Source organism: Chionomys nivalis, chromosome 25 (genome assembly GCF_950005125.1).
Source record: "Chionomys nivalis chromosome 25, mChiNiv1.1, whole genome shotgun sequence".
NCBI classification, from domain to species: Eukaryota; Metazoa; Chordata; class Mammalia; order Rodentia; family Cricetidae; genus Chionomys; species Chionomys nivalis.
In genome coordinates, this window is record NC_080110.1 from 35,386,120 (window position 1) to 35,494,404 (window position 108,285).

General features: G+C 47.2%; 2 protein-coding genes and 1 pseudogene across 2 annotated transcripts; 1 reads left to right on the forward strand and 2 right to left on the reverse strand.

The window, feature by feature from the left end:
• Nucleotides 1-11,311: 11,311 nt before the first annotated feature.
• On the reverse strand, nucleotides 11,312-12,188 carry LOC130866215 (NADH dehydrogenase [ubiquinone] 1 alpha subcomplex subunit 13-like; annotated as a pseudogene).
• A 5-nt stretch (nucleotides 12,189-12,193) lies between these two features.
• Gns (glucosamine (N-acetyl)-6-sulfatase) lies at nucleotides 12,194-49,537 on the reverse strand. The gene is made up of 14 exons (XM_057757877.1): nucleotides 49,288-49,537; nucleotides 43,097-43,156; nucleotides 39,702-39,908; nucleotides 38,089-38,154; nucleotides 37,627-37,725; nucleotides 35,840-36,007; nucleotides 33,696-33,778; nucleotides 32,103-32,221; nucleotides 29,644-29,747; nucleotides 22,264-22,365; nucleotides 19,264-19,371; nucleotides 18,400-18,510; nucleotides 17,103-17,263; nucleotides 12,194-14,432 (listed from the first exon to the last, which is right to left on the reverse strand). Exons 1-14 carry the CDS (start codon nucleotides 49,447-49,449, stop codon nucleotides 14,354-14,356), a joined length of 1,629 nt encoding a protein of 542 aa, XP_057613860.1. The 5' UTR covers nucleotides 49,450-49,537; the 3' UTR covers nucleotides 12,194-14,353.
• On the forward strand, nucleotides 49,448-73,923 carry LOC130866216 (TBC1 domain family member 30-like). Its single transcript, XM_057757435.1, has 4 exons — nucleotides 49,448-49,518; nucleotides 69,599-70,035; nucleotides 73,457-73,621; nucleotides 73,868-73,923. The coding sequence occupies exons 1-4, from the start codon at nucleotides 49,448-49,450 to the stop codon at nucleotides 73,921-73,923; spliced, it is 729 nt and encodes a 242-aa protein (XP_057613418.1).
• Nucleotides 73,924-108,285: the final 34,362 nt, after the last annotated feature.

Consider the following 108,285-nt stretch of genomic DNA (forward strand, 5'->3'; position numbering starts at 1 on the left):
GCCAGGCTAAAAGATATATATCCCCACCCTTCACCCCCGCAGGTCCTCATCTCACAAGGCCTCTAGGGGGCAGCATAGCAGAGCGAACACTTTGAGCAGCCTGGGAGACAGAACAAGGGGAGGCAGTCCACACCATATCCAAGAAAACCACTCCATCCCATTTGTAAAAACAGTGTAGAAACCCGACACTAAACACCCCCTGCTGCTGAAGTGACCTGTTTCAGGGAAGCAATGGCAGGACGAGAGAGGCAGGGGTGGGTAGGGGTTTCCAAGGACTGCCTGGTTCTGTTGGTGACTTTTTATGTTCGCATGGCTTTCTACAGTCTTCCATGTATATGAGAGAGAGAGAGAGAGAGAGAGAGAGAGAGAGAGAGAGAGAGAGAGAGAGAGAGAGAGAGAGAAGGCAAATTCAAGGAAATGCCATGTGGCTCCGCCGGAACAGACACTGGGAACGGAAAGACTGATCCTCATTCCTCTCAGGACAAGCCTGGTCTGCTTTTGCCAAATCTTCAAATTTCCCCTCTTCTTTAGCAGTCTTGACTTTCCACGCTGCGAACACTTAGGAACTGAGGTGACCGAAGCCTGAGAGCAGCTCCTTGTGCTCCTCCCACAAGTCTGCACAAAGCATGCGTTTGGTGCCTAGCGTGGGGGTTGGGGTGCACGCTGATCTGGCACTTGGGAGGCAGAGTCAGGTGGATTGACTGAGTTCCAAGGCAAGCCTGGGGCTACACAGTGAGACCCTGTGTATGACATTTTCCTCTTTCCTCGATAAGACCGTCACCCAGTACCCATATGCATGCATGCATGTGTGTGTGCACACACATATCCAGTACACACATATTTGTATAACATTTACATTTCTATGATTCTTGACTCCTCCCTCCCTAAGACAAATCATAGAAATGAGAATTTCTCTTCCCTAAGGCAGGTCATGGAAGCAAATATTCCTCTCTTTATCTTGGAGCTGGGGAGATGGCTCAGAAGTGTTTACTGCTCTTTCAGAAGAACTGAGTTCAGTTCCCAGCACCCACCCATGTCAGGGTGCTTACAACCACCTATATATAACTCCAGCTTCGGGTTGCTCTCAAGCCTCTGGCCTCTGTGAGCACCTATGCTCAAGTGCCTCCCCCCCCCCGACACATAATTAAAAATAAAAACCATTTAGAAAAAATGGAGGTGATTTTGGGTTGCGTTCCAGTCCCCGCTCTATGTCAGAGGTCAGAGTAGTACTCCTAATAAGAGGAAAAGAAAGTTATTTGAAGTGTAGCATCAGACTCCATTTCAAAGGGTTCTTGTCTCTTTGCTTTAGAAAAGTAGGCTGTTCAAAGCACTGGGGCCATCTCCCCAGCATTGCTGGGTTTCCCCATTTGATCTATCCCATCTCAACATGGCTGCCCATGCTTCCCTGCATGCATGTTATGTGGCTGGCGAAGGCTCCATCTTCCTCTGGAGAGCTGCCTGGAGGATGCTGTGAATTTCTTCGTCTGTATCTTTTGTAATAAACCAGAACACACAGATGGGTGTTTCCCTGGCTCCTGTGTGCTGGTCTAGTAAATGAAATAAGCCTGAGGGAGGGCCAAGGGGACCCAGATGTAGAGCCTGGGACCTCAGTGTCCAGTGTGCAATGAGCTTTGGGGGCTGAGCCCTTGAGCTGTGCATGGATTACAAGAGGTCACCGTGCTGGTTTTCACTGTAGGGTTTCTTATTTGCTGTGGGGAGTTCTCGCTCACACCATGGACCAGTGTGAGCATGGGATTTGTAAGAGGAACAGAATTCAGTTCCACAAATACCGCATCTGGGTGCTGTCAGATGATCCGAAGTTGCTGTTTCCTTTTCCTGAAAGGGAAGTCTCTGTTACCCCGTGTCAACAAGGTGCTAACCATGTGCCAGCCTTATTTGTAAAGCCCACAGTGGATAATGGAAACATCGCAACTCTCGGGCCAGGAAACGCTTCACCAGGCAGAGGCAAGCTACCGTGAGCGTGATTGGCAGGCCTCTGAACGACTAGCCTTCTCAGCCACCTTCTTGTCCAGTTCCAAGAAGTGCAGTAAACTGCATTTTCGAAGAACAGACACATCTCTGATGGGTACATGGTGAGAGCAGGCTTGTGTCGGAGCAGACGGACTTTCACCCACTTACTTATTTATTGGTGGTTGTTCTCATTTATGGGCTCATTTAGGGCAGAGGTTCTCAACCTGTGGGTCACGACCTCCTTGGAGGGGATTGATTATCAGATACCCTGCATATCAGATATTTGTAATTCATAACCGTAACAACATTACAGTTATGAAGTACAATGAAAATAATTTTGTGGTTGGGAGTCCCCACAACTCGAGGAACTGTATTAAGTGGTCACAGTGTTAGGAAGGTTGAGAACCACTAATTTAAGGGATAATGCTAAATTACAGCAAGGACCTATCCTGGGTTTTTCCTTAGGGTCTACTGCCATGGAGGAGTGGTCAGATCAGGGAGCCAATCCCAGTATTGCTCTTGCTGATGGTCTGACAATTTCTTGAGCTACCAGGGAAAAAAAAGGGGGTTCAGGAGCAAGTCATGCAAACCATGCAAACTTGCAGGGGGTGACCCACACTGCCACCCTCAAGTGTCATCCTTTGCGATGGAGCTAAGTATTTAAGAGTTTGCCATGTGCCACTACTGATGTGAGCCGCTACTTGCTTAATTCGGTGTTCTAGAGAGAATCTTGGCTTAAGGGTTAACGGGTTGGGAGGCAGGCCAGGTGAAGGCCAGAAGAGGCAGAACAGGGAGTAGCCAGCTATGGAACTACTTCCAGGTTGAGCTCAGCAGTCTTGTCAGCAGGGGTGGTTTAGGCTTTGGTTTGTTTTCTGGTCTGGTAGCGTCTCTCTGTCAAATAACTCCTGGCTGGTTGGTTCTAGAGCAGCAGAGTCAAAGAGCAGCTTGTGATTTCAAATGAAGACTCCAAATCGGGCGCTGCTTTTGTTATTGTTGGTTTTCAAGACAGGGTTTCTCTATGTAATCCTGGCTGTCCTGGAACTCACTCTGAAGACCAGGCTGGCCTTGAACTCACAGACTTCTGCCTGCCTCTTCCTCCCGAGTGCTGAGATCAAAGGCATGCGCCACCACCCAACTGATGCCCATCTTCTTATCACTGATGCAGGAGGGTTATTTGTCTATGTGTTACTTTCATTGGTTAATAAACTGCCTTGGCTTTTGATAGGACAGAAAATTAAGTAGGCGGAGTAAACATAACAATGCTGGGAGAAAGAAAACAGTGAGGCAGCCACCATGGAGCCAGCCGCCAGGTAAGACATGCTGAATCTTTCCCGGTAAGCCACCACCTTGTGGTGCTACACAGATTATTAGAAATGGGTTAGTCAAGATGTGAGAGTTAGCCAGTAAGAGGCTAGAGATAATGGGCCAGGCATTGTTTAAAAGAATACAGTTTCCATGTTATTATTTCCGGGGCTAAGCTAGCGGTGCAGGAGCCAGACGGGATGAAAAGCAGACCTGCCTGAAGCTCCTTACTACATATCTCTTCCTTTTTTCACATCTTTCAACTCTATTAGTACCTTCTGCCCTTAGCTTGAAAAGAAACTCCAAGATTCCCAATCTTGTTTTAACTGAACAATTTTTCTTTCAGACAGGGTCTCACTTTGTAGTCAGACTGGCTTAGAATTTACTGTACAACCAAGCTTATCTCCAACTTGTGGCAATTCTCCTGTCTCTGTTTTCCAATTTTGAGATTATAGGGAGAGCCATACCATCCCTGCCATCAACAGGAGTTAGGAAGTTAGCTGTTGGGGACTGGGTGGATTATATGGCAGGAGGAACCCCCCCACACACACCCCTTCACGGGAAGGAGCCATGTAAGCAGCCAGGTGTTGTGGATGTGAGTCCAGGTGCTTTAAAGAGTGACAACTGAGGAGACTAGAGAAGCCATTTAGAGCAGAAGTCTTGAGGGGGAGGGAACCAGCTGGATTCACAATTGGAGGGTGTCTTTTCTATTAGCAGGTGAACTGACTTCTGAGGTTTTAATGGTGTTTATTAGAGTTCGTTTATTAGAGTAGTTTTGCTCTCTATTATTCTAGACAAGAATTACAGTTCACTTTTGAAGGCGAACAGTTAAGTCTGTAGCAACAATTGCTCCAAGTCAAACTCAGTTGGTTCATTGTTATTGTTTTTCTCTGAAATGGAAGAGTTCTGGGGCTCCTCAGGTGACTCATTGTTACTATTTTTCTCTGAAATGGAAGAGTTCTGAGGCTCCTCAGGTGATTCATTGTTACTGTTTTTCTCTGAAATGGAAGAGTTCTGGGGCTCCTCAGTTGACTGTTTGCCTCCCATGACCAGAACCTGGGGCCCATCCCCAACTCTGCGTAAGCCTTGTATGGTGGTCTGTGCCTGTAACCCCAGCACTAGAGAGGTGGAGGCAGGGTGATCCGAAGTTCAAGGCCATTCTCACCTGCACAGTGAATTCAGGACCAGCCTGGGTTACCTGAGGCCCTGCAAGGATGGAAAGATGGGAAGGGCGGGGTTGTCGGCTTCGGTCACAGGGCTGCTGTGAGGACGAGATAAGGTCTCGGCGTCTCGGTGTACCATAGGGTGGTATTTTCTCAGTCCTCATTTGACACCAAAGCTCGTCTAGGAGCTTCCTAGATGTCAGTTTCCAAGAGGAACCCTTTTCAAAGTAGAAAAGCTTTTGTTTAGGCTTCAAAATATCACATTTACATGTTAACAGCATTTTGCAGCCCACAGGCTGGCCTCGAACTCAGAGAGCTGCCTGCCTTTAACCTTGACCTTCAACATGCATGTGTGTGCATGCGTGTGCACACCTCCATAAAAAGAATCAACAGAGTTGGAGAGATGGCTCAGAGGTTAAGAATACTGCCTGCTCTTCCGGAGGTCTTGAGTTCAATTCCCAGCAACCACATGGTGGCGCACAACCATCTATAATGAGATCTGTCGCCCTCTTCTGGCCTGCAGGTAGAACACTGAATATATATATATATATATATATATATATATATATATATATATATATATTCTTTAAAAAAAAAGGCCCAACATAAGGCAGTGCTTGTGGGGAGTACAGTGAAGGCTGGAGATTTATATTTCATTGCCATTTGCCCCCTTCCTTTCTCTCCCAGCATTCCCTTTGGAAGCTGACTCCTCTTCTTCTGTTTCTGCCGTCTTCAGTTTTGACTTAGTTTTGGATCTTGGCCTTCTGGGGGTTGGGCCAGACATGGCTGTGGAGGCACAGCAAAGTGTGTGAGCTTGAGGGACTTTGAGCTGGGGAGTGGCCACTGCCAAGTGTCTTGTTTGTATTTTTAAAATGTATGCTTGCAGAAGGAAATTGATTTCTACATAGACCACTCGCAATGGTGGGCGACTGATGGAAGCCGACTTACAGCCGGCCCTGTGTTCCCCGCAGAGGCAGTTACAGAGTGCGTTCTTTCCTGTAACATAGAATCAGAGGCTCAGGAGCAGCGGCCCCACAGGGCTGTCATATCATTGCAAGGCGAGGATGATGCCAAGAGATCCAGACCCCAAGCCTTAACTGGAGGCCAATGTTTCCACGCCAGTAAACACCTACCCCCTCTTTTAGCGGGGCATGGAGGCTTACACCTGTCATCCTTGCGCTCCTAAAGCCGAGGCAGGAGTGTGGCCTCAAGGATAAACCACCATGACGAAAACCAGTTCCCTCAGTTGGTGATTTTCTTGGTCTCCTTTGCATCGCTTCTAGCTGGGAACACCAAATGTGGTGGGAAAGACTTCCTAGACAGGTGTGGCCACGTGGATACCTTGGAGACAGAAGGGTCCTCCCTCCCCGGGCACACCAGTTGCAGCTTGGGTCAGTCCTGCTGCAGCCTTTGCCCCTGGCTGAGCTCTGGGTGGGGCTTCTCGGGCATCGCAGGGAGGACAAAGGGGGCCTCCATCGTGGGCCTGAAGCGTCTCTGTCCTCACTCTGTGGCACCGCGGGCTTCTTTCTCTGGGAGAGTGCAGAAGAAGGTGGATGGCTGCTTTCCGCGCGGGAGATGCTGCCGATGGGGGAGGTGGGCAGCAAGGTCACAGCGCAGCTTTAAGCAGAATAGCATCAATGGTGCTCAGAGGCAGCCCGGGTGGGGGCCGGTGGGGGAGTGCTAACAGGTGCTTGGCAGTCTAAGCTGGACGGTCCCTTGTGCCGCTTTGGGGAGCTCCAGAAACACTGGAGAGAGGTCTGACTGATGAGCTGCCAACCAGGGAGCCCCTTCAAATATTTTCCAACATATGCTGAGCGCTTAGCAAGCATTCCGCAAAGACACATCTGCTCCTTTTAGGAGCAAAGGTGGGGACTCGTGTTTATTTATATTCTTGTGCATGTAATGTACATAATCTTGGTGGAGGCGGTGCTGGGTGTTAAACCCGGGGTTTGGTGCACAGTGGGCAATGCCACCGCCCAGCAACATTGTCAGTCCTCGGTTTCCTGAGACAAGAGCTCACTATGTATATCCCGGGCTGCTGTGGTCTGCTTTGGCTGTTCAGCTTTGAACGTGTAATCCTCCTGCCTCCTGGGAGGTAAGAACTGAGGAGGAATGACCCAAAGATGGTTAAGTCATACTGCCAGGATTACAGGCGTGGGGTCCTGGCACCTGGACAATGTAGTTCTGTCCCCTTTGGAAATGAGTTGAATCTCTGCCAATGGCCGACTTTGCTCTGTCCCAGATACCTGTCATTAAATAAGCTTTGGAAAAAGGAGGGATGACCCGCCCAGCAGGTCCTAAATTACTCCAGGGTCTTGAAGAGGCACTATCTGAAAGACATGGGAGGAGAGAGAAATGGACGCTAAGCAGTATTCTTTGTCAAGGCATCCCGTTTATTGAAGTCTTAAATACTACTCAGAAAGGAGCTAGGGCAAGGGGGAACGGAGGATAGGGGGAAGGGAAGGAGGGGCTCGGTAGCTAGGCAACTAAGTGGGGCAATTTGGTAGCTAAGCAGGGCAGTTGCAAGGTCAGTGGCTAGAACACCTACTGTTAGTGATAAGCAGGAAGCCATGAAGACACTCTGTGGTGCTTTCCAGAGCTTGAGTCTCCACGGTCAGCACGTAATGTTTTGGCTAACTTTAAGTTTTCTTGTCTCAAGATTTTTCCTTCAAGGCCCTGTGAGATGTGAGAAAGGAGAAGCCTGAAATGGCTCCTGACAGAGGGACAAGCCCCGCAGAACGCAGAAAGAGTGGATTCAACAGAGAAACGGATTTGGCAGGGGCTGCAGTTCAGTGGTAGAGCAGGCTTAGGATGTTCTAGGGTTCAAGCCTAGCAACCCCGTCTGTCTTCGTTTGGGTCTCTATTGCTGTGGTGAACCTCCAGGACTGAAAGCAGCTTGGGGAGGGAAGAGTTTATTTCATCTTACAGCTTGTAGCCCATCATCAACCCAGGAAGTCAGGGCAACAACTCAAGACAGGAACCTGGAGGCAGGAGCTAATGCAGAGGCCATGGAGGGGTGCTGCTCACTGGCTTTCTCCTTCTGGCTTGCTCAGCCTGCTTTCCTTAAGCCTTCAGCATCTCCCACCTAGGGCTGACACTGCTGGCTTTTTTCTACACCCAGGGCTATCTGTACAGGGTTGGTACCGCCCAGGGTAAACGGGCTCTCATACACCCATTAACAGTCAAGAATGTAGCATGGGCTTACCCACAGTTTAGTCTGGTGGGGCAATTTTCTCAGTTGGGGTTCCCTCTTTCCAAATGACTCTAGCTTGTGTTGGGTCAAAAGCTATTCAGCACGGCACCAACCCCTACTCCCATCATCATCATCATCATTTGTGCCCGGCCATGCTTAAGCACGCATGTGCATCCTGATTATGGTGGTTCTCAGTTGTTCCTATCCTAGGTAGTCCTAGATGCTTGTGTTATTATCACACCCAAAGTTCCGCAGTCTTCCTTTATGCTGTCTGTCCTCTTCGCCTTCTCCCATGCACTCCTCCAAGCAGTACTATCTTCGGGTATCTGCCATCGTTCATTCTCATTACACGGCCGCAGTATCTCAAGCTGTTGCCGTATCCTGTAGTTTACTTCCTTCTGTGGATGGAGATGAATGTGTTGGAGGTGGCATGTCTCAGGAGGGTTCTAGGTGTCACGCGAAGAGACACGCTGCATAGCGGTGACCTTAAGAAACATCTCCCCAGCCAGGCGGGGATGGCGCACGCCTTTAATCCCAGCACTTGGGAGGCAGAGGCAGGTGGATCTCTGTGAGTTCGAGACCAGCCTGGTCTACAAGAGATAGTTCCAGGACAGGAACCAAAGCTACAGAGAAACGCTGTCTCGAAAAACCAAAAAAAAAAAAAAAAAAATTTATTCCTGTTTTGAGAAAGCGACTGACCATGCTGGAATTAAAGGTATGCATTACCACACCAGGCCCATGAGGGTTTTTGTTTGTTTGTTTTGGTTTGATTTTGGTTTTTTGAGACAGGGTTTCTTTGTATAATTCTGGCTGTCCTGGAACTCATTCTGTAGACCAGGATGGCCTCGAACTCACACGATCTTGCCTCTGCCTCCTGAGGGCTGGGATCAAAGGCATGTACCACCACCACCCAGCAGAGTTTTAGTGGTTAACAAAATTATAGGCACCTTTTATCTCTCTATGCTTTGGGAACCTATCATCACCAGGTATTAGAGGTGCAGGCTAAGAGAATGGACATGGGGATGGAGTATAGAGGGAGGGAGCGAGAGGGAGGGGGGACATGAGCAGCTTGGGTCTCACAGTGGGGCCATGACATGTTTTGTTAAATAGTCTCACATAGCCCAGGTTGACCTCAGTCTTGATCCATAGCTAAAACTGGCCTTGAATTTCTGACCCTCCTGCCTCCTGCATGCTGGGATTCTAGGTATGCCCTGCCAAGCTCAGCTCTGAAGTACTTCCCTTTAACACAAAGCTATAATGTAGAACTCTCTTAGGCTATGATACCATATGGTGCTCTTATTTCCTATCCTTCCCATTTGTGTGGCTATGTGAGTGTTTGCTCTCTCTCTCTCTCGTGTGTGTGTGTGTGTGTGTGTACACACGGAGGCTTAAAGCTGACAACCAGCCACTCCTCACTGTTGGGTAGGACCGCCAATGGAGCAGGGTTCACTGGTGACTGTTAGTCTAGCTAGCCAGCGCGCCCCAGGGATTTCTTGCCACTAGAGTCAGAGCTGGGCTCCCCACACCCACGTGGCTATTAGGGATCCATTAGGGACCCATTCCTGTTCTCACACGTGTGCTTTATCCAAGGGGCCATCTTTCCAGGCCTTTGGTGGTCAGGTCTTGCTATGTGGCCCGCACTGGCCTTCACCGAGTCATCCTGAGTTAGGATTGGAGCTGTGTGCTGCCACACCCGGCCCCGCCTCTCCACCTGGTCTAATTACAGTGATTCCCAATGCCACCAGGAGAGTTCATTACAGGGTTTTAAAGTTGGGTCATACGGATTCTGTGGTTCATGGATCTGACTTCATTGCATCCATATGCCCAGCCCTTGAGAGCCGCTGCTGGAGGGAAGGAAGGGGCTTCAAGGGACAGGGGCCATGTCAATGGGACAAGGTGAGATGTGAGGTCTTCTCCAGGAGGGCCTGTGCTGACTGCTGTTGGCATGCCAGTGAGACGGAGCTAAGTCTCATGTTTCCTCCTAAAGGGATCTGCAAACTTTCTTTTTTTCTGGGTAGTTTGTGATCACCCTGCACTGTTATTTTCTATTTAGGATTATATTCTGACCAAAACACCTCCACTGCTACCTTTCCCTCATCATCTCTTTAAGGCTTTGGTATCTTCTGTGTCAGAAGGCCAGTGCTTCAGCTAATTATATGACTCAGTAGGCAAAGAGACTCCCAGTTCAGCCTGAGGACTCTAGTTCAACCCCAAGAGCCACATGGTGGGCAGAAGAACTGTCAACCGTCCTCTGATGTGCACACACACGAACTGTCAGAAGCTGTTCTCTGATGTGTACACACACACACAAACACACACATGAAGAACTGTCAGAAGCTGTCCTGATGTGCACACACACAATAGAGATTAGAATATATAAAAGCACAGTGCCCATCTTCATTACTTACCTATACACACCCTTCACCTTAAACACAGGGTTGATTAAAAAGCAGCTCTCCTGACTACATCACAGCATTTGTGGATGGCTGCTGGCTTCTAGACTCTGTGGTCAGGCAGGGAATGCATCCAACCCAGTGACCACCTGCTATTACCCAGCCGAAAGCTGTTAGGTGAGAGCCAACTACGGCATCCCAGTTGCAAGCCCCCGAACACTGTCTATGCGGGCCGTTCCTCAGGACTGTTGGCAAAGGAACAACTTCGATGGGTGAGGTAATGTCTTCTCTGGGGCCAAGAGCAGGCTTGCTGTGAAATGGCAGGGGCTCAGCTTAGTGCCCCTCACCTGCAGCAAAACCCACGTGTGTCCCTCAGTGTGGGACTTTGCTGCCACTCACACAAGTGAGGCAGACAGCCTGTGATTCATAGGGGTGATCTTGACAGTATTGCTCAAATTAATTTTAAGGATTTTTAAGTGTGTATGTGTGGGTTTGTGCATGTCTGTAGTACCTATGGGGGCCAGAGGAGGGCGCTGGATCTCTGGAGGCTGGAGTTAGAGGTAGTTGTGAGCCACACAATGTAGGTGCTGGGAACCAAACCTGGGTCCTCTGCAAGAGCACTATAGGCTCTTGACCTCTGATTCATTTCTCCAGTCCCAAATTATTTTTTTTCAGACAGTAACCTGTCAATCTAATTCTCAACATCTAACATCTCCTTGATCTGTGAAGTAACCCACTCTCCCTGGCTGGTAGCTTGTGGCCAGTTTGTTTTTCTTAGTTGGAGCAGAGCCACACACTGGAGCTGAAGGTGCCTCACCACAGCCAGTTTACTTAGTGATGGGGATGGAACCCAGGGCTTTGTGCAGATGAGGCAAACTCAACCCACTGAGCTGTAGCCCCAACTGTCTTTATGGGACGTAGCTGTGATGAGACCACATAACCTGTAAGCTAGAATGTGAGGTATTTGTCCCTTTAAGAAAGTTTGCTGACTCCTCAAGATGTCATTTTTCTCTCAGGGAAATGGCTCAAAACCCTGACTACTACAAGGCATCTTCGTGGGTGGGTTCATCCATTGACTTAAAACACTAGAAATGATTCATCAGGAATCAGGATGTTCTCTTAATAAATATATGTATTTGTGTGCACTCAGGAGATCGTGGGGGCAGAGAGGCACTTGAGCCCCTGGGCTTGTTGTAACCATCCGTTGGATGCCACATGGGTGCTGGAAACTGAACCTGGCCCTCTGCAAGATCAAATGTTCTTGTTTTTTTTAAGACTTATGCTTTTTTTTTTTTTTTTTTTTTACTTGACTATTCTTTATTGTGGGCGTCGGCTCGGACCCTACGTGTACCAGGTGAAGCCGTAGTTGGCTTTGTCCAACTCCTCCTTGGGGCGCAACCCATACAACTCGCCGGGGAGGGGCGGCACCCAGCGTGGTGTGGAACATAGACTCACCTACCTTCCAGTCAGGCACGTCTTTCATGATGATGGCCTCCTCCTCCAGGTTCTCCCGAAGAAGCTGCAGGGTCCTCCGGTCCATTTCTGCCTGGAAGAGCGGCATGAGAGCAATCCGGGCCTCCAAGTCCTCAATCTGCAGGCGCCTGCGCTCCAGGTTCCACCTCATCATTCTCCAATAGCCGAAGAGCAAGGCCCCGATGCCCACCGCGAACATGCTGTAGCCCGACAGTCCCCGGCGAGGGAGGTTCCGCTTGTAGTCGACGGGACCGTAGCCCCCTGGTGGGGGCATGTCCTGCTTCACCTTCGACGCCGCCACACTTGCAAGACCCCCCAAGACTTATGCTTTTATTATTATTACTATGAATACAGTGTTCTGCCTGCAGGCCAGAAGAGGCCTCCAGATCTCATTACAGATGGTTGTGAGCCACCCTGTGGTTGCTGGGAATTGAACTCAGGACCTCTGGAAGAACAGGCAGTGTTCTTACCCACTGTGCCATCTTCCCAGGGCCCGGATGCTCAGCAGGGACTGGTATGTGACAGCTTTTCAGGTGGAGAGCACAGCTGAGGAACAGTGATTAGCATCCGGGTGGGACAATGCTGACCTGATCTGTCGGGCCTGAGTTTGGTGCCCAGCACCACAAATCGCCGTGAAGCAGCCACCTTCCACCTTGTGAGGACGCCTTCTTGTGGACGGAACAAACAAGACATGCCGCTCGAACAGAAACAAGTTTTAATTCATTGAAAAGTGCAGCAGTGAACAGGGTCCTTTGAAGGGCACTTTCTAAGTGACAAGATGACACAGAGCCAGGGCAGAGTGACTTCCAGAACACGTGATGCTAAGGAGAGAATTTCCAAGTCCATCGAGCAGAAAGAGCTGGTGAACTAAAGCCTGCAGTGTGCGCCTACCCAGTGGAGCTCAGCTGAGGGCCCTTGGCTTCCTCCTGAGGATTCTGGCCTGTTTTCTTTTGTTTAAAAAAAAGAAAAAAAAAACCACTGTCTGTAGACAGTTGCAAGTTTAAGATTATTTCTCACAGATGAAGGTGTAACCTCCACAGCTACCCTACTATTTTGTACAAAACCCCAGCGCTGACATTCAGAAGGTGTTTGCGACAGTGCCACTTGTTAAACCCAAGGACACTCTAAGCGTGCCCTTTACTTTGTCTCTGAGGGACAGCTTTAAGACTAAGTCTTTTAAGGCAAAATCCCTGCGTTCCACATTGTTTTTATGGTTGTCTATTTTGAAGACACTGGTGGACACCTCCAAGGGAGACATCAGATTACAAGGCCCTTAGGTGGGAAGCTGTGCACGCTGTGGTCTGTTGGGATAAACTGAGGTCCACTCCAGTGTCAGCAGGACCGGCACCATGCCCCACCCCTGAACATGTCACCTAAAGTAAGGGCAGCGAGGTAGAGACACTCATAGTGGCTCACGCCACTCTGGCTTCACCTGCTTCCAGGCGCTGCCACGAAACTGAAGGCGATGGCGCCGCAGCCCAAGGCCTGGTGAGAGCAGCTGGGTTTGTACTGAGGACAACTACGGTCACCCTCACTCATGCAGAAGACGGCGTGCGAGTGAAGGAAGCCAGTTCCCATCCTCTCCCTCTAAGGCGGCCACAGCAGAGCGTCCATCCACTGTCTGTCTCGTACCACTGCAGTTGCTGGGGTCACATGAGGTAAAGGCATGAACTCCATGGCTACTGCCCCAACATGGCCTCTGGGGTCCCAAAAGTGGCTTCTAGCTGTGTGTTCCAAGTGTTTAAAGCTGGGCAGAGGCCGTGTAAAGCTAAAATCACTTACTGCCTACGCAGAGCAGCTTAAAACCACACGTCTCCCTTCTCCTCTGCTGCCCTAGCACTCGGCCCCACCGCGGAAATGTCAGAGTGGAATTGGTCTTTGAGCTAAGAACAGGAGGATGCAGTTCTGGGCAGCATGGAACCTTGGACAGGGAACAAGGACTGAACCTAGTTGGTCAAGACTCTGGAGACTCAAGAGCTTACATGGGGGGGGGGGCACAAAGCAGCTGGTCCTTCACACCAGCCCTGAGTCACCCACTATGTTAAATGAGAAAGGCAGCTAACTGCAGCCGGTCATGATGACATCTTGCGGCACTGACACTTGACAACCCCTGGACAGGCACTTCTCTGTGCAGCCCTTCAACCTGCTCGGCCAAGCCTGCTCTGCGCTGGCCTCTGGCACTCATGAAGCGTGCTAGCCCTTCCCTTGGTGTGCCTTCTCTTCAGGGTTTCTGAGCACGCAGCATGGTTGGAGCCACTGAGGAGCTGATGGCTCCGAGAGCTAGGGGGGTTCACCTTTAACCCTACACAGCCTCCGGCTGCACCAGCATAGCCCAGGGTTCCAGCAAAACAGAGCAGAGCTTGGGTGACAAGCTGCACATTTACGATGACGATGTTGTAAACACCTCTCCACTTCTCCACAGACAGTTCTTTGCAGGGCTGTGTGTGTTTGATGGTGAGGCTCAGTCTGAAATGCTATACAGGGCTGTAGATTTGGGGCTAGCCACATACCAAAAGGCCTTTTCTTTCTGCCCTAAAGTATTGCCATTTATCTGAACAGTTTGACAAATTCAGACTTGACCACGTGGGAGGTCATCACACACTGTGCCCACCCAAGATGAAGGGACATGGAGAGGACAAAGACCTCAGGAGTGATGGTTGTCATCTGAAGGAAGAGACAGAGTCAGCCACTTCAACACGGGGTTGGAGTCACAGTACTAGAAGTCAGCTGACCAGTGGGAGGGATTTTTCAAATAGGACTTGAACGGCCAGGCCAGAGCTCTTCTAGGCATGGCTCCTACTGCAACCACTTCATGAGAAAGGGGTGTGTGAGGATCCAACGCAGAGCTGGCACGGTCCCTACAGAGGGTGCTTCGAGAACCTTCTCGTTCTGACGCTGCCGTGATTGCTGAACATGAGACGCAGGTCAAACCTGTATCTGAGGGAAGGAGAAGGACATCACGTGAACTCTAGCTAGCCATGGGGACTTCGTGGCACACTCTCCCGCAGAGTGGGCAAGAGGGGCTGACACACTAGAAGGAGCTGGTCGGAGGAGGCTGTAATCTAGAGGTGGTTTCTGAAGGTGAGAATATTTCCGCACAAACTCTGAGTTGAGAGAACAAGGTTAATGGTAAAAAGCAGGAGGTTCTTTAAAAAAAAAATTGCTATACAGCCCTGGCTGGCCTGGAAATCCTACTTAGACCTGTCTGTTCTCAGACTCAGAGAGCTGCTGCCTCAGCCTCAAGTGCTGGGACTAAAGGCGGGTGGTTAAGGGAGGAACGGCGAATTCTAATGTAGAAAGGATCCAGATGGCTGCGCTGACCCTTAGAGTTCCACTGCAGGTTCATGGTCTCCTCCTCTTCAGACCACCGGCACTTAAGAGCACACAGCACATGCACCTCAGATGCAGGCCTGAGTCGGCCTCATAAAGCTAACAACTCCAAATGTCTCTGGTCACCAAACACAGGCATTCATGGAAAATGTATGGACACTCAAAGCTCAGGCTCAACGGGAACAGTTAGGACTCTGGATATAAAGAGCACAGACTGGCCAGGGATGGGCTTTCCATGCCGAGCAGAAACATACTGTGTGGAATTCACGCTGGATCCTGCTTGTGGCCAGTTTCTGCAGCAACGTGTCAGAAGTAGCCAGATGATAGGCACAGGCTGTGGAACATTTGGCCACAGACAGTGTGTGATGGACGTGTGTGGCTGGGTTCCACAGCTGTGCCACAGGATCTAGCCCGATGACCCTACTGCAGAGGACTCTAAAACCAAATGTTTGGTAGGAAAGAATAACCTGGGATGATAAGTTAAAAACACACTCGGTTGGTGTTTACATAGCTCAGGTCAATAGGAGCGCACAAAGCCAGCGTCTTCCTTATTATATAAATATGCATCCGGAGTGAATTATAAAGACTGCTTTGGGTTAAACAGTGCTGGGGAAACAGGGTCACGCTGCATCCATTCTTCAGAGGGACCCCTGGGGCAAATCGTGCGTCTGGTTAACTTCCTGATGTGAAATGTGCGTGTGGGGCTGAGGGCTCTCTAGAAAGCAGACAATGACCCAGAAGAAACAAGACAGCACCACAGCCACCCTGCTCTGGCTGGCCAGATGCTGCGGCAGGTCTGTGTTCCAGCAGCAGAGTCACTGGGGCTGGTGGCCATGCATCATAACCCCAGAGAGTCCTTCTCTCTCCTTTTAAGGGTTCAATTCCCAGAGCCAGTCAAAGAACATATGGTTCAAAGTATTAAGTTCATTTGGATGGCTATGTCATTGTGACTTTTGAGAATGACCCTTTTCCAAGAGGGTGGAGGCTGGACACTGAAAATGGCTGAGCAGCCTTAATATACCCATTTGTTTACGCTAGATAAGATGACATTGTCTCTTTATACAGTGGCCTAGCTATTTAAATTTTCTCTCTCTCTCTCTCTCTCTCTCTCTCTCTCTCTCTCCCTCCCTCCCTCCCTCCCTCCCTCCCTCCCTCCTCTCCTCTTCCCCTCCCTCTCCCCCCCCCCTTTAGCAAGGCATGGTGGTGCACCTTTAACCCCAGAAGCACCCAGCGTGGCTAAGACAGTTAGAGAGACCTGTCTCAAAACAAAACAAAAAGCTAAGCCGGGGCTTGAACTGAGGGTGCTGTGAGGGTGGAGGTGAGCGCTCTGAGTCCAGTCGGGGCAGTCTGGGGTCTGTTTCTGTTTCTGTCTGTGCGTGCTGGGTAACGGCCCACAATCCACTTTCTCTACGCATGTTCATCTCTGACTTGGAGAGCAGATGAAGGCAATGAGAAGAAGGAAGAGTCAGTCACACCTCACCGCACGTCACTGCTTATGAGAGCTGAAACAATCCTTTCCCAGAGACATGCTCATTTAATCATTCTAACCCTAAAGCATAAAATCACAGCATGCTTCTTACTAATGCAGCGTGAATGCATGGGCAGCAGCAGACAGTGTTCCTCCAGACACAGTACTGTGGAAGGTTCCAGAGTGTGAGGCACACACAACTTTACAGGTAAGGACTGCCATTCACATTCAACATGCCGCAGTGGGTTTCCATTTAGAACGCACCTCAGTTCATATCTGTTTTCAGCCGTGTTTCATACACTGAATTTCTTTTTTCTTTTTTTTTTTTTTTGGTTTTTCGAGACAGGGTTTCTCTGTGGCTTTGGAGCCTGTCCTGGAACTAGCTCTGTAGACCAGGCTGGCCTCGAACTCACAGAGATCCACCTGCCTCTGCCTCCTGAGTGCTGGGATTAAAGGCGTGCGCCACCATCGCCCGGCATACACTGGATTTCTAAGGAATGAAGCGGTTTGCTCTTGGAGTGCTAGGATCAGGGTAGCACCAGGCCAGAGCTGACCAGCGCGACCAAGCAGAGCTCTGGGGACAGGAGAGCAGGGCTGAGCTTGTGGACTCAGCAGCCACTGGTAGCAGAGAGCCAAGTCCCAAGCAGTTTATGTTCCCAGCATAACAAGCTGATACAGCAAGAACACAGCATTCCCTCAAAAAGCAGAAAAATAAACACAGCTCAAAGTATGTGTGGTGGGGGAGCCAACAGCCTCCCTTTGTCTTCCAGAAGAGCAGGACCTCTAGGGACAGCACCGGGGACACTTACCCCGGATCAAAAACCCCTGGAGTGCGACAGGTTGGCCCCGAACAGGACTGGAGCATCATCAAGCGATAGTTCATCTTTCCCAAAAGCTCGGGGTCTATAGTTTTAGCAATGTTGGTGATTTGGTCTGGGTCTGCAGTTATATTATAGACTTCTACGAACACCTAGGGGCAGAAGGGAAGGAGCAAAGGAAAAAAAGCAAAGGTTATATTGAGAATATTTCTAAGGCAATTATTTCTAAATGGACAGGGAAGATATAGAAAAACAAGGCCCATCCATCAGGTGGGCTAAGGCTTCAAGATCCACACATTCGCATACTGTTGGGGTTCACCTGCACTGGACACACAGCTCATGCTGAACTGCGGTCACCTGTCCACCACACACTCTAGAGGTGAACACTCGATGGCCTGGCCTCAGTACCAAGACAGTATTGCAGGTACTCGGTGAGGGGAGTGCAGAAAGCCATGTGTGTCTCAGAACCTGGGGGCTCAAGCGAGGATGGAGTTGAGAACTGCGCTGACTTCTGGCCCCTGAATCATTTCCTATTTTAAAAAGTAGTTGGGGCTATTTCTTGCCAGCGGGGAAGGCTAAGCTGTATTATGTCTACGGCAGCATCATCTCTAACGTACACTGTCTAGCATCAAGGCCTCCCTCTCATCCGCATATGGTTCTCCAGGACATGCGAGGTGAACGCTGCCCTCAGTCTACCACGCAATGGTACCCAACAGATAAACACAGGGAAGGCCAGCTCAGCTCAAGCGAAGACTGTGCTGCTGAGCTGCCAGGAAGGGGCAGTCCCCTTCTGAAGAAGGCAGTGAGCATTTACTTCCTGCGGTAAGAGGGGGCCAGACTGGGTAGGCAAGCACCTGCTGAGCTCAGTGTGACTGCAAGGCCCGGTGCCCTCCAGACCCTTCAGGGATCCACAGTTATCAGTGGGGCCAAGTCCCGTCTTTTCCCAAGGAGGGCCTGTGTCCTCCACTCTAATAACAGATAGCATTGGCTTGTGCTGTGTGAGCCAAGGGGGCTTCTGGGTATGTCAGATGCTGGCCAGCCTGTTGGGAATGTCCCGGTTCCTCTCTGTAGACGCTCAAGTGCTCACTTTTAGCCCACAGACCAGGCGTGTGTCATTCTGAGAAAGTCAGCTGTGCACTTAAAGAGTGGGGGTGGTGAGGAGAGAAGGCTCCATTGAGAAGAGTCAGAGAATGAAGCCTGTCTATATGGGACTGTCTTGAGACTGCAGAGAAGAAACTCACCTTCCCTGGGTAGTGCTGGGAATGCCACCAGGCCCAAGTCCCCTTACCTCCTGGTCGTCAAACTCGCAATACTGCAGGTTCCACAGTGATGACAGCGTCCTCACGCACGCATAGGTGTTGTTGTAGGCGTCTTCACACACACAGTCCGGGAAACATTGCTGGGGGAAGTTTACAAGTTAAATGAGGATCGCTCTGACAGTAACAGAATCTGATGGCGGCCCAGGCACAGCTGTAGTTAAATGAGGATCGCTCTGACACTAACAGAATCTCAAGGCGGCCCAGGCACAGCTGTAGTTAAATGAGGATCGCTCTGACAGTAACAGAATCTCAAGGCGGCCCAGCCGGCTGAAGCTAGTCACGAGGGAGGGGAACCACATATCAAAGGAATCTCTCTGAAGGACGATCGGGAACGATCATCCTGGGGTGAGAAGAAAAATGCAGAGTGCCCCGAGATCTCAGTGCTACAAAGGACCAAACCCCATGTTCTCCACAGGCTCTGCCAGTCCACAGTGGGCTGTGCTGTGATTTTTACACACACATTTTAGAAGAACCCCCCAGGGTCCTTGCTGGCCTGAACTAGAAATCCACTTGTCTCTGCCTTCCCAGACCTAGGATGATAGGACTGTGTGCCAGCGCTGGGCTGGGTCCTTTACTCAGAACACTGAGTGACAGGAGACCCACGGCTCAGTTCCCCAAAGCCAGTCAATGTGGCGGTTACATCTGTGTGACCTGCGGGGCTGCCGCCAGTGTAAGGCATGTGATGACACTCGGGGCAAACCCATCTCTCCATCAGTCCTGACAGTCTGCCCTGGGGAGTGGGTAAGGTGAGGGGGCGGGGCCTGATGCCAGGACCAGCCAAACGGCATCAGTTGGTGGCGAGAAAGCCGCAATTGAAGACAAGCTCTACTCACAGACACTCCGGGACTCAAGGCAGGGCAGGTCGGGTCAGTGATGTTACGGCCTTCTCCTTGGTATTCCACCAGGACATCTGACCTCCAGGTTAAGTTGCTGGCTCCTTTCTAGGAAAAAGAGCGGAGGTGGTTTCTGCGATGCATGGCTCTCACTGTGCTGCCTGCGGGGCCTTTGGACAGGAGTGAAGAGCGTGGACACCGATGGAAGCCACCACTGTCATTTCTGGGATTTACAGTCTATAAAGGGACTTAGAATGTTTTATAGTCCTCTACAGGGGAGTATGTGAGGCAGGCTGAATGGAAGCCGGTAGCTAACAAGAGCTGACGGTGGTCCAGGCTGCTCCAAATCAGGGTCCGTGTGAACAGTGCCTAGCGTAGAGGAGGCAGGCCTGGGCAGGCAGTGTGGGGTGCAGATCCTGAGTACCACCTACATGTCACGTGCATTCCGTGTTGCATATTAGCCATGTGGAGAGAGGCTGCAGCATTTGAAACACACACATTTGAGGCAGACATATGAATACTGGAGAAGGCAGGCTCTAGAACAGGAGAACGTGTGAGATCAAAAGCAGATGACTTCAGGAATTCAGGATAGCAGAGAACATGGATTTAGGGGGGTCATGAACCCCAGCTTCTAAGAGGAGGAAGCAGGAACAGGTTGGGGTGGACAGCCAGGGGCTAAATGCCAGGAGGCCCCAAGCAGCAGGCAAGCTGGGCCCAGGGGACAAGCCTGCAGCACCAGTTACTGGGGAGGCTGAGGCACGAGAAATGACGAGCCCAGTTTGATCACTGGTCAACATACTGAGACCCGACTCTGCACAGTGAGAGGCAGGAGATGGTTAGGAAGGGCAGAGTAAGGCCGCACTGAGTCTGATTGGACCTGCCTTCGGTCTCTTCCTGTTCATCTCTAGATCCTGTCCTTGGTTGGGTGGTTCTCACATCAGCAACAATAAATGCAAGCCTTTTAAATCAGGGGAGAGCAGTTCAGGTTTTAGCAAGTTCACGGTCATCCCTGGTGTCAATTGAGAACCATGGCTCTAAAGACCACTGAAGCTGGAAGCCCTAGGGGGGATGAATGCTAGCCTGTGCTGAAGCTGGGAGCCCTAGGGGGATGAATGCTAGCCTGTACTGAAGCTGGAAGACCTAGAGGAGTGGGTGCTAGCCTGTACTGAAGCTGGAAGCCCTAGAGGGGGTGGGTGCTAGCCTGTGCTAAAGCCGGAAGCCCTAGGGGAAGGTGGGTGCTAGCCTGTGCTGAAGCTGGAAGACCTAGAGGGGGTGGGTGCTAGCCTGTGCTGAAGCCGGAAGCCACATAGAGGGGTGGGTGCTAGCCTGTGCATGACCTTGAATGCCAGCAGGAAAGGGAGAGTTGGTGATGAGGATTACTTAACTTGTGGCTACACTCAAACCTGAGCAAAACTGTGCAGGTCCAGGTTTCAAATGAGTCACTGGAGACTGCAGAAGTGCCCCTTCTTCCTTGTTCATGCTGCCAGAGCTGGGGAGAGCTTATCTGTCACGCATGGGTAGACCTGAGTCCCACACTTATGTGTCAAGTGTCCAGAGGACCAGGTTATGGCCCATGCCAATTAAATCAGCAGCTCTCATGGAGGGGGGCCCAACACTAGGATCTCATTTCCCTAGGTGACTCTCATGGGGACCAGGGTGAGACTCAGTGTCCAAATAATATCCCATGAGACATCTCCCTCATGGGCACCTGAGGCAGCTAGTATTCAGTTGGGAGTCATGCCCTACGCTCCTCAGACCAGGAATAAAGAGAAAAGACGCCTACTTGTGCCCCCTTTGTGCAGACCTGCAGAAAAGAGCAGAAGAAACTCCCCAGACATCCCTGTCAGTTTGCAAAAATCTGTAAGAAGCATTAAGAGGTAGAAGACAACATCTGGGAAAGAAGTTAAACGACAGAGCTAGAGTCCCACAGATACTAAAGGAGGAGAGACAGACAGCCAGGTCATGATGTAGTTAGGTAATGGAGGATCAGGTAGCTGAGAACAATATGGATCCATCTTGCAAACAACGCTGAATTCTCAAAAAGCCCAGACAGATCCACTGCAGAATCGTGTGTGCGGGCATGTGTGTGACGCTCAAAGCAAGGCCAAAACTAGTACGCTCAAGGTGACATACATAACTAGCGTGGGGACAATGAAGAGCATCAACATGCATAGATTTCCCCTGATTCTTTTATTTCTCCTTCCTTCTCCTGCTCCCCCCCCCCCCCCCCGCCTCGGCTGGAGAACGAGCCCAAGGCCTTATATGCTACGCAAGTGCTCCACCATGAGCCGCATCCGCAATCCTGCCAATCTGCCTTTCCACCCACACTCGGGGCAGTAAACTAGCTGGACAGTTATTTCCCCGTACCTCGTAAATAGTGTGCAAGTGCCCTCCATTCCTCAGACTTCTGAGACACTGGGGATTAATATTTAGTCTTTGCCACTCTGAGGTGACACAGACCTTCTTACTTCAGCCTCTGTTTGATGACAGTGAGGTGACCACAGTGACCTGGGCCACCTCCGTTCCATAGGTGGCTGGTTACTCAGAGCTCTCTGGTTTATCTATTGGGATGTCAACCTCTCTTTCTAAGCCTTCACATGCCATCAACATCCTCCTGTACGGAAGCTGGATGACCCGTCGGTCACCCTGGTGTGTTCATGGAGGGGATGGGAGAGAATACAGAGAGCGGAGATGACAAGTGGTCCGTCCCGTCAGTCAGCCGGGTTTGTTTTGAGACAGGTTTCTCTGTGTAGCCCTGGATGTCTTGGAACTCATTCTGTAGACCAGGCTGGCCTCAAACTTATAGTGATCCATCTGCCCCTGCTTCCCAAGTGTTGGGATTGAAGGTGTGCGCCACCACCACCCAATGTTATCTTTCCTTTAGGAAGTGCCTTCCCACCACATGGCGAGAGACAAATCCTGTCCTTTGACTACCAGGTTAGGAATTTTACTTTGTCTACCTGGCTTCCTCAGAGCTCGGGCTCTGTTGACTGTACTCACCAGAATGGGTACTAAGGAAACTCCGTCCATCTGCGTCTTATTCAGGTTATAGCCAGCAAGGTCTAGGATCGTGGGGCCCAAGTCAATATTTGAGACCAGCATCTGATGAGCAAAGAAAACAGGATGGGACACAGCTGGTCTCATCTTCCCTTTCCCTCTAATAAACCCGAGCTGCCCACCAGAAACCCACGGCGCCATCGCTTTCCCATAACCCAGTTTCAGACACTCAACTGCAACTTAAACACGAGCTTATCAGGTGCACACGCGAATGCACGTGGGAGGCTGTGCACTCATCTTACCACATGGTTACTAGAGACCATCTGAAAAACTCCTGCAGTCTCCTCACCACGACTCATGGGAGCACTGTTGACTACTGCGGCAACCTGACATTCACATTCGTTCACTAGACTTGACCTTGCATGCATTCCTAGCATTTTTTAAAGATTTATGTATTTTTATTTTATGTGCGTGTTTTTGCCTGTATAGAAGTAAATGCACCACAAGCATGCAGTGCCCAGTCAGAAGAGGGCCAGGCGTTGTTCTTCTAAGACAGTTTTTTACTGGCCTGGGGTTTACAGCAAGCCTTAGAGAGCTTTGGGTCCCCACCTCCCGCCTCCTCTGTGCTGAGGTCACAGGCTTTTCTATGTGGATTCTGAGGAACAAACTCAGGTCCTCGTATCTATGTGCGGCTTAGCCTACCGAGTGAGCTCCAGGTCAGAGAGACCTTGTCTCAAAAAAAGCCCTTGAGAAGCCAGGCCCAGTGGTGCACATCTTTAATCGCAGCACATGTGAGGCTAAGACAGGCGGATCTCTGGGAGACGGAGACCAGGTTGGTCTACAGAGTGGGTTCCAGGACAGCCAGGAAGACACAGTGAGACCATGTCGTAAAGAAACAAGGCGAACAGCTCCCTGGACCTCGCTTGGGGCTGTCCTCTGGTCACGCACACGATCTCGAGTGCGCGCACACCCGCAAGAGTGAAGTCTTTGAGACTAGGAAAGAGACTGAATTTTAGGCAGTCAAATATGGAGATTAGAAAAATCAATTAACTGTCATTTTTAATTTAAAACCAAACCAGAAGGGCCTGTATGAAAAGCAGGGCTCAGATTTCCTGGTAGCTGGGAGAGCCAGTGATGCACAAGCTGGTGCTGAATACATTAGCGCACCCCGCAGATGTCGTGGGTTACCACGCCACGGAGACACCTCAGGGAGCAGCAATCCATATGTCACCGAGAAAGCTCACCAGAGCTGTCCCCAGAGATTCCTGCCAGACCCCTGGGTGAACCGAGCAGCTGGGCTCACAGTTGATAAGTCTGCCTATAGCAATGGAAGAGATCACCATAGGAGGGAGCATAAGCCCCTGAGCCATCCCATAGGCCACAGGGCAGCCAACACAGGGTGTAAGAGAAACTGTAAATACCAAGCAATAAAAATCCAAAGGAAAATGGTAACTGCTAGTCTCACACACACAAAAAAACCTCACTTCTAATTCTAGAGCAACACTTCCTAATGGACTTTTGCTCAGTGGAGACACTTCCTAATGGACTTTTGCTCAGTGGCAAGGCCTGTCAGTTCCAGTACAAATCACTACGATTTGGCTTAAGTACCACAAACATACATGTGTTCCCAGGATACTTTCTTCCCATATACACACAATCACTGTGTCCTCTCTAAATAGGACATGACATGATTTTTGCCTATGAAGTAGATGGTTTCAAAATGTACATGTACTGTATGAGATCCAGAGATCTTTCATGGATACAGATTATGAGCAGAAAACTAAGAACTGAATCTATCATTGGTCTCACAAGTGTATAGTTAGCTCTGAAAGAAATACAATCCTGCAAAATTACTGAAAACAAGGGGATGTGCTTTCAGAACACAGTCAGGTTTCCAGACACTTAGCTCTGATAGTAAAACAACCATGTAGGGCTACCTAAGGCAAGTCACACAGCACCCCAGAAAGCACCAAGGGTTCATTTGGCAAAAGAGCTTGGAGTCTATGAGAGTCTAGCGCCACCAAAGCTAAGTGGCAGCATTGGATCTGCCTTTAGCTTCTCTAGGTAGGAAGAAGCCCAGGGTGTCAGCCAGTAGAGATGAAGGTAGCTGGAGAGATGGCTCAACGGCTAAGAGCACTTGCTGCTCTCCCAGCGAGCTTGAGTTCAGCTCCCAGCACCCACGCTGGACGGCTCACAGCTGCCTCTAGCTCTAGTTCTAGGACACTGGTTCTCAACTGTCCTCATGCTGGGATCATTGAGTACCATCCTCATGTTGTGGGGACCCCAACCATAAAACTATTTTGTTGCTACTTCATAATTGTAATTTTGTTGGTGTTATGAATTACAATATAAATATCTGATACGCAGGATATCTGCTATGCAACCCCCAAAGGGGTCACAGGTTGAGAATTGCTGTTCCAACACTGTCCTGGCCTTTGTGGGTACTGCACGCATGCACACGTGCACACACACACACACACACACACACACACACACACAGAGAGAGAGAGAGAAAACCTAACACCCTCCCTATCTGAGGACCGGGAAGAGCAGGACTTTCTTTGTCAGGGTCTTAGAGCTAACAGGTAGCCTCCTGACTTCTAATCAGATCTACCTCCCTTGGGCCAGAGCAGTTTTGAAATAGTTCCTTTTCTAAAGCTTCTATGAGGAACTGCTACTGCAGAATCTAGACCTAGACCGACGTCTTGCCAGAGGAGAAAACCAGTCAACTCTGGCTCTGACAGACACACTCCATTCCCGCTTCTGAGTAGTGACAGGTAGCTCAGGCCATAGATCAAACAGAGCCACTGACTGTTTGGTGATTGCCAACACACAGTAATGCCTGACGTTCTTTTTTAATTGAAGATTTTTAAAATCTCATGTGTATGAGTGCCATGCAGACATGCCTGCACATATATGTGTGTACCATGTGTGTGCCTGGTGCCAAGGACCCCAGAAGATGGTGCCATCAGATCCCCGGCACTGAGTTACAGAGCGTAAGCCTTCATGTGGGTTCTGGGGGCAGAATTGTGCTGTCTGCCAGAGCAGCCCCTGCTCTGAATTGCTGAGCTCCTCTCTAGGTCCCCCATCCCGCTCCTCGGCAGTTCACACTTCAACTGCACACCTGTCAGCCCAGCGAGTGTGACAAAACCCCATGGTGACAACAGACACAGCTCTTCTCAGTCCTGACTCTACTTACTACAAATCCATCTTACCAGTGTGGGTGAGCCCAGTGCATGTGAGCGTGAGTTATTACCAGTGTGGGTGAGCCCACTGTATGTGAGCGTGAGTTATTACCAGTGTGGGTGAGCCCAGTGCATGTTAGCGTGAGTTATTACCAGTGTGGGTGAGCCCAGCGCATGTGAGCGTGAGTTATTACCAGTGTGGGTGAGCCCAGCGTATGTGAGCGTGAGTTATTACCAGTGTGGGTGGACCCCACTGTATGTGAGTGTGAGGAATTACCAGTGTGGGTGAGCCCAGTGCATGTGGAATGTGAGGTGTTACCAGTGTGGGTGAGCCCAGTGTAGGTGAGCGTGAGGTGTTACCAGTGTGGGTGAGCCCAGTGCATGTGGAATGTGAGGTGTTACCAGTGTGGGTGAGCCCAGTGCATGTGGAATGTGAGGTGTTACCAGTGTGGGTGAGCCCAGTGTAGGTGAGTGTGAGGTGTTACCAGTGTGGGTGAGCCCAGTGTATGTGAGCGTGAGGTGTTACCAGTGTGGGTGAGCCCAGTGCATGTGAGCGTGAGGTGTTACCAGTGTGGGTGAGCCCAGTGTAGGTGAGCGTGAGGTATTACCAGTGTGGGTGAGCCCAGTGCATGTGAGTGTGAGGTGTTACCAGTGTGGGTGAGCCCAGTGCATGTGGAATGTGAGGTATTATATACTCAGTAGGGGACCACAGAGGAACAAGCAGTAAACTCAACAGGATGTGAAGCCAGCTGAGAGTGGATGAAAGTATAGAGAGGTATGGATGCCAGGCAGGTTAAAGTGATAAGACCCTTCCTAAGGGAACCGCACTCCAGAGCCTTTAAAGACAAGTGGGCTGGGGAGCTGAGGTGGGCATTTCAGTCAGAAGCAGCAGCCAGTTGTGCCAAAGCCGAGGAGAGGTACGGTTTCCTTGGGAGGAAAGTGGTCCGTACAAATGCTGCCACCTCCCTTGCCTGCTCTAACATCTTTGCTTTCCCACTGTTCTGCTCAGAGTGCTGGATCCACGGACCATGTGATTCCACTCTCCTCAACATCTAGGTCTCTGCTTCAATGCCCGGAGGCCTCTTCTGCTGCAGCTAAAGTTTCCTGTCTTCTCAGATGCAAGGGTTTAAGAATTTATCTTCCCTGGCTGCTTCTTGCTATGCCCAGGACTTCAGGCGGGCAACGCCATCATAAAAATGTACCGAGTAAATACCATTGCCAGTGCATGGACTCTGAGTCACACTGTGAATTGCAAGGCAGGGCTCTGCTATTTATTAACTTACATGAGCTCAGACAATTCCCTTGACTCCTTAGTTCCTTCCTTGGTGGGATGGGGTAAGAGGGCATGATCTCATGGGCTATTCACACAGCACTCAGAACTTCACATGTTGATATGATATAGCTCTGATGATGAACCAGACACCATTTAAATGCTTACAAGAGGCGCGGTTTTGGATTTGAGTATCTGCCTGGCAGAGTCAGCTGATGAAAAGAAATGGTTTGTCCTCCCGCAGCTGACGGGCACACCTCACTCTGCTCCCATTCAGTTTCTTTCCCACTGAATACAAGAAGTGTACATCCAGCCGGGCGGTGGTGGTGCACGCCTTTAATCCCAGCACTCGGGAGGCAGAGGCAGGCGGATCTCTGTGAGTTCGAGGCCAGCCTGGTCTACAAGAGCTAGTTCCAGGACAGGCACTAAAGCTACAGAGAAACCCTGTCTCGAAAAAAAAAAAAAAAAAAAAGAAGTGCACATCCTGCTGAGACAGAACCTCTACTCAGGTCAAATGCCATCCTTAAGATCTGCTGACCTGCCCAGCTTGCCTCCTTTGAGAGGAGTGGCCTGACCAGAAAGTGCCAACACTTGTAGTGGAACAGAAGTCTTGATGAGAGCAAATGTAACACAGATGACGGTTGTGAAGGCCAGTCTGCATTTCTGGGAGCAGTTTAACAGTGCTGCACCATGGTGTGGTGACAGGAAGTAGGTGAAAGGTAGGAAGAAAGCGAGGTGAGCATCAGCACCCACCACTACCACCACAGCATACAGCCCAGAAGTCTGGGTCCTCTGGAAACCCATCTTACAATTTTAGCTTTATGTGTTTGTTCATTTTCTCTGGTCCCAGAGCTTAGGTGACAACGTGAAACCAAGAAGAGAGAAGACATAGCTGGAGAACCTACTGTCATCTCCTGACCACTAGGAGACGTGCTCAGGATCAAGGTGGCCACCCCCTCTAGGAACAGAGTCCCAGTGAGATGGGCTGGCAAAGAACACCGGCCAATGGAACCACAGAATATGCTGCACACTACAGGCCAGAAGGGGGCAGAGCAAACAAGCTTAGCAAGGAAAAGACAGCGCCTGAGAGTATGCGCTCCTGCGTGCAGACTCATGAAATTGGGAAGGAAGATTCTGGAAGTTCAGGAAGTGACACGATTCACAAGCCTCTCCCCTTAAGGTTTATATTAACAGGCAGCAACAATCGGTAGAATGGAGCAGACTCCTTGGTGGAGCTTCCAGCCGGAGAGGGCCCCAGCGAAGTGTCTGTTATCACTCAACGCCCATTCTGGGATAGGCTTTCCAGTGATTAAGCCCCTGCGCCATCTCTAAGGAGCCCCAGCAAATCACTGACTCATGAGCTTCGCCAGGAGGAGCCACGGCTTTGGTTTCCCATTAGTGCCCTATCTGGGGCAGATGAGCATTTGTTCACAGCTCCTCACTACACTCAGTGAGGTCAGCCCAGCAGCAGATGCCCAGGGAGTCCCACGCACAAAGCTTGGGGTGTTCCGCTGTACCACGAGGGCCCACACCAGGTCTCAGTCCACACTGAAAGGGCAATGAATAGCGGGTGCTGGGTGTCTGTTCTATACTGCAGGCCAATCACAATCCTTCCTTCATGACCTCAGAGGGTGGACTGTGCTGGCGGTCAGCACTTAGTGCTTGCCAAGAAAGCGTGAGGGCCAGAGTTCACACCTTCAGTCAAGGTGGGTGTGCAGCCTGACCTCTACTCCAGCTTTGGAAGGTGGAGACGGAGCAGAGCATGCTGGGTAGCAAAACTAGCTTTATCAATGGGGTCTGCATTTGACTGACAGCCTGCCTCAATGAATATGGTGGGAGAGCAATCAAGAATATGGTGGAGGACTGATCAAGGATGATTACTGATATTAACCTTGGACCTCTACATGTATGCATATACATGTGCATGCACACACAATATGCATGTACTGCCCATGTGTATATACACACAGAGAAAAACACACACTCACACATGCTGTGGGACAATGGTCTTCTATTGTTTTAATAAAATACTGATTGGCCAGTAGCCAGGCAGGAAGTATAGGCGGGACAACCAGACAGGAAGTAGAGGTGTGTCAATGAGAACAGGAGAATTCTGGGAAGGAGGAAGCCCATTCCTCTGCAGTCCTGACCAGAACACAGAGGAAACAAGATGCGACTGCCCCGCTGAATAAGGTACTGAGCCACATGGCTAACACAGATAAGAATAATGGGCTAATGTAAGTTATAACTGTTAATAAGAAGCCTGAGCTAATGGGCCAATCAGTTTATAACTAATGTAGACCTCCGTGTGATTTCTTTGGGACTTAACAATTGTGGGAACTGGGCAGGACAGAAACCCGGACAACGGGGGGGCGACAAGAACAGGAGAATTCTGGTAAGAGGAAAAAAGTCAGACTGTAGTCGTCACCCAGATGCAGAGGAAGCAAGATGGGAATGCCTCACTGATAAAGGTACCAAGCCATGTGGCTAATACAGACTAGAATTATGGGCTAATATAAATTATAAGAGTTAATAATCAGCCTAAGCTAATAGGCCAACCAGTTTATATAATGTAGACCTCTGTGTGTTTCTTTGGGACTGAATGGCTGTGGGACCATGCAGGACAGAAACCTCTGTCAACACACACATGAAAACTGGGAAGAAATAAACCACACAATTTCCGATGGTGATTCTCATGAGAACCTCTAGGGCCGGAAGTAAATCCTGAAATGAGCCAAAGCTGTGCACCCTGACATGACATACACACATGGCAATGGGAACACACTCATGGGGCAGTGGGCAGCTGGGGGAGAGAAAAGCCCCTCTTTCCAAGGTTCCCAAGAGCAGAAGAACATTCCCAGGAGTGAATGCCGACTTCTCAAGGCGAGTGTGACCTCCACACAGGGTTAGCTGTAGCCAGGCACCTACCTTGCTTGTCTGGTTTGGTTTGATTCCAGGCCCTCGAACCAGCAGTGGAACTTTGATATCAAACTCATACAGCTGTCTTTTGTCTATTGGCAAAGAGAACTGCCCTGAAACAGAACGCACAAGGTCAATGCAGAGCCAGGACGCTGGCAGCACACACACCTTCTGAGCCACCAAGAAACTGAAAAGATGCCGTTTTAAGATCTATGTGTTGCATGAGCATTTGTGTGTGATTATGTGTGTATACACAAGTATGCCACATGTGTGCCTGCCCTTGAAGGCTAGAAGGAGATGCTGGATCTCCAGGAGCTGGAGTCACAGGTCACCTGACATGGGCACTGGGGACTGAGCTCAGGTCCTCCAGAAGCTGCCTCTCCAGCCCCTTAATTCTAGTTTTATAATACAAAGCTTAACTTGCCTGGGGTCCTTTTCAGCACAAGACAGGAAAAATAATTGAGTTTACCATCTCCAGATAAGTAACTAAAAATGACCTGTTCTAAACAGGGCAAACTGAGCAAAACAGTGTCTGGGAAGGAACGAGAGGCAAACATGGAAACATGTATGCACATGTGAGCTGATCCAGGTGAATGGTGCCACTCAAAAACTGCCACATAAAGAGAGAAACACGCCCCATCACTCAGTACACCACAGTCAAGGCCACTAAGGCAGAAAGGATTCCTCAGAAGAGGAATTCCGACAAGATACATGGGGACAGAACAAGGAGATTAACATGTGGCAGTTTGGTTTGAGAAATGGTTTCAGCAACAACCTCCAAGGGAATCTCACTGACAGGTCCAGAGGAAGGGACCAGGTTACACCCCCTGGCCCATCAATCCACACTGGTGTCCCCAGAGAGGCTCAGCCAGACACCTCACAAACTGGTGTAAGATTTTAAGACAATCCTGAAGCCATTTCTGACAATTCTGAATCCTCTCAGCCTCTGTGCCATAGTGCTTCCCCTCCTCCCCTGGGAACCAAGGACCTAACAGCTACACATGCACGTACTCAGTTCCTGAACAATTACCCATATACGTATGTTTTGGTTCAGTCCCCTGGGAAATAGGGTCAAAATAACCTCTTACCTCACCTGATCTGACAACAGCTCTCCAGCCAATTATTGGTAATAGCCCTTTCAAATAAGCCAATCATAATAGTCAAAGAACAACCCCCCTTGCTTCTGTGGCCCCTTTAAAAGTAGACTGTACCAGCTCTTCGGGGTCCCTCGGCTTCCCGAATGCTGGGGGACCCTGTCATGACAGAATTAATAAAATCCTCATGCTTTTGCATCGGCTGTGGAGTATGAAGTGGTCTCTGGGGGCGACTCCTCCTCGGTGTTTGGACGCTAGAGTCCAACATTGGAGGCAGGAAGTACAGCACGGACAGCATCTCTGGGGCAGCCTCCTGACCTAACACTACCCTGTGTCAGGTCTCCAGATCACAGCACCAATCTACAGGAAACTCTGAGTGGAAATCAACAAGCAAGCCTCACCAGACAGTAACTAGCCAAATCCAGGATAACAAGTGTTCTACACAACAGAGGGGGCACTTTTCTCAGGAAGTCAGTAGCCACTGAGACTCGGAGGAACTCAAAATTCAAGGTCGTAAGTAGAGTTATCTGCTTGATAACTTAGATGGTCGTGGAACCATTTGTGGATTCCCGGGTGCCTGAGAGGTGCTTCAAAACCTTTAGAAAATAGCCGGGTACCAAGGTACACGGTAATTAATCCCCACACTTGAGGGCACAATGGGGCAATCATGAGGTCAGGGCTGGGGTGTAGGTCAGTGGTGCAAGGGCTGCAGTCTGACTGTACTGCACTGCAACACCTGCCCCCCTCACCCCTACACACAGAGAAAACCACGGGGAGGAGGTCAGAACGCGCACGGCCATCTGTAGCTGAAAATATGAGCGGGAAGACAGGAAGGTGTTTCTCATTAGTGCTCTACTCAAAGAGGCAGGATGGATGCTGACCAGGCCTCAAGCTCCTAGTCAAGCGATCCTCCTGCCTTAGCCTTTTCAGTTAGAAATACAACAGCCGGGCAGCCACACCAGCTCCTACTCTGCCCGTTAAAGAAGAGCCACGATAATGTATTGAATGCTGTATGAATATGCACAAACGAAAGCACACCTCACACCAGCTCAGAGGAAACGTAAAGACATAGAAAACAGAAAACGCTTGTCTTTAGCTAGAGGAGGGACAAGTCAAGGGCATGGAGTCCACCCAAACTGCCGCTTTCAAAAACCAGGAATGTCCCCAAACTGTAAGACTTAGTGCTAACGTTGCCCACGGGCAGCTTTCTGTCTCCCGTCTACAACACACTCCCTAAGCTCACTTATCCTACAGATGAGCTCATCTTCTCTGTGCCTCGGCCTGGCAAGTCTGCTGTGAAGCGCTGGACTCCGGCCACACGGGTGACAGTGGGGATGTGTTCTCACGGACGACAGTGCTGACCCTGCTGCTCACCTGTGTGGTAGCCATTGTCTGAGGTATAGAAGATGTACGTGTTGTCCAGCTCGCCGGTGGCGTCCAATCTCTTCACCAGCTTCTCCACGAGATCGTCAACTGAGAGCAGAGTTTGCCACCTGGGAACCAACACAGGGTAGAATCAGGACTTCAGGGGCAATGGCTGCACAAAAACACCCATCCCACTAAAGCAAACACCAAGAGCTCAATCTGTCCCCCAGATTCTGTCATTGCAAAAGACATATTAGAAAATTCTAGAACATTGCCAGGCGGTGGTGGCACACGCCTTTAATCCCAGAACTTGGGAGGCAGAGGCAGGTGGACCTCTGTGAGTTCGAGTCCAGCCTGGTCTACAAGAGCTAGCTAGCTCCAGGACAGGCTCCAAAGCTACACAGAAGCCCTGTCTCGAAAAACCAAAAAAAAAAAGAAAAGAAAGAAAGAAAATTCCAGAATACAATAATTACTTCACTTCAAATCTGTTTCCATAGAAATACATCAGGCTTTTAATAATAAGCTAACTTTATCTTTTACTGTTTGGGAACAGAGTTAATCAGAAATCACTACAGGTTGTTTCAAATAAGTCTGTGCTGCACTACTGTTTACTAGTCCAAACACTAGGCATTGGCCTATAGGCAAGAGGCCAAAGCTTGTTTACTGCCTGTTTTTATAAAGTTTTATTGACACATAGCAATATTTTCATATTGCCTAAGGCTGCCTTTATGCTGGGACACACAACCTGCAAGCTTACATTTGCTACGATTATTATCTGATCCCATAAAAAATGTTTACTGATCTCCGGTCCAAAGTCAATCCACTCTAAGAGAAAAGTAGTGAATTTTCACAAAAATTGACCTAGCACATCTTTAAACTCCCAAACATCAAAGATAAATACTCTGCTCAATATTTGGTCTGATTTCTATGTAGCTTTCCCTTTAAGCTTGGGGAGAAATTGTAGTGTGGAGTGGCAGGCCGCTTCCCTGCTGCCCCAGCTCCGGTCACCTGGCTGCCCGCACAGCTTTATACCCGAAATAATTACACGGAAACTGTATTCTTTTAAACACTGCCTGGTCCATTAGTTCCAGCCTCTTATTGGCTAGCTCTTACATATTGATATAACCCATTTCTAATATTTTGTGTAGCACCACGAGCTGGCTTACCAGGAAAGATCTTAACCTGCGTCTGTCTGGAGTGGGAGAATCATGGCGACTGCCTGACTCGGCTTCTTTCTCCCAGCATTCTGTCTGTCTACTCTGCCCATCTAAGGGTTGGCCTATCAAATGGGCCAAGGCAGTTTCTTTATTAACCAATGAAAGTAACTCCTCCATCAAGAAATGTTCAAGCAAATAGTTCAAGTTTGTCATTTCCTTACCAAGTCTTAAAAGTAGGCATTTTAATCAGTGTTGGGGTCCAAAGAACACCATGCACTTGAAGGCAGACGAACGCCTGCTGGCGGAGTGGCAGTGCCCCGAGTGCTTCTCCCACTGGCCTGCCTCTGTTTGCTCAGGAATAACACAGTGGCCACCCCAGCCTCAAACCATGCACACTGAGAATGGTCTTAATCATAAAAGAAAACCTCACCACCGCAGCGCTTACCTCCTTCTGAACGCGTCATCTAGGAACTGTATCGAAGAGTTCGTCATGGGAGTCTTGGCTTGCCGAATTAGCCAGTGCTTGTTCTAAAGTTCAGAAGAAACCAATGTTAACATCAGGTCGTCACTGTCACATTCCAGGGAAGACAAAGGACCATCTACACTCTAGCAAACTATCTAGAACAGTGCTTCTAAATCCATCAGATATTGTGCATATCAGATATTACATTATGATCCGTAACAGCAGCGAGAATTACAGTTATGAAGTGGCAACAAAAATTATGTTGCGGCTGGAGGTCACCGCACCATAGGAACTGTATTAGGGCTGCAGCATTAGGAAGGTTGAGAATCACATGACAGACTGCCTCTCAGCTCTGCAGATGGACAGATGGACTACTCCAGTACTCTACCAGCCTCCCACTGGTAAACACCCCGTGCTCTTTCGTTGGCAGCAGTGATTAGACACTCTGGTGAGTGCCATAGAGAAGCTACCAGCTAAAGTGAGATTCAGCTGGTAACTCTAATCCCGTCAGCTACGGGCAAGTACTACCTTACCTCTCTCTAAGTTCTGCCTGTACAGCCCTGCGTTCCACAGTCTGTCAGCTCAAGAGACTGACATCCCCGGAAAAACCCTGGGTTTAAAACCTCAAGTTTTGCACATATGACACACTACCAGAGCATGCAAGTGTGGTCCCCAGCAGTCTACACAGGGCAGCTTGCAACTGCCGGTAACTCCAGTTCTTAGTGGATCTGAGCCCTCTTCTAGCCTCCTTGGGTACTGTACCCACAACATAAACCCACAGCCAAGACACACATTTAAAAATACAAACAAAATCTTAAAAAGTAACAAAAACCTCTTCAATTTTGGAGGGATCTTTTTTTTTTTTTTCCTTTCTTTTTAAAACAGAGATAGAGATGGAGATAGGATTTCTCTGTGTAGCTTTGGTGCCTGTCCTGGAACTAGCTCTTGTAGCCCAGGCTGGCCTTGAGCTCACAGAGATCTGCCTGCCTCTATCAAAGGCGAGCACCACCACTGCCAGGCAAGAGGGACTTTTTTATGTACACAGTAGCCACATTTTAAGTAACAAAAACATCCCCGTACGCCATCAATTATCGTGTATTCACAAGGCTCTAAGTGACGACTTTTCAAACTACACTCCTGAAACTGTTCCTTGGTTAATAGGTTTTAGAAATTCAATCTTAAGTTCTCTTGTCGGAGGTTCCCATGAGATCATGTGACTTACGTAACTCAAAGTTTTCAATCTTACTGCTGCTCCCCGGCAACTTCTAGGAACTCTTTTTGGAGCACAAAAATGAGACTAGTCCACTAGTTAAGTCAGCTTCTACTGTAAGAGCATACGCCTGTGGTGTGGCGAGAGTATGCCAGATACTTCTCTCCACTGTAACCATCACAGTAATCAAAGGCTCGAGGCCGCCCCCTTCAGGAGAACAGGAGCATAAACTCCTGCTCATTTCACAGACAGAAACTGATGCTCCTGGCTCGGATGTCAAGACTCATTCTGTACATTAGAAGCACTGTGACTTCTCGGGAAGAATCAGGCAATGGGGATCTGCTTACACCCTCTGTCAAAGGATGCATAACTCACTAACTAAAGGATACTTCAAGGAGACAGGCGTGGTGGCACACACCTTTAATCCCAGCAATCAGGAAGCAGAAGTATGAGGGTCACTGTGAGTCTGAGACCTTCCTGGTCTACACAGGCTTAAGATACAGGAGCCGTTAGCAGATGAGGCAACTGCTTGGCTGTGGTTTGATCAAGCAGCCTGTCATCCCTACACACGCCGCACTGTGCCACCTCCCTTCTTCTCATGCTTTGGGCCAGTGAAAAGCCCTAAAGGTGCTACAAGGGCAGATGTTCTAGAGACACAGCTACCAGGACAGAGGAGGCAGGAGACATGCCTAGCATCAGGAGTGGTGGTGTCTTTACCATCCCTGGGAATCTCTTCGAGCTGCTCACTGATGTGTGGCAGGAACTTTCTGTCTGTATCCCTGAAAACACTGCACTAGGAACAAGTGCAACGGTCGCTCTGGGAGCTCTGGGGGGAGGGGACTTCTTCCAAGGCTCATGGCTCCCTGCCTGCTAGATACGGAGAGTGAGGCTTACTTAACGGATTAGAGGAACCTACCGTCCCATGGATGTTGAAGTTCTTGTTTCTTGGTGCAAAGACATTCTGGAAAGCCTTCTGGTACTGAGGTGCAGCTGTCCAAGGAGAGTGGGGCGCTGGGGTGGAGATCATCATGAAGAATGGCTCAGAGTTGGACTTGTAGTCGAGGAAGTCCAGGGAGAGATTGGCCTGACACACACAGAGAGTTGTCATCTCCTGCCCCCGCCTAGCAACTGCATACCCAATAGGGAATTTTCTCTTGGTAGACAGTGTGGCTACGAATCTCTCATGTATTTCACGTCACAGTCATGTGTGTAGTATGAGGGCGGCAGGACCGGCTAGCTTACACCTGAAATAATTACACAGAAACTGTATTCATTTAAACACTGCCTGGCCCATTAGCTCTAGCCTCTTACTGGCTAACTCTCACATCTTGATTAACCCATTTCTACTAATGTGTATCGCCACTTGACTGTGGCTTACCGGCATGAGTCTAACTACCGTCCATCTTGGGTAGGAGAAGCATGGCATCTGCCACACTTCCCTTCTTCCCAGCATTCTGTTCTGTCTACTCCACCCATCTAAGGGCTGCCCTATCAAAAGGCCAAGGCAGCTTCTTTATTCAAACAATGAAATAAACACAAATACAGCAACACACTGCTGGAATAATAATTTGGTTTGGACAATGCTTACAACCTTGACATGTCTACCAAGGAAAGCAACTGAGACCTTAACTGTAGAAGACCTAGAGGTTGTTATGGTCCCCAAACAGTAAGACATAGTAAACTGTCTATTTTAGCATTAACTTAAAATAATGATGGATATATGGCCTCAAAGAAAGTTAGGGGGGCCAGTGAGATGGCTCAGCAGGTAAAGTGCTTGCTGCCAAGCCTGATGAGCTGTGTTTCCTCCCAGACATCCCAATATGGCAGAAGGGCAGAACTGATCCCAACATGGGGGAAAGACAGAAATGAGCCCAACATGGGGGAAGGGCAGAACTGATCCCAACATGGTGGAAGGAAGGGCAGAACTGATCCCATTATGGCAGAGGGGCAGAACTGACCCCACATTCTTTTTTTTTTTTTGGTTTTTCGAGACAAGGTTTCTCTGTGGTTTTGGAGCCTGTCCTGGAACTAGCTCTTGTAGACCAGGCTGGTCTCGAACTCACAGAGATCCGCCTGCCTCTGCCTCCCGAGTGCTGGGATTAAAGGCGTGCGCCACCACCGCCCGGCCTGACCCCACATTCTTTAATCATTTCATTCTGGCCCGTTCATGCCCTCGTTTCTCTCAACACAAAGGGCATCTGTCTTAATTCTTTTACACCACAAGCTCTACAGCTTCCTGTGGTTTCTTCAAGACTCACTTCTGTTTGGTCAAAGCACTCGCGATGGCTCCTCCCTTGTCTGTATTGGTTACTCTAACCTCCCTCAGGCTTCGGCTGGAAAGTTACCTAAGTCGCCCTTGACCCTTGTCTAACCTACCAGCCCCTGTGCGCACACGACCACACACCCACAGCAGGTTAATTGCTGGTCGTGAAGAGGCTACCCTCCGAGGAACTGGGCTTTGCTCACTCATCAGGGAATGGCTGCACCACGTGCTAGACTGAGAGTGAACACTCTAGGACAGGAGGGTTCCACCTCCGCGAGCCCTGAAGGACATCTGAGGAGAGTCCCTCTGAGGCAGCCACTAGAGCTGCAGGGGTCATGAGGACACTATATCAAGAAAAGCGCCCTCTGGGGGTTCTGATCAGCTGCAAGTACTTTTTGGCAGGTAGACCCGTCTAGATGGCAGCCGGCCCCAGAGCTCACCAGAACGTCCGTCAGGTAGTCCGTGCTGTAGTTCTCGCCGTGCTTCCTCGCCTTCCCGTTGATGGAGAGCGTGTAGTTGTAGTACTTAGAGTTCTTCTCCTGTAGAAAGGAGGAAGAAAATCCAAAATCTGAGTCCAGAGTGTGAGCTCCTGCTGGGCTCGATGAAGTAAGAGGGACAACTGCTCAAGCCCCCGAATTGGGTTCGGGGGACATCACCATAGACCAGAAGATTTTCATAAGTCTGTGTGGTTTTAGAAGCCAGACATGGGTCAGGAAGACCAGCCCACAAATGATAGGAAAAACACTTGGAACGGAGTGACTCACCAGTCAACAGACTGTCATTAAGGAGACAAATAGTTTTCCATAAAGTGAGACTTATGTTGGCAATGGGGCTAAGTCAGAGCACACATATTTTGCATCTGGGGCTGTGAGTAGTCGCCACTGACCTTAACAGTCACTTACCAAGGCATACCAGTAACTCCAGCCCAGAGGGACGTGCTCCAGGCCACCTGCATCCGGGGCTCCATACTGAAAAGACAGCCAAGCAGGATGTTAGAACGCCCTAGATATGACCAGATGAGAAAGAACAGTCAACCGAGCACACCTTTCGGCCAGGGCCTAAAACACAGCAGGCGTACAACTGCCCCCAAAACACAAACTAGTTAAAGAATAAAGAACTCCCTAACTCAAGCCATTTCTTCAGTGGAGTCAGTAACTCTGGTCACTGCTAAATCCTGCATGCCCCTGTTCTGAATGGCCAGTGTGCCATTTAATCATTTAAATGTACAGAGCCAGTCACGTGACACAAGCTTCAGACTTCAATGCAGAGGCTGTATCTGAACACACTTCTGAGAAAGCAGGCTGCGTCTACGCTATGACGACACCGCAATAGCTCTAGGACATGACGTGTGGCCTATGAAGCCCAACACTCGCCGTCTGGCTGCTACAGGGGACTCTCATGGGGTGAGAGCTGAGCTACGACCCAACAGTTTAAACGACCCGTGGCTGGCAACAGCCAAGAGAACCAGACCGTGGACCATTACTTCAGCTGTCCTGATGAAATCTAAGTTTGAAGGCCAATTTACCTGGTAAAATGGTTGTGACTACAGTACTTTCCCTAACTAAATACAGTTAGTGCTGCCACTTAAGACAGTATAGAATCTCTGGAAACGTCATTACATACACATCAGATGACCTCTAGTGTGCAAAGCAGCCTAAGTTCCCTTCTGGCCATCAAAGGTCTCTGACCCCACGACACAGCGTCTTTCTACTTTCCATGATTCTCTCAAATTGACTCACAGGTCACAGAGCTATGCCCTCAATGACAGGGAGGAAGGAGCGGAGAAAATCCAGAGCAGATATAGACCTCTGGCTACTGCAGGAAAAGGGTGTGTGAGAAAATGTACACTGTCTCTTCACCCCGCTCCCCGTTTCAGCCATCACTAGAGAACCCAAACACCCCCAACACAGCACAGATGCTAAGAAAACTGAGACCCAGGGCGTGGACTTGTGACTATGGACCTCGAGGTGACAGGCCACAGTGAGGCACCGCCCGCCCAGCCCCACGAGGCCAGCCATGTTCCCACAGCCGCACTGCCATGGGGCTGTTCCTTGGTCAGTTTCCCCACAGTCTGGTCGTTCGGTGTGTTCTCACCCTGAAGGTAAGAAAGGAGCTGCACACTGAATTGTGCTAATTAAGAAATGATCCCATGAGACCTGAGCAGAGGCTGGGAGCAAAAGCCCCCCACTTGATGTTGGAAAAGAGGAAATGGAAAGGAAGATGCTGTGACAGCCACGTGACCAGAATCCCTGGAGAAAACAGGGAAGCGGAGACAGATGGAAGAGCACTCAGGACAATTTGTAAATAAATGCTGTGGGGGCTGGGTAGAAGGAAAGCAACTGCAGAACCCAAGCACACGTGTTTGTCTGCTGAATGCGCAGGTCAGCAAAAAGCTGCAAATAACTCTTTAATAGCATGACTCGAATTGACACCAATGAGAAAAAATTATTCTCAGGAAATATATTAATTCACATTTAAATGCCATCATAGGAAAGGAAAAGATCATTCAACACACCTCATTCAAATACTTCCCAGCAAAAAAGGTCTGATAACCGCACATTGATCTGAGGATGGCGGGGAACGTGCTTGGCTCCTGGATCTTCTGCCAGGACTTGCTGCTGCAGTTCCCCTCCAGAGTGTTGTTCACGACGTGATGGTTGTGCGGGTACTTCCCAGTCAGGATGCTGGCTCTGCTGGGGCAGCAAAGAGCGCTCGGCACATACTACAGGGATGGAAGAAAGGGTGAGGTTAGACCACAAAAAAGACTCAGCGAGAGGGAAGAGGAAAGCACTTAATGCTTGCATTTTAATTTCAGGGTCTCCTGGAGCAGAGCTCTTTCTATACACACGGTGCACACCAGAGCTGCTCAAAAGTCATTCATCAGAAACAACAGAGTAGATTTAAAAAAAAAAAAGTGACCAAGTTGCTACTTGAGAAGAGGGGATCATGAGAGAGGTGGAAGAGATTGGGTCAAAGTGGGGGCAGTAAAAAGGACACATACAACATGAAAGCAGAAGGAAGCTGGGTGGGGGGGCAACAAGAGGGAAGTGAAGATGGGGAAGGGAACGAGCGTGCGCGCACACACACTGTTATTAGATCCATTACTTTTTGTTTCCTAGCACAAAAGCTGATCATCTGGAATTCATGCTAGCATTACTGTTTCAAGTACTTGCTGCCTTCAGGTGCTGGGACAGAAAGATCAGGGCCCAGCACATCCCAAGTGTATGCTCCCCACCAAGCTGAGCCTCCAGCTCTGACAGGCCTTTGAAAATGCTCAGGAGGGTGATGGTCTCCACATGAACACTCACTTCTTCCTTTTTTTTAAAAATCAGATGTATTTGTCCTCTGTAACTTTTTCTTTCAAATTTTTGCCTTGAAAAGATTTTATTTACATGTATGTGTGAGTGTGTGCGCTCATGAGTGTTTGTCATTCGTGTGTGGGTGCAGAGGGTGTCAGGTCCTTCATAGTGGGGCCATGGTTACATGGTTACAACCATTGCTACATGGTCGATGGACCCACATTCCAGTCCTCAGGATGGTGCAGCAGGCAGCTGCCACTGCGGGACCTCCTCTCCTGCCCTGTCTCCTGTCACTCTGACCCAGAGGGGGGCTTCAGCAGGGGGATTGTCCAGATCAGCGTCCTGATTGTGAATCCACACAGGAGGATCCAACCCACTGTGGGTGACACCATTCCCCAGGCAGGTGGTACTGGGCTGTATAAGAAAGCTAGAAAAGCCAGTCATGGTGGCGCACACCTTTAAGCCCAGCACTCAGGAGGCAGAGGTGGGTGGATCTCTGAGTTTAGGACCAGCCTGGTCTATACTGAAATCCTGAAAAACCAAACAAAAGGAACAAATGAAAGCTAACAGGCCAGCAGGCCAGCAGGCAGTCTCCCTTATGGTTCCTGTTTCAAGATCCTACTTGAATTCCCTGACTTGCCTCAGCTATGAACGGATCAGACCTTCTGCCCCCACGCTGCTTTCAGTTGCTGTATTCTACTGCAGTAGCAGAAAAGAAACTGCAACATTTCCCTTTCTGCCCTGTGACCTCTTATGGCCAGTATGGCATTATTACTGAATTTTCATATTTCATTTCAGCACTGGCTCAGGCATTCCTTCCTTTAAAGACATCGCCTTTATGGGGTTGATCTCTGGTACTGACACAAACCAACCCTACCTTGGGGCCGGATGTGTAAACCAGTGGTTGGGCATGAGTACAGCAGCCCCGGTAGCAATCAAACACCAAACGACACACCATCGTGACGGTTCTTACCCAATCCTCATTCTAATCATTCTAGATAACATTTCAAATCACTTAACTGGATCTAAGAAAAGTTTTGACTTTAATTAGAACTATATTTTATAATAGTGTCTTCACATAGAAAACAATGTGCCTAGCAACATTACCAAACATTCCCCAAAGACAGGGTCTCACTATGTAGCTCTGGCTGTCTTGGGATTATGTAGACCAGGTTGGCCACAAACACACAAAAATGTGCCTAACTCTGCTTCCTGCGTGCTGGGATTAAAGGTTTGTGCCACTGTGTCTGGGTTGTTTGTATAAATCTTAACCATTTATGGCTACCACTTGCTATTTCTGGAGTGAATTTTCTGCTGCTATTATTAGGAATGGAACTTTTTTTGCTCCATTTTTTTCCCCCTGAAAAAGTCTCACTATGTAACCTGGGCTGGAACTCAAACTCACAGAGATCTGTCAATCTCGCCTCCTGAGCGCTGGGATTAAAGTCACTGCGCCACCACCCTGGGTTATATTTTTAAGCTTTTACATAGGATGAGTTTTCCCGCTGTAAAAAAAAAAAAAAATCCAAAAGAATGGAAATAATTTTGTCATTTTCCCATAGTTTTGTGTACTTCTGAAGATAGTAAGGATATCCAGAACCCTAAATGACCAGTACCAAAGTCTTATCCCTAATTATGCTAAGTCCTTCATCTTAAACGTGAGATATGCTATTTGTAGGAATACTCATTTCTAGTAAGGTTGCCCTCACACAGCTACTGCGATGAAAGTCTCCCCTTCTCCCCTTCAATTACTCATGTGGACAACACACCCCAAATCATGTAGAACTTACTGTGGCCCTACACTGGCATGTGTGTCACATGTGCCAATCCATGTAACCATGGTAACCCTGAGGCGGATGTACAGACTTCATTTAAAATTGGGAAACAAAAAAACCAAAACGTAGGCGAATAAATAAATAAGTAACTATTCAAACTGGGCAATGTGGCTCAGAGTCTATGCTTAAACCCAAGCACGACACTGTGCCGCTGCTCGGTGGATTTCTTGGTAGGAAGCTACCACACCACCACTTAGGAGTTTTCTGTAAGGTTCTTGAATATGAATGGTTAGAGTTTGGGTCTCCGATTCCATACATGTTGTATGTGTGTTTTCAAGTCAGCTAGCAGAGCTCATAGAACTTTTACTCCGTAACAATTTACATAGCATAAATGTTCTTGGCTTGTACAACCTAGTTTCAACCCTCAAACAGCAAGGACCTCAATAAAATACCCTAGTTATGTGACAGGCTAGAATACCAGCAATTAGTTGGGTACATTGGTGCATGCCTTTAATCCCAGCATTTGAGAGGCAGAGGTGGGCGGATCTCTGTGAGTTCAAGACTAGCCTGGTCTACAGAGTGAGTTCCAGGGCAGCCAGAGTTACATAGTCAGACCCTATCTCAAAATCAAGAACAACCCATTCCCCAAAACAAAAACCTGCAATTAATTTATCCTTTCAATGAAAAGAATTAATAAAACCCCTCAGGCTAGACATTTTGCTGAAAAACACAAACAAAAATCCTTCCACATAAATCACACTAGAATCCCAACGTGAGCGTTTCTTCCCAGAATGTGATAGTAAAGCTAACAACACGACTTTGACTTCTAAACTTACAGCGCTAGAGAAAGTCATCCCCTTCTCTCCAATGAGGGCCTTGGTTTTCTTCAGCGGTGTCTACAAGGGAAACAATTCCTTGTTAAACAATGCTTGATAAAATAAAACATACAAACAGCACTTGTTTTTGGTTACATCTTAGATGTATTTCATGTGTATGGATGTTTTGCCTGCCTGTGTATGTCTGGGCACCATGCACACTCATGCAGTGCCTGCAGAGGCCAGAGGGGACACTGGATCCCCTGGAAATGGATGTACAGGCAGTTGTTAGTGGCTGTGTGGGTGCTGGGAACCAAATCCTGGTCTCCTGCAAGAGCAACAAGAGCTCTTAACTTTTCAGCCATCTCTCCAGCCCCTTTTGCTTTATCTTAGTCATTTATTTGGTCAGCTCTGACACAAAGCAAAAGAGCAATGGTTTTGTAGATGAAGCAGAACCAAACAGGTTTGGTTACAATCAGATGAACCCTGTGCAAGCAGGAAGCGAAGTTCACAGCTCATAGTGCTGCTCCATGCACGCTGACTGCAGGTAATAAAATCACAGTGCCCTCTTATTATTGCTGATAACCCCAAGGCATGAAATGATCTGAAAGGAAACCTACACATCACTCAGACAACACGTAGATGTTGAAATGTCTGGAAACCACACAAGATCTCAAGGCTCGCAGACTGCTTCCAAGCTTCCACAGGTAATGACGGACTTCTGACTAGCCCCCTCAGTAGCACACACCCCCAGTCAATCCTGAACACCATTCCTTCAGGGCTAGGGATTGAACCCAGGGCCTGGTGCACCCAGACAAGCACTCTCCCACTGAGCTACAAATCCAGTCCTATTACTCTGATTATATTCTTGCTTTTCATCTTTTGTTCAAAATCTACAATTTTTAACTAAGTACAGGGAAAAGTTAACTTCATCCCAGAGGACAGGAGTTTGAAGGCAGTTATTTAACTATGAAGAAAGGTAACACTGATCCTGTTCACTTTCTAGACAGCAAAAACTGCCACAGACAAGGAGGATCTAGAGGAGGTCCATGCGATTCTGAATTCTCTGAACCCCAAGAACAGACTAAATGCAACCTTCCGTCCACCTGGCACAGTATTTCCTTGAAGATGGAGCTTCCAAACACACACCCAGGCTAACAAAAGACTGCTTTCAACAACATGTCACTTTCCCCAAGCTGCCTGCAGTCTCCAAAGGACAATTTCAACTCATTCAAGTCAAGCTTTGATGATGCCATGAGGAGATCTCAACCTGTGGGTCGAGACCCCTTTGGGGGGTCACATAGCATATATCCTGTATAGCAGATATTTACGATTCCTAACAGTAGCAAATTAGTTATGAATTAGCAACAAAAATAAAATAATTTTATGGCTGGAGGTCATCGCAACATGAGGAACTTAGTGAAGGGTCACAGGGGTTGAGAACCGCTGACCTAGAGGAAGACCTGGGACCGAGAGGGAATTCTGTAATCAAACTGTCTGTACACATGCAAAACTACTAGACACTATTTGTTTTCCAGGAAGATATAAGGTGTGATGCTAACACATTTGTTAAATGCCACACACTGACTGAGGCAAAGGCATGTAACAAGGTCCTGACCTCACCGTACTGTTCTAGGACCCGGACAACTGAAGGTGACCAAAAACCTTGGGTAGTAGCAGGTGCTACAAAGGGAACACAGCAGGTCCAAGTGGCACAGCTGGCGGGCAGGAGGCAGGGGCTACTTAAGAAGAGCAACTGGGAGGGCCCTTAAAGGAGGCAACCTTGCTGAGGTCCCTACAGCGGGCAGGCAGGGCTAAGGTCATTCATGGCCTGAAGAGGAGGAGCTTACAGGCTGAGGCAGGCAAATATCCCAACGGAGAAAACGGGAAGGAGCCAATGTGGAAGAAACACAGGTGACAGACAGCACAGGGCTTCATAGGTTCCAACCTAACTCAAACGTTTACGTTAATAATCTTCGCATGGCTGAATAGGTCCCGAGCAAGAATCGCGTGGTACTGAATGTATATGTCCGTGCTAATCCGAAGTGACAGTGGCTGATCAGGCGGAAGCCATGTGACGGTATTAAGAAACAGTCACACTCACTCACTCTCACGAGCAGAGGTGCAACGTTACTTATCATCCTAAGCAAACACCCTTTCAGAAACACGGAAGGCACCACTGACTTCTCCTGATCCTGCACAGCGCTCTGAACGTCCTCAGATGACTCTATAATCCGATGGCTGACTTTCCTTTGACAATGGAAGCCATCTTGCTTTAGGTAACGCAGGTCATATTTAGCCTTTCCTTACACTTCCGCATGGCTCCTGACCAAGCACCCCTTTTACTAGAGTGAAGGATTTAAGAAACAGCCTGTGCTTTTGCAGATACCATACCCTGGGAAAATTCATAAAAGCATAGACCCTCAAATAAAATGCGGAACAAATGCTATGAAATATTAAATGTGAAAGATGGATAAAGAAGGGGCCAGAGAGATGGCTCAGCAGAAAAGTGCATTGGTTGCGCTTCCAAAGGACCCAGATCTGATTCCCAGCACCCACATGGCAGCTCACAACCATCTCTGAGTCCTGTCTCAGCACATCTGATGCCTTTCCAGGCCTCCGCAGGTACCAGGATACACACACACGGCCGTACACACATACACACAGATGAGCAAAGCACCCATTCACATTTAAAAAAAAAAAAAAACACGGTGCATGCCTGTAATCCCAAGTCTTGGGAGGTAGAAGCAGGAGGATCAGGAATACAGGTACACCCTCAGCCTCACAGCTAACGAGTCCTCCTGGACTATGCTGGACAGAGTGGTCAGCTTGACACAAACTAGTCATCTGAGAGGAGAGAACTTGAGCTAAGAAAATGCCTCCATAAGATCGGGGAAATGTACACAGAACATTTTCCTAATTAGTGATCAATGGGGGAGGGCCCAGCCATTGTGGGTGGTGCCAGCCCTGGGCTGGTGGTCCTGGGTTCTAGAAGAAAGCAGGCTGAGCAAGCCATGGGCAGCGAGCCAGTAAGCAGCGCCCCTCCAGGGTCTCTGCGCCAGCCTTCTCCTCCCTGTTTGAGTTCCTAGCTTGGCTTCCCTTTAGGGACTGTGTCTCTGGGTGTATAAGTCAAACAAACCCTGTACTCCCCAACCTGTTTATCATCACAGTGTTTCATCACAGCAATAGTGTCCTTACGTAGGACATGGATTGTCTTGAAAAAAAATAAAAGAAAAAAATTTACAATAAATGAAAACCTTATGATATCAAACTGTGGCCTGAGTCAGCGTGGGTGTGCTGGTGTGAGCCGGAGGTGCGTGTGTTGGGGGGGTCCCAACTGCTTACTTTGCCAACTATTACAAAAACTGAAACACAATTCCTCTCTATGATAAAGACACTTTACATGAAGTTTTACACGTAAATTAAGGAATAAGGGTGACCTCCCCACTGACAACATTCCAGAATGCCACTGAAGACTCAGACACAGTGCAAAGTGCCTCCGTGGGTGTGAGTACCAGATGGCACGTGCTGAGGCAGGGCCACCCCAGTGTTCTAGCAAATAAGACTGCTGTCCCTCTAAGCTTCTGTGATGTTAGAAACACAAATATAAAGCCGGGCGGTGGTGGCGCACGCCTTTAATCCCAGCACTCGGGAGGCAGAGGCAGGCGGATCTCTGTGAGTTCGAGACCAGCCTGGTCTACAAGAGCTAGTTCCAGGACAGGCTCCAAAACCACAGAGAAACCCTGTCTCGAAAAACCAAAAAAAGAAAGAAAGAAAGGAAGAAAGAAAAGAAAGAAAGAAAGAAAGACAAATATAAGAGACCTCACACCTTGCCTGGTACCAAGGAGGTTCTCGAACACCATTCCTGCCTCGGCTTGCCACCTTGTTCACCTAGCTGACACCCAGTGTCACAACTCTGAAAGGGGCTGCGAAAAAATTCAGAATTCTCACGAGTGCCTAGGGGCTACAGCTTTGAAACAAACAAACAAAAACACCATCGCAGGACTCAGGGAACTGAACTCGGGTTGTTGACGGCCCAAGAGCTAGAAGGCTGCAAGTTCATCTTGTCCCCTCTATCTGTTATGGTTTCTCAGGCCAGTCTATGTCTTTAATCCCAGCACTCAAGAAGCAGAGGCAGGCTGATTCTGTGAGTTCGAGGCTACCCAGGTCTATAGAGTGAGTTTTAGGATAGGCTCCAAAGTTACAGAGAAACCCTGTCTCACAAATCAAAACAAAACAAAAAGAAGGGGCTGGAGAGATGGCTCAGAGGTTAAGAGCATTGCCTGCTCTTCCAGAGGTCCTGAGTTCAATTCCCAGCAACCACATAGTGGCTCACAACCATCTGTAATGAGATCTGGTGCCCTCTCCTGGCCTGCAGGCATACACACAGACAGAATATTGTATACATAATAAATAAATAAATAAATATTAAAACAAAACAAAACAAACAAAAAACAAACAAACAAAAAGAAGCTAGGGCCAGCAAGATGACTTATGGAGTACAAAGAGATGTGCTGCCAAGCCTGAGAACTTGAGTTCGATTCCCAAGACCCACACGGAGAATGAGCTAGGTGACTCCTCCAACTTGTCCTCTAACCTCCACGTTCAGGCCACAGTGGCATGTGCACATCCCCCACCCCTAAACACAGAATCTGCGGGGAGAAAGAAGCAAACGAAAAAGAAAGTTAGAGAGGGCAAATAATACCTCGATCACCTCGACTACACACGGCCAACGGCTGAGCTAAGAGAAGCTCATTGAACTGAGAGCGCCTTATAGCTATGCAGAGAATTTGGTTTTCAACAGTAGGTTTTTTTAAGTTTTGAAATCCCAGCACTGAAGCAGAAACCAGATCTCTGCGAATTCAAGTTCAAGGCTAGCCAGAGCCACTTAGTGAGAGCCTGTCTCAAAAAAAATCAAAAACAAAAACAAAAACCGAAAAACAAGCAAGCAAAGAAAAAGGAATTAAGAGAAGAAAACTCTGGGAGCAGGAGGCTGTGAAACAGCTGGAGTGATAGATAGCAAAATCTAACATCTAAGAGTGAAATTAAATCAAGACTTTCAGTTCAGGAAATGGGGGTTAGCTCAAACTGAGAGCACTGGCTCATCATGCATGAGGCTTTGGGCTCCATCCCCAAAACTGAGAAGAGATTCAGCATCCTCGTGGCTCAGTGGAAACTACAAAGCAACGAGACAGCGGGATCTACGTGGAAGAAGAGAGAGGCTGTGGGACTGAGTGGCCACGCTGACGCCTTCACAGCACATAGCAGAGAAGGTCCACGGAATACAAGGCACACATTACTCCACGGTCTCCAAAGCTATGGCTCTGCTTACCATTATCACATGTGCCACACGGAAAGCCAAAATGTTGGCAGCCACTCTCTAAACTGATTTCACAACTCACAGGCCGGCTGGGACCAGCAACTTGAAGGGCACTGAGCCTAGGGTTATTGCCACAGAGGAAAGGGCAGGACCCTCCCGCCATCAGCTGAGAGCTAAAGGGGAACTGAAGAGAGAAGGGAAAAGACTTTTTTCTTTTTCTTTAAATGAGAGCACTGCTGACCCAGGACGGAAGAACAGTGGAGGTTCCCTCTTAATCCACCTCCTACTTTAGAGCCTTGGGCAAGACCCTGGAATGGGGGGGGGGAGGCAGGTTTTGGTGTGGATGTTCCCTAAGGTCAAATTCCAGAACCTCGAAAGAGCAGAAGTGACTCCGGGAAGGAAATGAAGTCGCATGACAACACCCATTAGCTGCTATAAAGTGGAGCCCTGACAGCAATGCCTCAGTCAGGTGTTCAATTGGGCCAATTTTTTTTTCTTGATGCTTCTTAAGCAAAACACACTCTCAACAGCTCCACGGCCCGCCAACCTCTCTGGTTCCTATCATCTCTTAGAGTCATCACAGAAGCACAAATGCGACGGCCCAGGTCCCTCGTGAAGGGGGCTGACGAGGCCTCGGATCTCCCTGATCCATCTCTGGCCTCCACAGGTTTGTCCAGAGCGGTGACTGGACAGTGCAGCAGGAAGGTCCGGACTAGAGGCAGCGTGTGCATGGAGCGTGCGTGCGGGTGAGCGCAGGAGAGGAATCCGAGTCCTTCGGTCCGTCCGAGCTCACGGAGGGTCCGGAGCGGCTGCGCACACCCACCCACCCACGGCCAAGGCACCCAGCAAAGGGGGTACGGGGGAGTGGGGGAAGGGCGTGGAGAGGCGTTACCATGCCGCCGAGCTCCGCGTCTTGGTCGTCGGTGAGCAGCAGCAGCACGTTGGGCCTGCGAGCCGCCCCGACGAGCCCCAGGCAGGAGCCCAGCAGCGACAGCAGCAGCAGCACCGCGGGCGAGCGGCCCGGCCGGGGCCAGGCTGCGGACACGAGCCGCATGGCCGCCGCGCTCCGCGGGGACCGAGAGCGACAGACAGACACCGAGAGCTCACAGGCCGGCCGGGTCAGGTTTGCTCTCCCTAGGCGAGATCACGTGAGCCGGGGGCAGGGGGTGGGGCGCGTCGTCACGTGACCGGCGGTCGGGGGCGGGGTCTGGGGAGCCGCGGCGAGCCCGGCGTTGGGCGGCTGGACAGAGCTAGGACCGCCCGGGCCCCGCCTGTTTCTGCTGCTGGGGGGCGGGACGGCAGGGAACTGGGGACGAAACCAGGGGGCAGGCGGCTCGTCCGCCCTCCAGAGGGAAGGAGCGCGTCTGCTGTGTACACAGATCAGCTGGTGGCCAAAGTCCGGACTAATTCCTGGGGTTAATGACTTCTCTGCCTGCGTCCTTTGACTTCTCACCTTTCGAGATGAAAGTTCTCATTCGGCTCAACTGCTGTTATTCTACTTAGCTGGCGTGTAGTTTCAAACAATTTAGGAATATCTTAACAACTTTACACTAAATAGTTCTCGGTGGATGTTTTAAAAGTTAATTACATTCTAATACGCGTTTATTTTGGTGTATTTTGTGCGCTCATGTGCATTCTGCGGCATTTGTGTGAAGGTCAGTTATTGCCTTTTAGTGAGTCCAGGGGACCGAACTCGGGTTCTTAGGCTTGGCTGCGGGTGGCTTTGTATGCTGAGTCATCCTAGCTAGGCCTCTTTGATGAGTTTCTGCAAGCCTTCCTGGAAGCTTTTAGACTGTGCTCTATCAATCCCAACAGGTCTTTTGCTTTGTTGAATAAGGTCTCAGATATATATTTCCGATTGGCTAGTAAGTTAAATTGCTATTAGAGCTTCCTGTGAGATTAGTACACGGTATACCAAAGGAGTATAATCTTTTATGCAGAGCAGACTGTACACTGTCATTTGCCATTCAGTTAGGTATTGGACGTAATACCTTTATGTGTTTTTAAAAAAGATGTATGTGTGGGCTGGAGAGATGGCTCAGAGGTTAAGAGCATTGCCTGCTCTCCCAGAGGTCCTGAGTTCAATTCCCAGCAACCACATGGTGGCTCACAACCATCTGTAATGGGGTATGGTGCCCTCTTCTGGCCTGCAGGCATACACACAGACAGAATATTGTATACATAATAAATAAATAAATAAATAAATAAATATTTAAAAAAAAAAGATGTATGTGTATTAGTGTTTGCCTGCATGTATTCTACTATGCTTGCCCAGTTCTTGGGGAAATCAAAACAGGGCATCTGATTCCTGGGACTGGAGGTTGCGAGACACCATGTGGGTCCCTGGGAACTGAACCGGATCCTCTGCAAGAGTGACCTGTGCTCTTGGCCCCTGAAAAGTCTCCCCAGGCAGCTAGACTTAATACTTTTAAACGTGTTCTTATTTCGATTAATTCTTCCTTAATTGTCTACTATTTATTTATTTATTTATTTATTATGTATACAATATTCTGTCTGTGTGTATGCCTGCAGGCCAGAAGAGGGCACCAGACCCCATTACAGATGGTGGTGAGCCATCATGTGGTTGTTGGGAATTGAACTCAGGACCTCTGGAAGAGGAGGCAATGCTCTTAACCTCTGAGCCATCTCTCCAGACCCCCTTTTGATTTTTTTTAAATAAGACTTTAGGAAAAAGTGGATAAAGTCCAACTTTTAAATGACGAATTCCCATGAAGATTTCCTTATAGGATAAACACTATTTCCCCTAAAATCTCTGGAATGTAAACCTTCTTCACTTACACTCCCTCCCACCACCCCTGAGAGACAGGGTCTTGTTCTGTACCCCTAAACCGGTCCTTTAGTTGTTTCAGCTTCACCGAGTGCTGGGACTTCGGGGTGAACCGTCACGCCCATCCTTCACTTGAACTTTTAATGACCTCGTAGCCACACCCCTAACCAGGGAGGACTGACCGAGCCAAAGTAACCCTCCTGCTGTGAACAATTAGGCGCTGAGGGAGAGAAGTGCGTTCACACAGAGACAGCCAGTGCAGGCCTGTAAGCAAGGAGACCCCAACAGCAGGAAAGAAGTGACTGGGGACCTCTGGCAGGTGTTAGTGAGGGGCTGGGTAGAAGAATACGGATGCTCCAGCAGAGCCTTCAAGAGGCTTTTCTCAAGAAGAGCGCAAGGGGGCACTAACAGAGATGTCATCTCCTGTCAGAAGGTCACACATTTGAGGCTAACCTGGGCTGGGGGGCAGGGGGAGAGCCTTCAGAAAAATTTCCAGCTAACCACCTGCTTCACTGTAAAAGGCTTAATGTTAGCTTTCTAGGCTGGTACCATGAATATTCACTCTCCACCTGCCTTTCAGCATTGTGGTCTCAGAGGCAGCCAGACCAGAAGGAAGGGAAAGAAAGAAATGTCCAAGCATATCCTCAGATGGGGGTGGGGATATAGTTCTCCGGGGAGAGGGCTTACCTGCTAGCACGCAAGAAGCTCTACCCGTGCCAGTTCTAAGGACTGTGTAAACTGGGCCTGGTATCTCACTCATGCAATTCAACTATAATCCCAGCACATAGGAGGCAGATGAAGGAGGATGTGAAATTTAAGGTCACTTTCAGCTACTCTGATAGTTTGCAGCCAGCCTGGCAAATTAATTAACTGATTAAGGATCCATAAGTAGATGCATCACAGTAAAAAAAACATTGGAAGACAAAGGGGGAAAAGCAGCAAGAGAAACACGCTTACCGATTACAAGGGGCTCCAAGCTAGCAGATGACTCCCGGGTGAGTCCCCTTGGCCTCTGTCTGCCATGCCTCCTCCCCGGTTTTAACAATATGACTTTGAGCACGCAGATTTGACTGTAACTCCCATCAGAGTTTTCAGCAGTTACAGGGTCAACCATGACAAAAAGCATTCTCTGGGGCCAGTGCTGCTCAGACGCGATCACCGGAAATCACAGAGATCACTGAGATCACCGGAGATCTCAGTGAGGTTCAGCTGGGTTATCCATATATACTTTCAGTCATGCAGATTCAAAAACATAAAGTATTTCTTCAACAGTTTGCTTAGAAGCCAGATGTCAGACTGGAGAGACGATGGGTAAGTAGCTAAGGACGCTTACTGCTCCTGCAGAGGACCTGCTAGGACCTTGGGTTCCTAGCATCCAAGCTGGGTTCACAAACTGCCCGTAACGCCAGCTCCAGGGCTGTAGGCCTCATCTCTTCAGGTACCCACATACACATGTATGTACTCACACAGAGCTATATAGACACATACATACACATAATAAGAGGAAGCCATTTTAAAAGGTTAATAACAGAAATTAATGAAGTAAGGAGTAGGAAGAAATCAGGGAAAATAAAAGGATCAACAGTTATTTCTTTGGGAAGATTTAGCAAGACAGACAAGCTGTGGCATGACAGACAGACAAGCTGTGACCCCAGCATTCCTCTACTTGAGGAGGCCGTCTGGACCCAGCAAAAAGGACCGTGGAGATGATTATAGTCATTCATGACCTCAGGCAACAGTTAGGTGATTGTAGCATAAATTTTTAGAATATTTTAGAATATTAGAGGACACCAGATCTTATTATAGATGGTTGTGAGCCACCTTCTGCCTGGCGGTTTGGTATTGTGGTATTCAGGTTCACCACTGGGTGAAGCGATTGGTGAGTTTCCCTACCCATAGTGCCTTGCAGCACCGTGAAAGCTGGCTAATAGGGCGGACGTTTTCGGGTCGGTTCCGCTTTGATCTCTCTGTGTACAATGTGTGCCTTCAGCAACAGGATCTTACCATTTAGTTATGACGGGCAAACAAAAGTAATGTCAATAACCCATGTTGCTTTGGGGTTTCTGGGGCCTCCCTGACCAATAATTCACAGAAAGAACCTAAAACCTGGCACTGCGATTTTAACTTAAGAACTGTGTCTTCTGAGAGAAGGATTGTCCACCCATGCGGGGTACCTTTGTTCAAAGCATATGTTTTGTAATTAAGTTATAAAGTACTGGGTCTCCATAAGGTTTTTTTTAATTAATTTATTTTTGTTTTATTTTCTGTGCACTGGTGTTTTGCCTGCATGTATGTCTGTGTGAGGGTGTCAAATCTTCCTGGAATTGGAGTTACAGACAGGTGTGAGCTGCCATGTGGGTGCTGGGAATTGAACCCAGGTCCCCTGGAAGAACAGCCCGTGCTCTTAACCACGGTGCTGTCTCTCCAGCCCCCTCCATGAAGGTTTTTCACACTTCCTTGGTCTTGTTTAATCTACCCGAGGCCCTCTCCTGTTGCCCTGCTTAAATTTTCATACGGAATGTTAGCAAGTACATCACTGACCTATATGATTCATCCGAGGCTTCCTGAGAAGATTCATTTTCATCCACTATTTGGCAAGTTTGACTTATAAATTTTTTTCCTTAATGGATCATGTCATTTTAATTTGGGCATATATATATATATATATATATATATATATATATATATATATACTATACATAAAACTGTGTATATATTACAGTCTTATTGAGATATATAGATATACAGAAGTAGATAAATAGGTAAAAGTAGATATGCAGAGAACCCTGGGGTATTTAGTGTACATGACTTGACGTGTTTGGACAAATGCACCTATTTGCAATACTAAAACCATTATCAAGATATTAAACTTCATCCTCTGATAATTCCACCTCTTTTGCGTGGGTTGAGAGCATTTAGCAGGGCATCTTTGTCATTTTATCAAACTGTCAGGGTTCCATGTCTGTTGCTCACTGTGGGTGTGGTGTGCAGGCCTCCGGGCCCGTCCAGTGTCCGTTGTTCACGGTGGATATGGTGTGCAGGCCTTAGGTCCTGTCCAGTGTCCGTTGTTCACTGTGGGCCCGGTGTGCAGGCCTTAGGTCCTGTCCAGTGTCCGTTGTTCACTGTGGGCACAGTGTGCAGGCCTCCGGGCCTGTCCAGTGTCCGTTGTTCACCGTGGGCCCGGTGTGCAGGCCTCCAGGCCCATCCATCTTGCACCACCGTAGCTCACATTCACCTAACACTGACTCTTGCTTCTCCCTCCTATCTGCCCTTGGCAACCACCTTCCTATTGGCTGCTTCTTGAAGTCTGACTATTTTTATTTTTTAATTTAAAAATTTACTTGATGATAATGATCTCACACAAAAAAAAGATGTCACATGGCTCAGTCCCTGACTCTGTACAGCTTTGTGACCTTCTGTACCACTAGAATGGCCATTTTGGAGTCAGGGAGCTACACTTAGGGTTTGCACCCTCAATATCAATTGCCTTTATGAATATTTATGCATGGTGACCGAGCTGAAATTAGAAAAGCAATTAGCTTCATATGCTCTTTGACAAGTCATGGTTTTTGCCTGCATCCCATCCTTCCGTCATCACTTCCTGGGTCTCCTTCGGAAGTGCGTACCCACCCTTACAGATGTTTATATATACCACGTACACAGGTCCGACCACTTTAGATAGTACTTCCGTGCGTGGGGTCATGCTGTTTGTATTCTGTGACTGGACAGACTTCACTGCAATAATATCCTCAGGGTTCATGCATGCTCTGGAAAAGGAAGACTTTCTTTCTGCGTAAAGAGGAAACAGTAGCCTACTCTAGGTATACACCCCATTTCTTTATCTTGCCTGATGTTCTTAGATGAGACACTCCATGTGCCATGGAGCTTTAAAGTAGGTGATGTCAGAGTGGAAAACCAATGGGACCTCAATGGATGTAGGATCAGTGGGCTTGGGGATATCTAACTCCAAGGGACATTACAGTTTGTCTGCTGCTGAACACCACCCCTTCTTTAGCGGTCTGCAGCCTTCCTGGTGACGGTGTACTTAGTGACCCTTATCATCTACTTGTAATTACAGTTGTTTGGAGCAAATTGTCTTTTTTTTTTATTAAATTATATTACACTTTTTGTTGTTTGTTTTGGAGATAATGTCTCCGCAGCCCTGGCTGTCCTGGAACTTGTTATGTAGACTAGGCTGGCCTTGAATTCACAGCAACACTCTAGCACTGAGCTACATCTCCAGTCCTGATAATAAGTTTAAGCCACTGAATATTAAATATCTGATCAGTTTGTGCTGGGCCTTTAAGTTGTTTCAAGCTTCCTGTCATTAAAAATTACGCTTTCAAGCCAGACATAGTGGTACACAGCTTTAATCCCAGCACTCCAGCAAGAGAGGTAGGTGGATCTCTGTGCCTACTTTCTTCAAGTCTAAACTTAAATAATCTGCCACCCCCACCCACTTCTGTCCCCTAGGTTTTCAATAGATGGAGCCATTAGTAGACCCATCAGGTTCCTATTGTGCCCCAAATTATTACTAAAAGAGCTTCTTAGGCAGTGTTTCCCATGCCTGGAGTGACAAACTTGTCAAGTTTCCCTAGAGTGCTCATTCTCCACAGTCCCGTGGAGGTCTTAACGTGGCGACCAAGTTGTGGTCAGCTGACTTCAGACTCTAGGAGTTAATCACTCTTGGAATTTCACAGAGTTCGCAGTGCCTTTTCAAGAAAATCACAAAGTGAGTCTCTGAAGACACCGGACATGGCTAGTAATTGGATGATATCAGGGTCCAGAGGACACTCCGAAGGGGTTCCAGGTTCTTCTTTTTTCAAAACAGCGAATTGATGAGACACAACTTTGGAAGAGCCCAGGACAGGAAAATATCTATATCTTCTATATTTATATCTAATCTGTATCTATATATTTAACTAGGAAAAGATAAACTTCCGGGGCTGGAGAGATGGCTCAGAGGTTAAGAACATTGCCTGCTCTTCCAAAGGTCCTGAGTTCAATTCCCAGCAACCACATGGTGGCTCACAACCATCTGTAATGGGGTCTGGTGCCCTCTTCTGGCCTTCAGGCATACACACAGACAGAATATTGTATACATAATAAATAAATAAATATATAAAAAAAAAACTCTTGGTCCTTTAAAAAAAAAAAAAAAAAAAAAAAAAGATAAACTTCCAAGAGAGTAAGCAGGGCAGAAGAGAGGTCACATGATCATTCTGCCCAAAAGGATCAGGGCTTCTGTGTCTCGCAGCATGGGCTTTTTGTCTCATTCGTATAGTATGAGTTTATTTTATTCGGTGTGTATATGTACCTGTGTGTGCAGTGCACACATGTGGAGAATATGTATGCCATTCATGTAAGTCCAGAGATCAACCTATGATGCCTGTATTCGTCATGGTACCCTTTGTCTTTATTCTTGAGATGGTGGTCTCTCCCTGGCCTTGAACTTGGGGATTAGATCAAACTGACCACAGATGCTCCTGTCTCCACCTCTCCATTCTTGAGATTATCATCACAGAAGCTGCTCCACCATTGATTATCCTAATGGGGTCCTGGATGTAACTAACTCTGTTCCTCATATTTGCCTGGCGAATACTTTGCCAACTGAACCATTTCCCCAACCTTCTCATTTTTTCTATACATGGTAAAACTGCTGCAAGCAGAAGATAGAACTGAGGCATTTTCTCTCTCTCTAGTCCTGGGGAAAAATATAAATAAACTGTTTCTTTTTATCAGTTTTGCAATGTTTCTGTCCTGTCTCTTTAAAAGATAAGCCCTGCCCACTCCCCCTCCCCCACCTAGGCAGGTGGATCTTCCTTCTACTTCCAGTCTGAGTCCCTTTCTTTCCGCTTCTGCCTCACTCCCTTCTTCCCACTTCTCCCCTCCCCCTTCTCTCTCTCTCTCTCTCTCTCTCTCTCTCTCTCTCTCTCTCTGTCTTTCTCTGCTCTTCCCCCTTCTCCCCTTCCCTCTTTCCCTCCATTATCCAGCCTTTGCATGGCATGCCTATCCATGTCTCTGCCTCTCACCTGCCACGTGGTTCCCTGCTTGGGATCTGCTGCCCCTCGTGGTCCATGGGTTGGTTACTCAGGGGCTCCCTGCCTGGGACTGGCTGCCTTTGTGGTCTCGTGCACGCTTCCCACTGCCTCTCGGGAACAGCGCTGTTTTTACTTAACCATAACAAGTTTCAATCTCCTGGGTTGTTTGTTTGTTTGTTTGTTTTTTGGTTGGTTTGTTTGTTTTCAGTAGAGCAATGAACAATGGACCTGAGATCACATTTATAATCATGGACAGTGACTTCCAATGACAAATATGCCTGTTATATTCTGACTGTGCACATTGCTGGAACTCTGCTCAGCAAAGTTCCATGTTCCTCCTCCTTCCACAGTGCAGGGTGGAGGAGAAGGTCCTCCCTGAGGTGCTCTGTCTTCACGGTGGAGGCCCAGAACAACAGAACAATCCCGACCTGCGATACATGAGTGACTTACACTCGTGACACACCTTGGCATCTGCTTTCCAGGTTCGCTCAGACAACCTCTTATCATACCATGAAAGCAACACCAGAAGCTGTGCATGGTGGAGCACAACTTTAATTTCAGCACTCTGGAGGCAGAGACAGGCAGACCTCTGTGAGTTCAGGGCCAGCTGAGTCCACACAGAGAGTTCCAGGACAGCCAGGACTGCATAGAGAAATCCTATGCCAAAACAAACAAACAAACAAACAAATAAATTAATAACAGCAGGCACAAGATCTTGCAATAGGTGTTAGTTCTGAAAAACTTTAACTTCAAATTTTATTTTATTAAAGAAAAAATTGTAAAAAGACAACTATAAGATTTATAATAAACAGAAAAGTTAAATATAAACTATTATATAAGATAATTATTGTATAATTTTCAGTATCAACACTTAATACGAAATGCTTATTTCCACAGTGGGAATAGAGGGACTATTAATTTTAAGGAGTAAAAAATTATTTCAGCTGAATATATAAAAAAAGTTAAGAATAGCTTTAAATCAAAGGGAATTTTTAAATAATCAGTTCAGTCCAGCCCTTACAAGGCTGAGGTTTATATTTAAGGAGACCTGAGATAAAAGATGAACATTTAATGTATTTATTTCAGTCAATTCCCATGAAGGAGGCAGAGCTCCTTAATTCCAGAAAAGAAAGTGACTTTAAATGAATGATTATGACATCTTTCTCTAGCACTTCCGCACAACAGAGTCCCAAGGCTGTAGCCCCGTACACCATAGATCACAAAAAACTGCGAGCAGCCTCAGCGGTCAAGGGTGCCGCTAGAGTAAGCGTGTGCAGGATTCCCACTCCATCTTCTTCCTAAAGAGAGGCACGTGCTGCTGAGGGAAGGTGATGGGTTGGCCTCTGGGAATATAATCTGCATACTTACAGGGAAACATTCCACTATCACCCCCATTCTGCTGCTGAGGAATCGCCTCTGCTGTCAAGCGGTAGTGTGTCCCTTTGCTCAGGTGTCTGCTGTCTGCTGTGGTACAGCCTTCTGATTCCCAAGTCAAAGTGCAGATCGCTCAGACTCTCGGCGGGTGTTCTTGGAGTGTCCTCTTGAAGGCTGAAAGATCACTTAGTCCACTCGGAGGCATTGCAGCTACACTGGACATGTTGGTCCAAGGTCGGATACCACAAGGTGAAGAGCTCAGACTTCCTCTCTATCAGAGGAGGTCACCTTTAGTTTTGGGGTCAGTCAGAATGTGAAGTCAGATAGAGGTGACATTATCAAAGAGTACTTTTCACTTGATGAATGAATCAATCTAATGTAGTCTTTAAGGTGGCACTTCACCATTACCACTGTGGGAAACCCTGAAGAGTTCAGGCTTTTTCCTGTGGAGGGCTGCTGGAGGGGGTGGAATGGGGGTGGGTTAAGCACAATTAAATGAAGCATAATTAATAAAAACTCAGAGAGAGAAATTGGGGTTCAACCCGAAGTTCCAAAAAGCAAAAGAGCCAACCACTGGTTCTTACCTCAACCTCAGTCTGAAATGGCGATCGTGCCTCTAGGAATCTCAGAATGAGACTGTGTGTTGAGAGCTGTTTCCTCCCATTTTATAATCCTCTCTAGGGCTGGGATTAAAGGCATCCACCACCGTGATTAAAGGCATGCGCTGCCCAGTTACTATGGCAACTAGTGTGGTTACTGAGATTAACGGTGTGTGTTACCAAACCTGGTCTCTAAGGCTGACCAGAGGGACTGTTTACTCTCAGATCTTCAGGCGGTCTTTATTTACTAAAATACAATTGAAATGCCACTACATTTCCCCTAAAAAAAGAAGGCTATAAATAATATAAGAAAACTATATACAATAAGTACAATGACTATATACAATATAAATAGGCAATAAGTACATCAGCAATGTCCAGTCCATTAGCATTTGGCAAATTCTGAGAAAATATTTTATATCTACCCTATCTTAGTGAGTCCAAAGTCTTGTACCTAATTTACTTTCTATCATAACTTGCTTTCTGCGTCTGGTAAACTCTAACTGTAGCTATATAATCTTCAACTCCCTCAGAAACCCAAGAAGTAAATAATATTAACGGAGTAAGCAGGAAGTACAAGCAAGTGACTTCCAAAACATGTGAGTAATGACAGAAACAGCTGGCTGCCTGGACAGTCACCCAAAGTTCCTCTGCAATGTTGGGACGTCCATCTTCAGCCTACAGGCCTAGCACATCCAACAGACTTTTCTGTGAAGCAGGAGATTTATGTCCTGCTTGTCTAATTAGGACAGCATGTCAGCAGTCAAGGTAGGGGCATTTTCTTGCCCAGTGGCTTAGTTTTGCCACAAAGAAACTAAACTCCATGTGTAATTTCTTCAATACCCATTATCTTCTCTAAAGTAGATTGGTGCTGTCAGGAGCAGACATGTCTCATTGTCATAAAAAAGAAAAACTTAGGTTGTTGAAACATCTTAAATGCCATATTCTGTAGCTCTTTGAAGTGTTTGAAGATGACCTGTCTATCTAAATTATATCTTTGCTTGATCTTGAAAACCTACCTAATGTGGCACAACTCAAAAGCCTTGAAAATTGTACTCTACCGACTAGCCAATCCAGCTTGGACCCAGGCCTTGGCAGCGCAGTCAAGATGGCAAGCCCAGCCTGATGCTTTCCTTGAGAGTTGCCCTAGCGAGGTTGGTTCTTTTTCTGGTGTGATGTCATCGGACAGATCAAGATTCAACGTTTGTCCGTTAGATGTGGGCGGACGCTACGCCCACCACTGGCCATGTTCAGGATCTTGAAGCATTCCCTATAAAGCGGCACCTTCTCACAATCTCACAGGTTCCAATAGCCAAGCAATCTCACAGCCAAATTGGAACTCAGAGGTCTTCGAGGAAGTGCACGTTAAAATTAAAAGAAGGCCGTTTTAGATTCTTCATGTTGGTAAAAATGTAAAGTCCAGTTTGCACTGCAGGAGAATGATTGTCTTCATGCACTGCTGTGGAATCTGAAGGGGCAGATCCACGCTGCGGAGCAATCCAGGACATGAAAAGAAGGGAAATCCCTGCAATCCACAACATGGCTTCCCTTAAGGGGAAGAAACATGGCTGCAATGAGGCTTATCTACCCGGACAGTTGCTAAGTCACCCTCCCATCAGAACGTCTTACACATGTCCAGAAGGAGGCAAAATAAAAAGCATCCACAGCAACATGTGTGCAATAGCAAAACTGGGAGACTTTAATGTCACCAGGAGGACAGAGAACAAGACCAGCCTCCTGGCCTCCAGGCACACCGCAATGAGACCAAATCTCCCTCACGAGTCTGAGAGTAGGTAAAGAACACCGTATGTGGCAGAAAAAATGAACTTACCTTGACCCTTAGCCTCCAGGAGGCAGAGGCAGGCTGATCTTTGTGAGTCCGAGGCCAGGTTGGTTTTCATAGCAAGTTCCTGTCTCAGAAACAAATCAAATGAAAATCAACTAAACAAATGTATACATTTTAAAGTATTTTTTTTTTTTTTTTTTTTTTTTTTTTTAGTTTTTTTCGAGATAGGGTTTCTCTGTGGTTTTGGAGCCTGTCCTGGAACTAGCTCTGTAGACCAGGCTGGTCTCGAACTCACAGAGATCCGCCTGCCTCTGCCTCCCGAGTGCTGGGATTAAAGGCGTGTGCCACCACCGCCCGGCGAAATTGTTTTTATTTTTTATTTTTTTATTTTTATTTTTTTTTGGTTTTTCGAGACAGGGTTTCTCTGTGGTTTTGGAGCCTGTCCTGGAACTAGCTCTTCTAGACCAGGCTGGTCTCGAACTCACAGAGATCCGCCTGCCTCTGCCTCCCAAGTGCTGGGATTAAAGGCGTGCGCCACCACCGCCCGGCTTTTTAAAGTATTTTTATTCCACAACAATTTCATACATACTCATAGAATGTATCCTGATCAACATCTCTTTTCTCTCCCCCAACTCACCACTTCTTTCACGTCCCCTCCTCAATAAGCACAACTAGTGCCCCCTGCTGGTCACTACTGTTGTTGGTCGATTTTACTCTTCACGGGGTCTGCCACTCAGCTCCCAAATAACTCACACGGAAAGTTATCTTTCTTATAAATGCTGGGCCTTAGCTTGGCTTGTTTCTAGCCAACTTTTCTTTTTTTTTTTTTTGGTTTTTCGAGACAGGGTTTCTCTGTGGTTTTGGAGCCTGTCCTGGAACTCGCTCTTATAGACCAGGTTGGTCTCGAACTCCAACTTTTCTTAAATTATCCTGTCTACTTCTTGCCACTGGGCTTTTTCCTTTTCTTATTTCTGTATATCTTACGTTCATTCTTATTCTGTGGCTGGTGGTGTGGCTGGGTGACTGGCCCTTTAGCGTCCTCCTTGTCTTGTTCTATTGCTCCTTCATTGTTCTCTCTTTCTTCCTCCCTCCTTGCCCCCAGATTTCTCCTATTTATCCTCTCTACCTGCCAGCCCTGCCTGTCCTTTCTCCTGCCCTGATATTGGCCATTCAGCTCTTTTTTAGACCATCGGGTGTTTAAGGCAGGCAAAGTAACACAGCTTCACAGAGTTAAACAAATGCAACATAAAAGAATTCAACCCATCTTTGCATCATTAAACAAATGTTCCACAGCATAAATGAATGTAACACATCTTAACATAATATTCTACAACAAACTACCGATACTGTGGGCCCATGGATGCCATGGCGATGTCTGGAAGACAGCATCTCACAGCACTCCTCCCCAGCCTCTGGCTTTTGCATTCTTTCCTTCCCCTCTTCTGTGCTGTTTCCTGAGCCTTGGCAGTGTGTGTATGTGTGTGTGTGTACGTCTGTGTGTAGAGTGTGTGTGAGTGTATGCATGTCTGTATGTGTATGTGTGTGTGTGTATGTCTGTGTAGAGTGTGTGTGAGTGTATGTATGTCTGTATATGTGTGTATGTGTGTGCATGTCTGTGTAGAGTGTGTGCGAGTGTATGTATGTCTGTATGTTGTGTGTTTGTATGTGTATGTATGTGTGTCTGTGGGTAGAGTGTGTGTGAGTGTATGTATGTCAGTATGTGTGTTTGTATGTGTATGCATGTGTGTGTATGTCTCTGTATAGAATGTGTATGTGTGAATGTATGTCTGTATGTGTGTGTGTATGTCTCTGTGTATAGAGTGTGTGTATTTGTGTGTATGTGTGTGTATTTGTGTGTGTGTGGTGTGATATAGATGCCCCATTTAGGACCGAGGACTTGTGGTTTTGTCCATTTTGACCATTCATGAGTCTCTACGTTGTGCTGCCTGGTGCAGAGAGAAGCTTCTCTGGCCCAGATGGAGAGTGGTCCAGATTTACACAGTGACATTCTGGCATGGCTGCCTTGAGTTGAAAGATGGTGTTCTCAGATCTCGCTGGCTTCAGAAGTCTCCGTGAGCTGCTTTGTGGGAGGCGTGGGTGGGATCTGTTAGCCTGTCACCTCAGGGTCCTTGGGGTTTGGAGTGTGAAGAGGGGAGGTTATAAGTCCTTTCCTGGCAGGTCTCTGGACTCCACCATGGCCTCCTCTGTCTTGGAGTGTGACACTCTGGCTGAAGCCCCAGTTCTGCAAAGAAGAGGCCTGTCTTGTGTTTCTTGAAATCCGTGCCGGTTTGATGGTTTTCAGAAGCACTAAGACACCCTTGTCGCCATCCATCCCATCTTTGGGGATTGAGAAATAAGAATCTTCCTCACGCTCAGTAACTGAACTGAAAACGCAGACTGTATGGTGCTCTGAGCACATGATTAAGCTGTTAAACAGCAAAATTAGAGGGCAAAACTGAGTCCCCACGAGGACAAACTGGTGAGCGATGCTGTTTTGTGTTTCTCTTCTGACTTGGCCGAGGAGGAATCCCCGAAGGACAATAAGATGCTCACTGCTTGGTATTAGAAAACACCAATTCCAAATAGAATCATAACTTTCATCATTACCAACGCAGTCCTCATACGTGTATCCGCGTTTGCTAAAACAGTTTACCAAAACGCTGAGAGCTTTGCTTAGGTAACTGTAACTGATGGCTGTGGTCATTAGTTTTTCTAACGCTGTGATAAAGCACTGCTCTAAAGAAGTCTGGAGCAGGGGCTGGAGAGATGGCTCAGAGGTTAAGAGCATTGCCTGCTCTTCCAAAGGTCCTGAGTTCAATTCCCAGCAACCACATGGTGGCTCACAACCATCTGTAATGAGGTCTGGTGCCCTCTTCTGGCCTGCAGGCACACACACAGACAGAATATTGTATACATAATAAATATTTAAAAAAAAAAAAGTCTGGAGCAGAAAGCGCTTATCTCATCTTACACAGGTTAATGTATCAGTGAAGAAATCCAGGGCCAGAGCTGGAAGCAGGAGCCCAGAGGCAGGAATTCTGCTTCCTACTTTGACCCCTCTGGCTTGCTCGGCTACTTTTTTCTTTTACACAGCCCAGGCCCACCTGCCTAGGGATGGCTACACCCACAGTGAACTGGGCCCTTTGTTCCTTAGTTAGCAATCAAGAAGATGCTCTACAGACAAGCCCACAGGCCAGTCGGGTGGAGGCAATTCCTTAATTGGACTTTCCTCTTCCCAGGTGACTTGAACTTGTGTCAAGCTGACAAAAAGCCAATCAGCAGGATGAATATCCAAAGGCCATTAGCGTGGTGATATTTTGTGTTTTAATAAATAAAGCTTGCCTGAAGGTCAGAGGGCAGAGCTAAGCCACTAGAGGCCAGACAGTGGTGGCTCACACCTTTAATCTCAGGACTTGGGGTACAGACAGATCTCTGTTAGTTCAAGGCCATCCTGGGCTACACAAAACTGATCGAGTCTAAAAGAGAAAGGGAACACACACAAAGGTGATCCCAGCACTTGGAATAATATCTTTAATCCCATCACTAGGGAGGGGGAGACAGGAGTTGACATAGCTGGGTGGAGAACGGAATATAAGGCAGGAGGAGACAGGAGCTCAATGCTGTCTGAGGAGGCTGTCTGAGGATGCAGTCTGAGGAGGCAGTCTGAGGATGCAGTCTGAGGAGGCAGTCTGAGGATGCAGTCTGAGGAGGCTGTCTGAGAATGCAGTCTGAGGAGGCAGTCTGAGGATGCAGTCTGAGGATGCAGTCTGAGGAGACAGTCTGAGGATGCAGTCTGAGGATGCAGTCTGAGGATGCAGTCTGAGGATGCAGTCTGAGGAGGCAGTCTGAGGAGGCTGTCTGAGGAGGCAGTCTGAGGATGCAGTCTGAGGAGACAGTCTGAGGAGGCAGTCTGAGGAGGCAGTCTGAGGAGGCAGTCTGAGGACGCAGTCTGAGGAGGCAGTCTGAGGATGCAGTCTGAGGATGCAGTCTGAGGAGACAGTCTGAGGAGGCAGTCTGAGGAGGCAGTCTGAGGACGCAGTCTGAGGAGGCAGTCTGAGGACGCAGTCTGAGGATGCAGTCTGAGGATGCTGTCTGAGGAGGCAGTCTGAGGAGACAGTCTGAGGATGCAGTCTGAGGATGCTGTCTGAGGATGCAGTCTGAGGATGCAGTCTGAGGACGCAGTCTGAGGATGCAGTCTGAGGATGCTGTCTGAGGATGCAGTCTGAGGAGACAGTCTGAGGATGCAGTCTGAGGATGCTGACTGAGGATGCAGTCTGAGGATGCTGTCTGAGGAGAGAGTCTGAGGATGCTGTCTGAGGATGCTGACTGAGGATGCAGTCTGAGGAGACAGTCTGAGGATGCTGTCTGAGGATGCTGACTGAGGATGCAGTCTGAGGATGCAGTCTGAGGATGCAGTCTGAGGAGACAGTCTGAGGATGCAGTCTGAGGATGCAGTCTGAGGATGCTGTCTGAGGAGAGTCTGAGGATAGGATTGCTCTTAGGTCTGAGCATTGGTAGAGGTTAAGAACTCTTTCATGGCTGGTTGTTCTGTTTTTCTGATCCCTCAGCTTTAACTGATAGCTGACTCCGAGATTTTATTGTAAATACCAATTAGAATTCATGCTACACATTAGTTAAGACCTTGTTAGAGTTTGGAGACAATTTAAATGGTCACTATGTATAGCTTGTATACAAGATTTTTTTTTTACATAAATTGCATTCTAGCAAATTAAACCAGGAAATAAATACTTCAATAATTACAGTTCAGTATTGGATCTTGGATCCCAGTTGTCTCTGCCTTGGCTCAATTATTTTAATATTAAAACTAAATTTCTAAATGTAAAAAGTGACAATTACTAGCAGCATGATTAACTTTAGTAAATTTATTTTTAGCCATTTGTCTTGAGGGCAGTCAGTTTGATAATCAGGTTTTGTTAGGTCGGTGACGTTATTTTGTGTGTGCAGCGTATGCATGTGTGCGCTGTGGAAGATAGGTTGGTGTAAGATATTTTCCCCCTTTGCTCTCAACCTTATTTTTTGAGACAGGGTCTCTCACTGAATCTGGATGCTACTGATTGGCTAAGTGTAGCTGACTAGTGAGTCCTGGGATCCTCCAGCCTCTGTCTGCTAAATCTGTGATGACAGGAACTGCTACCATCATTTTTCTGTGGGTCCTACTGTGTGTACAGCAAGCCTTTGATCTATGAAGCCATTTGCCCAGGTCACCGTGTCTCTGACACCCAGCTCAGTAGCTTTAGAGCTTTGGGACCATTTTCAGGCCTCCCAGTCACCTGGCAGCCATAATGGAGGTTAAAGGAGACACTTCTGTCTTAGTTACCTTGCTGTTGCAGTGACGAGAAACCATGACTAGGCAACTTATTGGCTCACGGTTTCAGAGGGTGAGTCTATGGCCGTCATGGTGGGGAGCTGGAGGAGTAGCTGAGCGCTTACATGTTGAGACCACATGTGCAGAGAGCTAACTGGGAATGGCGTGGGTTTTGAAACATCAAGCTCCGCCCACAGTGACATATATCCTCCAACAAGGTCACACCTCCTAGTCATTTCTAACTGTTCCCCCATCTAGGGATTAAACATTCGGGTATAAACCGGGAGGTGGTGGTGCACGCCTTTAATTCCAGCACTTGGGAGGCAGAGGCAGGCGGATCTCTGTGAGTTCGAGACCAGCCTGGTCTACAAGAGCTAGTTCCAGGACAGGCTCCAAAACCACAGAGAAACCCTATCTCAAAACAAAACAAAACAAAACAACATTCAGGTATATGAGCCTATGGGGGCCATTCTCATCCACACCACCGCATCTGGCAACATTAGTTTCAGGCTTCTATTGAATAGAACTCACTTTCCTTAGGAAAGTAGAAACTGATTGCTATTTCCCCCATTATTATTTTTATCCAGTTAATTAATTCAGAAGGTATTAATTAGTTATACTCTATCAGGGCCTGGTGTAGGTGATGGGCATATTTTGATGAACAATACTGACAAAAATTCCAGTCCTTAGAAGTTTAGTTTTAGTCACAGGAAATGGATAATGAAATCAATGGCGAGATTATCTGGTGAGTAGGAAGATGGGAAGAAACACGGAAGAAAAAAAAGCACAAGAAACAGAACCAAAGGGAAGCTCAGCAGGAAAAAGCACTTCTGCCCAGCTTGCCATCCCAGCTCAACGCCCAGCACCTGTGTAGTAGGAGACAGTTGACTCCTCCTGTGCACAGTGGCACGTGCACCCACCCTTTCAAAACGAATGAAGTTGTTGAAAAAGAAGAAATAACGGGTGTTGCTGGAGGGGGTGAGTTCACACGGGAGGTCAGGGAAAACCCACTCAAACAGATGCTGTCTTGGGAAGACATTGTGACTCCTTGGGGGAAGATCATCCTAATACATACACACATCTTGAGTCAGCTTTCCTTCATTTCCAGTTTGCCAATCTTCCCTTCTCCAGTAACTTGCTAACAATGGGAAATGATTTTGGAGTTTTATTACTTTAGAAATGTCAGTGTTAACAAGCGGCTCTTTCCTTGTTCTCTTTCTCTACCTTCCTCAGCTCCCTTTGAATGTCTCTACCTCAGTTCCTGGAGGACAGGCTCTAAAAGAGAATACTGTTGAGAAGTCTTCCTAGCGGAGGCCCAGGGAAACCCAGGAGAGGTCGACTGAGGCTAGAGAAACAATTGTGGTATTTGCCCCTTGGGAAAGTCTTGTGTGCCACAAAGTTTGGTTTATGATGAAGGACTCTTGGATTCATTCACTCACGCCACAGGCAATAGGGAGAAAACTCTCTTTAAAAGCTTCAATGAGGTAGCAATTTATTCATCTCTTTCTTTTTATTTTATGAAAAGGTCGACATTTATGTGTGTGTGTAGTCATAAAGAATAGATTATCTCAGAAACTTGTTCTAGTGTCTGTTTTCATCATATTTGTGTGTGTGTGTGTGTGCACATGTGTACCATGGTGCACATGTGGGGGTCAGAGGGCAACATTTTAGGAGGTGGTTTTTACTTGTACCCTGTGGGCGCCAGGGATCAAACACAGGTCGTTGACTAATGCTCCGTTACTTGCTGAGCCATCTTGCCATACTTTTTATTTTTATTTATTTAAAAAATTAAAAAAAAATTAAAGACAGAATCTTATGTAGCTCAGGCTGGCCTTGAACCCAAGACACTGCCCCCCTTGGGTCTCCCATGTGCCGAGATTACAAGCTTTTGCCACCCCGATCCCATTTCAATTTAATCACTAAGGGGTAGCAGAAGAAAATCAGTTATAAAATCACACAATGTTTTCAGTATGAGGTTTTAAAACTACTTTATGTGAGCGTGCCCGAGTGTGTGTCCTGCGCAGCACATGCAGAACCAATGGAGGTCTGAAGAGGGCAGCAGATCCCCTGGAAGTGGAGTTTGAAGGCTTTGTGGGAGATCCGCCTTGTGGGTGCTGGGAACTGAACCCCTGTCCTCTGAAAGAGCAGCCAGGGCTCTTATCCACTGACCCATCTCTCAGCCCCTCCAGTACAAGTTTAAATTCTGTATGCTTTAGGGTGTAAAACGTTATTAAGCTTGTGCTTTTATAACCCATGTTTGCTCCAGTTTCTAATTTTTGGTGGTAGCGGTCAAGGACAGCAGGTTTGTATTCACAGGGTCAGGCTGCGCCCCAAAGGGTAAAAAGTGTGAACAAACAGGAAGCCTGCCGCTGTTCGCGAGAAGCCCGGCAGAAGCTGGCGGACGATTACAGAGTCAGACTGAGTATTTATGCCTAATAAGAGGCAGACACTAATACAAGTTCAAGGTAACTTTGTGGCAAGTCATCCAGTCTCCTTGCTCCAGGCCCCTCACCGAAAAGCGAGGACACCACAGGGTTAAAGTGACGACCAGTCTGACTAAATTCACAAAGGTATCTACGGTGATGGTATCAAAACTCTTGTGAAGTCTAGTGTGCAGATAAATCTCTGGGACTGGCGAGAAGGCTCACCAGGCAAAAGCACTTGACAAACAAGCCTGGCAACCCGTGTATGATCCCCAGAACCTGCTTAAAGTCGGAAGGAAAGAAACGACTACATAAAGTTGGCGTCTGACTCCACATGCACGTCATGAAATGAGCGTGCACCCACTCCACAATAATTCTTTTTCTTTTTCTCAAAAGGTCAGAAAAGAGCACCAGATCTCATCATAGATGGTTGTGAGCCACCTTGTGGTTGCTGGGAATTGAACTCAGAACCTCTGGAAGAACAGTCAGTGCTCTTTATCTCTGAGCCATCTCTCAGCCCCCCCCCCTTTTTTTTTTAAGAAAAAGATAAATCTCTCATAAATTTGATTTTACCATCAAAACCTGCACTGGCGAGTTTTATTAGCTCGGTCAACACAGGAAGGTTTATTAAACCCTCATTCTGTGTCTTGGAATTCAGTTGATCTTAATCCAGGTCTTGTAATGGACGGAAAAAATTCCCAACGTCATTAAAACTCTAGTATATCATGCCAGATGGTCAGACTTTTAGAAAGGTTTCCGTGCAGCCTGCAGGACGCTCGGGTCAGGTGGGAAGGCGGGAGGACCTGGGCGCAGCGCCCTAGGATTAGAAGCCGGAACTCCGGCTCCGCCCATCGGTTGGCGTTTAGACCCTGCCGGGCACTCTGCAGCCAGCGTGGCCGCGCCCTCCCGGAACTGGCGGCCGGCGCGGCGGTGAGAGCGATGGAGGTCCTTCCCGCGGGCGGGATGCAGGAGTCGCTGCTGCAAGCCGAGGCGACGGCGGGGCACTCGGCAGCCGAGGGCGACGAGGAGCCGCAGCCCTACGGCCGCACGAGCCGCACGGCGTCCCTAGTGAGCGGGCTGCTCATCGAGCTCTACAGCTGCACCGAGGAGGATGAGGTGGCAGCCGGCGGGGACCGTGCGTCCCGGGGTCACCCCCCGCGCAGCGACAGCCTGGATAGTTCCACCGAGACCTCGGGTTCCGACGTATTCCTGGGAGGTCGCGGCGTGGGCGACTCCCGAGTGCTGCAGGAGCTGCGGGAGCGGCCGAGCCTGCGGCTCCAGATGCAGTACCTGCGGCAGAAAGGTGAGCGGCGGCGCGGGGGTTCCTGCCCATCTGTGCCACTTGCCCACTTGCGCCATCTGCTCTCCTTTCTTCCTAAGTTACCTGTCTACTTTGCGCTGTTTGCGCCCCCAGCCAACCTGCCCTCCTGCGCCACCTGTCCACTTGCGCCATTTGCGCCCCTGCCCACCTGCGCCATTTGCGCCCCTGCCCACCTGCGCCAGTTACCCACCTGGACGCTGGCGCCCTGTCGCACACCCTGGGGACTTAGAGTCACACTTTCACTGCGTCTATTTCCTTCCACTCTGCAGGTGTGGCTCAGATGTCCCTCAGGTGCCCAAGGCTAGATTCTAACTTCACCTGAACAGCTGTTAGGATTAGTTTGGAGTTTCTTCCTTGTGTACAAGAAGTTTTCTAGAGGGCGCTGGGAGGAGAGAGATAGACTTCCAGGACTTTCCACCCCGCCCCTTCCCTAGCCACCCACTTGGATAGGGTTTAACTAGGGAGGCAGAATAATTCGATAATGCAGTTTCGCTGCAGGTTTAATCTGGGTCTCTGGGAAGGATTGAGTGGAGAGTCTGAGCGTTTGGGCTTCACGGTGCATTTAACTGCTGCAACCTTCCACCGGCCTGGAGAGCTGAGAAATGACCTTGGTTTCCTCGGAGCAGAGGCTAATTTGATATTTCTTTTGTTATCGAACTCTGAGACTGATGTTCTGGTTAGGTGATTATTATTTATCCTCAATAATGATAGCGTGTGTTCCAGGCGTCAGTACTAGCTACAGTTGGCTTTGTGCATATTTACAAAACGCAAGGTGTGGGAACAGAGGGCAAGCCACCCTCTTGCAAGTATCGTCTTTGTGCTAACTGACCCTGGGAGGGATAAAGCAAATTATACATACAGTGCTCATGCACCGACAATGTCCAGTCTAGCTGGTTCCAGAAAACAAAACAAAACAACAAACTAGAAGAACGATAAATCTGTCTGCTTTCTCCTACCTCTGTTAACAGTTTTCAGCTTCCTTTTCTGGCTTCCTGGTCAAGTTTCCCCCTGCAGCAGACTATGGTACTTTGACTGGAGTCGGGTCATTTTATGTTATATGATTATCCAGCTGTGCTAAGAAGTGCGTCTGTGCCCAAACTCTTGCTACGGGGCAATAGTTCAGACTCCAACAGAATCAGTTCTGAAAAGTTTGATTTGATTTCCTTGTTCGAGAGAGCTGTTCACATTTCACTACCAGGAAACTTTGGTGACTGCTCATTTCCTTTTGCTAGAGGGAAGCTGGCAAGCCAAAGTTTGCAGGAGAGGTGGGCAGTTTGCCAGTGGGCGTCGGCACTCTACTAATCACTCACGGGACCTGGAGGAGTCCCTTTCTCCGCAGTTTTCATCCCATTGCTCACCCAGTTGCCCGCGTACCCTTTCTTTCCGTGCGGTTGACTGCGTTGGTTGAAGGCGCCACAGAGTGACATATTGTCTCTGTTGATAAACATCCCTAGAGCACCGGCTAGACAGCCGAGCGATCCCCGCAGTTGTTCGCTAAGATGATGCTCGTTGGGTCTGATTGTTTTCAGCCTCAGAACCCAGCCGTTCCGGAGCAAGTCTAGGTGCTGTGCTCACTGAGTTTCACACAATGCAGATAACTTGCGTGGTAATTTTCTTCTCTCACTGTTGCCCGGTTCACTGATGCGTCAACATAGCACCTTCCCAGCTAGCGTGTGTGGGTCTGTGGTTTAGGGGGCCATAACAAGATGGCTTCTGAAGGAAACGGGGCTGTGTGTGGTGAAGGTCTGAACTTTGGAGTCAGATTCCCTAGTTGATATGCTGCTACTGTTTCTAGCTAGCTGTAAGGCTTTGGGCCTACGTTAATGTGTGTTAAGTGCTCAGGGAAGGTTAGAGATAATTTTCATTATAAAGCCATTTATCATATAAGGATAAAATTCCTTAGAGAGGAAATTGGTCAGTTTTCCAGCTGACCAGTTTCCTTTGTTTCTTAGTGAGAAACTGAGTTGACACGGAGACGATTCTGCCTGTATTATGTTTATTTAACTGTAGATATTACTGTAGGAGACATTTCCCTACAGTATTGGAACATGTTCCCATAAGTAGTACATATACAGAGAAATGAAGAGTCGTAGATACCTTAAGAAACACCAAAAATTAGATAGGGTTTTCATATCATCTCATTTTGTTGTGAGCATTAGTTTTAAGAATGCAGAATTGGGGGCTGGAGAAATGGCTCAGTGGTTAAGAGCATTGCCTGCTCTTCCAAAGGTCATGAGTTCAATTCCCGGCAACCACATGGTGGCTCACAACCATCTGTAATGAGGTCTGCTGCCCTCTTCTGGTCTGAAAACACATACAGACAGAATATTGTATACATAATAAATAAATAAATAAATAACTATCTTTAAAAAAAAGAATGCAGAATTGTTATTAATAATAATAATTATTAAGGTTCTTAGTTATTTTAATTTTTTAAGAGTTATTTTATATGTTTGGGTGCTTTGCCTACGTGTCTGTCACCATCTGTGCTCAGTGCCTGCCAAGGTCAGGAGGAGGTGTCAGACCGCCTGGACCTGCACCTGCACGCAGTTGTTAGCCCCCATGTATGCTAGGATTTGAACCTGGTCCTTTGGAAGAGTCAGTCAGTAGTGATCTTAATTGCTGAGTCATCTCTCCAGCCCAAGATGTAGAGGTATTTGATCCTTTTAGAGGAAATACATTTTCTACAACGATGGAAAATTATCTAGGTTCTAAAATGAAATTTACTGAGAAGGTTATTAGAAGACCATAGACTGAAAACTAGCACAACCACATTCATCTACATCACAAAATGTGAAGGCATTATTTGCTTTTAACTGACAACTGATAAAGCTGTTTGTAGCTGGTTTTGGGGTCTTGGGGTTTGAACAACCGGAACCTTGCACATGTTAGGCAAGGCCTCTACCACTGAGCCGTCTTTTACCTTTTGTCTGTTTTTGTGTGTACATACATGTGCATGTAGAGCCCAGCGTGCCACCATGACTGCGTTTTTATGTGGGTGCTTAGCTAGGTGAGTTTGCATTGCTGTCTCCACAGCCCTTGAGTTCTTGAGACTGGATCTTAGTTGTGCTGTCTGACTTTGAACTCGGGATCCCCCTGCCTTAGTCTCTTGAGTGGGTGGTGTTTTAGGCTGGCATAAGCATCGGAAGGTAAATGTGCACCTGGAGTCTTTGCTTACGTGTTACATGCGGCGTCAAGGATGGCATTTATCTGAGAGAATTTGTCTCATGAGTACAGTGGGAAATGAATGGGTGCCTCACTGGACTGGAATGTCTTGGCTGAATATGTACAAGTTGTCTTAGATGAAGAACGAGAAGGAGTGGGTTTAAATGCATTTTTCTACATAGATAACTTTCGGCTAGTATCACACTGGGGGCTTATCTCTTGTTTTCTTTCCCGATAGACTCTAGTGAGCTGAAGACAATCCTTCGCGAGCTGAAGTACAGGATTGGGATCCAGTCGGCGAAGCTACTCCGGCAGCTGAAGCAGAAAGACAGACTTCTGCATAAAGTTCAGAAGAACTGCGACATTGTGACAGCCTGCTTGCAGGCTGTGTCACAGAAGAGAAGTGAGTCCTGGGGTCTGGGGTGTTTGTCCCTCCTTGGCCACTTTTGCCGGTAGTGAAGCTGCAGCAGACACTGCTTTGCCATAGTTTGAAAACTTCAGGAACCTACCAAATAATACAGCTTCCTAATGAATGCTTTGTGCCTAATGTTAAATCCTAGTTTTATTATTCACCATTTGAAGGGAATAACCGAGAACAATAGAGAAAAACTGTTCTCTCTGACGATGGTTACTGTTTCTGCACCAGCAGGTGCCTCAACAGGCACCGAGTTGATGTCACTTAAAGTCGTGTCCTTGCTCCCTTAGTCTCTGTGCTCTAATGAGGATATTAAACAATGGGCCTCGCCAATGAGGGCCGCTTACAGCCTGCTCTGAAATCTAAGAAGGGCAAAGCATTTGAACAAATGAAGCCTGTGTCTTGTGTTACCCACTTTCAGCTAAGAGCGGCCTAGCTTGTTAACGGAACTGAACTGTTCAGCTACTGATCCATCTTCACTGTTATTAAAACTTTTCAGTTGATTTTGTAATTCTCTGTACAGTTGCATTGTGTTTGATTCTGCTAACGTGTCCCTGTTTCTGTTTTGCCTTCTTTGTTGACACGCAGCCTGGCAGAGTGGGGTTCAGGTATGGCAAACGCAGGCTCAAGAATTGCTACCATCAGACGCCTGGGGCAGTTTCTTGGGTGCATGTCAGAGTGGCTTTTTCTTTTTACTTTCTCCTCTGTCATGTTTTATATGTAAACAGATTGAAGTTTTTTTTTTTTTTTTTTTTTTTTGTGGCCTTGTTTTGTTTTGATTTAAAAATTAAGATGTGTCTGCTTTCATGAAACAGATTCCAGGGCTTAATTAGTTAGTTTGTAATAATAGCATTATCAGCTTAAAATCCCATCTGAGGGGGCTGGAGAGATGGCTCAGAGGTTAAGAGCATTGCCTGCTCTTCCAAAGGTCCTGAGTTCAATTCCCAGCAACCACATGGAGGCTGACAACCATCCGTAATGGGGTCTGGTGCCCTCTTCTGGCCTGCAGGCATACACACAGACAGAATATTGTATACATAATAAATAAATAAATATTAAAAAAAAAATCCCATCTGATGGCGAGTTTCCTGCCTGTCTTCCATGTATTGCTGTTTGCTGCTCTCTACTTATTTACAGTTTTGGCTGAGAGGTTTCATGTAATGCATTTGAAGGAGAATGCGGTTCAGTGATCACAGTGGTCGTGAGGGTCCACACCAGGAGGAACACAGTGGAGCAGGCGAACTTTCCTCTAGTCAGGAGCTTATCTAGCGAGCCAGAGGAGGGTGACGGAAGGGGGTGTGCGCATGGATCTGCATGCATGTATGTCTATGTAGAGTGGCATGCATTATACATGATCACTTTTCATGGATTCTGACTCATTCAAATGTGCTAAGTAAACACGATTTCCCCTCTTTTCTAATAGGAAAGACTGGCTTTGATTTCTTTCTTTTGACTTTGTGTCTATCTACTTAATTATTCGCTTTTCTGCAAGAAGTTAAAAGCACAAGCTGGAGAAAGCATGGAGTTCTGATGCAGAGGGAAGACATGGGGAAGGGTGGGGCAGACGAGAGGAGCCGAGCTTGCTGGACTAATGGTGGATTTTAGATGTATTTGGTTGACAGAAGGATTGGCATTTGCGTTTTTCAGACAATGTGCCCACCAGCACCAAACTCAACTTGTGAGTCTGTGACTGCGTCCTCCTTATATATTTTAAAATTATGTCTCTTAATTCTAGCCATTTTTTTTCTTTCATTGTAGAGACTGTGGGGCTGTCTGGAGCCTTTCCCAACAACCTCAGTTCTTTCCTTGGTAATATAAGTGCGTTAGCGTTGCAGCCTCTACACTCTTTGCCACCCTTTCTGCAAAGCCAACCAACAGCAAACATACGGAGAGTTCTTAAGTTCCACTGCCATTCAGAACAACTGCTCCTGCTTTAGTAGCCGCTGGCAACAACATAGTCAAATACAGTGTGTTGACTTGTTTTATTTTTTTTTATTTTTCTTATTTTTTTTAAAGATTTATTTATTATGTATACAACATTCCTTCCGTGTATGCTTACATGCCAGAAGAGGGCACCAGACCTCATTACAGATGGTTGTGAGCCGCCGTGTGGTTGTTGGGAATTGAACTCAGGACCTCTGGAAGAGCAGTCAGTGCTCTTAACCTCTGAGCCATCTCTCCAGCCCTTGGCTTGTCTTATTAAATGCAAAATTTGGAGTTGGGGAGACGACTTGGTGGTTTAGGGTGCTTGTGTGAGGATCTGCTGAGTCGGATCCCCAGAACCTAGGTGGAAATAGCTGCTTATACTTTGCAGTTCCTTATAAACGCCTCAGGGCAGTGTCTCAGTTACTGTCCTGTTGCTGTGAAGAGACACCATGACCGGTGCATTTTATAAAAGTGAGCATTTGTTTCATTTGTTTTGGGGGGTTTGCTTACAGTTTCAGGGCACTGGCCCATGACCATCATGCATGGCGGCAGGCAGGCATGGTGATAAAGCAGTGACTAAGAGCTTTCTTCTGGTTCCCGCAGGTGAGACAGAGAGAGAGAGAAGCAGAGGGAGAGGGAGAAACAGACAGACACAGAGAGAGTCAGAGAGAGACAGGGCCTGCCCTGGACTTTTGAGACAAGGTCACACCTTCTAATCCTTAATGGTTCACCACCTGGGAACCAGACACTCAAATATACAAGACCATGAAGACCATTCTCATTGAAGCCACCACAGACAGTGTCTCTTCATTTTAAAACTGGGGCAGGAATAAGAAAAGCACAGTCTGCCAAGTATGGTGGTATGTCTGTGTGCCTAGCTCTCAGGAGACTGAGGCAGGAGGATCAAGATTATGGGATAAGCCTGGGCCACATTGCCAGACTCTAGCTCCAAAAAAAAAAAAAAAAAAAAAAAAAAAAAAATCAAACAGGAAGGCCAGGATCAATGTTTGTCTTATAGAAGAATGCATCTTTTTTCTATATCACCTAAGAGTATCTATTTTAATAAACATTTTAATACTGATTAAAAGTACCAGCACAACTGTGATCATTTATTGAGTATATGCCTTATGCTCAACTATTATTACCTTATGGTACCTCCTTTAGGGACCTTGTATTAGAATATTGAGATTCTGCAAGTTTAGTTATTTGCCCAAAGTCACACTACTGAGTGATTGAGAAAGAATTAGAAGATGGCACCCTCAAAAGTCCACGTTTTCCACCATAAACCACAAGCGCTCTGTTTCCTCCTCTAGTTCTACGATATTGTTATAGCATTGCTGAATTCTGTAGTATGCAGAAAACAAGGCAATCCCTGGTTTATAGCATGCTCTGCTCTAGAACAGCCTGCACAGGAAGGAAATGCTTATCTCGGCTAAATGATTGGATCGTACAAACGTAGTTTGGCGTGTAGGAAAACCCACTTAAAGGCTCTAGGACAATGAAAGGAACCAAAGGAATGTTGGGTCAGGAGGATCAAGAGTTTGAGTTCAGACTGTGTTACGTAGTGAGACTCTGTCTCAAAAAAAAAAAAAAAAAAAAAAAAACCAAAAAACCAAAAACGTAAAACCGCCTCTAAACTCTAAACAAGCAAACAAAACAAGTAAACACCATGGTGCAGGATCAGTACTTGTCTGATGGAGAAGATATTTCCCTCATATTTATCTAAGGATGGGCTGTTGGGATATTTACGTGTTTTGCTGAATCTCCTTTTCCTGAAAGCAGAAGCCATGTTCTTTGCCTCACATAGCTTTATAATCTGCTTTGCAGATTTTAGGTGGAAGGCTGCTAAAATCAAGTAATAAGACATAGCCGTAACTTTAAAGCTGAGATGAGAGGAAGCATGAGCAAAGTATGAATATATGTGGCTGTGTCTGTCGAAGCCTTGCCGACCACACACGGGCTTATCAGAGAGCTGGCAGCCTTGCTTTAGTAACGAATCTGCTGTAGCATCCTGAGTCTCGTTGTTTCTTATAAATGTCTGCAAGATCCAGATGCCTTGTCAAATAGGTGAGTGTCCTTTGTGTGTTTATGTGCTGGTGCTCATGTGCGTGTGTGTGTCCAGGTATGCATGTGTGCCGGTGTGCATGTGTGCACGTGTGTGTGCCTGTATGTGACGGTCAGAGGCCAGTCTTTGGGAGTTGGTTTTCTCTTTCTACTGTATGGGACCAGGGGACTGAATTCAGGTGCATAGGCTTGGAGACAAGACCTTTATCCTCGGAGCCAGCTCAGTAGCTCTAGACACTGTTTTTCAGTCTATTGTTTTGTTTTGTCATGGTGTTGCAATAGTGAACAGTTTTCTTTCAGTCATGGCTTACACAACTAAAATGGATCTAAATGCCTAAGCAGGCTGGCAGACATAGTTAAAAGTCCAGGAGATGTAACAGATCCAGGTGCCTGGACAGAATCTTTGCAAAGGACAGTCACTACTGACCAGTTTGTCCTCCAGCCAGCAACCCCGTGTGAATGAACGGATTTATTCTCCCAGAGCTCCAGAAACTCCAAAGTTCACTTTCCTTGGTCCCTTGGGCCTCCTGCTTGGTAAGAATCAAGAAATAGCTTCTTTGTATGTGAGCAAGGGCGAAATTCTGCAGAAGGAGAAAGATCGGGTGGATCTGAAGTGACTGTGGTACCGACAGTCTGCTCAGTTTGTTGATACAGTATCTGTGTGTGTTTAATTTTGCTCATTACTAATGTAAACCAACACCTTTGCATGATATTAATCACTGTCCTGGTACCATTTTGTGTGAGGTGCCCATTTCCCTTCATAAACAGTCTTGACATTTTCTTACAGATTTGATGGGATTCTATGTCACATACATGCTTTACAAATGTCTCCCCTATTTGTTTATTTTTTGTCTTTTCACTCTTATGAATGTTACCAACTGAGCAACAGTGCTAAGTTCTATGGAGTAGATTTCACAGTCATGTGACCTGTGCATTCAGAGAGTCCATGCTCACTAGGGCCTCCCCAGTGGTTCAATGCTCTGCGGTTGATATCTTAAAGTTCTCAGTTTTGAGGGGTAGGTGGTAGCAGGAACAAGGTTTAATGTAAACCAAGCTGGCTTTGACCTCAGGCTCATTATGTTGTTGAAAATGACCTGGGACTTGTTTTAATGTGTTAACTTTTTGAATAATTTAATAATTCTCATGATATATTTTGTCATACTCACCGCTAGTACCGTCTCCTGCCCCCTTCTTCCTACCCTGACCCCTCTTATCACAACCAATAACCCTTTTAACCTCTTGGTGAGAAAAGGAATTTTGTGTGTCATTGAATTTACTTAGTGTTGCTTATGTGAGCATGGGCGTGGGGATTGTTTAGTGCAGCACGGGCAACTTACCAGTGACTACACCACTGAAGAAGATGGTTCTTCCTCCTCCACCATCCTGTGCTAATCACTCCTTAGTGAGCAGCAGGGCCATGCGATCTATCTTCCTTCCCCCAATCATGATAAGATGTTGAAGGACCCAATCTTCTGTTGATAACTACAGCTGCTGGGTTCATGAATGCCAATGTCACGCCGTGTCTAGGAGACGGCTTTGTACAACACTCCTTCCCATCTTCCAGCCCTTACCTTTCTCTGTGTCTCATTTCACAGTGTTTTCCTGAACCTTGGAGGGGGCAATGGTAATATTTCGGGATGAGTAACTGTCACTCACTCAACAGTCACTTATTCTCAGAACTCTGACTAGTTATGAGTATTGGTCATAACTTCTTTCTACCGTGAAACCAGGCTTCTCTGACTGTGACCGACAGCAGCATACTTACAGGCATAATAAATATTTAGAAAGCAATTCAAGGGCACAAGACTTCAGTGTAGCAAGACAACAGTAGTAGCTTGCCCCCTGGGGCCCTGGGGTCCATGGAGTGGACTTCAAATGCAAACACTAAACAGTTGGTTATTCCCATAACAGTCATGCCATTATTGTACTATCGAACATATTTTACCTGGCAGTTTGATTGTATAGCATGCAGCATCCATAGCAAGTTGAGTTATTGGTGCCTCCCACCCACTGCCCCAAGCAGTTTGTAAAATACCTTCTGGAACCATGAAAGCTAGCCAGCAGGGAGGAAGGTTCCAGATCCCTTCCTACTTGATTTCTCTATATGATCTTGACCTTTTGATCCTCCTGTCTCTACCGCCCAAGTGCTGGGATCACAGGTGGGTACTGTTATACCCAGTTTATGTGGTGTTGCAAAGCAAACTGGGGGTTCATGGATGCTAGACCAACACTCTGCTGACCCGAGTGACTTCCCCAGCCCTCAGTGTCTGAGAGGAGACTCCATAACTCATGAAGTCAGCTTTGTATTTAAGGCCGGCGCTTTTTCAGTCCTGTATAAGGAATATTTTCCTTCTTGTTCTTTAACCCCAAACTCAAGACACATCAGATTCCAGAAATTTTGTTTTATTTTGTTATTTTATAGTGCTGTGGCTCCAACTAAGGCCAGCCTAAAAGCTTTGTTATTTTGTGATATTCCATTATCCTGGTCTAAACCCACATGTAGTTTCTTTCTGAAGTCATCTCAGTGACTAACAGTTCTGTCATATAACAGCTTTGTCACATAATCATATTTGTGGGCATAAAATTATTAGGAATATTTTGGGGGTGTTTTAGAGGTATAGCTCAGTGCTCAAAACTTGCTCGCTCACTCCTCACTCGCTCAGTCAGCCGGTCTCCACTCACCCTCTCTCTCTCTCTCCTCTCTCCCTCTCTCATACACATTTGGGCCTGGCTCCCGGGTGTTCTTTCTTGGGTGAACTCTCTCTCCTAAGAAAGCATGAGTTTTCCTTTCTTTATACTTCTGCTTCATATATATATATATTTCCAAGCAACACGTGGTTCTGAAATACTGAGTAGCGATGTCAAGCCTGGTTGTGAAAGGCTGGGTAAAGTTTCTGTCTGAGATAAAAGCTCCCAGAAGATAAACCACAAGGCCTCTGGGGCCTGGTCTGCTGTTGGGTTCCTGGGAGAATTCACCTGCTGTTCCTTTGCGGGAGTCAGAGGCAAAGTTAGAGGTGAGTCCTGCAGCTCGGGTCAGGCTGTCCTGTAGAGCTGGGCTGGGAGGGGCCTGCTCATTCTTTCCCATTCCTTGCTTAGTTAACTCTTAGCAGTAGGTGCATGCGCACTTCTGTGGGTGTGTACTGAAGAGCCAACGTTTAGTAGCACCTTGCCAGACGAAGTAGTTCAGATAGGAATTAGACCTGGGCCTCTGTCCTTCAGTGGGCTGTAGTGTGTGTGTGTGTGTGTGTGTGTGTGTGTGTGTGTGTGTGTGTAAGTCAGTACAGGGAATTAGACCTGGGCCTCTGTCCTTCAGTGGGCTGTAGTGTGTGTGTGTGTGTGTGTGTGTTTGTGTGTAAGTCAGTACAGGGAATTAGACCTGGGCCTCTGTCCTTCAGTGGGCTGTAGTGTGTGTGTGTGTGTGTGTGTGTGTGTGTGTGTGTGTAAGTCAGTACAGGGAATTAGACCTGGGCCTCTGTCCTTCAGTGGGCTGTAGTGTGTGTGTGTGTGTGTGTGTGTTTGTGTGTAAGTCAGTACAGGGAATTAGACCTGGGCCTCTGTCCTTCAGTGGGCTGTAGTGTGTGTGTGTGTGTGTGTGTAAGTCAGTACAGGGAATTAGACCTGGGCCTCTGTCCTTCAGTGGGCTGTAGTGTGTGTGTGTGTGTAAGTCAGTACAGGGAATTAGACCTGGGCCTTTGTCCTTCAGTGGGCTGTGGCGTGTGTGTGTGTGTGTGTGTGTGTGTGTGTGTGTATGTATGTGTGTATGTAAGTCAGTACAGGGAATTAGACCTGGGCCTCTGTCCTTTAGTGGGCTGTAGTGTGTGTGTGTGTGTAAGTCAGTACAGGGAATTAGACCTGGGCCTTTGTCCTTCAGTGGGCTGTGGCGTGTGTGTGTGTGTGTGTGTGTATGTATGTGTGTATGTAAGTCAGTACAGGGAATTAGACCTGGGCCTCTGTCCTTCAGTGGGCTGTAGTGTGTGTGTGTGTGTGTAAGTCAGTACAGGGAATTAGACCTGGGCCTCCGTCCTTCAGTGGGCTGCAGCGTGTGTGTGGAAGTCACTACAGTGTTCAGTAGTTCAGATGTTGGTTTTGGGGGAATCGAACTCAGGTTTGCGTGGCACCTGTCTTACTCATTTCACCAGCCCAGTGCACGCTCTTCCTTACTCTTCTACTATGATAGAGACTAAAGCAGTGCCTAGAAAATAGCAGTTGGGAGACCACTTGTCTTTCTCTGTTGTGATAAACACCTGGCCAAAAGCAGCTGGGGAGGAAAGGGTTTATGCTACAGCTGGTAGACTGCCACAGACGGAATTTAGGGCAGGAACTGACGCAGATGCCAAGGAGGAGTGCTGCTTACTGGCTTGCACCCCAATATTTTGCTTAGCCTGATTTTGTTGTTGTTATTGTTTTGTTTGTTCCAGACAGGGTCTCACCATGCAGCTCTGGCTGTCCTTGAACTCACCATGTGGCCTCAAAGTCACAGAGATTCGCCTGACTCTGCCTCCTGAGTGCTGGGATTAAAGGCCTGCACCACTATGCCCAACTCAGGATCACCTGCCCAGGGGTGGGCACCACTCACAGTGCACTTTATCTTTCCACGTGGTCATTAATCAGGGAAGTGCCCTTATAGACTCGCCCACCAGCAATCTGATCAAGACATTTTCTTAACTGAGGTTTCTCCTTCCAGATTACTCTGGTTTGTGTTAAATGGACAAAACCCGAAACCAACAAAGCCAACCAGGACACCAATGATACAATGGGGAAGACCCTTTTAAAGAAGCTGTGATATTTAGAGTCTTTTCTCAGGGGCCCTATCACCCTTGCGCACCTGTCTCTGCTAACTGTGGGCTCATTGGCAGGGTTAACTGACTGAGCATATCTGGAGGTCATCTGCGTAAAATTCCAAGGTCACCAGCACCTTCAAGCCCTTCTCTTGGGGCTGGTATTGTATATCTGGGCTTCTGTCTTAGGGTTTTTGTATCACTGTGAAGAGACACCATGACCATGGCAACTCTTATAAAGAAGACATTTAATTCTGGCTGACAGTTTCAGAGGTTTAGCCCATTATCATCAGGATGGGGAGCATGGCAGCGTGCAGGCAGAGGTGGTACTGGAGCTGAGAGTCCTACATCTTGAGGCAACAGGAAGTCAGCTGAGGCACTGGGTGGTATCCTTAGCATGGGCAACCTCATATTCTACCCCCACAGTGACACACTTCCTCTACACCTCCTAATAGCGCCACGCCAAGAGGTGATGGGGCCAGTTACATTCAAACCTGCGCAGGCGGACAATAGGAGACAAAGACAGGAGATGGAGGATGAGGGACAAGGGGAAGGGACCAAGGGGAAAAGGGCAGGGATATTTGTCCCTCTGGACAAATGACGGCTCTGGGTAGAGAGGAGAGGCAGATGTGGCCCATAGGCAAATGTAAAGGGGAAAACCCTGTGTTAGGATTAGGTGTTTAATTTGAAAATGGTATGTTAATTAGGTGAGTCACAGGAGGCTTCTGATTGCTGGGCTTCAATGCTTTGATAGCTGGACCATGGTAGTCAGCCTCAGGAGGAGGAAGAGGCCAAATAAAGGAATGAAGTTTGGTGGCCAGCTTTAGATAAATGTGATCTAACAGGTTTTTTTTTTTTTTGAATATTTATTATGTATACAATATTCTTTCTGCGTGTATGCCTGAAGTCCAGAAGAGGGCACCAGACCTCATTACAGATGGTGTGAGCCACCATGTGGTTGCTGGGAATTGAACTCAGGACCTTTGGAAGAGCAGGCAATGCTCTTAACCGCTGAGCCATCTCTCCAGCCCCGCCCCCCCTTTTTCCCCACCCATTCCCTCTATGGCGAGAAGGGCAAGGCCTGCCAGGGCCATATTTGCCATGCTCAGTCTGGCTAGAATCCCTTCAGGGATTTTACCCTGTCAGCAAGCAAGCAAGCAAGCAAGCAAGCAAGCAAGCAAGCAAGCAAGCAAGCAAGCAAGCAAGCAAGCAAGCAAGCAAGCAAGCAAGCAAGCAAACAAGCAAGCAAACAAGCAAACAAGCAAGCAAACAAGCAAGCAATTAGTCCTGCAGTGGATAGCAGCTGAATGCCTTTTAGTTTAACTGGATTCTGGCACTATGTGGACAAAGGTACCCCCACGCCAGAGTAACTCCCAGCTTGTTTCAGTTGTGCTAGACCCCGCCTTCCCACAATCCACTGCTTCAGTCACCTAGAGCAGCTCACAGAACTCAGGACAACAGCGCACAGACCTCATCAAGGCTGCTGATGCCTGGCCAATGCGATCATCAAGTCGGGCAGTGCATGACTTAGGACATGGGAGAGCGTCCCTGCTTCCTCGCGCTCTCTGGGCAGCCATATTCCAGGAATCACACGCCCATCTATCTTGAAGCTTTCTGGACTTAAAAAAAAATTTCTGGAGATTTCATTGCATGCATGTAGAAACATGTTTGGAAAAAGAGGTGTGGCCTAGTGCTGATATTCTGGGTGAGTGGGGACCCAGGAAACCGGCCTCTCTATGTAGCGCACCTTCTTCTGGGACCTTGGGCGGGCTCCTTCAGCTACGAGGGGCATTTGTGGGCTCTGCTACTGATGAGGACAATTAAAGAACTGCTTTATGCTCAGACGTAGAACTGTGAAGCAATAGCAGCGCATCTTTTTAGTTTTGGCCTTGAGGAGGAAAAGGAGGATGCTAAAGGGTGGTGGGGGAGGAGGGACCGGGAATGAGAGTGGGACTGAGACAACCTGAAGCGCTTCAGCCTGAGAATGAACTTTCCTCGCCGGCCCCAACGCTGCACCAGATTGCTCCTGTCTGTCACTTAGTAAATGATGAAGGCTAAGGAAGCTATGGGTCAAGCTTGTGTGGTGAGCCTGTCCAGAAACGGAACTTAGTGTGGGAGCAGGCGCCGCCCTGCCTCAGGAGAGAGGGCAGGAGGCAGGGAAACAGCTCTTCAGGGATTGGTAGTGTGTCCCTCCCCCTCCCCCTGCTCCATTCTCCACTCTGAGCTCCCTGGCTGCCAACCCAGAGTCGTGGACTGTAGTGTGACCAAGGGTGCCTTTCAGCCTCGCTCTGTCAGTCTGAGATTGACCTGGGCCTGTGGCGTCTGTTTCTACTTTCTAGTATGCTTCCCCAGCTTCAGAACCCGCCAATCTTCTCTGCTCCTTTCCTGCGTTCCCTGTAGGTTATGATTTAAAAATTCCCTGTACTATATTTTTAGTGTGATTTTTTTTTTTCTTTCTGGGAACTAGAATTAGATGCACTCTTTCCCCATCTGCCATGGTAACCCAGATGTACTGTGTGTGTGCACGTGCGTGCGCATACATGTGTGTGTGTACTTGTCTGTGTAGGTTCATTTGGTTGATGTATAAGAAGAAGCTAATATTTAGGTTAAAGAAGAGTTTCCTCAAATTTGGAATTTGAATGTGGATTTTATCTCCAACTTGTTAATAGTGAACAGTTTGAAGCATGTTTCCAATGTTTCTAATTAGTCCTGTGGTCGTCCCCGAGGTAACGTAGCTTATGGCATAAGGGATTGGCTAGTTTTTCTTTTTATGAAGCAGACTAAGACTAGAGTGCATTGCAAGAGATTTTAACACAGACTTTAAGCATGAAGACTAGGAGAAAGGGTGTATGGGAAAAATAATGACACACATACTTGATTTTTGATTTGAGACAGGATCTCATTGTGTAGTAGCTCTGCCTGTCCTCACAGACCAGACTGCTGGAACTCACAGAGATCCACCTGCCTCTGCCTCCTGAGTACTGGGATTAAAGGTGTGTAGCACCATGTCTGGAAACCCTCCCCCCCAGCACACACATACTCCACACCCCCCACACACCACACGCACACACCACACACACCACACAAACACCACACACACCACATATATCACACACACCACACACACTACACACACCACACACACACCACACACATTACACACACACTTAAACTTGTATATTTTAATAGCAGTTTCCTTCACCGAGAAAAAAAAGCGAGAACATTTGAGCATCTTACAGCTAAGAACCATGCCCGCACTTTTCACAGTTTGTTCCGAGGTTTCTGAAAACTCACACAGTGTTTGCACATGCAGTATGACCTTTTGGACTTTGGATCTCTGAGCGATTCCTTTGGCTTTGAGAAAGTTGGTGTATCTTCTTGTGACTTCATTTAAAAAGGACCAGGATTTTAGGAGATATGTTTCTAGGTCTTGGTTGTGATGACTTATTGGTAAAGGAAGACTCAGTGTGATTTCTCTTTACTCCACTGGAACTGAGGCCTGAAGGTCAGAGCTTGTAGCTCTCAGCCGGGTGGTGTCCCAATGGGGACGCCTCTGTGGATGCCGTCATTATCAAGTACTTCCAGCAGGGGGAGCTCTCTTAGGCCCTTAGGAGAAAGGCATTAATGTTCCCAGGAGGGGAAGACAGACTATAAAACTGAAACTGATGTGATCTGCAACGGTATATGAAAGGGTTGAGGGGGTCCTTTTTAAAATCATCTTCTGTACACATTATTATTATTTTTGCTTTGATTATGATGGAATACTTCTAGAAGTGGGATATTTCAATCCTTTTTATGTGAAAAAGAGTATTGCCATTAAAATGTATTTTCAACTCTATGTATCAAAATGTCACTGATTCACTCAACAGAGATTCAGATCCATTTGCGATTTGCCAGACGTGGTTATAGACGCTGGGAATAGGGCAGTGAGCAACGCGTCCAAGATGAATAACCCCACAGTTCAGAGCGCCCTTTACCCTGCGTATAAATTTAACATGAATTCGAATACTTTTCCTAACATTGAGCTGCATCTCTCTTGTGTTGGATTTTGAGTCTACAGCGGAATATATGATGATGATGGTGTAGCATGCCCTGGATGCTTACTTGTAGGGATTTTAATATAGATCTTCAAATCCGTTCTCTGCAGAGAAGATTATTGCAGTGCTTCAAAATTTTGATGTTTATTGAAATCATTTGGGGCTTAAAAAAACAAACTAATTCTTGACTCCCACTTCCCAACATTCAGATTTAATTGACATGAGTTGACACATTGATTTTTAAGCTCCCTGAGCTATTCTTTTGGGCAGAAGAGTTTGGAAACTACCAGTAAACTGTTCTCCGACATTGACAGACTCCCATAGAGAAGGATGAGGGCTTATTCTCCTTTAGTTGCCTCCGCCTCTGGAGCGAGTGTCTGGCTGCAGACTCTCAGGGAGTCCAGGCATGTGCCACCACACTCAGCTGAGTCCCGGTTTTGTGACTGCGCAGTGCACTTGACCTGGCAGTGATCAATAGTGATCAATAGTGATCCATTACTTAACTGTGGAGCTTATACCATAGTCACACTCCACGTGCACACACGAGTCGATTGCCCTGGTCTCCTGTATTTTGTGTGTGCCCCTCCTGCTGACGGGGGCTGGAGAAAGAGACCATCTGATTCCTCTTTAAATGGGCAGCTGCTAATGTAACTGACCATCTTGGTGTGGCCAGCATCCTATTTTATTTCTCTAGCTCACACCCCTACTCCATGTTTGCATCCTGTTCTGTTTCCTTACTTTGTGTTTTAATATGGAAAATATAAGCAATCGAAAGAGTTATAAGTCAGGTGTAGTAGGGGTCCACCCGTAAGCCCTGTCTGGCGAGAAACAAGTGGGGTAGAATGTCCTCAGTCGAGCTGTCTCTCTTTCTGCGATGGGATAAACCAGTCATGTTCTTGTGTATATTGTATTTCTCCCCTATTCAGGGAATCACCACTCTTCTTACCTGCTTGCTTTTATCAGTTTTTCAATCTCTATTGGATCATTCAAATTGTCTACCTTTTTATTTATTTATTTATTTTTGGATTTTCGAGACAGGGTTTCTCCATAGCTTTTGGTTTCTGTCCTGGCACTAGCTCTTGTAGACCAGGCTGGTCTAGAACTCACAGAGATCTGCCTGCCTCTGCCTCCCGAGTGCCGGGATTAAAGGCGTGCGCCACCACTGCCCAGTTTAGATCATTCAAATTGATTTTTATCTTTAAGTTAAAACTAACATTGAAGGCCGGGTGGTGGTGGCACAAACTGCCTTTAATTCCAGCACTCAGGAGGTAGAGGTAGGCGGATCTCTTTGAGTTTGAAACCAGCCTGGTTTACAGAGTACTGAGTTCCAGGACAGGCTCCAAAGCTACACAGAGAAACCCTGTCTCAAAAAAAAAAAAAAAAAAGCAAATATAAACAAAACTAACACTGAAATCATACTCGAACATAGACTCCTATTCTATTTTTCTATGATTCTCTTAATTTACAAGATGTACAATATTCTTAACCCCAGTCAGCTCAGAAATGTTTTGGAGATGAAACTGAATGTGTAAGTGGATAGGTAAATGTTTATTTCTATATTCGAGGAAGCCCTGTGCTGGATACTGAAGGCAACAAAAAAATACGCAGTATCTGTGTTCATTATTTCCCTCGTGTGCTCTGACCAAACTCTCGAGAACAGGCATCTTAAGGGAAGACAGGGCTATTGTGGCTCATGGTTTTTTTTTTTGTTGTTGTTGTTGTTTGTTTGTTTGTTTTGTTTTGTTTTTCGAGACAGGGTTTCTCTGTGGCTTTGGAGCCTGTCCTGGAACTAGCTCTGTAGACCAGGCTGGTCTCGAACTCACAGAGATTCACCTGCCTCTGCCTCCCAAGTGCTGGGATTAAAGGCGTGCGCCACCACCGCCCGGTGTGGCTCATGGTTTGAAGGAATCCAGTCCCTCCTAGCAGAGAAGGGTGGAAGTGGCAGCTCAGACAAACCGGGGCCAGAAGAAGGAGGTGCTGCTGTAGGCTGACTTTCTCACTTCTATTCAGTATGGGAGCCAGGTCGGTGGGATGGCCCTGTTCATGCTCATGGTGGGTCTTCCCTCAGCGAAGCCTCTCTGGAAATGTCCTTAAAGACATGCCCAAAGGTGTATCTCTGAGGAATTCCAAGTCCGGTCACTGAAGATTAACCATCGTGGAATCCTGGGTGAATGTTTCAGAAAATAAAGATTCAGAGAGACAAACAAAAAATTACAGTTACTGTCCATACCAAAGTCCTGGTAGGTTGGAATTAACTTTAGACAACTTCTATTTTCATAGAGTATCCAAGTCTAATCTAATGTCTTTGGAGTCTGTTTTTCTCGTTCAGTCTGATACTCCAGTAAAGTTTCCAGTGTTTCAAGGTAAAGCTGTGTATGCACGTTGACGGAACTTCTGGGGAGATGTTTAGTAGAGAGCATTACCAAAAACAAGGGAATTTCAGGCGAGCCAAGACCATTGATCCTCTTTACAGCAGGACAGAGTCTGAGCACCCTCCTAGTTTTCAAACGTGAGAAATTTGTCAGAGTCCTCTTGAGCACTGGGTAGGAGAGTGAAATGAGCCGACATTGTCTTTGTACACAGTTCCTCTTCTTGATCTTTTTCCTGGGGACCTCTTTTCAGGCCACAGAGCATGCATGCCCCAGTATCTGCCAGGTCAGAGGCTGGCTTCAGATAGAGTCTCCAAGAGCAGGAACGGATTTTTTTTTTTTGGGGGGTCGGGACTGCTGGCCTTCAAATAACCATAAAGAGATTTAATATTAATTGCAAATGCTTGGCCCATAGTGTAGGCTTATTACTAACTAGCTCCTACAACTCAAAGCAACCCAAATTTCTCATCTGTGCTCTGCCCATGGTGGTATGTTTTTTAGCAGGCCATGTTCATCTCCTGCTTCCCCTACCTCTGGCTGGGTGACTCCATGGCCCTCTCCACTCTCTTTTTTGTCCAAAAGTCTCGCCTATCCTTTCCTTGCTTAGCTATTGAACTGTTAACTCTTTAGTGACAAATGAGAGTAATATATATGTGTAGGGATATAGCCCCACCCATTGGGTGATTGCCCAGGTAGTATGAGTATGCTTATAACTTTGTCTATATTGTATTGATACATCTACCATATTACATTGTACATTTCTACCTCTGATACTATGACATTGTTTACAGTTAAAGATAATTGTATTCATATATTGCACAGTTGTTTATTCTTTTAGTCTTCAAGTTAGATAGGTATTGAGAATTATATGTTTGTCATATTTATTTTTAAGTTAATCAGGTCTTTTAATCACATAAAGATTATATTTAGTATAAATAGTATGATCTTCAGCCTCTTCAAGAGCTGTAAAAAATGGCCTTTAATCTAACCTAAAATTTCTGTGCCAACGAGACACAATTACTCCTGGCAACACCACTCTACTCCCGAGAGAACGTTGAGCACCAAAGACACTCCACTGGGAGCTTGTCTTCTTGGCAGAACTGGCCTTTGGGTTAATCCCAGCACTAGAGAGGACTATAAGGGGGTGGGGGGATGAGACAGGAACTCACTCCCTCTCAGTCTGAAGATTTCATAGAGGTAACAGCTCTCCACTGGCTTGACTGCTTTGCTTTTCTGACCTTTAGGTTGAGCCCTAATATCTGTCTCTGCGTTTTTATTATTCATGCTACATACATATTTACAAAAGAGTGTTCCACAGCAGAGAAAGGCTAGTGAAGGGAGGGTCCTGATGGGCCCGAGGAGGGGTGGGAGTTGAAAACATGGACTCTGGCCCCATCTCACCTGGGTGTAAGTACCTGTTCTGCCATTGCCTAACTGTATGATCTCAGAGTGTTTGTCACTGTCTAACTGTATGATCTCAGAATGTTTGCCATTGTCTAACTGTATGACCTCAGAGTGTTTGCCACTGTCTAACTGTATGACCTCAGAGTGTTTGCCACTGTCTAACTGTATGATCTCAGAGTGTTTGCCACTGTCTAACTGTATGATCTCAGAGTGTTTTGCAGACCCTCTGTGTTCGGGTTCCTTGTCAGTAGATGGGGGTGATGGTGACGCTTCATGGGTCATTCTGAAAGTTAAGCTGGTTAACATGTGCAGTCTTTGGCACACTGACTGTCTGGCTGCTTTTACTCGGCTATTCATTCTTGTGCAGAGATGGCCTTTCCCGCCAATGCTTGTACACTTGAGTTTTTGAGGCAACTCTGAAGGTTTCTGGGACTTCTCTGCATTTAAAAATAATCAATGAGGTTTAATTATTTGAATCACAGCCATTGAATGATCATGATTAGGGATTTCATAATTTTTTTAATAGCTCTCTGGGAATGGAGTGCCTAACTTTTTCCAATAATATGCAAGATTGATTCTCCTTTATGTGTTTTTGTTTGAGAATGGTTATAAATATTTTTGGATCCATGCTATATGTGAAAGTAGGCTCTGTATGAGCAAAGGGCAATGGGGCTAAGATCAAATCCTCAGACCTCATGAAACACGGGAGAGTGTTGGAAAGAGAGAGGATTAGACACTGGGGATGATGACCACACTATAGTCTCACCTTGTGGGATGCTGAGGCAGGCGGATTGTAGCGGTTTAGGCCAGCCTGGACTACGGAATAAATTGCAGGCAAACCTGAATGACAGCATCCACTCTCCTCCAAAGAAATAGGATTAGAAGAGAATAACAAGTGTTCTACATGGGTCGATGGGAGCGAGGTACTTCAGGCAGAGAAAACAGCCCGAACATTGTGTGAGCGCCAGGTATTTTCAGTGCCCCTGGTTGTCTATCACGGGATACAAAGAGGGAATTCAGTTGCAGTGGGAGCTGAGATTGTTTGGTAGCGGCAGCATCATACAGTATAAGGGTGACACAATTGATTTCTGTGTTTCAGAGGCCGTTTTGGCAGGAGTGAGGACAGGCTGGACAAGATGAGCGAGCATAGGGAGGGGGCTGGTGTGTCAGGTCTGTCGAGCTTGTGGCCTGAGGAGGAGAGGTCCTGGGAGTGAGGAAGACACTGTGATGCTAAGGTGTGCGTGTGTGTGTGTGTTGACTTCATAGGTCTAGAGGAGGGGTACAGGAGGAAGAAGTCAGAGGGACCCAGGGTTTGAGTAAGGTTTGTGAGGCACCTGTAGGTGACAGCTGATCCCTCTGGAGAGCACCAGGACAGCTGACAAGGATTGTACAACTGCAAGGGAGTCTGGGTAATGAAAGCCCACAGAGAAGCACTGGGAGCCAGAGGCAGAGTCAGAAGAGGTGCATATAGAAGAGTTCTTAAGCATACATGTCCATACACACACACACACACACTCACACACACACACATGCACGCACACAGACAGACAGGGTCTCTTTCTCTCTCTCTGTAGCCCCAGTTGTCTTGGAACTCACTATGTGGACCAGGCTGGCTACAAATTCACAGAGATTCCCCTGCCTCTGCTTCTCTAGTTCTCTATTGCTGGGATTAAAGGCACACACCACTGTACCCAGTGGACTTTTGCTTGTCAAATGCATTTGGGAGCACACAGAAAACGCTGGACTTTGTTACGACCGTGTGTCGCCTTCATTTCAGAGTGTTTTGCTGGTGAGTTGGACTGAGAATTAGGCCTTTTTTGTCTTCCTGGTTCATCCCCTGCTTGGTTGGGATCCACTACCCTTTCTTCTGGAACCTCCACTCCCCCTTTGCTATACTTACTTCTATAGAGTACCAATAGTATTTATGTCTGATTTTTTGTACACACGTGTTCTCCCTTATTACACACGGACCTCCTAGGGGAGGGGCGGTATCAGCCACTTAGCATTTGTTACACTGAGTCCACCAATGCACAGATGGATAGGCAGGAAGGATGATCGTATGTGCATGCGTGCATGCAATGTGAAGCATGCGATTTGGTCATGAAAGTAACACGCATCAGGGCAGGCCAAGGGTTTGGAAATGGCACTGTATCTGATGCTGTGGGGAAGGGGAAGGGCTGGGTTATGAAGGAGCAACTCCAGGATTCTGCTGAGATACAATCTTCTTAGTTTATACACATGCTTCAGTTTTGTGGATTTTAATGCCCTAGAATGTTTTAAGCTCTTGGGAACCACTTGGAACTAACCTTGTGCGTTTTAAAGATTTGTTTTTATTTTTAATTGTGTGTAGGTCTGTGTGGGTACGTACACAAGTGCCAGTGTGGGTGGAGGCCAGAGGAAGGAGATGCCCTGGAGCTGGGGTTTGAGTTTGCTGTGAACTTGGATGCCAAGAGCCAGCTCAGACCTTGTGCAAGGGCAGTGTGTGCTCATGACTGCTGAGCCGCTCTTCAGCCCTCAACTTCTCATTGGATATAGGACGTTAGAGTGTATCGATGCTTTCTGGGATGGTTCAGAGCCACTGGAGGTATGGCTATGGTCTAGGGAACCCTTTTGACAATGTCAGCACAATCCTTACGTGTGGGTGGAGAGGAGCACATGCAAGAGCCATCTTCCAAGTCAGCAGAGCAGCGAGAGGACGTCATTTGGGGGTGCACTGTTTGGAGAGCATCTTTCTTACATCACGGTGGCTTTACGTGTACACCTGATCCCATTTCTCTCCCCAGTGGGAGGAGGTCGGTTTTTGTTTTAAACCCGTGTTCTTTGCATTTTTGCCACTGACATTTCACTTTCAAGGAATGATTTGCCACGGAAGAATAATGTCTTTTTTTTCTGGCAATGGCATGAACAAGTGGCTGTTCATAATGGGCTATATATAGAAACCGGTTTGAATGCTGTGTGCTGGAAAAGAACGGTTCCCCATGCGTTCAATGCCTAGCTTGCTCCAATTCCTTGTGCATATTTAGATGCATGTATGTCATTTCTTAGGAGTCATTGAGCTTGTTTTTAATTAATTAGCTAATTAATTTTGGGACAGTCTCTCTCTCTCTCCCCCTGACCCTTTGGGTCTTTTGAGACAGGGTTTCTCTGTATAGTATTGGCCGTCCTGGAACTCACTTTATAGACCAGGCTGGCCTCGAACTCAGAGAGACCCACTCTCTCCTCCCTAGTGCTGGGATTAAAGGTGTGTACCACCACTGCCCAGAGAGAAAGGGTCTCTTGATGACAGAGAACTCACTGAATTGGATAGACTATCTGGCCAGCAAGCATCTCTCCAGTGCTGGGATTGCATGTATACACACCACCATGCTTGGCTTTGTTCTTGGGACCCAGCTCAGGTCTCATGATTGTGCTGCTGTCTCCATAGGCTCCCCTACCCCACCCCATTTTCTGCCCACTACTGCCTTCTCAACACACTCACAGAAAAGGGCTCATGCGGGGCATGGCAGTAAAGTGTGACGTTTGACTGTGATCTTCTCACAAGGTTTTGATCACGGCTGGAAGTTGCTGTAGGTGATGATGTGATTTCATTGTGTGCCTCCGGGTCTTTAAGTTCAAGGGGATAGGAAGGTCACCTCACATTTTGCAGACACTACCTGTTATTGCCAGTAGAGGGCCAGCCAGTTCCTTTCCTTGGCCGGGGACTGGGGATTGTGTCCCTTTGCTCTGTTTTTATTTAGTGCCCACCAGTTTTCTGACTTACTGGATCATCAAGACCCTAAACCAGTTGTGTGATTAAACACCAGCAGGGAAGTGGTGCAGAGTTCTTTCCTTGCCTTTTTTTTTTTTTTTTTTTTTTAAACCCCATGCATCTTGACAAGTTGAAGGAAGTCCCTCTCAGCACATGTGTGGCAATCTCAGCATTTTCTGTCCCGAGACTTTCCCTTAGGCCTAGAGGACTTAACTCCAAGCTTCTGTAAATGGGAAAAGCTTGGGGTCTTCCAGTGTTGGGTGACGACTCTCAGCGGATCACTAGAGAGCCTTCTCTTTTTCAGTGCCTACGGCAGGATCCACATACTGCGACTCCTACAGAAACGCAGAGACTTTTATGTAGCTAAAAGTCTACACACACCTGTGCAAGGAAGGTTTGCTGCTTCTGCTCTTGGAAGGAGTGACAGTCATTATCCCTTTTAGGGGAGAAGCTAAATTTGTAAACAGCATTGGCCTATGAGAGTGCAAAATTAGGATTCTCATACATTATGCGTGCATGTGAGTGTGAGTGTGCGTGTGTGTATGTGTGTGTGTAGTGTGTGTGTGTTGAGATAAGGGCTCACTATGTAGCCTAGGCTGGCCTTGAACTTAAGATCTGCCTGCCTCTGTATCCTGAGTGCCATGTTACAGTTGTACACATGGAATCTGTGCTGTTTTATGACACAGGGCTTGTGTTCTCCATTCTAGACCAGAGTTCTTGGGCTCAGCCTGTGGTGTGGCTGGATCTGTAGTGTATTCATTGTGCCCAGCTCTCTCTCAGGCGCCTGTGTTGTTTGTTTGTTTGTTTTAGATTGCCCTGCTTGCCCTATTTATCTGTCTGAAAAGCAGTGTTTTACCTAGGAACTCACCAGTGACTGTGACTCCTCTTCAGAACAGCTCATTGGAAAAATGCTTTTCTTCTGCACTTTTGTCTCTGTGTGGGCTAATCCTGCATCAGGAAACAGGGTTTTCTGGGGAAATGGCCATTTCTGCCTGTTATCCTCCTGACCACTCTAAAAAGAAGGAGTAATGCATGTGGTACAGATCTGTGGTCCCAGGACTTGAAAACCTGAGGCAGGAGGATCAAGTACAAGTTCGAGGCCAGCCTGAGCTATGTAGCTAGACCCTGTCTTAAAGATATAGTTGTGATTTATTTCTGTAGAAAAGAAGTGACTGGGTGTGTAGAGTTGTTTGTGTTGTGCTAATAATTGACCACACCCTGTGAAGGCCAGTGAAGTGGAAATGCACTGGGTGGGCATTCGTGTACTCTGTTCATAGCCACGCCCTCCTCGCAGTGGTCGGGCCAGGATTTCTTAAGTTTCTTAAGTTTAGTTAACAATCCTTGTGTTTCAATTTCAATCTTATTATTCCGGAGACTGTATCTGGAGTGTGCATCAGAGTCACATGTATAGTTAGTTATGGAGAGATCAAATGACCCAAGTCTTCCCTTGGTCCACACGAAGTCCTTCCTTCCATTGCATATCTCTCTGGTCTCCCTTCTGCCCCCGTTACCTCCAGGCCTTGGCAAATGAGCATTGTCCTTCTGATCTAGAATCAATCCATAGCAAACTCAATCCAACCGCTCGCTCCCAGGCTGTGCTAGTGTGTGTTTGCCGGGTTTGTGTTTAGTATTTTGAGTTGGGCCCTCCTACTTTACTCATGGGTTTTCTGTGCCTACGTTCCTCACTCCACTCCACACCTGCCCCCTCCTCTTCGTCCCCTGGTGTCCCCAACACGGAGCTGAAAAGGTTTCACGGTAGCGAAGGGAAACCGTAGCCTGGAAGAAAATAAGAAATGGTTATTGAATTGAGTCAGGCAATATTGCTCTCAAATGTTCTTTTTTTTTTTTTTTTTTTTTTTTTTTTTTTTTTTTTTTTTTTTTTTTTTTTCGAGACAGGGTTTCTCTGTGGTTTTGGCCTGTCCTGGAACTAGCTCTTGTAGACCAGGCTGGTCTCGAACTCACAGAGATCCGCCTGCCTCAGCCTCCCAAGTGCTGAGATTAAAGGCGTGCGCCACCACCGCCCGGCTCAAATGTTCTTTGACGTGGAATTCTCTAATAACCTTTTCCTTTAGGTCTTCACAATCTGTCTTCTATAGCTCAGCCATCCTTGTTGTTAGGAATTCAATAACAGGGTTTGGGCTATGGCTCAGTGGTGAATGCTTTTCTAGTACACCTGAGTTCCTGGGTTGAATTCCTAGTGCTGCAGAGAAGCAGATACATTGTCCCCCCCAAAAGAAATGTTCCCCCCAAAGAAATTGAACCCAACAACATAGCAAGTCAAAGGCCTCCTGTCCTATGAGGCAAGCCCACATCATGGTCTAACCTAATTTTTCTCCCATGGAGGAGTCAGCTGTGAACTTGGCTGTCTGTAACATCTGTCTGTGTGGTTGTAGCTCACCTGGATGAGCTCACACAAGATAAGGAAGGCATATTCTGTTTCTGTAACATCTGTCTGTGTGGTTATAGCTCACCTGGATGAGCTCACACAGGGTGGGGAAGGCATATTCTGTTTCTGTAACATCTGTCTGTGTGGTTGTAGTCACCTGGATAAGCTCAGACAGGATGTAGAGGCATATTCTGTTCTAGTCTCCTTTCTTCTATTATGTTAAAATATCTGGATACAAAGCAACTTATGGCGAAAATGTTACTTTAGCTCACAGTTGCAAGTTAGGGTTCATTATAGCAGGAAGGTCAAGGCAGATGAAAGTTAAAATGGTTACATCATATCATTTGTTCCCAGCTGCCCAGACCCGAATAAGCACACAGGAACTATATTAATTACCACATTGTTTGGCCTATTAGCTCAGGCTTCTTATTAACTAGCTCTTACATCTTAAATTAACCCATTTCTTTTAATCTATGTATCACCATGAGGCTGTAGCCTACCAGTAAGGTTTCAGTGCCTTTCTCCCTTGGCAGCTACATGGCGTCTGCCTGACTCTGCCTTCTTCTTTTTTTTTTTTTTTATTTTCGAGACAGGGTTTCTCTGTAGCTTTTGGTTCCTATCCTGGAACTAGCTCTTGTAGACCAGGTTGGCCTCGAACTCACAGAGATCCGCCTGCCTCTGCCTCCCGAGTGCTGGGATTAAAGGCGTGCGCCACCACCACCGGGCCTGACTCTGCCTTCTTTCTCCCAGAATTTTAATTTAGTTTTCCCTCCTAGCTCTGTTTCGCCCTGTCATAGGCTAAAGCATCTTCTTTATTAATCAATGGTAATAAAACATATTCACAGTATACAGAGGGGAATCCCACATCACTGTGTAGCTTTGGAGCCTGTCCTAGAACTTGCTCTGTTGACCAGGCTGGTCTCTCAATCGCAGAAATTCTCCTGCCTCTGCCTCCTGAGTGCTGGGATTAAAGTAAAGGCATATGCCACTGTCTGGCTCCACCCTTTTTTTCTTTAAAGATTTATTTATTATGCATACAATGTTTTGCTAACATGTACACACCGAAGAGGGCACCAGATCTCATTATAGATGGTTGTGAGCCACCGTGTGGTTGCTGAGAATTGAACTCAAGACCTCTAGAAGAGTAACTGGTGCTCTTAACCTCTGAGTCTTTCTCTAGTGAGTGTAATATAGTGCAATAGCTCTTAAGCACTTAAAAAGCCAGGGCAATTTGGGATCATTGCAATAGTTTTCTTAATTCTGCAACAGTGATTGCAACAGCTGCTTCTCGCTGAAGATGGAGCATAACATTAGCACAAAAACTAATTTTACCCTGAGCCTGCATCATTGAACATTTCCTATCTGTGGAGAGGGTCCTTAGTTTTCCACTACCTCGGTCAACTAGCCAGCTTCCTGTTTCCCTTTTTACACAGGATGAGTTAATTTTAGAAACATCATTTTGGAAGTCTCTCAGTAAACTTGAAGGTTGACCAGGTTTCTCCTGGGGAACTCACAGGGTGGGTCAATACAGAAAGGAATGTTCTGGATGTCACCAAAGCACATCTGTCTTGTTCTTACCTCTGCAGGCCTTGTCATGGAGTCACATGTGCAAAGCCAGCTCTGTTGCCCTCACCCACGAGCTTGCTTATTCTCTCTGCTCTTCCGGACTTTTGGGATCCAGCACAGCTAGAGAGACCTTGTTGACATTTCTTCTTGGTTACCTGTGTCAGTGTTACTAAATAATGTAGCAATGGTGACTGTGTTAGTTGATAATGTGAAGACTATGTGGAAATGATGGATATCATATTTAGTTGGGACACGAGTGGGGCTTAGAGCAAGTCAGTTCTAGGTCTCCCAGGATGCTTTGATTTGCTCAGGTAAAGTTATCTGGCTATATTTTATTAACATAGTCATTAGAATGTGGCTAGAGTTAAACCAGGTTAACATCCCAGCTAACTAGTCGTGCGACTTGGGGGTGTTATTTAATCTCTTCATTTGCGCATACTCTTCTCATTTCTCTCTCTGGTATGACTTGTCCTGGGGAGATATGAAAAATGTCTGTTCATCACAGACGGAGCACACCCAAAACCAAAGATGGTTCCACCTAAGTTCAGCTTCCTGAACCAAAGAGTTATTGGGATTACTTAAGCCTAGATGAGGGGTTATTTATAAAACACAAAGAGAGCTGCATTGCCAAAGAGCCCACCCCAGCATGAGTGATGGGCCCCAAAAGCTGCATCCCTGAAGTTTCCTGGGCAACATATGGGCTGTTATACCCCCGAGGACCTCCTTCCCAGCAGTTGTCTACCAGTCACACCCATGCTGAGGGGAGGGGTCTCGGCAGTCACTCAACGTTCTCCTCCTAGAGTGAAAAAATAGATTCAAGGAGAAAACAATGATTTTCATATCATATTCTCACTACCCAGAACCAACGACTTATATCTGTTGACTGTGTTATCTTTTAGTCATTTTTTTCCTGTTCCCAGTTAAAGATACCCTGCTGATCTATGCTCCTTTTTAGTGGGATGTTAGATAATTAAGGCATGCACTCTAGTGTTTGCTGTGCAGTCAGCAGTTGACCTTTAGCTGTGAATGTTGCTATCCCCTTCCCATCCTGGATCCTGTGTGTTTGCATCTCTGTTAAGAAATAGAGTTTTGGAAATTTGAGAAACTTAGAAAAATGTGCTTTTTGAGATTTATTTATTTCCATTTTCTGTGCATAGGTGTTTTGCCTGCATGTATGTCTGTGCACTGCATGCATGTAGTGCCTATAGAGGCCAGAAGAGGGCATTGGATCCCATTGGAACTGGAGTTCCAGATGATTGTGAGCCACAATGAGGGTGCTAGGAATAGAAACCTGGTCTTCTGGAAGAACAGCCAATGCCGAACCATCCCTCTAGACCCCAAGCTCCCCCTTTTTTTGAACAAGCTATTTCTTTTTTTAGGATATATTTGCAACCCCCAGTTTGACAAAACTGTTGTTAGTACATGTAGGAATGTGGAATTCGCCAAGAAAAGTTTATTTGTACTGCAAAGAATGAAAAAAAAAAAAAACTCAAAGACCAGCAAACTTTCTCGTAAATGTTAGGCTGTGTTTGACAAACTTTAAAAAAGATCAAGAATAATGATTTGAGAAATTTGTCAGTATAAATGAATGCTTTTTTTTTTTTTTTTTTTTTGGTTTTTCGAGACAGGGTTTCTCTGTGGTTTTGGAGCCTGTCCTGGAACTAGCTCTTGTAGACCAGGCTGGTCTCGAACTCACAGAGATCCACCTGCCTCTGCCTCCTGAGTGCTGGGATTAAAGGCGTGCGCCACCACCGCCCGGCACTTTTTTTTTTTTTTTTTTTTATTACTTTCCTGACATTTCAGATAAGATCACTAGGTCAGATTGGGAGGTAAAAAAAAAGAACAGAAGCCCAAATGACCTGGTGGCAGTAATCTGTGACAGTCTTACTATGTAAGGTAAACACACCACTGTGGTGGCACACCCCTTTAATCCCAGCGCACAGGAGGCAGAGACAGGTGGATCTCCAGCCTGGTCTACAGAGTGAGTTCCAGGACAGCAAGAGCTACATAGTAAGACCATGTCTCAAAAACAAAACCCAAAAATACCGAACAACAACCAACCAACCAAACAAACAGAAACAAGTCTTCAGAAATAACCCAAGTGCTTATGAATGAACAGGTGACATCCTGAGAGTTCACGGTGTGGCAGGCATGCGGTGGATGTTTTATCTGTAGTGCTTGCTCCTTAAAGCAACATCTAAGGAGCTGGGACGTCACTTGTCCCACTTTCTGTAAGGAGCCTGGGGATGTTACCCATTACTGCTGCTGCTCAGTGGTGGAGCCAGGTGTCTAGGCCTGGCAGCTGTTTTTTAGACTGTGAGCTTTAGCTCCTCTCTCTTGCCACCTCCCTTTGTGTCTACATGTCCAGGGGGAGCAGGGCAAGGGTGTGATAGTTGAGCATCACCGACTACACATCACACACATTGGAAACTTGTCAGGAGTCTAAAAATAGTGTGTGCTTTTTTTTTTAAAATTTGCATAAGTGTTAGTCAAAATACTGTTCATAAACACATCTGCTTATTCCTCTTGTAATTGAATTAAAATGTCAGTTTTTAGTGAGTGGGAAGGCAGGGTTCTCTTCTTGACACGATGACTTTCTGATTTTATTTATTTTTAGCATTCATGTACCGGGTAGCAAATGTGTAGCCAGCCCCATGATAGCTGCAGGCACGGGTGGAGAGAGACGAAGCAATGAATGAAATTAGTTTCTGCGTTCAAAGAAGCTTATGATTTATTGAGGGCATCAAAGTCTTCATATGAATAATGCAAGCATACAGTTGAAGTACATGTGGGGGTGTGGGGTGTGAAAAGCAGGTGTTGAGGAGGACCCCACTCTGATAAGCTGTGTGTTTTCTAGGTATATTTAGAAAGAAACCTACAAGCTGGGCACTGACACACACGCTTAACCAGCACTCAGGAGGTGGAGGCGGGAATCTCTCTGAGTATGAGGCCAGCCTGATCTACAAAGCGAGTTCCAGAACAGCCAGGGCTATACAGTTTAAGAGGAAAAAGGAATGAAGAGTATGACTGTGTGTATTAGTTTCTGCGTTAGAAAGGCCTTTCACATTTTCTCAAAACACACAGATTTATCCCTGCTAATCCAGGAGCCAGAATTTAAAAAGTTGAGTGCCAATATGGTGATAATATAAGTAGAAAAACTCTGTACCACAAGCTTTAATTCTCATACACACGTTTTGTTTTTTTGAGACAGGTCTTACTAGGTAACCCAACCCAGCTCAAACTCTCAGTTCTGTCTCAAACCCTCAGATGCCAGGATTATAGGCGTGGAGCACCACACCTGGTCCGAAGAGAGTTGAAACCACTGCCTAACGTCACCCTTCTAGCAGCATGTATAAAGTGAAGATGAAACACAGGTCCTAGCCCTAAGATTTCTCACTACATTTATTCAAATAAATCTGAACAAAAATCCCCAATTTGAAACCCTCGTGGTCACAACCATTTTGGGTAGGGGACACTGAAGCTGTCATTAAGCATCCAGTGCCAGGAAGGCTTAAAATTATCAGAGGCAATCTCTTCTTTCTCAAAAGACACAATGTGTTTCCTCCCCAGGAGCTGGTGTATATGATTGGTGTTGGCATTGTGCCAGGCTGACATCCTGCCAAGTGATGCTCTGTTGCAAGCAGGGACTAAAGATGTGGTAATTAAAGGTGCCGCAGTTGCTATATTAAGTTTGCAAGTAGAGTGCGCCGCCCTGCATTGCTTCTAGGCGAGAGAAAGAATGCAAAACATGCATCTCTCGGGCTGTCCGCTTCCTCAGGAGCTCCTCTCTATTGCCAGCGTTTATGTGGACCTTGGCCCACAGAACTTAACTATGGTCACTTGCTAGGGTACACCTGTGGCTTAGGCCACCCCGGCTTCTTCTCTATCAGTGTTTGTGACAGGGGTTCGCTACACGGAAGGCTACATTATCATGTTGTCACATGCCACCTGTACCGACACAAGCGTATTCCATCCGTAATTCCCAAGGTCATACACATTAAAATGCCTTTCATATTTCATTTTTAAAATTAGTTTTTAGTGTTGAAGGGCTTTTTTTTTTTTTTTTTTTTTTGAGAGATAGGATTTCTCTGACAGCCCTGACTGCCCTGAAATTTGCTCTGTAGGCCAGGCTGACTTCAAACTCCCAGAGATCTGCCTGGTTTTGCCTTCTGAGTGCTTGTTTGGGAATTTCACATAATGTGTTTTGATCAAACCCATCCCCTATTCCTTTCCAGTTCTTCCCCTAACCCCCCACCACTTTTCTCTCCCAGATTTATATTCTCTCTCCCCACCCCCTCTATAACACACACACACACACACACACACACACACACACACACACACACATAGTGAGTCCATGCAATGCAGCCCACGCCGTGCAGCCTGTTATTTACACACACACACACACACACACACACACACACACACACACACACACACACACAGTGATTCCATGCAGTGCAGCCCACGCCGTGCAGCCTGTTATTTACACACACACACACGCACACACACACACAGTAAGTCCATGCAGTGCAGCTTGTTACACACACACACACACAGTGAGCCCACGCCGTGCAGCCTGTTTTGTACGTATACACACACACACACACAGAGTGAGTCCATGCCGTGCAGCCTGTTTTGTACGTACACACACACACACAGAGTGAGTCCATGCCGTTCAGCCTGTTTTGTACGTACACACACACACACACACACACACACACACAGTGAGTCCATGCTGTGCAGCCTGTTTTGTACGTACACACACACACACACAGAGTGAGTCCATGCCGTGCAGCCTGTTATGTATACACACACACACACACACACACACACACACACACACACACACAGTGAGTCCATGCCATGCAGCCTGTTTTGTACACACATACACACACACACACAGAGTGAGTCCATGCCGTGCAGCCTGTTATGTACACACACACACACACACACACACACACAGTGAGTCCACGCCGTGCAGCCTGTTATGAACGTGGCGTAGGATCATCTTCTGGAACACAGAGCACACATAGCCTATTGTTGGAGGTCACATCTGAAGGAAGCTTCCCCCCCTTCCCCTGGCAGCCATCGTCCTCAGGAAGGGCTGGACTTCAAGGAGCCTCCCCCATCGGACTGGCATGTCTGGCTGGCTTGATCTCGTGCACGCAGATAAAGCCACTGCAAGCTCCTGGGTGTGCAGTTCTATAGATGTGTACGGCCTCTGGCTCTGACTGTTTTCCTAGCTCTTCATCCCAGATGACCACTGAGCTGAGAGAGAGCGAGCGAGAGAGAGAGAGAGAGAGAGAGAGAGAGAGAGAGAGAGAGAGAGAACCCAGATATCCCATTTAGAGCTGAGCACTCCGCGGTCTCTTTCTCCCCGTACACTGACAAAACTGTTAATCGCTGTGTACTGTATACAGAAACTTTTCTGATGAGGGTCGAGAGACACTGATTTATGGGTAAATAAGAACTTAAGGGGTGGTTTATTACCGTATCCATTTAGCAGAATAGTGGTAGGTTCTCTCCCATGGCCTATGACCTCGCCAGCCGTATATTTGGACCTAGTTAATGGTACGAGGCATGATTCTGTGGAGTGAGTTTTAAACCCAGAGTCGTTCACACCATGATTACACAGCTAGCCTGCCTTGCTGGGCTGGTCACTCTGTGGCTTGCAGAGGGTTCATGTGCCCTTCCAGTACAATGCTAAGATATGTAAACTCTGCACTGTGAATTAAATTATATTATTAGATCTATTTTTAATTTGGAATATCTGATCTATAAATAAAAGTGATTTGTGTGTCTTAAAATACTTCTTACAGAATTTTTGAGTGTGTTTAGGTAGAATTTATGCTTGGGGGTGTTTTTTTTTTTCTTTTTAAATCTTAATTGAAGAGAATGTTTCTGAGATGCTTAAACAGCACTAGGGAGACTGATTTGGTTTTGGAGCCTCCGAGCTCCTTTGTTCTGCGTGTGGTGGTATCCATTCTCTGCGTTTAACAGAAGACGAAAGCTACACCGCATTCTCTTAGAGGATGCCTGCTTTTAGACAGAGGAACTGTTTTTATGGCTACGGTGAGCAGAATCATATAAAAAGACAGTAAAATGTTTTATGTACGTCATGTGATGTGCCAGGAAATTGTAGCCTGTTTTTCCTTCCCCCTCAACTCCTTCCTGTCACTCTGCTCCCGTGTCTCTCTGGTGGGAGAAAATGGTTCTGAAGTTCATCTCTGTGAGTTCACCCTATGCGGGCTCCGTCCTGAGCTCTGAACTTCATCTCTGTGAGTTCACTGTATGTGGGCTCGGTCCTGGGCTCTGAACTTCATCACTGTGAGTTCACTGTATGTGGGCTCGGTCCTGGGCTCTGAACTTCATCACTGTGAGTTTGCCGTATGCCACTCGGTCCTGGGTAAGGAGCTGAAGGAGCTACCAATTGACTCTAATTTTCAGTAGGCTTGGGGAGAATGTGAACTTTCTAGGGAAGTGGCTAGTCTGTGAGTCAGCTTCCCATCACTGTAACAAAAACCCTTGAGACAATCCATAAAGAGAAAGGTTCATTCTGCTCCCGGTCTTGGAGGCTTCAGGCCATGATCTAGTTAGCTCTGTGCTCTGAGCCTGTGATGAGTCAGGAGTGCTGGTGGAGCAAACTCTTTGCCTCATTACAGGCTACAAGGCAGAGAAGCAGAGGAAGGACCAGAGTTCCGCATCTCACTTCCCTTTCAAGGGCATGTCCCCAGTGACCTAAGGGGTGCCCATTCAGAGACCCCCATCTCCTAAAGGCCAACTGCCTCTCACTGGTACTGACGGTCAAGCCTGCTGAACATCAAGATCCAGGTGATAGCAGACATTAGGAGATGCATGGAGACATTGCTTCTTACATCAGGAGCCTACAGATGGTCAGTGACTGTAGGGAGAAGGGGAAAGGAAGGTGCAGTCTTTATCCCCGCTGTTCCCCTTTGCTCTTAGTAAGTGTGCATACAAAACGTGTGCACTCCTCCACTGCCCAACATGAGATGCCTCACATACAGCGACCTGTGAGATCCCTGTGCCCTCAGAGACCAGGCTGTTGGCAGTCACGGCCAGGGAGCTCTGCGGCTGTGCAGGCAGCCGTGGGTGGTAGGCAGTAGCCTTGGGGACGATCCAGGCCCAGCATCTCAGAGCAGCTGGCTCCCTCCCCTGGTAGCAGGCTTCCTCGGCCTTCCCTCTGGTAATTGCCAGCACCAGGCCTGTTCTGTCCCTGAGGATAAACACGTAGGCCCTTTTCATTTTGAGACCTTGCTGTTAAGCAAAAATAGCAATAGGAAATCAGAAGTGTCTCAAACCCAGGTCCTTTTCGGAAGCCGCTTGGGCCATGGCTTTTATCCCTGATGTTGGGCTTGTCTTCCCTTCAGACTTGCTTGTCTCTCGCATTCAAGACAAAGTTTGTTTTCAGGTAGGCCCCTCCCAACATGTAGGCTGAAAGACTCACTGAGTGCCCTGTGAGCAAATGGTTCTTAATTCACTGGCCAATCTCAGAATTTCTAGCTCTGAGATGTTCAGGATGTTTCCTCAAAACACTCTCTTTCCTTGACGATACAAGGGACACTCTCTCATGTGGTATGAAGGAGTATTTGGGGACAAGGTTTCATTTTGTAGCTCAGGCTAGCCCAGAACATGCTATGTAGCCCATGCTGGCCTCAAGCGTGTGATCCTCCTGCCTCACCTCCTATGTCACATCCAGCTTGCTCAGCATACAATTTACATTGCGCTTTCCCCAGCTTAAATCATAGCTGTTCCAGATAGTGCCAAGGTGCGATTGATTCAAATGGGAACTCACTGACTTTGATTGGTAGGAAGGGGCGTTTGATGAGCAGAGGCTAAGGATGGGTTGGCCCTGCTGCGATAGCCGCAGGCAAATGCCACGCTGGCTTGTTTTCTCTGAGCTCACTTCAGATGACATCGTTTGCTTTTGGAAAACAATATCGCAGACATGAAATAAGAAACGATGAGTCACATAATAAATATAATGCCAGGCTTGTGCCATGGCTACTTTTAGAGTATTTTAGCACTAACTTAATTATCTGTTTGTTACAAAAGTTGGCAGTCTTGGCTTTCCTCCCCAATGTAAACAAAATAATATTGTTTAATTCCTTTGCTATTTATTGCTATAGTAGCAGAAACACACACACGCATGCACGTACACACATGCACACACACACCAACACAAACAATGCTAACTTTTATGCAATTTTAGAATGGAAAAATTTCATAGACTCCCTCTGCCCATTTTTTGTTTGCTTTTTGCTTTTTTTTTTCCTTTTGCCTTTTTCTCTTGTTATCTGAAAGAAATGAAATGGAACGCTCATTTGGGAAGAAGAAAAATACTGTGAAGAATTTCAGAGAAATCTTTGTCAGCCTTGAGCTGCCTGCTGCCCCATCTAGGGTCAGGGTTCATCTCTAACAGCCTGGACTCTTGATCACCAGCCTGCTCAGCATCAGATGAACGGCCGCCGCCACTTGCTGTGTTCAGTACATTCTCTTCTAGGCAAGCAGCCCTTTCTGGAGCCAAACGATAATCAGAGGTTTGCCTGATGAACGTGACATCTGAGCCAAAGGGTGCGGGTTGCTCTGAGTGGCATGTGTCACACAGCCTCGGGTGCTGGGTGTCCTTCCCACACAAGCGGCTCCTCCTTTTGGACCACGGGGCTGCCTGGCCCAGTGAGGAGTAATGTGAATAGCATCCTTTGTTAGAGCAAGACACAAAGTCCTCTAAGGTTTGAGCTGAGGAGAGTTCTGGGAAGCAAGACCATACTCACTGAACACTTGTCCTTCTGGAGTTTGCTACTCCTGCTGGCTCACCGTCTCCAGTCTCAGGAGCACATTAACCCTCTAAAGCACTGTCCGGATAAGCACAAGACAGCAGAGCTTCCTCTGGTCATCAGCATCACCGAGAGGCCGGACGGCTAAGCGAAGATGAAGGGCAGTGCATACATTCCCTGTAAAAGTACCAGGCAGTGAGGGATAGAGTGCCGAAGCGTGTGGAAGGAGCCCGGGAAATCTGAGCAGATCTGGAGGACACGCTGACTCCATTTTATAACGTGGCGCTTTCTCAGAGTCCTCAGGCAGGCAGCGCAGCCACACGGCTCCTCTATCGCATGCTAGCCTGGTTACCTTTCAGTAACAGAGTTCTGCAAACCTCATTCGTACGTAGAGTTAAACCATGTCGGACTGCGTCCTCAAATCTGGGGGCACTTCACAAAGCCCTTGATGCCTGGACTCCGACCTAAGTGTGCCGGTGTTCTGGGGGCTGACTCCTTTTCCTGGCTTGCTCAGAACACCATTATCAAAGCACTTAAAAGATGTTCTGCGTTTCTTCAGTCAAATGCAGAGATTGTTTTTGACCCTGGGGTTGTTTCATGTTTTCCTGTTGAGGTGGCTTTTGTGCCCTGCGAAGTGACCCCGTTCATCCTGAGCGCATGAAGGTGCTACAGGCTCACAAGCACTTTTTTTCTGGCTCAGGCCCGGAGGCAGTCCTTTTCCCAGGAGCCTTTGCTTCTTTTAGTGGAGAGTGAGTTTAGTCGTCATACCCTGGGTGCTGGTTGGGATGTTCGTTACTGCTTAGTGACCTGCCGTTCAGTTTGGATCAGCAGGCAAGTTGGTATTTGAGGGACAAAGCTGGTTCCTACTAGCAGTTCCGATGTAAATACGCTAGTTGTAAGTTGAGTGTGGTGTCTCACACCTCCAACCTCAGCACTCAGGAGCCTGAAGTGGGGTGACAAGTTTGAGGCCAGCCTGGGTCACATAAGGAGAGCCTGTCTCAAAAACAGATGTTACATAGTATTTTAAAGAAAAAAAAATATTTATTATATAAAATATTGGCTTCCTTTGACATTATTTGCTTTCTCCTACGGCACATGAGTTAAAACACCAATATTGTTAACTATTGAGTAAACTTAAGATTTTTTTCAGTTCTACTTTTCCTTACAGTATATATCCCTATTTTAAGCACAGTCATTTTTCTTATGTTTTTATGTTGTAAATGGTATATTCAGTTAGGTTCATTTATGTTCATTTCTTTCCATAGTTTCATTTAAGAACTTAAATTTACTATCATTTAAATAAGCATTATTTCAAAGTCAAACTGTTTAGGGCAAATCTAGAGAAATCTCAATGTTCCATTCTTATGTCCACACCATTCCTTCCCTTGAAATTGTGTGTGTGTGTGTGTGTGTGTATACACGTGTGTATTCACATGTGTGCAGGTGGATGTGGAGGCCAGAAGACAGTTTCTGTGCTGTTCTTCCTCAGACCCCATCACCTTGTTTTCTGAGAACAGGGCCTTTCACCGACCTCCTCTCCCATGGTTTTAAAAATTCACTTTTCCCCCCTAAAGAC

Coding starts and splice junctions, on each gene's coding strand:
- LOC130866216 (XM_057757435.1), top strand. CDS start 49,448: ATGGCCGCCGCGCTCCGCGGGGACCGAGAGCGACAGACAGACACCGAG. Junction 70,036..73,456: donor GCAGTACCTGCGGCAGAAAG/GTGAGCGGCGGC, acceptor CTTTCCCGATAG/ACTCTAGTGAGCTGAAGACA. Junction 73,622..73,867: donor GGCTGTGTCACAGAAGAGAA/GTGAGTCCTGGG, acceptor CTGCACCAGCAG/GTGCCTCAACAGGCACCGAG.
- Gns (XM_057757877.1), bottom strand. CDS start 49,449: ATGCGGCTCGTGTCCGCAGCCTGGCCCCGGCCGGGCCGCTCGCCCGCG. Junction 19,372..22,263: donor TTTCCTTAGTACCCATTCTG/GTGAGTACAGTC, acceptor TCTTTTTCCTAG/AAAGGAGCCAGCAACTTAAC. Junction 14,433..17,102: donor CCAGGGGTTTTTGATCCGGG/GTAAGTGTCCCC, acceptor TCCTTCCCTCAG/ATACAGGTTTGACCTGCGTC.